The sequence below is a fragment of the Pleurodeles waltl genome, chromosome 3_1 (assembly GCF_031143425.1).
Source record: "Pleurodeles waltl isolate 20211129_DDA chromosome 3_1, aPleWal1.hap1.20221129, whole genome shotgun sequence".
NCBI classification, from domain to species: domain Eukaryota; kingdom Metazoa; phylum Chordata; class Amphibia; order Caudata; family Salamandridae; genus Pleurodeles; species Pleurodeles waltl.
Window position 1 is genome coordinate 1,578,138,522 of NC_090440.1, and position 144,179 is coordinate 1,578,282,700.

Genomic DNA, 144,179 nt, shown 5'->3' on the forward strand with positions numbered 1-144,179 from the left:
GCCTTACCTGACTAAAACTGCATTATGGCCTCCTTTATTTCATCCTCTTCAATGTCTGTTGCCAGGAATTGCCTCTGGGTGTCGCTTACCCACCCCAATGCGGCGTCCTCTAGATAGGCATCCACGTTGACCTCTTATCTTCTTGTCACGGTGTATGAAGTTCCATAGAATGAAGCAAGCACTCACAATATGTCTGGAGTACCTCGTACTATGGTGTCGTTCTTATCTTCAACCTCAAGTATAGTATTTGTGAAGCAGGGTTTAAGGATTATCAACACCAACAACTGTCCAGGTCTATTTCCCTCCCCATATGTTCTCACTTGTGTATATCTGCCCCAATAAAGCATTTTTGATCTGCAGTGTCTTGAAATTCAGTCAGGGTGGGCCTAATTTCCTTGGCCACCTCAAGATCCCTGAAGGTCCCATCTGGGTCTCCAAAACCTGAATCCTCCACTCTAAGTTATCTAGCCTATTTCTAAGAGCACGCAGTATGTTCCCACTTTTAGCTAGACAGAGGCCTTACACCGTGATTTTAAGGGCTTCCCATATAAGTACGAAGTTTGGGAACCATTTCTCGGTTCCTATGCAGGAAGTCCCTGAGATGTTGCCATAATTCTTCCCTAAGTCTCTCCATAGTATGTGTGGTGAAGGAGTAAGTGGGGGTGCAAGTCCAGGCGAACAGGTGAGTGGTCTGAATAAGTGTGCACCAAATTCATGGACCTTTGTATCCACAGCCCGAGCCCTCGATATAGGATCCTAGAACAGCTTGCATGTTCTCCTGAATAAAAGGTCCCTTCTGTCAGATGAAGATGCATTGTTTTCCAGGCATCTAATAACCAATATTCCTCCATTATGTTATGGACATTTTGTGCAGGTACACTATGGGAGGTGGAGGAGCTGTGCATTATATCCAGTTCTACATTGAGAGTCAGAATGAAACCTCCATCTCATAGCATGTATGTTGATCCAATATCTACTACTTGGCCCCAATATCAATCAAAGAAGGAGGGATCATCAGTGTCTGTGCCATAACAATTAACAATGGTGATTGAGTGTTGTCCCAACATGCCTCATATCCAGGTGCAGCACCTTTGGGGGTAATTTTGAGGCCTCTGTGGGGTGTATGGCATACCTCTCTGTACCAGTGTCACCGAGCTATGAGCATAGAAGGAGTAGGTTTCAAATTATCTGTAGGCTGCCCACCGCATGATGAATGTTGTATGCTCTGTGTCAACAAAGTAGGTCTCCTGTAACAGAGCTAGATGTTTATTGTGCCTATCCAGATAAGCAAGCATGCGCCTCCGCTTGCAGGTGTCACCCAGGCCTCTAACATTTCATGTGAGGCAGTTAATGTGGAGAGTCACTAGACTGCATGTCTTTGGTGTCCATTATCTCTAAAGCTTGATCATGTTGCCTGCTTTTTTAAAGTCTAGAGACATTGGACTGAGCTGAGGCGATAACATCGATGTGGGTAGATGTGCACAAGAGAATAAACAACATAAACTCTTTCCTGCCCACCACCCACACTGGCAGCCCAATAATTCCAAGAACATCAGTCCCACCAACCCCATAACAACTAAAGACAATTCATGAACATTAGCGTCCCCAGGTACAATGGGATGGGAACCTGCACTCATTGCATCATATGATCAATTGGAAGCCCATAGATGAAAGTTAGAAGTATGGAAAAAAGAAAACGTAATAGGTAATTACAGTTATTTGGAAAGCAGAGATAGTGCACATTAAAAATTAATGAGATAGAAGGGATGTAGTATTGGGCCGGTATAGGGGGAATATACTCCTGAAAGGAGCTGAGGACAGTGAAATGACCAAAATAGGAGTAACTGCCAAACAACAAAATCAAGGGTATCTTACTGAAGGTACATCAAGAGAGCCATGCAGTATCATCTCACCTTAGCGAGGGTGTCCAGGGAACATTCTTAGGTGCCCCATAGATCCCAGGCAGCACCATATCTGGGGTCCCATTAGCAAAATAGGTGATCAGTATAGGCAAACATTGTTCATTATAAGCATATCATTGATGCAATTACATTGATATTTTTAAAGTGGTTCCCAGAGAGCCGGTCTTGCCTGGTCAATTTGGGCATATTAGGATATGCTGCTGTCAACAGAGGGTGGCTTTTGTAGTAGATGCCATGTTATCCCCGTTCTGACAAGGGAGAGGAGGACCTGAACGGAGCTGTCTTGTAACTCGCCAAAGAAGTCCGCATGTTGCTACGCTTTAGGAATTCTCCAGCTTGCTGTGGGGATGTGAGGATAGGTTTTTTGCTTCTGTGAGATACAAGAAGAGGTGCTGGGTAGAACATTGCCTGGGGGATATTGGCCTGTCTCAGTTTCAGTTTGATGGAGAGAAATTTCTTCCGGGCTTCCTGTACCACAACTGTTAAGCCTGGGCATGTGGGCACTGAATTGCCCTCAAAATTGCAAATTACACATGTTGTGAGTCAGATGGAAAGTAGTATTTCTGTTGTGATAGTTCAAAAGTCTAGCAATCATCAGTCGAGGAGGAGCGCCGGGCGGGGGCAAGTTCATCAGTGTCCGACGAGCCTATTCCACTATTAGCATCTAGGAGAATGCTTCAGCACCACAGAGGATGTTGAGGAGGCACTCCACAAATTCCTTTATTCGACCTGTGTTGGTGGACTCAGGAATCCCTATGATTCACAGGTTATTTCTATGGGATCTGACCTCTAAATCTTTGTTTTTGGCTGAGATTAATTTGAGCACCTTCTCCATGTTCAATAACTGCTCCCCTTGGGCGGACATAGGGGCATATTTATACCCTATTTGCACCAAATTTGCATCATGTTTTATGCAAATTCGGTGCAAAACTAACTCCATATTTATATTTTGACAGTAGACCCATCTAAAGTCAAAATATTGCACAATTTTTTAGATGTGTGAACCTTCCTTGTGTAAATGAGAGGCAAGATAGGCATTCCCATCTAAAACATTATACCAACCCTAAAGCTAAATATTTATCCCCCCGTGCTAAAATGACAAATGGGTGGGAGGAGGGGCTAAATAATGGCGCAAAGCTTGTTTTGCACAATTATTAAACACCTGGGTCAGACCCGGCATTAAGGGACCTGTGGACACATTTCCATGATTAAACACTTTCGACTGGGTCTGCATGTGCTCTCCTCAAGCCCCAGGAACAGCCTCACCCACACCAGTGGGACACCGGAGGATGGGGGACCCCATCCAAGGTAAATAGAGTAAGTATAGGAAAGTACTTTTTTTTTTAATTAAAGTGACATCGGGGCCCAACTTGGGGCCCCCTGCATGGCACAGGGTGCAATGGTCATGCCCAGGGGACACTGGTCCCCTGTACTGGCCATTGAGGTGGTGGGCATGACTCCTGTCTTTCCTAAGATAGGACTCATGTGGTATGGATGGTTTTGCATCAGAAAATGACGCTAGGCTTGTTAGAGTCACCTTTCTTTACTCTAACTAGCCAAACGCATTTTTTTGGTGCAAAACCCCCTTCTCCCATACCATCAGCCCCACCCGGTTAACGTAATTATTTTTTTTACACTAGCCCACCTTTTGCCTGCGCCATTCTATAAATATGGTGCCCGGCTGGTGCTGAGGAATGGTGCAAGCCGGTGCTAAACTTTTTAGTGCAACTGCATTGCACCAAAAAGTATAAATATGCCCCTTAGTATCTTCGACCGCTAAAATTCTGTGTTTTGTTTCCATGATACAACCATCTTGCCTTACCAATTTGTTGATGATAGTGTCCATTCTGGTGACATGTTGTCTAGTTTGCTCTCAATGGATGTAAAGCTTTGTTGCATAGCCATGAGTAAGAACTTCATATCAGATGAGAGTTGTCTACAGCCAGGTACTCAGAGCTACTTCCTGGGGTATTGGCAGATTTACAAGAGTCAAACTGTAGTTTGGATTGATGCCTCTCAGTCTTCCCCAGAGTTATTGGTGGCAAAGTGTTCCATTGTTCAGTTTTTGCCGGCATGGAGTATATCCAAGAAAGGTCCTGGGACCAAATCTGCTGACCCCCACCTCCTGTAGATAGGACTAAGATAGTCTGCTGCATAGGGGTTGCACCACACCTCACCCAGAGGGGCATGAGCAGACCCAGCAGCGTAAGAGGGTTGTAAGTACTTCGTGGCGCAGTTAGACAGGGCCCAGAGGTGTAGCTAAGATCACTGCACTGCAGATTCACCCTGGTCAACATATGGCATTGTCCATGGAGCGCCAACAGGGGAGTCATCCAAAAGCTGGGTGAGGCCTTATATGTCTGATGATTGCACTGTCCGTAGGCTTGCAGTGAGGGGGCGCATAGGAAGCATATAGAAGAGACAGTTTGCTAGTTCCCAATCAATAAATCATGGCAACGAGGTCCCACAGACCATGCCTAGGACAGAGTTCATTCACATGAATCCAATCAAACATGGAGAGCAGCTGTCTCTTTATATGAATGAATGATATCTGATTGGAAAGTTGACAGATGTAGTCTCCTCTGAATCCCAGGAAAGTTGAATTAGATGCTCACAAAATTCCCCGCTCGGTTCCCCTGAGTATTTCATATGGAAGAGGGCACTTCCTCTCCCTCAACTGACCTACCTTAAAATGAGCACCAGCAGGGGAAGATCCCTGCTGTCCCGGCATGGGCCTGTCATTGAGTCTGCCACAGTTCAGCCCCCATGTGATCAGTTGCTCCGCTTCGTCCTCAGTCAGTGCACCACAATTTGCCATCATGAAGGAGGCTTGTGGTGCCACTGAAGGGGCCATCGATCTGTGGTCCGTCCAGCGATAGATAGGATTTTGGAGTTAAGCACAGAGGGGCGAGTGGGAGTCCCAGACAGCACTCCCACTTTCTATTTCATGGCGCTAATGTCTGCCCTTGTCCCTACATGGGCCTCAGAGCTTCTGGTTGGAGGACAAAGGGCCCATCCGTCACTCTCCACAGAATTGCCTGGCTGGTGTTAAGTGCACCTCCATGTCAGGGAGCATCAAGCAGTGCGCAGCGTTTTCTCCATGCCGCCACAAGATCACCCTTGCAGTCACACTTACCATGCTCAAACAGTCAGTCCGTCAGCCTGCGTTTGTTCATAGCTGCCATTTCAGTCTTTGGGGCTGGAGAGAGGTCATCAGGGTACCTCTCCTGCATAGCCTGTCATTGCAACACTTGGCATGGAGATAAGGGCACCTGGTGCCATAACATCGAATCAATCACTTGTGGGACGGTTTGTGTAGTATGCAATGTTGACTTCTGAGGAAGGGTAATGGTGGATGGATGCCCCAGACCGCAGCAGCCTCACGTCCATGCGACCATCTTGCTCACTGGCTCTCTAGCTCCCACATTCCTTAATAATCATTTCAATCCTCCAACCTTCTAATTAATCTACCACTCATTTTTATTTATTGTATTAGTGTGTCTTTTTGTGTCTCTGTATTTTTATGTTTTTTTGATTTTTTGTGTGCTTTTTGTATTTTTGTTTATTTTTGTTTTACCTTTCTTAGTTATTTCTTCCTTCCTTCTCCTGTTTCTTTTTTCTCACCCAACCAGCCAGCATTATGGCAGAGCAGAGTGGCACCGTTGAACAGGGACGCTGCAGCTCCAGGTCCCCCGAACAGCCAGCAGTAGTTATTTACTTTGTGGATGGGGTGACAGCACTGGTTTTCTACGTGCAGCAGTTGTGGGTCCATTTTATTCATGCTCTGTATTTTTGTATTCAATTTTATTCATTTTATTATTGCTTCTTTAGTGCCATTGTTTGAATTCCATTATCAGTTGCTATTCTGCGAAAGTATCATTATCAGTGCTATGGATGACATACTTTGCATCATGTTTTTTCCTCAGAATTACAAGAGCAGAATGTGAGGCACACAGAATACTATTTTGTATTGCCGGCCACAAGACTGTGTAAACAGCCCAGCGCTTAGATACATACCAACGTCAGACTTCTGTGCCTAAACATACACATGTCCCCTATAAAAACATCTTGCAAGACAAGGGGCATTTGAGGGGGTTTCCATCCATGCTGCATGCTGGTTTTCAGTAGACCTCAGCCTTTAGTTCTACACAGATCCTAAAATGGAGACTGGCGGCCTGACCTTGTGTCAAGGTAACGGTGGTGGGGTGTGTTTCTCATGGACACTTTATGGACAGATTTGGCCTATATTGCCATGTTCTCGTTTAGGGGTTAGAGATTAGGCTTTTAGGTAGGAATTGTATACCCATGTTATGACAATGTGTAGGGGTTGTTTGTATCTTCATTGATTTTTGGCATAGATTGCAGTCTTTTCAATATTTTTTTTTAAACTGCCCTGCATCTCCTTTGGGAGATGACTCAGTCGCCTACAATGCAAAGGTGCTGCTGCCCCAAAACCAGCAGTCTCATAGGAGTATGAGAGTCCTTATGGCATGGTGCTACCTCATCGTACTCGTTGGCGCTCGCTTTGACTGATTATTTGAGAAGCCACTGCAATACAGAATCCTCTGTCCTCCTGTCACCATGTGAATTAATGATATCAGTGGGTTTGCGTTCTCTGTTTATGTAGCTCATACAGTCCCAAGCAATTTCACAGTGATGTGTAGTACTAGTAGGCATCTATGCATTGTAGAAAAGAGAGACTCAATTGGTCCTTCAAGGGGGTTGAGAAATGAGAATAGAATCAATCCTCATTCATTGCAATCCATTATTTCCAAATATAGTTTTTGTTAAGGACATTTGGAATAGGGATTTTAGGATTAGCATAGCCAACTCAACTATAGTCGATACTAGTACCACAAGTAATTTCATTTAGATAAGTACAATGTTAATGTGATTGCCTGTTATAATAATTTTATGGAGATTAACTGCACCACTAATATATTTTTTTGTCTTCTTTATTTCTTACATCAGCACCCAAAGGCAAGAAGAGGGGCACAGAGGCAAGAGTTGGGGAGGAGGCGTCGACCACCAGTGCTAATGCTGAGGACTCTGCTCATCCCAGTAAATCCTATTATTTATTACTATTATTATTTCCCTAGCTTTTACCTCTGCCCACTATTAGACCTCTTTTAATTTTGCCTTTTATATACTGTCTCCTTACTTTTCCAATCCCCCTATCCAATAATTGTTTAATTCCTGTTATCCTTGCATTATCTGTTTTTCTGTCTTTCATTGACCATTTTATTCCACCCCTTGATTGCGCTTCAATGATTCAGAGTCATCATCATCATTGGCTATAGCTCTGCCCCTCTATCACAAAGTATTTTTGGCTGGCTTGACTACTTGGCTTTTCTAACATTGTGAACCAACTAAATACCCAGAGTGATATTTTTGATAGAAGATACTGCAATGCTAACTGAACTGCAGTAATGTATTACGGTTGCATTTTTTTGATTAAAACAATTAAGTGGAGGTGTATCTGGCATCTAAAAACTGTATAATGTTTTTACTAGTCACAACAACCACCTATGGCACAGGCTCAATTGCTGCTTCAAGAGGAGATAGAATAGGTCTGCGACAGGGATGGCCAGTGGTGAGTCACATTGCTTGCTTATTGACAATTACTATTATACTCACTAGCTACAAGGGCGTGGTTGTGACTCGTGATCGTGAATCCCCTGCTTTACCAGCAACTCACCAAAAGCTCACATAGCGTACACTAAAAAAGGATGGCTTGATGGAAACGCTAAAGAACGGAAGGGTGACATGCTGGTCACCTACTTCACTTGCTTTGTTTTATGGTTATCAAAGCTATGGTTCAAAGTGGAGGATAGTAATTTGTGTTCTTCTAATTCCCTGACTCACTGTATTTGTTAAGCGAGGCAGATATGTATTCCACTCATCATCATTTATCAACCCCGTCCCTGCCCTTGGCATTTCACCACCAATGACCGAAAAAAGTGCAGTATGGTTCAATTTGTGACTGCAGTGTTGGCTGTGCAATATGTGTCTGCTTCAGTTAATACGGCATTTACAAAATGGTCAATGCATTACAAACTGAACACACAAGGTGTGTTTCTCCTTCTCCTACTAAGTCACCTCTCTTAGTACTTCACTCCATTATTCTTTCCTAAGTTGACTCAACCTACCAAATAAATTGAAAATTCCATGTTTAACAGGTGCCACATTTTTATGGTCATGTGAAGTGTTTCTAAAATATGTTTTATGGTTTTCCATTACAGATTTATTTTACGCCTGTTCAGATTTTTCCCTTTAGACTTTTATCTATTACGGTGACTGAATGAGCCAAAGCTTAGGCACATGAAGAATTGATCATCATTGACACGCCTCTATTCTATAGCAAAAGTTCTACTTACCTGCCTAATCCCTTTACCTTAACTTGCAGTAGAGCATGTCAAGTTTCCTTTCCTTACTGCTCACCAAATGGATTTGTTGGAAATAATTTGTGGCGGTGGGCGAGGCCAGTGAGTGAAGTGGCTTATTAGATTTAAAGTTTGGATTAAGGGATATTCTGTGATGAACATGCCAAATACAATCTATCTGGCTTCTTCCTTTCCTTGTAGTGCAGTGCCTCATTTCCCCTGCCACCTACTTACAGCAGACAGGATAATGTATCTGCATTTTATACGTGACCTGTGTGATGTAGTATCTTGTTTCTTATTCATCTACCTCTTTGAAGTCAGGGTAGAAACAAAGTGAAAGACGTTTTGAGAAGAGCAGGGCCATTGGAGTTAAAGATAGATTATTGTCAACTACAGTTACCCCAGCTGAAGACAGTAGCAAAGTACCTGAAGCGTTGGATAGCATGCCTTCATTAATGTGGCACAACAACCTGTACTCCACAGTGCATAATGCCTTATTTGTTAATGAAAGGTGATTGATTTTTATTTTTTTACTACAAGTATTTGTTTAGTTGCTAGAAAAACCTTTAAAAAAATTGAATCACTGTTTTTTTAAATCTGGTGTTGTTCTGCCTCATGTTTTCTACCAGTCAGTGCTTTTATGTGAGGTATGTGTGGATAAACAAATAAAATGGGCCCTGTAACTCTACTAATCATAATCACATCAAATATCAATGTCCCTAGGGGACCAGCAATGTACTGCTACTGTGCTACCCCTACTTGCTATGAAAGAAGTGTTTGCTCAGAACATTGTTTACAATTTGTCTTTTTATTTTTGTTTTCTCGATATAGTCACTCCTGCTGGTTGACCTGCACCACCCACCAGGCAGGAAATAGAAGCCCACCTACGGCGGCGGAACCTTGAAGCTATAATACCTGTGGTTGGTGGTCCTGTAAAATGAATAGGTAGAAATAGCTGCCTCTGACCCAGGACCCAGTTCAGCAGCATGCCAACCCCTGCCTCCAGGCCATTACATCTCCAGCACTGCCACCAGCTGTCACAGGGCCCTGACTGCCACTGCTGCCACCCCCTCTCACTTGGACAGGCAATTCCAGGTTCATGTCTTGCAGTGGCTCTACCACATTGAACGCCAGCTATTGAGCATAGACCAGAGCCTGGGCCAGCTCACGGCCCATATGGAAAATTCCCTCTTCTGAGCCCTTTTTTAATTTTTTTGTGGTGGGAGGGACTTGTTGTGGGTTGACAAGGGAGGGAGGGAGTTGGGACCAGGTTTCTCTTTGCTCTTTTGTTGGACTTTTTAGGGACAGGAGTATTTATTTGGGGAGAGGGATGGGTTGTGGGTGAAAAAGATGTTTTTCTATTTGTTAAAAATAAAAGGGGATTTGTGTTACTTCATTTATGCCTCAAATATTTATTTTGGTGTTTTAGTTTGCACTGCTGTCTTTTAGTGTAGCCTGTTTATTAAATCTGCAAAAAAAGTGCATGTTGTTTACTTATACCCTTGCTCTACTGTCCTCTGTAACTACATTGACCACTAGTGAATGACTGCCAATGCCTATTTTGCCTACAAAAACCAAGATAAACACAAGCAACATCTTTTCCAGAAGTTAATCTCTAACTAAACAAGTTCACTTTAATGCATTGTTCTTCTCTTACCTGCATAGATGAAGTAAGGGCTAATACCTCAGTCTTCTTACTGCAGGGGTTGTCCCGAGGTGGCATCTTAAGGGGGTGGTAGTAGTAGTAGCAGGCTAGCATGCTAACAGGGAAGACACAAAGTACCCCTCCCACCTATGTTAAATCAAACTTCAGGATTATTCAAAGGATTATGCATCACTGTCAACCAGACTGAAAAAAGACAGAGAGTAAGTGGGTCACATATTATGTCATAACTTTAGGAAGACTGAGACCAGACTACCACAATGACAGTATTTGACACACAACAAAGAAGACCTGATATGGTAATAAAAACTAGTAATAGCAACTTCTTCTAAGTAATAGGGAACTAGTATTTAAAATAAAAACCAAGCTTACAAAATGAAATACTTGGGTCTGGATAAGTGGGCTCAGAGTCAGAAGTGGATGGACAATGTTAAACATTTACGCAGCATACAACACAAGGCCTTAATAATGATGTTGATGGAGCTGGTGTGGAATATTGCTCATGTAATAGAAAGTCATACATTGAGTTGGTGTCATCTTTACCACATCCGCCCCAGCAAGTGCGTGATCCAATTATGGTGTAAAATCGAGTCACACCTCAATAAATCACAGCCCAGGGGAAGAGGGTCAGGGGCTCAATTAATGGATGGGAAAGGGATTTGGGGAAAGGTGTGACAATGACAAACACTACACAAAAGAAACCATAACAAAATGCATTTTAACGCAGAGCAGCACAACATCATCAATCTGTTGTAGAAGGGAGCAATGAAGAGATAAGTGAAACACAGTTCAGTTATATACATTGCAAACTGTCCAACTGCCCCAAAGAGTCCCCGGATAGTATATCTCTAAATGTTAGGTCTTTCACATTTGAAAAATACAAATTATGGAGGATTGAAGTTAACACACTCAGGGCCATATTTATACTTTTTGATGCACAACTGCGCCAACGCAGTTGTGCGTCAAAAAGGTTAACGCCGGCTAACGCCATTCCAAAGCGCCATGCGGGCGCCTTATTTATGGAATGACGTTAGCCGGCGGAGCTGACTGGTGTGCGTAAAAAAAAACCACACCAGGCAGCGCCGGCGTAGGGGAAAATGGAGTTTGAGCGTCAAAAAATGGGGCAAGTCGGTCTGAGGCAAAAAATCTGCCTCAACCTGATTAGCGCCATTTTTTTGGACTCCCACCCTCCATTAACATGACTCCTGTCTTAGCAAAGACAGGAGTCATGCCCCCTTGCCCAATGGCCATGCCCAAGGGACTTCTGTCCCCTGGGCATGGTCATTGGGCATAGTGGCATGTAGAGGGGCACAAATCAGGCCCCCCTATCCCACATAAAAATTTTAAAAAAATTACTTAACTGAACTTACCTTAAGTTCCCTGGGATGGGTCCCTCCATCCTTGAGTGTCCTCCTGGGGTGGGCAAGGGTGGCAGGGGGTGTCCCTGGGGGCATGGGAGGGCACCTCTGGGCTCCTTCCGAGCCCACAGGTCCCTTAACGCCTGCCCTGACCAGGCGCTAAAAAATGACGCAAAAGCGGCTGGACATCATTTTTTTTGACCCGCCCACTCCTGTGCGCCATTTTTGCACGGGAGTTTAAATAAAGCGCACATGCCTTGGAGTCATTTTTTAGACGGGAACGCCTACTCTGCATATCGTTAACGCAAGGTAGGTGTCCACGCTAAGAAATGACGCAAACTCCAAGATCTTTGGCGCTAGACGGGTCTAACGCCAAAGTATAAATATGGATTTAGCTTTGCGTCGAATTTGCGTAAAAAAAAACAACGCAATTCCGGCGCAAACAGAGTATAAATATGCCCCTCAGTTCTAAAATGTATGATTGTTAAAAGGAAAAAGATACTGTATTGCCAAATCGTGCGGGCATCTCCATTCTTGTTGGAATGTCCGTCACCCTTGGGTGCCTGACTGAACCCATCCGGTAGGTAAACTGGAGTGTTGAGCTTTCACCAAGTTTTGTTCGTGCAGGAGAGGACTAGGAGAAGGCCTGCATACTGAAAAACAGTAACCAGTCTAGTGTCAAAATTTCAGAGTTTGCATCATTTTCTGAATGTGTGAAACCATCTTGCATCAATGAGATGCAAGGTAGGCGTTCCCATCCAAAAAATGACTCAAACACCCGTGCGCCATATTTATCCAACCGGGCTAAAATGACGCTCGGCTGGGAAGCGGACCCGAAAAATGATGCAACGTCCTATTTGCATCAAATTTTAGGTGTTAAAATGGGGCAAACACACCACTACTTAAGGAAAACTCACACAAGTTACATCATTGCTCAAGAAGGATGACATGGCGGTGCTACTCATGCAGCATGCCAGACGCAGAGCACAGGACCAACAGCAGCAGCTACCACCACACCAACGTAGACCCCAAAGGCAACGGGGAAGGCAGGAGAGTCTCTTCAGGACCAGGACAATCCTCCTGGGCCTCAGGGAACAGGGTATCATCCCAAGTTACAGACTCAACTGGCAAGCCATACATAAGCTGCTGCGCCAAATTGAGCCACAGTTAACAGCCAGCCTGAAGACACCCCACATTATTCCACCGGAGACCAAGCTGCTAGCTGTCCTGCACATGTTGGTAAGTGGCTCCTTCCAAACTACTGGTGCCCTGGTTGCTGGGGCCTCACAGCCCTCAATCCCCCCCTTCCTTTCACAGTTCTTGATGCCATTATCTCCCTCGCACCCTGCCACATCAGCTTCCCCAACACACAGCAGAAGCAGCAGGAGACCAAACAGGGGTTTTACCAAATAAATGGCTTCCCGCATGTGCTTGGTACCATTGACTGCACACATGTCCGGATCGTACCACCTGCTGCAACTGAGCACCTATACCGCAACAGAAAGCACATCCACTCCATCAATGTGCAGGCCATTGTTGATCACCAGGGATTGTTCACCAACATCATGGCAAATTATCCTGGGAGTGTGCATGATTCCTTCATCTTCCGCCACAGCACCATCAATCGGCACTTCCAGGATGGACGATATGGCAATGGCCTTCTGATCGGTAAGTCCAGAAACCTAGTAATATACACACAGCACAGCAACCCTGTAGGACACACAAGACAGACACCACTACATTGACACTTGGGCAGGAAGAAACTGAGCTGTGACACTGGTAGTTATGTTTGATGTCCTGACCCAATGGGATTCACACCTATGGACAAATGACAGCTGCCAATAACAATAGATGCCACTATGGAGCCACAAGTGACCAATTTAAAACCAACCAGTGACAATGACATGGCCTGCACTGGCAGTACAACTTGGAAGATTAACCATTCAAAATCACATAAGGCCACATGGGCAATCCCACACCCTTCCAAACAATTTGTACCGTGAAAGGGGTGTGCAATGTGTGTTGTTGCAGGTCAAACACCATGAGACACATAGCATGATGACACTGACTCAAATGAAGGTGACATGGAATTACTGAGGCAGTACCAACATTTCACATCACTCCTGGGGTGACATTGCCAGCTAGCAATAAGGAAGTGGACTGTCCTATGAAAACATGTTGATGTGACACTAATGTAAAGTACACACTGCTACTGCTGCACATACTGAAGGAGACAATTCCCCATCTACATAACAGATGTACAGGGAAATGGCCCTTCCTGCACACATACATCCAACTCCACCACCAAGTTATCCAGCTCACCTGGAGCAAATTCAGTAGTGTAGGTGCACGGTTGCACATGAGCCACTGGCAGAGGGAACAAAAAAGGTTTGCATAGAACTAGTCACACATGGGACAATTGTGCATTGTCAATACTGAACACCTCGGTGCTGCTAACTTATGGAGATGCGTTTTGCATTGTCACCCAGCCTAATCAAAGAGCCTCACTGTTGCATTTCATCTGCAATAACAAATGTCTAATTGGATGGGATGTCCAGGCCATGTAGTGCAACCATGTTACCACCACAGTGGAATCTCATCTGTGTGTGGAAGTATCATTTCACCTCCAGTGAACGCACACTAAAACATCTTGCTCACTACATAACGCATGGGAGATACACTCTGAACTGCAAGTTTGAAAATATACCACAGGTATCAGGTCAACTAGCCAAACTCAAATTTTTCAAGTAAAAAAAACCAATGCAGAAAGAACCTCACAAAGCCCAAGATCCCACACAATGCCACAAACACATATGTGCACACAGACCGTACAAGATAACAACTGTCATGCAAAATGGCATTCCTGGTGCAAGCAACAACAAAATACTTACCCCTATTTTTTCTTTCAGCTAATCAGGGTTACAGGATCAAGCCATGGATCATGACCCCATTTGCCAACCCAAGCACAGCAGCAGAGCGTGCATATAATGAAGCACATCGGAGGACACACACCATTGTTGAACAGACTTTTGCCATCCTGAAGTCCAGATTCAGGTGCCTGGACATCACTGGAGGCAGACTGCTATATTCCCTGGAAATGGTCGGCAAGATCATTTTGATCTGTGCCATCATTCACAACATTTGTGTTAGGAGAAACATTGCCCTATATGAACCTGAACCAGAACTACCTGAAGAAGAGGAGGAGGTGGATTCTGGCCGAGAAAATGAGGGGGAACATCCTAACACAGCTGCAGAAATGCATTGCAGACAACAGATAGTCCAAAACTTTTTTCAACAATAGTCACTATCAACACATTGTTACCATATGGAATTAAACACCTAATTTTATCACTCAATCCTCTTGGTAATTATTTATGCATCGCATGTTCTCTAGGAATCAGAGTATTACCTCAGGGAGCATTTCAGAAAGACTAATTTGACTACTTCTGATGCCTCATCACATTTGATGGGTATGATTGTACAGAGAACATCACACACAGTTTGTATGATATTTTTTTTTTCCATTTTCACATTTGAAGGGCAAATTCATAGGACCACAGCTATGAGAGACATCCATTTTGCCTCATCAGCCATCCTCGATCTTCCCTGTGCATTGTTTGTCGTGGGAAATGTATTGTTCCCAAATTCAAGCAACTACACACAGCAAAAGAGTCAACACATATTACATACATATCATGACTGTTGTACCTCATAGATTGGCATCTAATGGTGATACCCATTTGTAACACTTTCATACATGAACATTACGCCAAATGTATTGCATGCTGTTCCAACAGAAGCACACAAATAGTTTTAACAGTCAATTCACACATGTAGGAAAATACCATCTTGCCTGGCATATTACCCCATTTTTACTTATATGTTTGTTTGTTTTTGCCTGTGTCAGTGGGATCCTGCTAGCCAGGGCCCCAGTGCTCATCAGTTGTGCCCTGTTTTTTTCCCATGTATGGTGCCCATCTGTATTACTGAGGCTCTGCTAACCAGAACCTCAGTATTTATGCTCTCTCTGCTTTTAAAATTGTCACTGCAGGCTAGTGACTAATTTTACCAATTCTGATTGGAACACTGGAGCACCCTTATAATTCCCTATTGTATGGTACATAGGTACCCAGGGTATTGGGGTTCCAGGAGATCCCTATGGGCTGCAGCATTTCTTTTGCCACCTATAGGGAGCTCAGACAATTCTTACACAGGGCTGCCACTGCAGCCTAAGTGAAATAACTTCCACGTTATTTCACAGCCATTTTACACTGGACTTAAGTAACTTATAAGTCACCTATATGTCTAACCCTCACTTAGTGAAGGTTGGGTGCAAAGTTACTTAGTTCGAGGGCACCCTGGCACTAGCCAAGGTACCCCCACATTGTTCAGGGCAAATTCCCTGGACTTTGTGAGTGCGGGGACACCATTACACGTGTGAACTACATGTAGGTCAATACCTATGTGTAGCTTCACAATGGGCAGAACATGGCCATGTAACATGTCTAGGATCATGGAATTGTCACCCCAATACCGTTCTGGTATTGGGGGGACAATTCCATGCATCCCCGTGGCTCCAGCATGGACCCCGGGTACTGCCAAACTAGCTCTCTGGGGTTTTTTCTCTGCAGCTACCGCTGCTGCCAACCCTCAGACAGGTTTCTGCCCTCCTGGGGTCTGGGCAGCCCAGTCCCAGGAAGGCAGAACAAAGTATTTCCTCTGAGAGAGGGTGTTACACCCTCTCCCTTTGGAAATAGGTGTTAAGGGCTGGTGAGGAGTAGCCTCCCCCAGCCTCTGGAAATGCTTTGAAGGGCACAGATGGTGCCCTCCTTGCATAAGCCAGTCTACCCCGGTTCAGGGAGCCCCCAGCCCCTGCTCTGGCACGAAACTGGACAAAGGAAAGGGGGGCTTCTCCTGTGTGTCCCAGACCCCTGCCATCTTGAATGCAGAGGTGTGAGGGCACAATGGAGACCTCTGAGTGGCCAGTGCCAGCAGGTGACGTAAGAGACCCCTCCTAATAGGCTCTAACCTGGTTAGGTAGCCAATCCTCCTCTGAGGGCTATTTAGGGTCTCTCCTGTGGGTTTCTCACCAGATAACAAATCCAAGAGCTCACCAGAGTTCCTCTGCACTTCTCTCTTTGACTTCTGCCAAGGATCGACCGCTGACTGCTCCACGACGCCTGCAACACCACAAGAAAGTAGCAAGAAGACTACCAGCAACATTGTAGCACCTCATCCTACCGGATTTCTCACTGTTTCCTGGTGGTGCATGCTCTGAGGGCTGCCTGCCTTCACCCTGCACTAGAAGCCAAGAAGAAATCTCCAGTGGGTCGACGGAATCTTCCCCCTGCCAACGCAGGCACCAAATGTCTGGATCACCGGTCCTCTGGGTCCCCTCTCATCTTGACGAGCATGATCCCTGGAACACAGGAGCTGGATCCAAGTGTCCCCAACATTCCAGTGGCCCTTCTTTCTAAATTTGGTGGAGGTATGTCCTTGCCTACCCACTCCAGACAGTAATCCTGTTTATTGCGTGAACTGCAGCTGCTAGGGCTTCTGTGCACTTTTGCAAGTCTTCCTTTGTGCACAGCCCAGGTCCTCAGCACTCCGTCCTGCGTTGCCCAACTCGCTGAGTTGACCTCCGACCTCGTGGGACCCTCTTTTGTTGTGCTGAGACGAACACCGTGCTCAGATCTTCTGAATGCCTGTTCAGGTACTTCTGCAGGTGCTGCCTGCTCTGTCTACTCCTCCAATGGGCGACCTCCTGGTCCTTCCTGGGCCGTGGCAGCACCCAAAACCTTCAACTGCGACTCTTGCAGCTAGCAAGGCTTGTTTGCAGGCTTTCTGCGTGGAAATAACTCTGCAACCTCCAACACACTGTGGGACATCTTCTGACCAAATGAGAAGTTCCTGGCACCTTCCGTTGTTGCAGAATCTTCAGCTTCTTCCACCCAAAGGCAGACCTTTTGCACCTTCATCCGGGGTTTAGTGGGCTCCTTCCCCCCCCCGGACACTTGCATGAATCTTGGCCTTGGTCCCCTTCCTTTGCAGGTCCTCAGGTCCAGGAATCTGTCTTCAGTGCTTTGCAGTCAGTTGTTGCCTTTGCAGAATCCCCTATCTCGACTTTACTGTCTTTCTGGGGCAGTAGGGTAACTTTACTCCTACTTTTCAGGGTCTTGGAGTGGGGTATCTTGGACACCCTTTGTGTTTTCTTACACTCCGAGTGACCCTCTACAGACTACACTAGGCTTGGGGTCCATTCGTGGTTTGCATTCCACTCTGGAGTATAAGGTTTGTGTTGCCCCTGGGCCTATTTTCTCCTATTGCATTCTATTGTGTTCTACAGTGTTTGCACTACTTTTCTAAGTGTTTTACTTACCTGATTTTGGTTTAGGTGTATATTTGGTGTATTTTACTTAACTCTTAAGGGAGCATATCCTCTGAGATACTTTTGGCATATTGTCACTAAAATTAAATACCTTTATTTTGAGTAACTCTGAGTATTGTGTTTCTTATGATATAGTGCTAAGTGATACAAGTGGTATAGTAGGAGCTCTGCATGTCTCCTAGTTCAGCATAAGCTGCTCTGCTATAGCTACCTCTATCAGCCTAAGCTGCTAGAACACTTCTAATCTACTAATAAGGGATAACTGGACCTGGCACAAGGTGTAAGTACCACTAGGTACCCACTATATGCCAGGCCATTCTCCTACAACACACAAAACACACGGGCCATGATTCATATTTTTGTAGCGTAGCCTTGCTGTCCTTTACTGACACAACACATGCGCAAACTAAAAAATTCCATTTTAATTTCCAAAGTTTGCACTGCTGTTGCGTCAGTTAAGAAAGCTAATCCTGCACAACGATATTAGTAATGTGGGCCGCAGTAGCATGGTCTACCACATGTGGGCAAACATTAGAACACACACTGCAGGTCATACCATCCTATCTTTGTCTAGTTATAGGCATCATATATGATAAAATATGAAAAATGACGCAAACACAGTTTGAGTCAGAAAACGACACAAACGCTCAAATTTCATCAATGGGTCCCTAGCGTTAATACCACCTGCGCACTCCAGGCATGCAGATATCCATTGAAAATTTATTGATCCATGTATGCATGGGATTTTGACGCCTATGTGTCAAAAATGTTGACGCAAACTACGTAAGTGTCAAAAAATTACACGCAAGACAGAAAATGGGCCGCAAATGAGACAGGAAGTCATGTAATAGGATATCCTGTTTACAGAAATGGTACAGTGGGTGCACTTTCACTTTCCAGTCTGTGATTTTTCTAGACTGTGTGGCTGTGTGTTGGTTTGCTCTTCTGTGGATTTTGTAATTTTGTCTCCTGTGTGGTCTTTTGGTGTTTAGTAGCTGTATTTTGTACCTGTGTAAGTGTTTTTGTGTCTTTTATTTGTGTTAGATTTGTATTTGTACTGTTGGGGGTCTGTTTGTGGGTAGGATTACTTGGGGTAGTTTGGGTCTTTCATTGGGTTACATACGTTTCCTTTTTTCTACCTCTTTTCCCTGTTTTTTCCTATTTACTGTAAGAAATTGTGTTTTGTATTATGTCTGGAAGGGCACGGCTGGGGCGTATGGGTGAGGAGGAGCTTGGGGCATTTGTGTGGCTGGTGTGCCACTTCCTCCCCATGATGTTGGAGGCTGGGGGCCGTGTGATACAGGGGTATCACATGGAGGCAAGACGGCTGTGATGGGCAAAGGTGCTGTTCCACTTGAGGAGGATATCTAACACCGCACAAAATGAGCATTAGCTGAAGCATCGCTGGGCTGACCCGGTGGCCCGAGAGCAGGACCTGCTGGACCACCTGGGTGTGGTGATTGGTGGCCTTGTTGGTGAGTTTCACATTGACAAATGTGTACAGTTCAATGCTCCTGAGTGACAGTAGCAGATGTCCTGAAATGCTGCATGCTATTTTTGTGGGCATGTGGAATGCAAGTTGAACAAACTGTAAGTGTACCAGGAACGTGATGTATTACACATGGTAATACATGTTAACAATGCAGTCACACAGTTTCGTTAAGCCATGTCCGAACAGTATTCAGGGTGATATGTACCAAGCTCCTCATAACCTTCACTAATATCTTAGGCCCATATTTATACTTTTTTAGCGCCGCATTTGTGTCATTTTTTGATGCAAGAGCATTGCAGACTTTCAAAATACAAACATATTTTGCAAATTTGAGCAGCTTTTGCATCAAACAATGATGCAAATGCAGCGCAAAAAAAAGTATACATCAGGACCTAAGTTCACTGAATTCTTGTGTTTACGTCAGGACAAATAATCTTTGACATGGACACACCCAAATGGCCCATTATGCTACCAGATCGCACAATCACAAAACAGGGTCTCCTAGTGGCATTAAGGAATAGGCGTTGCAATCCTATCATTGAGTCGCAGGTCCCTACAACATTTTTCTATTGCGCACAATTGCCGGGACTGAGCTTTTGCAGTTACCATCTGTGTCACAATGTGTAGGAGGCTGGCCTGGTTTGAAGTGGGTACCTTGGGTACTTATACCTTACACCAGGTCCATTTATCCCTTGTTGGTAAATGTAGTAATGTTCTAGCAGCTTAGGCTGATAGATGTAGCTATAGCAGAGCAGCTTAGTCTGAACTAGGAGACATGCAAAGATCATGCAATACCACTTATAGTTACACAGTACTTATGCACAAGTAAAGACAATACTAAGTTTTACCAAAAATAAAGGTATTTATTTGGGTAACACAGTACCAAAAATATCTTAGGGACAATACTCCTTCTGAAGGTAAGTATTAAACACTATGGGGGTCATTCTGACCCCGGCGGTCTGAGACTGCTGGGGCCAGGGTCGGCGGGAGCACCGCCGACAGACCGGCGGTGCCCCGCAGGGCATTCTGACCGCGGCGGTTCGGCCGCGGTCAGATGCGGGAAACCGGCGGTCTCCCGCCGGTTTCCCGCTGCCCTGCAGAATCCTCCATGCCATGGGGATTCTGACACCCCCTACCGCCATCCTGTTCCTGGCGGGACTCCCGCCAGGAACAGGATGGCGGTAGGGGGTGCCGCGGGGCCCCTGGGGGCCCCTGCAGTGCCCATGCCAATGGCATGGGCACTGCAGGGGCCCCCGTAAGAGGGCCCCACAAAGTATTTCAGTGTCTGCTATGCAGACACTGAAATACGCGACGGGTGCCACTGCACCCGTCGCACCTTCCCACTACGCCGGCTCAATTCTGAGCCGGCGTCCTTGTGGGAAGGCTGATTTGCCCTGGGCTGGCGGGCGGCCTTTTGGTGGCCGCCCGCCAGCCCAGGGCAAATCCCAAAATACCCTCAGCGGTCTTTCGACCGCGGAGCGGTATTTTGGTGGGGGAACTTCGGCGGGCGGCCTCCGCCGCCCGCCGAAGTTAGAATCACCCCCTATATACACTAGACACTAAAATTAGACAAGTAAATAGTCATAGAACAATGCAAACAGTAGGAGATCGTATAGAATGCAATGGGAGAAAATAGGTCTAGGGGCAACACAAACCATATACTGAAAAAGTGGAATGTGAATCACAAATTCCCCCTAGACAAGTATAGTGTGTGCAGGATCGCTGGGAGGGTATAAATACCGTAAAGGTAAGTAAATTACCCCACCCCAGAACCCAGAAAAGTAGGAGTAAAGTTTCCTTAGGACACACTACACCTCGTTTTGGGGATTTTGCAGCACCTAACCAAGTCTGCAAAGAACAATTGCTAGATTATTGGACCTGGAGACCTGCAAAGGAAGAGGACCAAGTCCAGAAGTAGAAAGAAGTTCCAGGAAGGGCAGGAGCCCATGCCAACCTAGAAGAAGAGTCCCCGGTTAGTCGAAGACTGCAGAAATGTACCCTAGGAAGATGCCAGTGGATTCCTGCATGATGCAAAAAATGGCTCATGGCCTGAAGATCGTTGCAGAAGAGATTTCATGTTAAAGGCACCAACAAGCCTTGGCTGCGGTAAAAGTGAATTTTTCATCAAAATGGAGCTAGATGGACCTAGGAGGGACCTGAGGGCCTCAACTCTGTGTGAGCAGGAAGAGGGGGCTCTCAGCAATTTAGAGAGCCCTCACAATGCCAGCCAGAACCCCCAGAAGCTGCAGGATCTGGGTTCAAAGGAGGTGCAAAATGCAGTTGATGCAGCACAACAAAAGAAGGTCCCACGCTGCCAGAGAACAACTCAGCTAGTTTAGCATCACAGGATGGAGTGCTGGGACCTGGGCCAGGCTGCGTATGAAGGAATTTTGCAAAGAGTGCACAAAGGCTTCAGGAGGTGAAGAAGACAAAATATACAGGGGTACCGTCATTCTCAAGGAAGGCAAGGTCTTACCTCCTCCAAATGCATCAGCAGGACCTCAGGACAGTCTATGTTGATGATTTCCACCCTCTGTGCCCTTAGAAGCACGCTCGTCACTGAGAGAGGAGTCCCAGGGTAACGGTCGTCGCCTGGAAGGTGCCTGCGTGGAGCAGGGGAGTGACTCTGTCACTCCACGGGAGATTTATTCAGTCCTTTTGGTGCAGGATGAAGACAGGGAGTCCCTAGAGCATGCACACCATGGAAACTGTTGCAGTTGCTGGCTTGGAGCTGAGGTTGCTGAAGAAAAGTGTCTCTTGTAGACACTTTGTTTCAGTTACAGCGTTTCTTGGAGCAGGCTGGGGTTGATCCGAGGTCAGAAGAGTCTGAAGTTGTTGCAGAGGATTCCTGAAGGAAACTTGCAAGCAGAATCTGAGGAGAACCCACAGGAGAGACTCTAAATAGCCCTGAGAGGGGGATTGGCTACCTTATCAACAGAGTACCTATCAGGAGGGGTCTCTGACGTCACCTGCTGGCACTGGCCACTAAGAGCCCTCCAGAGGGCCCCCACACCTTGCAAAACAAGATCGCTGAAGTCTGGGACACACTGGAAGAGCTCTGGGCACAACCTATGGGGTGGTGATGGACAGGGGAATGGTCACTCCCCTTTCCTTTGCCCAGTTTCCCACCAGAGGAGGGGAGAAAGGTTCCCTGAACTGTTGTAGACTGGTTTATGCAAGAAGGGAACCATCTGTGCTCTTCAAAGCACAGATGGCTACCCTTCCCCAGCCTGTAACACCTATTTCCGAAGGTGGCATTGCAATTGTCATCCAATAACAAATGATGAAATGCAGTACCGTCTGGAATGGATTAGCCACAAAACTGTGTAGTCAGGTTTGGCCCCACATGATTGTTCAGGCCAGTGCATGTGTGCATATGTGTGTCTATCACTCACTGGAGTGACAGTGTCACTGCTGTGCAGCTCTATCGTATAAAATGTCACACACTGTGATTTGTTGTTCCCACGTTTATACAGTGATCAGACCTTGAGCATATATCTCCCTTCCATGTTTTACAAGTGGACCAGCCCCCTACACTATTGGTGAAGTAGCTTGATTAGAGGACCCAGACATCTCCAGTAAGTGTGAAAATGTTTGGCCTGTGTTGTGATTGCAACTGATGTGTGCTTGGCTCTTGTGTGTTGGACTCATTGCAAGATATGATGAGCTGAGCTGTGATCTGGTATGTGACTTGACTGGAGGTTGACATAGTGTTCCATGGAAGAGTTAGACATTCAGTCAGAGAGTCAAATCTTGGGAGTCTAGTGCTGCCAAATAGGCATGGGCAGGTGAACAAGGTGATTTGTAGCCATACGTATGCCCACAATTGATTTGGAGGTGGTCCAGTGTCATAATTTAGTCAGCAAGTCATACCCTAATTCACACAAATCAGTGATGCATCAGTTTTGCACACAAACCTGCGCATCCCTGTAATGTAATGACCATGTAGGACTGTATGGGTGACTGTCCCCCAGCATCTAGCCCCACATTTTGTACTCTATTTACGTGGCACTTAAGTGGTATGGTGTAGGCGTGCATGCAGGTCAAGGTCAGATGTGTGCTTGCATCATGTGGGTGATTTAGGAAATGTGTCAGTGAGATGTGATGTTGATGGAAACATGAATGTAGATGTGATCGACCAATGGTTGATTCACTCCTAGTTGGCAGGCCTTCTTCCCTGTTTTCCACTCACTTAATACATGTATAACTGGACAAAGTTTTGTGGTTGTCCTTGACGGTTAAACAAAATGTAGTGCATGCCCATCCCCCTGAGGCACAGGGTTAGGGGCAGAAAATATATGTACCAAGGTGTGATGGTCACAGTGTAGATGACAGACATGTAATTCAAGCATGCACGTGTGCCAAACTACACTGACCCCTGATGATTAGCAACTGCATACCATCCTGCCAGTTCCAAATACAAATCACAGGTATTCTGTGTCTTGAAGTTGATTCAGATGATAGGGATTAGTTGGCCTTGCACATTTGGAGTACTTGCTATAATTACAATGTGACCAATTCCACTACATATATTCACAGATCAGTTAATTTGGTACACACCTTGTTGTGCATTGCTGTGCTGTTAGATAGTTGATGGGTAGGCTGCGCTGGCATGTCATCCCTCAGGGACATTCTATCATCTGTGCTAAGATTTGGACTGCATGTGCTATTTGTGAGGAAGTGTTAGATTATCATCTGTACATGCATCACACAATGATGACACTAATGTTTGCCTGTCTCTTTTTTACAGCTGCCAACATGAATGTCCAAGAAATTAGAGAGTTTCAGGGAAAGGTAGTGCGATACAGGCACATCTTCGATGTGGAGTCTGGGTATCAAATGATGGCAAGACGCCATCGTCGAGAATAAGCCAGAGGAGCATGGCGAGCTTTTAGCTCAGGGGGCCGAGCATTGGCCACAACAGGTGCTGCCACCTCCCCGACTGCAGCCACAGTGGACACTGGTATATCTGCCACACCTGCTGCACCCTCAACATCTGCAGCACAAGGCACAACTGTTGCACCATTTATGCCACCACCCCCACCATGCCATTGCAACATCCACTGCAACACAAACCACCACCACAGCAGGTGGTATGGACATGGCCGCATTGCGCCAGCTACAACAGGACATGTGAAGGGTCATCAGGCGAATAGACAGTCTCCAGCAAGAGGTGGCCCGCAACAGCAGAAAACTGAAGTCTATTAAAAAAACTCTGAGGAGGGCAAAGCTCTGAGTCCAGTTTTGCCTCACCCCTAATTCTGTCCCCTCCCTCCTCTTTCTTTATACTGTTTTTTAGTGGGTTTGGGGGTTATTGATAGGTTAGAGTAGGCTAATAGTTTAGATAGGATAAGTGGGTTGGGGGGAGGGGGGAGTTATATTATTACATGTTAGTTTGATGGCTGATGTTGGGGTTTCTGTGTATTCCAGAAACAAAATACAAAAGAATATACATTTGTTTAGTATTAGTTAGTATCTGTTTAGGTTAGTGTATGTTGTCCTACACGTGTCCCGTCATATAAGAGGGGGTGGGGTGTTGATGTTTAGAGTGTTTAGTAACATGTGGTAAGTAGGTTTAGCATAGGGTAGTTAGGGTCAGTTGTGGGTAATGTATACTTAGGATAGGTTAGATTAGTATAGGTGTGTGACATAGTTTAAGTTTTCTTTCATACATATCTAATAAAGTTTTAGGTACTCCTTTACGGTATGTGTCATATGCTTGAGGATCTGGGCCTTTGCATGAGTGTACAGTGGTAAATTTGTGTTTGCCTGTGTATTCCATCCTGCATCCACATCCCATTCTTGACATGTTTATTCCCACTTCCAAATGAGCTGCTACATTGGCAGCTACAACAAAGCTACATGTCTATGCATCTGCCATCCATTTAACCCACCACTCAAGGTGACTATGGTTCCCATGTATTGGAGAGGTAGGTGTGATTTTAAAGCTGTCATCGTTTGGGTCCTGTGTTGGAATCTTGCGCACTGTGGGATGTCTGCCGCCAGCCTGATGTTCATGTGAACCCTGATAAACTGAGTGGTGTCATAATCTTATGAAGTTCAGTATACATAAATAACACCTATGAGTTTTCTCATTGTACTCCCAGGTGACGTTATTGTCAAAACACTCTTACACATCCATTCCTACTGTATAGTGTCGTTGTGGGATTTAAGTTTAGAGTCATATGTCACATACACAATAATTGTCTTGAAGGGGATGTGGGCAGCATTGAGTTTCATCTTGTGAATACCTTGGGCCTGACATATACAATTTTTACACAGCATTATACTGTTTGTGGTGCTTTAACTTCAATGAGCCACAAGCAGCACAGATGATTGTGAAATCCAGACCCGTGTGCATAGATATCAGCCCACATTCTTTCGACGCTATTGTATTGACATTCTGTGGCCATTGACATGTTCCATGCATCACAAAACTCCTGCACAGTAGGTGTGTCACATTACACAGAGACAAAGTGGTTGCTGTTTATTTTAAAGTGCTGTAGTGCAATATTTACATAGTCCAGGTTTTAAGTCCATTGTTGTGACGCATTCTATTGTGATGCAACACAAGTGTAATGTTGAGCGACATGTCATTGGACATGCTGCGATGGAGTGTCATTCAGTGCAGAGGAACATGAATTGCCAATTGGGTAGTGAGAGACAATTGCAGTCCATAGTGGTAAGGTAAACAGTGTGTTGGAGAACAGTGCATGTTACCAACTGTAGCAAGACTGGCATGTTGTCAAGCACAGGACATAGGAAAAACAGCGCCCATGTAGCATGGGCTGGTGCTACCGGGTACTCCTACGGGTAAAGGTGATCTGTTCCACGTCTTCATCTTTTGATGTGTGTGTCGTCTCCTCTGCCCTTGGTGGTGGTGGGTTTGAGGAGGCAACACACACTTAATTGTTTGGAGAAGTCGACTCTGAATTCCTGGTAGCTGCCAACTGTGGAACTATTAAGGGCATTACTGCAGCAAGGAGGAGCTGCTGGTTATTGAGTATAACAGCAACATCCCTATAGTAGCCAGCCAGGTCTGCCCTGAGGGAGTCCTGATTGTTGTCATGCTTGCAGTGAAATGTTTGGGAGGCCAAATGTTGTGGCAACTCCCTTACCTCAGGTGTGAGGTCCCTCACACACTGTTGTAGTCCTTGCAGTAGTGATTGTTGGACTTGCATGGCTGCTGACTGTTCTGCAGATGTCATCATGCACATGGCAAGGTCCTCAAAGCTGGCTGCCATATTTTGCATCCCCACCTGCACCTCTTTGGCCAGCTCCCGCTGTACTCCCACAACTGTCCTCTCAAAGGTGGTCCCAGAGGCCTCAGCTATGTTTGAGCTGGCAGGTCATACTATTGGGGTTGTAGGTGGTTCCTCTGGGATGGCTGCTACATCTGTGCTCCTCCTTGCGACTGAAGGTGGGGTCTAGAGGGTTCCCAGGACATCTTGGAGGGTTTCCTGGCTAATGGTTGTCAGCTCGTCCATCCATGTCATCAGGGTAGTCCAGGACAGGCATGCCCACAGGAGAGCCATCGTCCTCTGCGATGAGATATTGTACAATTAGGGGGTCATTACAACATTGGTGGTAAAAGCCGCTTACCGCCGTGCAGAAGACCGCCAACACACCGCCGCGGCCGCAGAATTCCGCCACAGCTATTATGACCCACATCTCGGAATCCGACAAAATTCAGACACCCACACAAGTCTGCCACACCAAAGGTCCGTGATAAACTGGCGAAAACAAAACCGACACCGTCACGCCAACAGAAAAACGCCCACACTATCACGACACATGAATCCACGTGGCGGTCTTTCAACCGTGGTATTCCATTGGCGGTACACACCGCCGCGCTCAAAATACACACACATCTCCAAAACACCACCACATTGGACAATTCGAAATACACACACCTGATACACATACACACACCACTCCCACACACCCAAGACAATATAAAACACACACTCACATCACCCACAAACCCCTATGACCACAATTACAGAGAGAAGGCCAGAGAGAGACACCACCATCAACAAACTAGCATCCACAGGCACACAACACCTTCACCCACACTACTTCCACGCACAAAACACCACACACCACTACATATCCCACACTTATCACCACACACACCACCCCACACATCACCTACACCACCCCATGGCACGGCAAAGACAGCCCAGGTTCTCGGAGGAGGAGCTCAGGATCATGGTGGAGGAAATCATCTGAGTAGAGCCACAGCTATTTGGATCACAGGTGCAGCACACCTCAATTGCAAGGAAGATGGAGCTATAGTGAAGAATAGTCGACAGGATCAACGCAATGGGACAACAGCCAAGAAATTGGGAGGACATCAGGAAGAGGTGGAACGACCTACGGGGGAAGGTGCGTTCCGTGGTCTCGAGGCACCACCAGGCGGTTCAGTGGACTGGCGGCGGACCCCCACCTCCTCCTCCACAACTAACAACATGAGAGGAGCAGGTCTTGGCAATTCTGCATCCTGAGGGCCTCGCAGGAGTCGGTGGAGGAATGGACTCTGGTAAGTCAAATCTTAACTATTACATCCCCTACCCTACCTGCATGCTATCACATACCCCCATCCTCGCCCCACCCCTATCACTCCAACTCCTCACAAATTTACCAGTATCACAAACCACACATCCCAACACCAAACCCTGCATGCAACAACAATGCATGGACACCCATCACTAAAGCATGCCCACTGCACATTCCCATACACCCCCCTAAACCATCATCACACAAGCTCCCACACAGGAATGCCAGCACTTGGGTACACGGTCACCCACCCATTGCACACCATGACACACACAGATGCAATAATCATGCCTTTCCACCCCTGCAGGACCACTACCCAACGTCACCAGACAGGAGGGTCCAGACATGTCCACTCCACCCACAGAAGAGGCCCACAGTGATGACAGCGCCTCTGTCCACGGCCCACAGTGATGACAGTTCCTCTGCCCCCCTGGATCTAGATGACCAGCCCGGACCATCGGGGGCCTCGGGACAGTCGGTTCCCCCCACACAGGCACAGGCCACCACAGACCTTCCCCCCTCTGGAAACAACAGCACTGCACCCACCCAGCGGGCCCATACCTCCGTCCCCAGGACACGTCAATCAGCTGTGTGTCCACCACTACAGGGAACCCAGGATAACCCACCACCCCAACAACAACAGGGACCTGGGGGCAGTGGCAGTGGGCACACAGGCCAGGGGACGGAGGCCCAGGAACACAGGTGAACTGGGAGGGCTGCTGTGCGACAGGGGGCGGACAGGCCAAGGGAACCCACTCTCGTCGAGGCCCTCTCCTCCATCATGGGAGCCTATCACCACTCTGTAGGAAAGTACCATCTTGCCTGGCATGTTACCCCCATTTTTCACTGTATATATGTTGTTTTAGTTGTATGTGTCACTGGGACCCTGGTAACCCAGGGCCCCAGTGCTCATAAGTGTGCCTGAATGTGTTACCTGTGTAGTGACTAACTGTCTCACTGAGGCTCCGCTAATCAGAACCTCAGTGGTTATGCTCTCTCATTTCTTTCCAAATTGTCACTAACAGGCTAGTGACCATTTTTACCAATTTACATTGGCTTACTGGAACACCCTTATAATTCCCTAGTATATGGTACTGAGGTACCCAGGGTATTGGGGTTCCAGGAGATCCCTATGGGCTGCAGCATTTCTTTTGCCACCCATAGGGAGCTCTGACAATTCTTACACAGGCCTGCCACTGCAGCCTGAGTGAAATAACGTCCACGTTAGTTCACAGCCATTTTACACTGCACTTAAGTAACTTATAAGTCACCTATATGTCTAACCTTTACCTGGTAAAGGTTAGGTGCAAAGTTACTTAGTGTGAGGGCACCCTGGCACTAGCCAAGGTACCCCCACATTGTTCAGAGCCAATTCCCTGAACTTTGTGAGTGGGGGGACACCATTACACGCGTGCACTACATATAGGTCATTACCTATATGTAGCTTCACAATGGTAACTCCGAATATGGCCATGTAACATGTCTATGATCATGGAATTGCCCCCTCTATGCCATCCTAGCATAGTTGGCACAATCCCATGATCCCAGTGGTCTGTAGCACAGACCCTGGTACTGCCAAACTGCCCTTTCTGGGGTTTCACTGCAGCTGCTGCTGCTGCCAACCCCTCAGACAGGCATCTGCCCTCCTGGGGTCCAGGTAGGCCTGGCCCAGGATGGCAGAACAAAGGACTTCCTCTGAGAGAGGGTGTTACACCCTCTCCCTTTGGAAAATGGTGTGAAGGCAGGGGAGGAGTAGCCTCCCCCAGCCTCTGGAAATGCTTTGTGGGGCACAGATGTGCCCAATTCTGCATAAGCCAGTCTACACCGGTTCAGGGGACCCCTTAGCCCTGCTCTGGCGCGAAACTGGACAAAGGAAAGGGGAGTGACCACTCCCCTGACCTGCACCTCCCCTGGGAGGTGTCCAGAGCTCCTCCAGTGTGCTCCAGACCTCTGCCATCTTGGAAACAGAGGTGCTGCTGGCACACTGGACTGCTCTGAGTGGCCAGTGCCACCAGGTAACGTCAGAGACTCCTTCTGATAGGCTCCTTCAGGTGTTAGTAGCCTATCCTCTCTCCTAGGTAGCCAAACCCTCTTTTCTGGCTATTTAGGGTCTCTGTCTCTGGGGAAACTTTAGATAACGAATGCAAGAGCTCATCCGAGTTCCTCTGCATCTCTCTCTTCCCCTTCTGCCAAGGAATCGACTGCTGACCGCGCTGGAAGCCTGCAAACCTGCAACATAGTAGCAAAGACGACTACTGCAACTCTGTAACGCTGATCCTGCCGCCTTCTCGACTGTTTTCCTGCTTGTGCATGCTGTGGGGGTAGTCTGCCTCCTCTCTGCACCAGAAGCTCCGAAGAAATCTCCCGTGGGTCGACGGAATCTTCACCCTGCAACCGCAGGCACCAAAAAGCTGCATTACCAGTCCCTTGGGTCTCCTCTCAGCACGACGAGCGAGGTCCCTCGAATCCAGCGACTCTGTCCAAGTGACCCCCACAGTCCAGTGACTCTTCAGTCCAAGTTTGGTGGAGGTAAGTCCTTGCCTCACCTCGCTGGGCTGCATTGCTGGGAACCGCGACTTTTGCAGCTACTCCGGCCCCTGTGCACTTCCGGCGGAAATCCTTTGTGCACAGCCAAGCCTGGGTCCACGGCACTCTAACCTGCATTGCACGACTTTCTAAGTTGGTCTCCGGCGACGTGGGACTCCTTTGTGCGACTTCTGGTGAGCACCGTTTCACGCATCCTTGTAGTGCCTGTTTCTGGCATTTCTCCGGGTGCTACCTGCTTCAGAGAGGGCTCCTTGTCTTGCTCGACGTCCCCTCTCTCTACTGGTCCAATTTGCGACCTTCTGGTCCCTCCTGGGCCTCAGCAGCGACCAAAAAATGCTAACCGCACAATTTGCAGCTAGCAAGGCTTGTTGGCGTTCTTTCGGCGGGAAAACACTTCTGCACGACTCTCCACGGCGAGAGGGATCCGTCCACCAAAGGGGAAGTCTCTAGCCCTTTTCGTTCCTGCAGAAACCTCAGCTTCTTCTGTCCAGTTGAAGCTTCTTTGCACCCGCAGCTGGCATTTCCTGGGCATATGCCCATCTCCGACTTGCTTGTGAATTTTGGACTTGGTCCCCTTGTTCCACAGGTACCCTAGATTGGAAATCCACAGTTGTTGCATTGTTGGTTTGTGTCTTTCCTGCATTATTCCTCTAACACGACTTCTTTGTCCTTAGGGGAACTTTAGTGCATTTTGCACTCACTTTTCAGGGTCTTGGGGAGGGTTATTTTTCTAACTCTCACTATTTTCTAATAGTCCCAGCGACCCTCTACAAGGTCACATAGGTTTGGGGTCCATTCGTGGTTCGCATTCCACTTTTGGAGTATATGGTTTGTGTTGCCCCTATCCCTATGTTTCCCCATTGCATCCTATTGTAACTGTACATTGTTTGCACTGTTTTCTAAGACTATACTGCATATTTTTGCTATTGTGTATATATATCTTGTGTATATTTCCTATCCTCTCACTGAGGGTACACTCTAAGATACTTTGGCATATTGTCATAAAAATAAAGTACCTTTATTTTTAGTATAACTGTGTATTGTGTTTTCTTATGATATTGTGCATATGACACTAGGTGGTACTGTAGTAGCTTCACACGTCTCCTAGTTCAGCCTAAGCTGCTCTGCTAAGCTACCATTATCTATCAGCCTAAGCTGCTAGACACCCTATACACTAATAAGGGATAACTGGGCCTGGTGCAAGGTGCAAGTACCCCTTGGTACTCACTACAAGCCAGTCCAGCCTCCTACACACTCCCAGGAGACGATGGCAACAGTACTGGGCAAGTTTCAGGAGACCCAGCGCATGCGGGAGGAACAGTATTTGGGGTTGAGGGAGGAACTCAGAACCATCAGCTCCGCCCTGGGCACCATCGTAGGGGTGCTAAAGGAAGTACTCAACACCAGGAGGGACACTGTGACACTACAAGGGGCCCCGGACACTAGCATGGATGATGAACTGCCCACCACCTCCGCCGGTGCTAGTGGACAGGAGGCACCGCCACAGGACCACCACACCAGCACCCCACCCCCTGCAGATGGAGAACCACCCTGCAAACGGTCCCTGAGATCCAGGAACAAGACAGAGCACGATGCCAAGACCCCCGCCAAGAAATGAGACCACCCTGATTGGCATCCCACTGTCCCTCTTTGTCACCCTGTCCATATTGAAACTGCCCCAGCTCCACTTCCTATGCCCATATGGGCAATGCACCTGTGAGACTAATAGACTGGACTCTGCCATGGACACTCCTCCGCCATCACCCCTCACCATTTAACTTCCCCCTCCAATATTTTGTATTTAAATAAACACACCTAAAGCACCAAAAGATCTGGAGTCTGTCTGTGATTTCGAAATAGTGTATTTGCGATTACAGTGACAAAATGTTCATGAAATAGTAATGTCAACATACCTATGTCACACAGCTCTAGTCCATGAGGAATCTAAGCAGATGACACACGTTGGGACCCACACCAGTGAAACCGTAAGGGAAAGTGACAACTCAGTGACCATACACTGGGTGAAATCAACAGACAGGATAGAGGTAGAAGTGTTAAAGTACATGTAGTAGGCAGGAATGTATTCTCACATGTGTTTCACTGGAAATATTGCTGGATGACTGAGTCCCTGTTCTGCATGTCTTTTTCCTCTGCTTCATCCTCATCACTGTCCACAGGCTCCACACCACCATCTGGACCATCCTCCTGCAAAAAAGACAACTGTTGTTGTTGAACTAAGCCTCAGCAAGGCCTACTACTGCAAGGGGTTCACCTTTCTCTGCACAAAGTCCTCAGACCATGTAGGAAGAAGTTGGCACAGAAACTGAAATAAAAGACAAAGTTTATTAAACCTCATGAGGTGGTACTACAGTTCAAACAGCACCCTTCGGTAATGTTTGAAGTAGCACACTGAACTGAGAGAGCATGGTCCTTTTATACCCAAGCAGGGGCTAAAAGGAGGTGGTAAAATTATAGAAGCAAGACTTGCATACATGTAAGGTCATGTGGAAATGCTCAGTCGACAGGTAGGAGGGGCTGACAGTTTTCAAGGACTAACAGCTGCAGACCTTACTGAGCATGTGCAAAAGTGTGAGATGCTAAATATAACTTGTCACTAGGCAGATTTTCAAGAGTAGTTAACAGAAAGGTAGGACGGAGCACATGGTGAGCACATGGCAGCATGTGGCAGAGAAAATGGCTGCATGAATACAAACTGGATTCCGCAAAATGTTCACGATAGTTACTAAATACAAGATGTCTTCTGCTAATGCTTAATCTAATCGCTGCTAAACTACAACAGACGACCCTTTCAGCATTAGCTGAAGACATTCGTCTTTCTAGGATAATCTAAATATTCATCTTGTATATTTATGCTCATCATTTCAGCTATTTCCTTATCTAACATATGTTGTGCTTTCATTTCTGTAATATTTCTTGTGGTAGGCATACAAGCAGTAATACACATGGAGCAGAACATTGGACCACACTGAATACAGATACAGCATGTGAAAAATATTGCAATCATTACACACAGGATAGTCAGTAGTTTCCAGCCCCAGGCGGAAACAAGAGCCCAAAACCATCCAGAAAAAGTCCAAGTACCAGTCTCTGTGTGGATTTCTGCAGCAATTTTATGCAATTTAGATATTGCATAATATACTGAAGGTGAGTGATCGTGAATAAAAACACAGCAACTATTACCGATGATGCGACATGCACCACCTCAGTCAGCTAATATCACATCTAGTACAATACGATTTTGGAGCGCTACAATCCTCGCAATTTGGAGCTCCTCAGTAATATTCCCAAGTGCCAGAGCTGCCTGATTGGTAACAGCTTCCACAACCCTAGTCAATCGTCTCACTTTCCTACTGTTTAACGCAGCACCTACAAAGGGGAATAACCCTAAATTAAAATCAACATATTAATGCAGGCTAGTATCCGTTTGTCTACCTCATTTGTGCTTATTGCCCTTTTATATCTATTGTTAATGATGTCATTGAACAGTTTAAAATCTCGGTGATACGATGCAGGGGCCAAAAACACAGGGGGTAATAGAAAAGATACATAACACACACCTGACCACCCAACAGGTAGTTGGTAATATCCATAGTTACCACAAACAAAATATGTATTATGTGAAGCTGTAAAACTACTATTATTTATACCCTCAATAGTTAAAATCAAGGTACAATCGCTTATCCCTACTGGAATTCTCCCAATGTTACGTATACATAAATCTGCTTTAGTTCTTGTAACGGAAATCACAAATTGTTCTTTCTTGTCAGAGTCCCTTATATTTGTGAAGACATCTGGTATTGAAACATTGTCCGGTTGATACTCTTCCCATTCCCATTTAGTTCCTTTGGCTTGGGGATACCCATCTTTGTCTTGGTAGCATACTTTATTAACGCGAAAAAGAAGTCCGCCCTCTGTATGTTTTCCAGATGCAAACAAAAGCGTATACCAAGCTTGACAAGAACCATTGTGTGAAAAAGGAAGAGGAATGAAAGGTGTTCCTCCTTTCTTTTGATGCACAGGTATCATTCCACATACCCAACAGTTAGTAGTATTTGTAGCATTATGAGTATGATGCAACATCTGAATGAAAGTATTATTGAAGTACGATTGACGGTGCTTCTGCTCCTGATAGGGAAACGTAAAGTAATAGTGATCCTCTGGTACTGGAGTAGTGGCAACAAAAAACTCATGAGCAGGAGCCTTCTTTTCAACAAACCAAGTGATTATTGCTATAACCACCAAAACAACAACAAACCCAATAGTACTAATGATCAGTTTGTTATTCATTTTAGCAACAGTGATAATCAACCCTTTTAGAAATGAATTAAAAACAATCGTTGGAGCTCTTATCCCTAGGCAGCCGCTGATTTCTACACCACGGGCCAAGACGGGTGTCACTACTCTAATGCATGGCTGATCCCCCCCCTTGCCACATTGGCTCTCAGTTTCACTAACCCAGGGCGGTAGCTCAACCAGTTTTTTTCAAAAACTTTTCAGATTCTTTCCTTGGTCTCAAATTATATCGCAACACTCCAGAAGTCGTATGGTCCGGGAAGACTTCTGCAGATTCGTCAGGTGATATAGCACGGCCTTTCTCCGTAGTCAAAATCTCTTGATGATCGGTCAGCACAGCAGGTTCCACCAAGGTAGGTAGCACTCTCTTGCAGTGAGTTCTATGGACCCAATTCTTTTGGTTCGTCACTCGAACTGCTGTCCTTGTCGCAAGGAGCACCTGTTCTGGGCCTCGCCACCTTGGTTCCAAGCTGCTTGATCTTTCAAAGGACTTAATCATCACCTGGTCACCAGGTCGGAGTTCATGGCCTTCACCTGTAGATCTGTCAGGAAGTGCTTCTCGAACCTGTTGATGAATAGAAACCAAATTGTCGGTTAACTGTGCCAAATAATCATTCATCAGGACAAGAAGGTACATCATATACAGAATTTGGCTTAGGAACTCCCCAAATATTCATTGGCCTCCTGAAAACCACTTTGTATGGGCTAAGGCCGAGTCGAGAGTTTGGCACTGACCTAATAGACAATAATACCAGTGGTAATGCATCTGGCCAAGTTAAGGATGTGGAAGCCTGTATCTTCGCTAACTTCAGCTTCAAAGTAGCATTATACCTTTCCACCAACCCTGCTGATTGTGGGTGGAAAACGTCATGGAACTTCTGTTTGATCCCTAATCCTTTCAGGACATACTTAATAACTTCCCCAACAAAATGAGGTCTGTTATCATTCCATAAAAGTCTGCAAACACCAAACCTTGGGAAAAATTCTTTTAAAAGCACCTTCGCTGTGGTAATGGCAGTATTATCCTTTGTGGGTACGCCTCTATCCAGTTACTGAAGGCACATACCACCACCAAGACATACTTTAAATTGTTGCAGCGTTCAAGCTGAATATAATCCATTTGTAGAACTTCAAAAGGTGCAGTTGGTGTAGCAAACCCTCCCGCAGGAGTACATGTCCCTTTTCCAGGATTGTATTGTAAACTGATCAAACAAGACTGTACTACTCTCTTAGCTGTACTGGAAATTTCTGGATGCTCCCAAACTTGTGTAAGCAACTTCATTATTGTTGAAGCTCCAACATGTGCCAGCCCATGTGCCATCTGAACCATAGGTTGTACAAAAGCTATAGGCAATTTCCATTTATCCATCTGCTTATTCCGCCAACAGCCCTCATCATCCAATTCTCCATTTTCAGACCATTGCTCACGTTCTTTCACAGAAGCAGATTTCTGTATATCTAATACGTCTTGTCTAGCATTATGCCAACGTTCAGCTTGTGACTTCACTACATACATAGAAGTAGTACTTCGCTGCATCGCAGTCTCACGTGCTATGCGGTCCGCAAGAGTATTACCTTGCCCTATCTTATCGGTCACTTTCTTGTGTGCACTACATTTCACAATAGCTAGTTTCTTTGGATATGTCAATGCAGTCAAGAGGTTATGCACTAATTCTCTGTGCATTATCTGTATCCCGTAGGATGTGAGAAAGCCTCTCTCCTTCCAAAGCAAACCAAAATCATGAGCCACTCCAAAAGCATAGCGGCTGTCTGTATAAATGTTCACACATAAGTCAGTACTAAGCTCACATGCTCGTGTCAAAGCTATTAGTTCAGCTGCTTCAGCTGACTTCTGTGGTATACGAGCTGTCTCCACTACCGTGTGTATTGTGGTGATTGCATGTGCAGCTGAGGTCGTACCATCAGGCAACTTCAAACAAGACCCATCAACCCACAGTTCCCCGTCTACATCTGGAAGGGGCGTATCTTGTAAATCAATACGACCCATTGTCTGTTCTTCGGTAAGGAATATACAATCATGTGTTTCTTGTGACTGAGGCTGCGTCACAGGATATGGCAACGAAGTGGATGGATTTAGTGTTGCACATCTCTTCAGTGCAATGTGAGGAGCCAGCAATGTCAACTCATATCCTGTTATACGAGCGCTAGTTAAATGTTGTGTCTTTGTTTGATTTAAAAGAGCATCAACAGCATGGGGTACTAACACCAACAGCTTATGTGACAAAACTATCCCTTCACTCTGACGTATTGACACAGCTGTTGCGGCAAATGAACGAAAACACCCAGGCAACACTCGGACGACAGGGTCAAGTACTGCTGAAAAATATGCACAGGGAAGCTGCTTATCGCCATGTGTCTGTACTAAAACTGACAATGCACATCCATCTTTCTCATGTATGTAAAGTGCAAAAGGCTTCATGTAATCTGGAGTACCTAACACTGGTGCTGAACAAAGGGCTTGTCGCAGCTGCCGGAAAGCAGTCTCACATTCATCTGTCCATGGGAGGGGCATTAGAGTATCTTTAGTCAAAAGTGCTAGCAAAGGTTTGACAATGTGTGAAAACCCTAATATCCATTGCCTACAAAAAGAAGTAAGACCAAGGAATGCACGAACATCTTTCTGAGTAGAGGGTACTGGTGTGTATAAAATTGCTTGAATACGATCTGATGTAAGTGCACGGCCCTCCTTAGACAAAAGGTAAACTAAATAGGTTACCTTTGGTCTACAATATATCAATTTCTTTCGTGACACTTTATGATGGTGTAAAGCAAGAAAAGAAAGTAAGGACAAAGTGCACTTTTCACATTGCTCAGGGGTATTAGCCGCCAACAAAATATCATCGACATATTGTATGAGAGCCACACCTTCAGGCAAAACAAAAGAATCAAGTTGTCGTTTTAACGCTTGACTATAAATACTCAGACTCTCAGTATAGTCTTGAGGAACTCTGCAAAATCTATATGATTGTTTATTCAAAGTAAAACCAAACAAATATCGGCTGTCAGGATGAATAGGGATCGAAAAGAAAGCATTCTTCAAGTCTATCACAGAGAACATAGATGCTGTCGGGGGAACCAAAGTAAGAAGTGTTGTGATGTCAGATACCACAGGATATTGTGGTATCGCAATCTTATTGACTTCTTGTAAATCAATAATTAATCGGTAAATCCTAGTATCAGTATCCTTTTTCAGAATAGGAAGAATCGGACTGTTACAAACATTATACAGAACTTCCTCAACAACTCCAACTGCAATAAGATCATGCACAATTCGTGTGAGTGCTTCTTTGCCCTCCTGTGAAATTTTGTATTGAGGCAAACGTGGCAATACAGCTCCCTCCTTGACACTAATATGTACCGGTGGAATAATCATTTGTCCCACATCAGAATCTGAAGTAGCCCACAAAGTACTAGGGAGTGAAGCTAATGCATTATCCTTTTTAACAAGACAAACACTTTCCATCACAGGATGATTATCATTCAAAATAACACGCACCCCTTCAGGAGAGCATCGTATTGTAGCCCTGAAATACTTGAGCATATCAAGACCCACAATATTGTCTGGTGTATTTGGAGAAAGCAAAAATGGACATGGAGCAGTAAATTCATCAACATGGAATGCAAGTGGTTGTGACAATGGGCTAGGGGAAGGTGTTCCATCGAAACGTATCGATGTAGTGGTTAAGCCAGACAGGGGAGCCCTTGGAATCAATTGTTTAGACAAGGCGCTACGAGTAGCTCCTGTATCAACCAGAAACTGATCAGTAGAACCCAAAACATGTGCTGTAACATAGGGATCCCTCTGATCTACTGGAACTTCAACTGATTCCTTACCCCATCCTAGGCAATCCTATGCATAAGCAGAATCTTGGAAATCAGGCTGCACATGGTTAGACATCTGGTATTGGTTCCGTCTATCAAAAGTGTTAAACCCATCCTGCCCTCCTACATTAACATCAACCCTAGCACGATCATTCGTGCTTCTTCTAGGTCCTGAATATCCTGAGCGATTTCTCATTTGTCCCCGACCACGTGAACACTGCTGAACACGTAGTGCTGGACAATCGGCAGCCCAATGTCCAAATTTCTTACAATACTCACACTGATCAACAGACAAATTCGAACGAGTGTAAGAAGAACCATAAGATCCACGTCCACCTCTATCACTACCTCTGAAAGGCGGACCATAAGCTTGAGTCTTTAATTCTTTAATCTTTTTAGCCTCGCTACCTTTTGCTTCTAATTCCTGACGTTCATAATACTGAGCCATAGTCAAAAGAGAAACCGGAGTAGAGGTAGCCCATGAACTTTCACTAGCTTTTAGATGACTAGCTATTCCTGGTAACAGATTGGCGACATATTTATCGACAAACAAAAGTCTGCCTGTATCATCTGACAATAACTGACCGCTAAAATCATGAAATGCTTCTTCAAAGCGTGTAAAGAAATCAGAGACCGATTCATCTGCCTTTTGCTTACAAGACGCTAAAAAGTCCAATCTATCTTTTTAGGGGTAATAATCATTTTTAACTTAACTAATATGGCTGCAGGAAGATCTAGAATCAACTGATATGGCTTTTTCGCAGGTTACCTATCCCCGTCGATCTGTTCTAATTCTTTCCATGACGCCCCAAAAACTGCAGGATCATTAATTTTACGAACAGTTCTCCACATCTCTGGCGGTAGTATAAATCCGAAAAATAAATCAATGTCAGCCAAAGTCATAGTACAAGAACTAATTGCTCCCTCAACTTCCTCATAAAAGGCGGCTGGATTTTTCCACAGGTCAGGTAATGCTGTTTTAAGTGCCATTACATCTGCCCTATTCCAAGGAGTATACACCCAATTATAAATAAAATAACCATTAGCATCAACAGAAGTTTTATCATCACTTGTACCCAATCCTTTAGGAGGAACATACAAAGGCGCGGCCTCCGCATTGGTTTTGCATGAACTATCATAGTCTTATCTGTTCCGAAGATGGAAGCTTGCACCCCACCGGTCTGAGATGTCCGTGCAACTACGTCCACAGCCCTTTTCTCCTCTTGCAAGCGGACTGCCGCAACACATAATTTCACCAAACGCCTGATTGCATCAGCCACCTAGGAGAAAACAAAAAGACCATCACGCATTTGCTTATGATCAGCTGCTACATCATCGGGCTCTAACTCATCAGAATATTTCCGATATAGTTCAATAACTTCTGAGCCAAATGCCTCAGTAAAATATAGCTGCTCCTTTTCCGTCCACCCTTTCATGTTGTCTAAAAGTTAATTAGCAGAGACAACGCTACGAATTGTTTTACGAGCAATAGATCTAAGCTCAGACGTACAGTCAGCAGGCAACATAGAGCGACTGTCTCGCATCTTCTATTGCTCCGAACTGGAGACCTTAGCTAACTCATGAGGGGCAGAAGGAACGACATACGGAGGTGGAGGGCGATCTAATAACAATAAATCATCATGTGGTTTATTAAGGATAGGATAGAGAGGTTGCTTAACGATGTATTGGCCAGTTACCTGTAATTTACGTTCTTTCTCTTCTAGCTCCTTTAAGTCATTTATTTCTTTCTTTCTCATTTCCAATGCTTTCACATATACATTCTTCCGCTGCTCTTTCTCAAGCAAGGCTTGCTCACGCTTCACTCGTCCACGCACTTCTTTCTCCCACATTCGTACACAGTCAAACATATCTTGCCTAGACTTTCGTTTACACATACATTGTTCCACATACTTAATCTTTCGCAAATCAAATGACCCATGCATAGGCCAACGTAACTCAGGATCCGCACGAGTGTATTTATTCCATAATGTGCTGTACATTATAGAAGAAAGACAATGTTTAACATACATATCTCTATTGAGTGTCCCCTCTGGGGGTGCCATTTGTGATTCTTCCAGTCTCAAATTGGTACCATTACAAAAGCAACACATCCTACGAAGTGCGCTAAAAACAGGCATGCCAAAAATAGTGCAGAATATGCAATATTATAATCAAAGTAGCACTTAAGGTGCCGTTCAAATCAAAATTAAATTGGAGAAAATTCTCCTCATTACCTGCCTATATAAATTGCAATTTATATATCAATTCAAAGGACACAAATTGACTAGTCACCCAAAACACGAGAGCCACAGTAAGTAGTGCTAAACTACATTACCAAACAAAGGCATCAAAACTCACAGCAAGTGCCGTAAAATGGCTCTTACCAATCACTGGGTGTCCAGGTTCCAACTGCCAAGTTCTAAAATCAACCAAATGGTCACTGCATGACGAATGAACAAAAAGGATCTCAATCGAGGACCGGCGCCACCTGGATGGTCAAATCAGAAAGAAGGGAAAAACGCTGTGGTTGCCAAGACTCGGGTCTCCTCAGGCATTGATCGTCCGCAGTGAGATCCCTATCCTTGGTCCCGACCAATCCGTTGGGCATCCGAGTCGCCGATGAGTCCCCGTTCGGGTCCCAATTTGTTGAAGTAAGCCTCAGCAAGGCCTACTAGTGCAAGGGGTTCACCTTTCTCTGCACAAAGTACTCAGACCATGTAGGAAGAAGCTGGCACAGAAACTGAAATAAAAGACAACGTTTATTAAACCTCATGAGGTGGTACTACAGTTCAAACAGCACCCTTCGGTAATGTTTGAAGTAGCACACTGAACTGAGAGAGCATGGTCCTTTTATACCCACGCAGGGGCTAAAAGGAGGTGGTACAATTATAGAAGCAAGACTTGCATACATGTAAGGTCATGTGGGAATGCTCAGTCAACAGGTAGGAGGGGCTGACAGTTTTCAAGGACTAACAGCTGCAGACCTTACTGAGCATGTGCTAAATATAACTTGTCACTAGGCAGATTTTCAAAAGTAGTTAACAGAAAGGTAGGACAGAGCACATGGTGAGCACATGGCAGCATGTGGCAGAGAAAATGACTGCCATGAATACAAAATGGATTCCGCTAAATGTTCACAATAGTTACGAAATACAAGATGTCTTCTGCTAATGCTTAATCTAATCGCTGCTAAACTGCAACATCGTTGCAAAGCCAAGTTGTGAAGCATACAGCAGGCCACGATGATCTGACACACCTTCTTTGGTGAGTAGAATAGGGATCCACCTGTCATATGGAGGCACCTGAACCTGGCCTTCAGGAGGCCGAAGGTCCGCTCGATCACCCTCCTAGTTCGACCATGGGCCTTATTGTAGCGTTCCTCTGCCCTTGTCCTGGGATTTCTCACTTTGGTCAGTAGCCATGACAGGTTGGGGTAACCAGAGTCACCTAATAGCCACACACGGTGCCTCTGGAGTTGACCCATCACATAAGGAATGCTGCTATTCCTCAGGATATAGGCGTCATGCACTGAGCCAGGGAACATGGCGTTCACATGGGGGATGTACTGGTCTGCCAAACATACCATCTGTACACTTATGGAATAATAACTCTTTTGGTTCCTGTACACCTGTTCACTCCTGTGGGGGGGGCCAAAGCCACATGGGTCCTATCAATGGCACCTATGATGTTGGGGATATTTCCAAGGGCATAGAAGTCACCTTTCACTGTAGGCAAATCCTCCACCTGAGGGAAAACATTGTAGCTCCGCATGTGTTTCAGCAGGGCAGACAACACTCTGGACAATACGTTTGAAAACATAGGCTGGGACATCCCTGATGCCATGGCCACAGTTGGTTGAAAAGACCCACTAGCAAGGAAATGGAGCACTGATAGCACCTGCACTTGAAGGGGGATTCCTGTGGGATGGCGGATTGCTGACATCAGGTCAGGCTCCAACTGTGTACACAGTTCCTGGATTGTGGCACGGTCAAACCTATAGGTGATAATCAAATTTCTTTCCTCCATTGTCGACAGGTCCACTAGCGGTCGGTACACCGGAGGATTCCGCCATCTCACATGTCCCAGCAGACGGTGTCTATGAAGGACAACAGCGAGCACAGAGTCAAACAACTCAGAGGTATGTACCGACATTCTACACAGAACACCATTCATACACAAAATCTGGCCTGTATGTGTGTTGAGACTAGGCCTAGGTATGTGTGACGCAGTTGGTAATTAGGCCATGTGGGCCCCTGAAATGGCGGCTGCCTGACCTGTAAAGTGGGACAATGGGATGTGAGGTAACTGCGCTGGCGTTGTACACCGTCGCGGTAGGCGGTCAAAGACCACGGCGCAATGCTGCATTGGTTAACATTGGACCCTATGGGTCCCAGGAGCCAATGATGATGTACGCCGGCAGTGATGGTACGCAACGCCGCAGATGTGACCGCCATTTTCTATCTGTATAATCACTTGATTCCTGATCTTCGACAGGAGAGGATCTACACTGCAAGTGCTGCTGTGACCTCGGTCTGGAAGAGACAATGGCTCGTGCGTCTGGGGAAAGGGCCCCTGCCTTCACATCGGAGGAGTTGGAGAAGCTCGTCGATGGGGTCCTCCCCCAGTACACGCTACTCTACGGTCCTCCAAACCAACAGGTAAGTACACAGGGAGCATGTTGTATGGGCTATGCCTGTGTGGAGAGGACTGGTTGTAAGAAGGAAGGGGGCAAAGTTCTGCGTGCATGAAAGACGGTGGGTGCATGTGCCACATGGCAAGGGTGGGAACGTGGGCCAATGACTGTGACGGTCCGGGCGGTTAAAGTTTTTCGTTTTCCCCTGTACTATTCCTGTAGGTCAGCGCCCACCAGAAGAAGCATATTTGGCGTGCCATTGCCAAAGATGTCCGGACCCTGGTGGTCCACCACAGACGGAGCACCCACTGCCAGAAAAGATGGTAGGAAATTCGCAGCTGGAGCAAGAAGATGGCGGAGGCTCAGCTGGGGATGGCCTCCCAACGTGGGAGGGGTGCCCTTCGAACCATGACCCCCCTGATGTTCAGGATCCTGGCGGTGGCCTACCCGGAGTTGGATGGGGGCTTGAGGGCATCACAGCAGACACAAGGGGGTGAGTACACTCTCATTCAGCTGACTTTGCGTGCAGTGGAGGGGTCTGGGTGGGGGAGGAGGGCTGTGGGTTTCCCTAGGCCAGGGCGAGTTCCGTAGGCTAGGTCCCTCAGTAAGGCATGGCCCTGTGGCCCCCCACCCCACCTCTGTAGAGTGCCACGTACAGCTATTCATGCACCTGTGTCATCTATGTGTGCATATGTCATCCATAGCCTTGTAAGCCATTTCCTAGAAATTGCACTGTAGAGCCCAACAGCGTGCCGTAGTACAGGGGGCTTCTGTGTCTGTCTTGTCCTCCAACAGTAGCGGTAATCCATGCACTCAATATGTCTTTCTTCTGTTTCCTCCCCCCCTTTTTTGCGGTCTCCCTGTTCTTGTGTGCATTAGCATCATCAGGCGGAGGAGCAGTGGCACCGAAGCACGAGGGAGCTGCATCCCACATGGCCATGGAGGGCCACACTACCGACTCAGAATACACCAGTGGGGTGAGGGAAGCACCACGGCGGGGACAGGAGCTGAAACCAGCGACACAGACTTGTCCTCCGATGGAGCTCCCTTGGGGTGGCGGCAACATCTGTGCCCCCCACTTCTACAAGTACAGCCACCACCCCCCCTACCAGCACTGCCCTCCCAGCAGCCCCTCAGCCTTCACCCTGTGCCCGCTCACCCAAGAGGGTGGGCATCACCTTCGCCGCAGGCACCTCAGCCCGTGCCCCTGTCACCCCTGTTGCCCTCAGTGAGGAGGCCATTGACCTCCTCAGGTCACTCACTGTTGGGCAGTCTACCATTTTGAATGCCATCCAGGGTGTAGAAAGGCAGTTGCAACAAACCAATGCATTCCTGGAGGGCATTCATTCTGGTCAGGCGGCCCTTCACCGAGCGTTTCAAACTCTGACCTCAGCACTGATGGCAGCCATTGTCCCTGTGTCTAGCCTCCCCCCTCCAACTTCCTCTACCCAGACCCAATCCCCTGTACCTCTGCCTATCCCAAGCACACCATCAGACCAGCCTGCACACACCTCACCACACAAGGGAAGCTCAGGCAAACATAAGCACCACACATCCCACAGGCACTCACGCAAGCATCACACACATACAGACACACCAACATCCACTGCCTCCACTGTGTCCCCCTCCTCGTCATCTCCCTCCTCCCTCCCAGTCTCGTCTACACTCACACCTGCATGCACTACCTCTACAGCCACTACGTCCCGCACCAGCACACCCCGCTCACGTGCAGTCACCACCCCCACTACCATTCACACGTCCCCTGTGTCCTCTCCCAGTGTGTCTGTGACGCCCCCTCCGAAGATACACAAATGCAGGCACACAACTACCCAACATACATCCACCTCACAACAGCCTCCAGCGCATGCACCTGAAACCAAAGCCACAAAACGTACACCTCCTACAACCACCACCTCTTCCTGCACTCCCAAACCCCCTCCAGCTACCCATCCCAGTGTGTCCAAACAACTTTTCCTGTCCACCCTTAACCTATTTCCCACCCCGTCCAACTCATAGGTCCCGAACTAGCACCTCAGCCGCAACATCTCTGGGACCAGTGGTGCCTGTTGTCACAGGTATGTGGAGTGCACCGGCCACCAGGACACCCAGTGTGGCACAGAGCCACAGCACAGCCAGTCCCCCCATGAAGCACCAGAAGTTGGCCATTGCCTGGCGGGAGAGGGGGAAGACTCCAGCCACCCAGGCCGCTCCCAGGGGTCCCGGTGGGAGTGTGGACTCAGCTGTGACTCCTCCCAAGGTGGGGAAGGGCCAGAAGAAACCTGGCAAGTCTGGGAGGAGCAGCATGGTGGAGAAGACCGCCATCATCCCCGCTGGCCAGGAGAGCCCCGCCAGCCCCATCATCGCTGCCCAGGAGGCCACCGCCAGCCCCATCGTTGCTGCCCAGGAGGCCACCGCCAGCCCCATCGTCGCTGCCCAGGAGGGCCCCACCAGCCACAGTCCAGCTGCCCAGGAGGGCCCCACCAGCCACAGCCCAGCTGCCCAGGAGGGCCCCGCCAGCCACAGCCCAGCTGACCAATGAAGGACCGCCAGCCCCAGCCCAGCTGGACAATAAAGGACCGCCAACTCAAGCACCACTGAACAGGGCAAGCACCGCTGAACAGGGCAAGCACCGCGGAACAGGGCAAGGACCGCCAACTCAAGCACCGCTGAACAGGGCAAGCACCGCTGAACAGGGCAAGGACCGCCAACTCAAGCACCGCTGAACAGGGCAAGCACCGCTGAACAGGGCAAGCACCGCCAACTCAAGCACCGCTAGCCCATGAGCGGCAGGGGCACTGACGCAACAGGGACCGTCACGGGGGTGAGTGATGCACTCTGGGCACCAGTCCCCCTCCAGAACCAGTGGAGAAAGACATCCACTACCTCAGTCCTTGGCAGGATGAAGCACTCTGGGCACCAGTCCCCCTCCAGAACCAGTGGAGACATGCATCCAGTACGTCTGTCCTAGGCAGGATGATGCACTCTGGGCACCAGTCCACCTCCAGAACCAGTGGAGAAAGACATCCACTAACTCAGTCCTTGGCAGGATGAAGCACTCCGGGCACCAGTCCCCCTCCAGAACCAGTGGAGAAAGACATCCACTACCTCAGTCCTTGGCAGGATGAAGCACTCTGGGCACCAGTCCCCCTCCAGAACCAGTGGAGACATGCATCCACTATGTCTGTCCTTGGCAGGATGAATCACTCTGGGCACAAAGCCCCCTCCAGAAACCAGTGGAGACTGTTATCCACTTGAGAGACTGTGGCTTTGCACTCCCCAGGATGCAGCAGTGGGCAACCCACCCACTGTAGAGACTTGAGAGAATGTGGCTTTGCACTCCCCAGGATGCAGCAGTGGGCAAACAACCCACTTGTGAGACTTGAGAGACTGTGGCTTTGCACTCCCCATGATAAAGCAGTGGGTAAACCACCCACTGTAGAGACTTGAGAGACTGTGGCTTTGCACTCCCCAGGATGCAGAAGTGGGCAACCCACCCACTGTAGAGACTTGAGAGACTGTGGCTTTGCACTCCCCAGGATACAGCAGTGGGCAAACCACCCGATTGTGAGACTTGAGAGACTGTGGCTTTGCACTCCCCAGGATGCAGCAGTGGGCAAACCACCCACTTGTGAGACTTGAGAGACTGTGCCTTTGCACTCCCCAGGATAAAGCAGTGGGCAACCCACCCACTTGAGAGACTGTGGCTTTGCACTCCCCAGGATGCAGCAGTGGGTAACACACCCACTGTGGAGACTTGAGAGACTGTGGCTTTGCACTCCCCAGGATACATCAATGGGAATGGAGGCCCCTCGTGGATTCGGCGTCGTGCACTCATCAGGCTGAGGTGCCCCCTCCCCTTCCCTTCCCCCCTGAGGTGCCTGTTGTATTTCTATCTGATGCCCCTGCAGTGTTCTCTCTGTTTTGATCTGGTATCATGTGTGGGCCTCACCCATGCATTTTGGGCCCAGTGGTCCACGGACTATGAATGGTGCAATACCTGGACTACTAATCTTGGTGTATATTTTGTTAATAGTGTATATATGTATATTTTTGCTTACTGAATTTTGATATATTACAATGGTTACACTCATTTCCTTTTGTCTTTGCATTCTTCCGGGGGGGTTGGGAGGTGAAACTATAATGTATAGATATGCATTAGTGTGTGTGTTGTAGTGGGTGAGGATGGGGGTGGGGGTGTTGCGTGCTGTGTGTGTGTGTCCCTGTTTTTTCCCTCCCCCTCCCCTGTGTCGTAGGTGCAGTACTCACCGTGGTCTTCGCCGCCGGCGTTGGTGCTCCTGGTACAGGAGCAGGAAGACTATCGCAGGGAGAATTTGTAGTTCCGGGTCCATGGTGTCCTCCTTCCTCGTGGAGTGTGTAGAGGTGAGCGTTTTCCCTTTGAAATTCCTGTTTCCGCTGTGTTTTTATCCGCAGTGTATCCGCCCCGGAAAAGGTGGCGGATTGGCCTGTCATAATAGTGTGGGTGGTACATTGTCCTCCGCCTGTCTGTTGGCGGTGACCGCCGAGCTGTTTGTTTGTACCGCCGTGACAGTCGGAGTGTTAAAGTGGCTGTCTTTGTTGGCTGTTTCCGCCATGGTCGTAATTCCAAAACATTTTCCGCCGGCCTGTTGGCGGTCTTACCACCGCTTTAACACCGTCCGCCAGGGTTGTAATGACCCCCTTAGTGTGTCTGTGTTGTGGCAGTTGTAATGTGATGTCACTGACTTCCTATTAGTGGAACATTGTAATCTGGGTTCCTGTTCATTGTTCCTGTCATTAATATTAGCATTCTCTCAGGCCTATGCCTCACCTGCATGTCACATTTAGTGTGGGCAGTTTGGGTAATTGTCAGCGTCACATCCCATAGGTGTAGGTTCTGTCCAAATTGTGTCTTGCAACCTTCTTGCCCTGCTCAACCCTCCCTCTACTACCATTAGCATGGTGAGGCCTTGCAATGCCTGTTGGTGTTCTGATGCCACTTGCACTGCACATAACAATATGATCCTGATCCAGTCTATGATATTTCACATACACCTATACATTGCAGAAACCTAGCACATACTATGTATAGCATTGGCATGACACAGTACAGGTAGTGTGTCATGTTGATGTTTGTGAATGTGTGCAACATTGCATTGCACTAATGGGCCTGGCAGAGTTCCATTTCCTTTTGTGACTGTGCAGGTGTGCTTCACTAGCTACACACATATGTCCTCCCCCTCAATGCTGTTGTGTTAGCAGTTTGACAGTTGAGATGTTACAAGGTGGCATTGCAGCTATTGGAACCCAGGCACAGGGTAGACCCTGGAATGGGCAGCACGGGTATGTCATTACTGCTGTATACTTCATAATGTAAGTGACAATACCTGATGTTTATTGAGCCTATAGACATGAGCATTTGACAGGAGTTACACTTGGTTAGGAATTGAAGGGGATTGATCACGTAGGCATCCTGAACCCTCATTTTGAGTGTGTTTGTTCCATGGGCACCTAACTTCCATTTCCAGCACACACAGCACAGGTAGTAGTGGCAAATGTTGTCAATTGTAAATGCCGCTTGAAGCAATGGCCTGAGACTGGGCATTGCCCCTAGTTCACATTCTGACAATACCAGCTGTCCTGTGACAGCAGCCCAGTTTTGCATTCTAGACTACCCTCCTGTACCCCCCATGCTAAGCGTGTTGGTGTTGTGCTGTGCTGTGACCCTAGATGCCCCTGCACAGCCCATGAACCCGTTCCGTGCCCCTGTGCCCTTTCCATTGCCTGATTTCCATGGCTGACATGCATTGTGTAATAGGTATGTACCTTCCCCTGCTTGCAATTAACATTAATGTATTTTGGTTCCCCATGCAACTTACCCTGCATATGTGTTGTTTCCTGGTAGTCTGCACTATCCTGCGATTCCTGTGACGATCTCCTCTGGGATGATGGCTGCAACCATCTCCTCAATCTCGTCCAGGGCCTCCTGTGGTGCTGGACTCCCACCTCCAGTCTGCAGTGCTGCCTTCCTGTTCCTTGCCATTTTCTCCTTTGTCCTGTGCTTGCATTCATGCCAGCGTTTCTAGCACTCAGTGACAGTTCTCCTGACCCCTACCACACTGTTTATCTTGTCGACAATGTGTTGCCAAATTGCCTCTCTCCTCTCAATTGGCAATTTAGAGGTAATGAAAAGTTGATGCTGGTGTTCCGTCACCTCTCTGACCAGTATTTCATGCTCCTCTGCGATTAAACAACACTTCCTTTTCTTCTTGTCTCTCCCCTGGGTCTTGTCTGTGTCCTCCTGGCTGGTTCCTGGTAGATTGAGGTCTCCCTAGGGTCTCTCCTGGTTTCTGGGATCCATTTTGGGGCTCCTTTGCTGCCTTTGCACCGCTTTTTTACGCTATTGCGGTGGAAAATGGCGCATACCCGGTTTGCAACGTTTTCAGTGTTGCAAACCGGATTAGAGTAATTTTCCCTGCATTAACATCATTTTGCTTTGCAACGCGGTGCAATGATTAGTGTAAAAAAAAAAAAACTCTTACCAGTCCTTAGCGCTACCGTGCATCAAAGTATAAATTTGATGTACAGGTGGTGCTAAGAAATGGCGTTAGCCCGCGCTAAATTTTCTGATGCAAAACTGCGTTAGCAAGGTTTTGTGTCAAAAAGTATAAACATGGCCTTAGGTCTGACTTGGAACCTTCCATTTTGGGCAGAGGGCTGCTACAAACTTTAAGAATCCCACTCCTTCCATAAAAGAAAAAGGGCAGAAGTTAGTGCTAACATTTTCGCCAACTTTCCATTGTACAAACATGCCATTGGGTTGCGGTGATAGGGCCCATCCTGTGTAAACATGCCTATATTTGTAGCCTGGATTTTCTTCTTTTCTGGGGCCGCTGGAGCAGGTGACGTTTGAGGAGCAGGTAGTGGTAGACTCAATGTGCATTGCGATGCAATCACCGTATGCTATAGTGTCTCCATCGGACTCTGTGCCATTGTGAGGGTGCTGGGGCAGTCGATTCTGGTACACCACTGGGGATAGGGCTGCTTTGCATGAGGATATCACCACTTCTTCTTCATCTTCCACCGTGATTTGACCAGTTGAAGGTGATGTTTCTTGGCTCTCCTCTACTTTACCACCACAACCACATTCAATAATTTTTTTTAGGTGCTCCTTCCACTGGATTGTGTGATGTTTGCTCATATGGGCTGTCTAGCCTCCAGTATCATAATGTGTACCAGGCTCACCTCGACAAACACTCATGTGGCAAATGGAGCTTATTGCAATGTTCTACTGCTGTTTGCTAATTGTAAAAAGTCCCAAATTGGGGAGAAGTGCTGTCTTGCTTAGCCACTGCTAATGCCTGAAGAAGAACTGGAGATAGATGGGTGTATCGATTGCCTCTCTGCAGTGCATACTTTTACTGAGGTACAGGTTGGTACATGGGAGTGCTGCCTGTGCCACATCCAATGGAACAGGTTGGTTAGTAATGTCGGACTCTTCTGTGCCATGTACAATGATCGTTCTCATCAGCCTCACCATCCCCTTCCATGCTTCTAAGGTTTTCTGGAACTTTTATTTTCCCCTGCCTCTTCTGGCATCTCCTGGACTCTGCCGGGGTCCACTCCATGTCCCTATCATCATCATCAGAAGTGGTGCTTGGAGAAGATGATGGAGTAGTAACCTTCCTTTTTCTTGCTGGAGATCTGGGAGCCATTGATTCTAAAAGAGGGGGTTCTTGCTTAGCAGGAAGCTCGACCACTGGTTCTGCTCCAATTTTGGGAAGGTCTACTATTGCTGGCTGTGGCTGCTGTCTACTATTGCTGGCTGTGGCTGCTGTCCACTTTGCTCTGTTTCCTGAAAGGATTGGACAATACTTTTTGTAAGGGACAAATCCAATCCAACATCATTGATTGTTGGTGTCACCATGAATACAGTGGCTGTCTTACTGACAGACATGGTCTTGGGTTTAGGTTGGGGTGGGGTGGTGCTGTAGATGAAGGAGTGCTGCTCCCAGGTTCTTTCCTGGAGGCTGCTGTGGCAGGCATACATCTCCCACAAAACATTGCGGTCGGCACACCACTGGTCGAAAGCTGATTCTTCTCACTGACCACTTTCTTGGGCACAACTTTCTTTGGGGCCATCTAAAAGCTCTCATTTGGCAGTGGCACTAAGCTGCACAAGTGAAAGGGATTTGAGGACTTAAATGTAGAGGGTTTCTCTTTGGCAGTACTGCGGGAGATGTGACATCTCTTCTCTTCCTGTGAACCTAAAAGCAACCAAGTCTTGGGCTTTGGTTGGGGTGGTGCTGTAGATGCAGGATTGCTGGTCTCAGGTTCCTCCCTAGAGGCCAGTGTGGCAGACACAAATCTCCCAAAAAAGGTTGTGGGCACAACTTTCTTTGGAGCCATGTTAAATCTCTCAGTTGGAAGTGGCACTAAGTTGCACAAGCGGAAGAAATTTGAGGACTTAACTGTACAGGTTCTCTTTGGCAGTATTGCGGGTGATGTGGCATCTCTTTTCTTCCCGTGAACCTAAAAGCAACCAAGTCTTGGGCTTAGGTTGGGGTGGTGCTGCAGATGCAGGAATGCTGCTCCCAGGTTCCGGCCTGTGTGGCAGGCACACATCTCCCAAAAAAGGCTACGGTTGGCACACCACTGGTGGACAGCTGCTTCTTCTCACTGACCATTTTCCTGGGCACAACTTTCTTTGGAGCCATCTTAAAGCTCTCAGTTGGCCGGGGCACTAAGATGCACTAGAGGAAGAGATTTGAGGGCTCAACTGTACAGGCCTTCTCTTTGGCAGTATTGTGGGTGATGTGGCATCTCTTCTCTTCCTGTGAACCTTAAAGTAACCAAGGCAGGAAAACATGTAGTTAGTGAAACATGGCATTGATGCAGGTTGAAATAGTACAGACAAATGCAATCATAATGCACTTGATTACTTTTGTAAAAAATATTAATTTAATCAAACACTGTAAAGGCAAACCACACCATACAATTTCATTTCCAAACAGGCAGCACAACATGCAGCTATAGCTCTTTGCTTTACCTCTATCTGTTTCAAAGGAGACACCTGTGGTAGTCATAGAGAGGTCTATCGGTAAATGGAATAATCTTTTTTTTTTAAACTATGCCGGTCAGATGGTCCAGGGGAAATGGAATAATCATTAAAAAAAATGAATTGTGCTGCTGATTTGTCTGTCGTGCTCTGCAGCCAGGGTGTCCTAGAGGAAATTAAATTATTATATACCTAAAGAAACCAAATGCTGTAGTGCAGCTGTGCACCTTTGGTGGATAGATGTATGGGGTAATGGTTATGGATGTGGATGTTTCGATGGATCAAGGCAAAATGCAGAACTAAATAAAATGAAGTAAAAAAAAAAAAAAAAAAAATATCTAAAAAAACATCTAAAATGAAAACAAACATGAAAATAAAAACCTATCAAATTAAAACATTTAAAATTAAAAATTGAAATAAAAAACTAAAATAAAAAATACAAATTAAAATGGAAGCAACTTAAATAAAAAATAAAAATAAAAAATATTTCAAAAAATAAAAATAAAAATAAAAAACTAAAATTAAAAATTAAATTAAAAAAAATACAACATTTAAATAGAAAATAAAAATAAGACATTAACATAGAAAATTCAAATAAACAGATGATCAATAATTAACGATGTTTGTATGTAAGCCTAAGGCAAAGACACACTGGATGGATGCACAAAATGACTAACAGCCACATGGCAAAACAAAAACAAGAACCAAGGAGGCATGGCAAATGAAGAACACATGCAAGCCCATAGCAAAGGAACACTGACTGGATGGACAAAATGTCCACTAGCCACATGGTCAAACAACAAAAACAAGGAGGAGCGGGGAACAAGGAAGTAGACACCTGGACACCTGGACACTTAGCCTGCCACTTGCTTGGAGCTTTCCAATTCCTGCTTGTAGGAAAGTCATCCCTTTTGCCCTGGTCACCCCTAAACATTTTGGATAGGTACTGGTGGTTACTGACTCTTGGCTGTGCCCTGGGTACTGCTTACCAGTCCCAGAGCCAGTACTCTTTGTAAAGTGGATATGCAAATGAGGCTAATTATAATTGGCAAAATTAACCTACCTGTAAGTCCCTAGTATATGGTAGGGCATGTAGATTTAGGGACCCATAGGTGCACTGCTGAGGTGCCCAGTGTCATTTTAAAGGCTGGCCTGCCTTGCTGGCTGCTTTTAAATTAAAGTTACATGCAAATTCGACTTTGGAATTAAAAGTTGTTCCAAAGTCTTAAACTACCTTATTTTTACATATAAGTCACCCATAAGGTGTGTCCCTTGTGCCCCTAGGGCTGGGTGCCATGTAGCTATAAGCAGGAACCTTATAAAAACAGTTTTATAAGCCCTGGTGAGGTAAAAGAGCCAATTTCGTTTTCCCCTCATTGTAGTGAATGGCCTCCATAGGCTAGAATGTGGAGATTTTAAAAATCTCCTTAACTAACAAATACCAGAAGTTTGGTATCAAATTAATTGGTATAATAAATCCCACAACTTCCAGTTGTTGGATTTAATATAACTTGTTCAGGTAAAGAGTTTTACACTTTACCTGAAAAGTTGCCAACTTCAGCTCTGCAGTGTTTTTGCTGCTGTGCTCTGATTGGCCAGCCTCTGGCAGCCTGGCCAGGCTGCTTTGATGAGGTGTGAAGTGGCCTGGCTCAGCACAAAGTGATGTGCCTGGGGGAGGAGATCTCCCCTCAGCAGATGGTGAAGCAGGAAGGGGGAGGGCTGCCAAACTGGTCTTCAAAGGCAGAGAAGGACATTTGGAGCAACCCAGATACACCCTCACATCCTGCAAACCTAGACAATTAGGTACCCCCTTGATTAGATTAGGAGAAGGCAGGAGAGGGGTGTGTTTAGGGCTTTTAGCCACACCAGTGGGTGGGCTCAGCCAGATGTAACCTCTAAAAATCACTTTCAGCCATGATAGATTTTTGAGGAATGTTGCTCCCTGGGATTGATTTTTGCCACACTTCCCAGGAAGTGATCATCACAGGGGGAAGGACCCTGCCCCTGATTGGAGAACCAGGACCCCCCTGTTTTTTACCCAGGAGCAAGGATAAAACTGGCAGACCTGCACCTACACCTCAGATCCCCATCAGATTCCAACAAGGAAGAACTACAGGAGAAGAAGGACTGCCCTGCTGGACCCCTGGCCTGAACCAGGACCCTGCGCTCTGAAGGACTGCACCAGCTGCAAACTTAGGCTTCACCACAAGAAGGACTTTGCCTGGCTTCAACTGGTTCAAGGAGGGACTCCCTGTTTGCTACATGTAAAAACTTGCTAACCAGAGTCCCCTGCACCAACTCCTAAAGAAACCAACCAACTGACTACTGTCCAGTAGCCAAAAAGGAGTTTGCGCCAGGTGCATTCTGGGAGTTGTAGTCCACACCCCCAAGGAGCATCTCAGAGCTTCTGGAACCTTGGGGTGAGCTATGGACCCCAAAAGAACCTTAAAAAAACGTCTGGAAGAAGATCCAGAAGTGTGGAGAACTTTGGAGAACTTTTGGAAAAAAGCTCCATAGAGAGACCGACCCGCCGCAGCAACTCTAGCCAGCTTGCCTCAACTGCAACCCGGCATGACTTGCAGGTTCGTCCTGGTGAAGAAAATCTCCAAAAAAGAGACTAAGTCCGAATGTAGGAAGTTGATCGGGACCTCCCAGCCAGAATATCCAAGGATGGCTCCAAGGACGTCGGATCAAGATCAGGTTTGCCCTGGTAGACGGATTTTCACCTCGAAAAAACAACTAAGTCCGAAGGTAAAAATCTCCACCGAGGGCTCCTGCGACACGTATCCGAGGAAGAGTTCCAGGAGGTCGGATTGGACTGGCAGGTTCGTCCCGCTGAAGAACATCTTCAGAAAAGCAACTAAGTCCTAAGGTAAACTTTTGACCAAGGCCTCCCGCGGCCTTAAACTTTGACTTTGCCCCGGTCGAGGTGCGACCAGATGACCAGATTGGCGCTTTTTGTTTCAATGCGCTAGAAAGCAATTATTCTTAAAAAATTCATATCTCCGGTTCCCCTTATCCTTTTTTATATGTTTTTGAGTCCTTTTAAAGCAAAAAATATTTCCTATTTTTATAAATTGATTTTGGATTTTTAAACGGTTTCCTGTGTTTTATTTAATTACTGTTTTGTGATATTTGAATGCTTTATGCTTTGTCTCCTAAGTTAAGCCTTGTCGCTCGTTGCCAAGCTACCACGGGTTGAGCTGGGTTTAATATACTGAGACCTAACTGGACCTAAGTGGAGGTTAGTGGCCAATTGCTAAGTGTAGGTACTTACCTGCCCTTACCAATAACCCATTTTCCAACACTGCTTTTCCAGACTGATCCAGAGACACTGGACCTGCCGGGGTTTTACCGACCTAGTTTTCCCACTCATTGCTCTTCCCACCAACAAAAGCCTCTGCCCACCCCAGGACTTACTTAACGCAGGCCACAACATGACCACATCAGTAGGTCCCTGGATACCTAGCATGCCACTTGCTTGTGGCTTCCTGTTTCTGCTTTTCCAGACTGATCCAGTGACAGTACACAGGCTGAGTTTTCCCGCTGCGGTTTTCCTGACTGAGTTTTCCCATTCACTGTTCTTCCCACCAACAGACGCTCCACCTACCCCAGGACCTACTTAATGCACGCAGCAGAATAACCGTGCAGCGGACGCACGCAGCGGCCATGCCAATGGCATGCCACAGGCGTGCCAAAGGAAAGCCCAACTGCACCCACCTGCACTTGGACTGCACCCAGCACCAGGACCCTTGGCCCTCCCTCCCTGAGAAGATACATCACACCCTCGACCCCGGACGCCACAACAAACACTGCCACTGCACTGACCCACGCTCCATATTAGGGCTCTTTACCTGTACCGACTGCCATTTCACCTGCCACGGAACACACACCAGCCCACCGACCAGCCCCACTCCGAACACACCACAGACATCACCTAAACAAAACACCAACGTGCATGCGCCCTTCTTAACATACGCTCACTATGCAAGCATTACACCGAATTAAGGGACCTCATTGCCACTGATGTAGTGTTTCTCACTGAGACCTGGCTTAACACTACATCCACCCCAGACTTTGCCACAGCAATCCCTGATAGATAGAAAATCACTCACTAGGACAGCACTAACAAGCCGGGAGAAGGAACAGCCATCATACACAAAAAGATCATACAGTGTACCACCACCAACAAAACCACCACCCCTCTGGAACATCTCAACTTCAAGCTCCACATGGATGACAAAACAACCACCAGAGACACCCTCGCATACTAACCCCCAGGCCTGCACTCCTGCAACACCATCACAGACTTCATTTTCTCCCTAGTCTTAGACTCCAAGGACTACATCTTCCTCTGTGACCTAAATTTCCACATCGACGACCCCAAAGACAACAGCACTGCATATCTCCACAACAGTATGAGCAGCCTCAGATTGACACAGATCATCCACGACCGGCACTCATTGCATGCTCGACCCCAATTTCACCTCCAGCAACCGTGTCAAACACTGCCATGTTATAGAGCTTACATGGACCAATCACTCCATTGTCCACTTCAGCATCCCCAGCACCGGCATCTCCACCCTCAAGATGACAAGGGCCCCCACCGGAGTAGATGCCCCTAACACCTCCAAACCCTCTACTGCCACCAACCTCGACCAGGAAGTGAAAAACATCCATTCCTGGATCACCAAATGCACCAACAGTATTGTGTCCATTAAGAGCAACATCCAGAGAAACGTGTCCAAAAAGGCCATCTGGTACACTCAAGATCTCAGAACAGCAAAAACAAGACAGCAAACAGCCAGAGAGGAAATAGCATGCCAGCAAAGACACCTCCAACAGAGCAGCCTTAGAAAACTCTCTCAACTTGTACCACTGCCTGCTGACGGCCACAAAGAAGACAGCCCTTGCCACATGGATCAAAACCAGCGGCAACAACACCAAGGAACTTTTCAACATCATTAAGGAATTCTCCAAGCCGGCTGCCAGCAAAAACAGCATCACACCCTCAAAGGAGCTGTATGACAACCTTGCCCACTTCTTCCACAACAGGATCACAACGACATACTGAAACTTCAAACTCCAAACCCACACCTATGGACTTCCTCGACAGCCGTAATCGACATGTACCACATACTGACAACCTGGAACATTTTCTCCACCCAGGACATCACCTCCACAATGAAATACATCCACTAGGGAGCTCCAAAAGACCCATGCCCGCACTACATCTTCAACTTTGGAATCCAAAGGATCAGCCAGGAACTCACCACCCTGTTCAACACCTCTATCAACACTGCAACAATTCCCGATGCCTTGAAACATGCTGAAGTCAGACTACTAATCAAAAACCCTACGCCAACCCCAGCAAATCCGAAAACTACTGGCCAATCTCCCTTCTCCGATTCCCAGCGAAGGTACTTCCGCAGCAATCTCAGCACCGAAACTGCCCTGATCACAGTCACTAAGGACATCTGAACCCTCCTTGACCTAGGACAAACAGCAGCTTTGATCCTCCTTGACCTCTCTGCAGCCTATGACACCATATTCCACCACATGCTGATCAAAAGCCTCCAACACATCAGCATTGAAGGGGACTCCCTCAGATGTATCACCTCCTTCCTCACTGAAAGAACCTACAAGGCCTACCTCCCACCTTTCATCTCCAAACCCAAGGAGATCACCTGCAGTGTCCCCCAGGGCTCATCCCTCAGCCCCATGCTCTTCAACGCACATATAACCCCACTGGCCAACATCAGCAGATCCCACTGCCTCAACATAATTTCCTACATAGGCAACACACAACTCACCTTCTCACTCACCGAAGACCCCTCCACCAACAAAACCAGCTTCCAAAGATGCATGACAAGCATCTCTGATTGAATGAAGAACATCTGCCTGCAGCTGAACACAGACAAGACAAAAAAAGTATTGATCTTTGGCAACAGCAGCAACACATGGAGTGACTCGTGGTGGCCATCAGGCCTAGGACCCACACCCACTCACTCCGACCACGCCAGAAACCTCAGAATCGTCATTAACAACAAGCTCACCATGAAATCATGGATCAACGCCATCTCCTCCACCTGCTTCTTCACTTTTTGCACATGCTACATAAGATCTTCAAGTGTCTACCTCTACACATGAGATGCACCATGACACAGGCTCTTATCACCAGCCAGCTGGGCTATGGCAACACCCTCTATGTAGGAATCCCCATGCACCTCCTACGGAGACTTCAGACCATACAGTACACTGTAGCCAGACTCATCCTTGGCCTTCCATGACGAACTCACATTACACCTCACCTCACATCCCCTCAGGCAACTCCACTGGCTCCCTGTGCAGAGGAGATACCAATTCAAGCTGCTGATCCATGCACTCAAGGCTCTACACAACCAAGGACCTGTGTACATTAACCACAGCCTGAACTTCCACCACCCATCGAGAAGACTACGCTCTGCCTCTCTTCCACTTCCCACACTCCCTGCATCTACCAAAGCATAAATGGAGGGCGCTCCTTCTCTCACATCGCAGCAAAAACCTGGAACAGCCTCCTTCCACACCACCGAACCATCACCTCAGTTCCGGAATACCGAATGGGCCTCAAGACTTGTTTATGCGAATAAACCTTAAAGCCCCTGAATACCCTATTGAGTGATTAGCCCAAGGGTATGGAAAAGGAACACTGGATGCATTGTCAAAATGGCTGGCAGGCACATGGTCAAACAGCAACATCAAAGAGCAAGTAGGCATGGGGAACAAATAAAGAACATATGCAAGCCTATGGCAAAGGAATACCGGTTGCATGCACTAAAGGCTGCATGTCACATGGTCAAACAACAACAGCAAGGAGGCATGCAAGCCTATGGCAAAGGGATACTGACTGGATGGATAAGACAGCTTCCAGGCACATGATCAAACAACAATAAAAAGGAGCAAGGGGACATGGGGAACAAAGAAAAAATACATGCAAGGCTATGGCTAAGGAACACTTGCTGCATGCACAAAATGGCTGCCAGCCACATGGTCAAACAACAATAAGGAGCAAGGAGGCATGGGGAACAAAGAACACATGCAAGCCTATGGCAAGTAGACACTGGCTGGGTGGACAAAATGACTGCCAGACACATGTTCAAACAAGAAGGAGCAAGGAGGCATGGGAAACAAAGAAAGAACACATGCAAGCCTGTGGCAAAAAGACACTGGATGCATGCAAAAAAATGGCCAACTGGCACATGGTCAAAAAACAGAAAGGAGGCATGGGGAACAAAGAAAGAACACATGTAAATCTATGGCAAAGGAACAGTGGCTGTATGCACAAACTGGCTGCCAGCCTCACGATCAAACAACATTAACAAGGAGTAAGGAGGCATGGGGAACAAAGAACACATGTAAACTTATGGCAAAGTGACACTGGCTGGATGGACAAAATGGCCACCAGACACAAGGAACACTGGTTTCATGCAAGTAAACTCAATGTCTTGCAAGCACGCTTGAATGCAAAGTCTTGAGCTCGCTTGCTCGAGGGCAGGGAGTATTGTGTCAGTCACAAGACAGCACCATAATCAAACCTTGTGTGAGTGAATGAATTCCGCTCCGTGCTGGACTATGGAATTCGGGATCTTCTAGATACTCTGTGTCTGAACAAACTGCCTGAACTCCGCAACCTCAGCCAGCAGAGCGGATTTCTATGCCCAGGCCTAGTTGTGACATTGTACCAGATACTGTCACAGTAAATATAAACTATTGCTTCTATTGATGTAGGATTCCTATTACGAGGGCAGGATGTCTGGCTCCAGCTGAGGGCATGCATCAATGATTGTTTGCCTATTTAATTTGATCACATGCAATATTCCCTTTCTTCAATGGTGTCAAGGTTGTGGAGCGTCTTCCTCCAAATGGCACAGATTATTGGGGTTATGCACATGAACGTCAATGCACCAAAATGCCAGGGGTAGCGGAGATGATATCACACACCATTTAGCCTTTGCTTTCACTCACACACACATGCTCATACATACACACACATTTCACAGACACACACTCAGATGAGGGTTTGCAGGCCCAGGGTGCTGGTCCTGAGAAGAATGCAGACAATATGATATTAAAATTTGGTTTGTACCTCATTTGTGTCTTTAGAAACAAAGAGGGCAACCTAAAAAAGTTAAATCAGACTGATAGAATGATTAGGCCTTTGTGTGATTTTAATTGTTTTACCCACGTGGACTGATTTACACCGATACAAACTCTAGTGATGAGCTTCTAGATGAAATGCTAAATGTTTTTTCTGAAGTGGACCACAAATTCAATCCAACACAGTGGTGAATAGATTAGAGTACTAGTGCACTCCAAGGCCTAGCCGGCTAAAAACATTAGACAAACTATGATTCAACTTAATAGAAAAACAGGCAATGGTCATCATATGGACAGTGCAAAGTAAATTATGTGTGAATACTACTTCTATTCAGCATGCAACATCACATGGTAAGAAATGATAAATTCAACAGACTGTGGGCCTGATTACAACTTTGGAGGACGGTGTTAAATCGTCCCAAAAGTGACGGATATACCACCTACCGTATTACGAGTTCCATAGGATATAATGGACTCGTAATACGGTAGGTGGTATATCCACCACTTTTGGGACGGTTTAACACCGTCCTCCAAAGTTGTAATCAGGCCCTGTGTATTGTGTGAGCATTTACATCAATAAAATGTAGCTATGAAAAGGTGTCAACATGCTTGATGAACACAGCAACTGACATTTGCATACATAGCATGACATGGTGTCTGTCAAATGCACAGGTTTTTGAGATGTGTGCACACATGGAGGTAAAGTAAGGTAGTCCAACATTACATTGCACTATTGTTTTGCAGATAGTTGCAGTCATCTGTTAACACCATAGATAATGGCTGTTGAAAAGAGAGTTAAAAAGTGAGTTACACATATCTATTTTAACAACTATAGTGGCGATGAACACGCATTTACAACATGTACACACACACACATATGGGTACGATATGAGTAGGTGAAAACACCACTTACAAGCATTATACCTTAATGTGCAAAAGGATGGCATTTTGGGCCTGTTTTGTGGAGAACAACACACATTGATAGAAAGCAAGGGACTAAGTATATGCAAGGAATGATCCATGGAGAGCAACACACAATCTGACCAAACATATTGTACATTGTTAAAAAGAGAGATACAACCATGAAGCTAATAATTGGAATGAAACAAGATATTTTGCAGAGTCAAGTTTAGGTATTTCTTTTTTTAAAAGGGTGTTGAGCCATTCCAAATGGCTAACTTAAGGGCAGAACTCTGTTAGTGGTTGTTGAGGCATTGCTAATTGCAACTTACCACTCTCCACTCCACCAGGGATTCCAGTCAAGCCTTCAGGATGTAGTATCTGGAACACCTTCTCCTCCCAGGGAAAGAGTTGTAAGGGGGCTAGGAGAACCACCAACAGTCCTCCGGTCCTCCAGGTGATGTTTGGAGGCCAGTATGCACCCTTTTCCTGGCAGGTTATTCCACCTCTTCCTAATTTTCCTCCTGTGTGTGCAGATTGTTAGCTACAGCATTCACTCTGTCCCCTATTCTAGACCACATTTGACATTTCTGAGACATAGTAGTATTTTTATACTTGGTCTCCAAACAATTGTAGCTCTACTCCAATGATTTCATCCACCGTGACAGACAACTCCACCTCGGTGAAACGTGGATTACTACTTCCTGCAATTGTGATTTGTTTGTGAAAAATCTAGTGCCCAAAAAAATGAAGGGTAATTTAAAAAAGTGATATTAACAAAGAACATAGAGGGAGACAAAACCAGGAAAAAACTTGGTTCCCGTGTAACAATTTCTGCTGCAAAATGGTGAGCTGCAGTGTGATGGCAATGGATCATGGTCTGAAATAGAGTGTGTTTTAAAGTGTGTTTCGCAGGTGTTCACAATTGTCCAATACATAACAGGAGTGGATCGCTAGCATCCAACCAATAGCCACAGCCATAGTACTATCTTGACCGGGTTCCGGGACGGACTCCCGCCATCATAAGACTGATACTGAAACACCTCCAGCATGACTGTGCTATCTAACTAGGCTTGGCAGGATCCTGCATTCAAGAAAGGGACAGTGTGCTAACTATCAGCATTGGAGTCCACCCTGTCAGCTACGGGATGCAGCTGGAGCGACGGAGTACACTCCGTTGTGGAGGTCTATAGTTCAGCCACAATCTAAATATGGCTGGTGGAACACCATTGACTTCACAGTCTAAGACCGCCAAGATCTAAATTATGCCCAATGTGGCTGTGCTAAGATGTCTCTCAAGGGCATGTGAGATTGGTGAACTGACTGATTCTCTGATAAAGGATCAACCGGTCCGTTATGCTGCCATTCTTAGAGTTCAAACAAATTTGTAGCAAAACAGGCCTACCCTGAAAGATGCAATTTCCATAACTGAAAGCTTAGAGCATGTCATAGGTTCAGTTAAGGAAATGTGAAGTGTGGAGGCATCAGTCACTGAGAAATTGAGGGTAAAGAACACTAATCAAGAAGACATCACCAGAGTGAAGAAGTAGGTATAAGAACATCAGAACTTGTGTGCAATTAATTTAAGTGTTACTGCTGTGGGAGAGCTAATTATGAGTCAAACAGCCTACATTTTTTCTTCAGACCCTGTTGCTGTTGGTAAAAAAGCCTCTCTATGTATGTGTGTGAAAAGTTGAACTGACAAGAATGTTTTGGAAACTACTGTAGTGCCCAAAGCCTAGACTTACAAGAGGCATCAGACAAAATGGTGTATTGTGCATGTGACACACCTTCAGGGGGACATTAATCTGATCCTGGTATAATTAAGATGCCAGAATGTAATGTAACACATGTTGGGAAGGAAGTACCCATGGTGGCTGACTCAGGGTCACCAAATCCTCCTATTCTTGTTAAAAATCGAGATGTAATTTTTGGCACTATGGGCTACGGTGGGTTTTCAGTTGGTCAATTGGTGTATGTAGCTATAAGGAAAGCTTTCACAGGAACAGATTCTATTGGCAAAATTGATGTCACAAAAAGGGGTGTCAATCTTTTAGGTTGGCTACAGCAGTGAGATCTGGGTATTAACGTGAACCCAGATGCCCTACACTAAGTGATGTTGATGGTTCAAATGATGGAAGATTGTGATATAGTGAATAATTTTCCAAAAGAGTTTACTGTGATGTAGGATTATTATATAACTTTGAACACAGAATGATCTTGAAGAGGGAAGGTAGTCCCATTGTCACAAAGTCCTGAAAGTTCACCATCTTGTGATAGAACCCTTGTTATAGGAATTGGTAAAATTAAGAAGAATCAATATGCTTGAAAAGATTGAGGCCCTCATTACAAGTGTGATGATATCAAGACCGCCAGGCTCGAGATGGCGGTTGGAACGCTGCAGACAGGGTGGTCTGATCACCCCATTATGACCGTGGCAGATGGGCCACGGTCTGTCCACCAGCACTGCCAGGTTGCCGCCTGTCGATAGCCTGGCGGTCTCAGCGGTCGCAATCCGCCGGGGCAGCGCTGCAAGTAGCGCTGCCCTGGGGATTATGAGTCCTCTTTCCGCGAGCCTTTGCATGGCGGTCTCACCACCATGCAAAGATTGGGGGGGAGGGGGTGTACAGGGCCCCCTGGGGGCCCCTGCACTGCCCATGCACTTGGCATGGGCAGTGCAGTGCCCCCCGTGGACAGCACCGTCGCACATTTCACTGCCTGAATTATGGGAAAAAGCATCCAAATGTGTGTTGATCTCCGAGATTTAAATAAAATAATCTGGGTAGACAGACAACTACTGCCCAACATTGCTTCGGAGTTGCCCATGTTGAATGGGGCACAAGTTATCAGCATAATGGATTTGTCCTCAGCATACCATCAGGTGATGGTATGTGAAGAATCAAGGCATCCTACCTCATTTGTCACATATTTGGGTGCTCACAGATTCATTTGCATGCTGTTTGGTTTGGCCTCAGGGCAGCCTATTTCCAGCTCATAATAAGGAAGATTCTGAAGGGGATCAAGCAAATATTTTAGTTTATTGCAAAAGCAAAATAGGTAATGATAGCTTCTGAGTTGAGGTGCTGACCCAATTGCAAAATAGTCAGTTGACTGTCAAGAGAAAGAAGTGTTTGTTGTGTGTGGGCACACTGGTATATTTAAGCCATACTGTTTTGGGGAGGTGTTATGAATGATTCCACCACACTGGTTCAGTTGTCGTATAGTTTTATTCAATTGAGAAGCAGACAAGTACATAAAAGATACAGCTTCCACAAAGTACTATCAGAGCTAGATCAATCATCACCCAGAGATTCCACACACACATCATACCATTCCCTCATCCATCATCACTCTTCCCACATTCCGCCCATCCTCTGTATTCCATTACAATGTTCACCTGACATAACAGGAGGACACCAGCCCAAAAATGGATTTGGACAAGTCTATAGTTGATGCACTAATATCTCGGGATAAAGATCAGTTGAGATCCATTCTTGGACTTGCTGAATATTATTCAAAGTTCAGAAGGGATTTTGCATCTCTAGTCCATGCTTTTAGCCTCCTATTAAAGTATGGGGAAATGTCTGTTTGGCCAGTGTAGAGTCCAAAGACATTTGAGTCTGTGAAAGAGTTGCTGGTTAAGAAGTCTACAGTGGGGTGTTTGACATTGACAGGGAAACAATCCTGGCCACTGATGCAAGATAAAAGGGCTTGGTGCTGTATATCCAAAGTTGTGGAAGGTGAGGTGCGTGTGGTGGCTTTCACTTCAAGAGCACTCAAAGAAGATGGACTGCTTTGTTCTATGATTTACCATGAGGCTCTTGCATGTACTTGAGAAATATTATATTTCATATTTTATTTGTGGAGGAGGCCATTTATTGGGTGAAGTGATCCCGAAATAATGGTGTGTGTGCATTTCTGTGCATTTCTGCAAAGGCAGTCAAAGAGACTTCTAGAGTAAGTCATTGGATGGAAGGTGTCAAGGAACCTATCTTTGAGGTACATTATCTTAAAGGATCCAAAACTAAGGCTGTGGATTGTCTCTTCATTAGCAGAGGATAGTCAAGAAGTCTTGATTGGTGCAGACGTGCTGTGGGAACAGGAGGTTATTAATGAAGAAGAATTGGAGGAAACCAAAGTAAAGGGTGTCTTATGCTGTATAGTTTTCATTACATGGTCCAGGGGTGGTTGAAGACAAAATCCTGCTTGAGGAGTAAAGACCATATTTTAGCTGTCAAGGATGAGTTGCATGTGAAAGAGGATAAGCTTTGTAGAGGGGTGCAAGGGGTTACTTCTGTGGGTTTGAGGGAGAAATGTGTATATTGAGCTCATGAGGGGCATTTTGTGGGGAGTTTGACCAAATTCTAAATAAGAGCACAATACCAGTGGCCAGAGTTAGACGCAATGGTGGCAGAAGTGTCAAAGATTGTGTGGCTTGCTCATGGCTGATCAGTGCACTCTGCTTTTGCCAGATATCCTTTGACTAAACTGTCCGCCACTATTGTTGATAACTATTGGATAAAGCAAAACTGACACAGAAGTCACATTTGGTGAGTTCATAGATGTATGCAAACAAAAAATAAATACACACATAAGTGTGTGTGAGTGAGGTTGTATATGTATGCATGTATGTATGTATGTATGTATGTATGTATGTATGTATGTATGTATATGTGTATATATATATGTATATATATATATATATATTTTTTTTTTACAAAAATCAAAATCTTAAAATTATCTAATTGACAATATAATTTAATCAATTATCATTTTCATTTTGTACCCGTACTATAATGTTATGAAGAAGTAAGTAATAAGTTATAATGCTTGACTCAGTGTTATTGGTGTTGGCCATATGAGAATTGTGGCTTTTTCTTAACTATCACAGTAGAGGAACAGACCTTTGTAAAGAAGTCTTGGCTCTGAGCTAAAAGAGGCAGGAAAAGTAATCCAGCCAGAACTTTTGTGTAGAAAAACCCAAGATCAAATTCTGGGTCAGAAAAATGTTGTGCCTTTAATGAATTAGGAAGTGTCTTGTACTGCAACACACCCACTGTTGATAGCCACAGATCAAAAACTGAGCAGCCCAAAATTCCACCAGTGGATAAAAGAAGGGGATGATTGCATTAAAAATATCAATCTGATATTGGACTAATACTTCTATCTAAAAAGACCCACATCCGATGGTGCTTTTGGTGACTCGACTCTGACACAGTGGAGTGCTAACCTTTCCATCTTTCATTCTGTGCTCTTCGCAGACACATGGCCAGTGGGAGAGTTATGCAAGGCACTATCTCCTGTGCAACAAATTGTTATTCTTCTGTCCCTAACACCCATCACACAATTTATCCAGAGGAGAACTAGGAATGGAGTCCCTTCTACAAGGAAACATATTTCACTTTCACAATTGCCTCTGTCATGCTGGTCTATCACTTGCCGTCACCTACCACTTGGTAAAATGGGAAACACATCTCAGGGAAAATATTTACAATTATTGCAGCTAAATTTATACTGGAAACCAATTACATCCTAGTCCACAATTTATACCAGTGGCACTCAAGCCTTACCCGCAGTCTTGCTGAGCACTGTTTTCATTTCACTACACTTGGTGCACAAACTGTTCCTCTTTCTGCTGCATGAAGACATGAGAGAGGTATGATACCTCTGTCACCCTTTCATGCATATGGAAATACACATCCTAACTAGTAGAAATGTTATCCTGACATCTACTTTCAGTTGAACTGAAGTAATACACAGCTTTGACATTACCAGGGTGTTGTAGGATGCATTTCTCCAATTGTGCTCACAGATTAACACAAGTAGTGTTCTAGAAGCTCTGCGGCGATTTTGTGGATTCCACAATTTTTCATAACATAAACCTTACAGGACTGGAGGAACGGTGATATCAGTTAAATATTGATTAATTAAATAATGCTTAGCTACAAAATAATGCTTACCTACTCAACACAGAGGAAATCCCTGCATTACAGGTCAATAGACCTTGGACATAGATGAGATTAACTAGGAGCTCCACATCAATCAGATAATCATCACAGTTTAAATTATTGTTCTTCAGTCAATACTGAGAGTTAATATGAGTTCAAAAGGTTTATTTATCAGTTGCTTCAATTGCTCAATCTTTATTGAACTCAGCATATAATATCATATCAATAAATGTTAATAAAGCATAATAGTTAATCAGTAACAGAATAAAATGCATTAAGCAAGTTTCATGAATGAAAGAATCCCTACTCTAAGTCTTGGGGTGGATTGGGAAGGATGAGAAAAGAGTCAGCAATAGCAATAACCCATTAATAGAGAGGTTCAAGCATAGCGCTTCAAAGTCTAATATCAATTATCAATAAAAGCAGAACTTCCCATAAAAAGAAGTTCAAGCAACTCAGTAGAGTCTCAGAGCAGCATATATTCAGGCAGGAAAGTGAATGAGTCAGGAGAGAATGATCCTAGCGTATCCTAGGAACAAACACTGATATAATAATCATATTAATCTAAACTTTGCAACATGTTTCTTCTTCTTCCTCTCATCAGCCAATCAACAATTGGTGTCTTAGTGGGAACAGGAACATTTCATCATCGTTTCACAGCAGAAACAATTTGCAGAGTTAAGCTAAAACATACTAATACATTATTATGTAACACAAATATGTCTATGGAAAGCTCAAAACTAATTTCTTTTACATTAAACCATCAATTTCACATCATGTTAGCTTGTTGAAAGCTTAACATTTCACATTCCTAACTAGGTCAGTTCTGCAGAATTCCAATATCAGATTTTCAAGTCGAATACATGTAAATATGACAGCCTACTGTTTTTACTTGAATTAAAAGAGATTGCTTTTTTGTCTAAGGCCTGCATGCACATTTTACACATTATTGTGTTAATTTCAATTATTCTTGATTTAAAAAAAAGGTTCTGCAACCTCCCCCTTCTGGTGGTTTCTAACTAGCACAAATTCTTCACAGATTAAGGGGGTTATTCCAACTTTGGAGGAAGTGGTAATCCGTCCCAAAAGTGACGGTAAAGTGACGGATATACCACCAGCCGTATTACGAGTCCATTACTGTATATCCTATGGAACTCGTAATACGGCTGGTGGTAAATACGTCACATTTGGGACGGATTACCACCTCTTCCAAAGTTGGAATAACCCCCTAAATCTTTAAAGGTCACCCTCGTCTTCAGTTAACTCTTTTCTTTTTCTTTTCAAACTCACAGTTTCTTTCAGCTCTTTATACTCTCAGTAAATGTGATTATTTGATTCTAATTCTTTCTTTAGCTGTTGGTTTCTCTCTCTGTTCTTTCTTTTCACCAGAATAACTTTAACAGCGTTGTCAACTCCTAATGAGGTCACGAAGCAAACACCAAAAACTAATATGGGTACTAGTATTGCTGTGAGGATTCCTCCTCCTGTTGTTGCAAACCAGTTGCCAATTGCAGAAACTCCTTTGCTAAAACGTTCGATAACACTAGTGGTTTCTAATGATTCTAATTCAGGTTTCAGGTCAGTAATGTTTTTCTGTATTCTAAACCTTTCTTACTTTCATCTGGATATTAGTGCAGCAATGCTGAGATTTCATCTTTCACACTCCACCTTTTTCTGGGAGTAAGATGTCTAATGATAATTGATTTTGTAAAACCATTTATCTAATTGGCTCTAATTCTGTGTTAACCATTAATAAAGATTTAGACGTAGTTGTTGCCAATTTGTCCACTACTACTGAAAGTTTCCTAATCTTTTCATCATTTAAAACCACTCAAACAGGTGGGATGAATGCACCAAAACGATCTCCAATTGCGTTCCATCACTCTATGAGTGTGTCTGTGTGCTGTTGTCATTGTTAAAGCATCAACACTATCTACATGATACAGCTTTGTAAAAAAGCAAAGCCAAATAGCAAGTACCCTGCCAATCAGCAGATAATGTGAAATAAGTGTCTCTCCACAAATGAAATGAACTCCTTGAATAGCTGATTCATCACCTGTACAATGTGCCATGCACCTCCTGATAAGTCAAATGTGTGTCCACAATTACTATTTCCAACAAATCTCTTTCTGAGTTGGTTTCTTCTTCTGAAAACACAATCTTTTGCCTTTTGGCTAATTTCAACTTTGGAAAAATCTTTTTTCTTCTATATTCATCTTCATCTTTTTCCAAACATTTTTCAAACCATCTTAACCTCTGTTTTTACTGTGTGCCATGTGTGATCTCCTCTCTTCTAGCATCATCAGAAATCTATATTTTAGTGGTATCATTACCCATGTCAAATTGTTTTTTGTATGCCTTCACAGTGTGGATAGGAAGGAAAGGTCTAATATACCACCAAGCTGTTTCCAACTCCCTTGGTTGTGGATGCAAATTCATGCTCTTCTGTAAAGTAACTTTTGAAAGAATCATGTCAAAGTTAGAATAATATGATTGATAATGGTGTTGCCTACAAACTAAACAAAGCAAATTACTGCATGTGATAGCATATCACCAAGGTGATGGTATGTCTCTTCCTCCATAGTGGATGAAGGGAAGCCCACACACACATAACAATTCTTTGTGTGTATAGCTTATGTGTAGTCTTAAACTAATCTAGAAGAAACATTTGTTGTGTAATCGTTATTTATGTAATCTACAAATGAGGCTTTCAATTTATCTTCATTAATGTCATGTGCAGATGTTGTGTTAAATGAATATACAGATTTATTTGTACAGTGTATCACTAACAATAATGCAATGGCAACTCATACCACTATTAAAAATGTAACTCCCATAATAATCTTGCATCTAACTCTGGTTAGGAAACAAGTTATCTAAAAGGAAAGTATTCAAGCAAAAATGTTAATCACTTGTCTTCAAGGTTAGTTATTACACAAACACCTTTTCTAAAAATGTTTTTCCTTTTTCTCCCTTAGCTCAGTTAGTTCTTTTCAGCTTTATGTGCAGCAATCTTCCTGTAGCCATCCTTTACCCTACTCTGTTATCTTCTAAAATGTTACCCCTACCCTTCTACTGCAGCCTCTGGCCGAGCGAAATCTTCTTAACTCATTTTGCCTAGCAACTTATCAGTTTTTATTTCAGTCTATGCAATAACATTCTTAAGGCAACTTTATATTTAATTTAGAAATCTTTCAGCACTTTTTCCAAACACAAAATCAATATGGCAAAAAAGGGCGTTAGGGAAGCTCTTTACTCAAATCAAGCCACTCTGATATTGGAACATTCAGCACCTAGTTGATGTAGTAAGTCCATTCAAGTGCAGAGTACCTCTGACAAGGTACACTTGCTCTTTTTGATCTCCTGGGTGTCTATTGTTCTTCTCCTTCTGTGTCAGTTATACAGCTTGACTCTGTCTCCTCAGCAATTGTTGGTGGTATGTGTTTAAGTGACACACTTGGGGCCTTATTTAGATCTCGGCAAATGAAATGTTGTCACAAATGTGACGGATATGTTGTTTGATGTATTATGATCTCCATGGGATGTAATGGGATCTTAATACAGCAGACGGAATATCCATCATGTTTGTGATCGAGTATTCCCCTCCACTAAAATCTAAATCAGACCCATAGTCTCAATTTCTTTCATCCATAGGTTCTTGGCCATTCAGCATTGTAAATGACTCTTCATGATCCACTACTTGTCCCTTCACCTGGATCTTCTCGTTGTTCGGGTGTTGACTCAATGGTCACTTCAGGTTGAGCTCTTGCATCTCTTTCACCTTCACCAGAAGTTTCAATGCCACTTTGTGAGATATCAAGAAACTGGTTGATTCACCTCTCTGCAGTTCTTCACCCATTTCTCCTCCTTGCCTTTGTTCCTCTTGTGGTATTGCTTCTTGCTCTTGTACGTGTTGTGGCACAGTTCCCAGTGCTTCCAGTTCTCGCTCCAAGAACACTGTTTCTTCATACAGATCTCTGGGAATGTGATGCATGCACCCAGTTTGGTACTCCGGCAGATTTAATAGCAATATTCATGATTAAAATTACCTGTAGGGGCTTTTCCACCTCAGCTCCAGACGGGACTCCGTTACATTCTTTTTAACCAGTCACTGGGGCTAATGTTGTGACATAGCTCTTGATGTGGATTTACAGTGACATCTTCAACTTGTCGAGAAACAGAACAAACAACATGAGTCAATCCTTTGCAGTAATCAAGTATCATGTCATCAGTAATGTTCACAATTGTGTTCACAGGTACAACCGGCAATCTCATTGCACATCCAATCAATATTTCATGCAGCGATAATTCTGTCTTCCTGTTAGGTGTACTTTGAAGGCTCATCAAAACCAAAGGCAAAGCACCAGGCCATTTCATTGAAGTGGGTGAACACAGATTTGTCAACTGTGACTTTATAGTTCCATTAGCTGCTCGACAATCCCAGATGGGTGACAGCTACAATATAGTTTTTGCTTCACTTGTAATGCTGCACACAATATCCTAAGGACTTCATTACTATAATTCAGCGATTCCAAAGAAATCAGCATTCTGTACGTGGGCAGCAACTCTCTCAACAGCAGTTTTGCTGGATTGAGACTGTCATTTCTCCTTGTTAGGTAGGCTTCCACCCATCTAGACAAAATGCCACTATAACCAGGACGTGTCTCAACCCGTTACACCCATGCATCTCAGTAAAATCCATTTGTGTTCTGTTGAAGAGACCACCTGATCTCCCTACATGACTCAGTGTGACTGGGGTTGTTTTCTCTACATTCATTTGTTGCCATGTTACACAAAAGTAACACAATTCTTCTGTAAGCATCCTGAATCTGGGTTTAAACCAGTTTTGTCTAAATATTCTCACCATTGCATCCCTTCCTAAATGTGTGGAGCCATGGAAATTTTGTGTCATGAGAGGCAATAAATTGTCTGGCAACACTGGTCTCTCCTTTGCTGAAATCCAAATGTAATTTACAATTTTTCAACTGCTCTGATCTAATCCTGCTGTTCTGCTCCTGAAACTTTATCCAGCACTCTCCTGGGCTCCTCCTATATATCAGCTATACACATCAACACTGTCCTCTTCAGACTCATCTGTGAATGTCCCATTGAATGTGCAGGTCACACATTGGTCAGCGTATCTGTTTCAGAATATAACATATTCATTGCCATTTCTGTGAGCTGCAAATTTAACAACCACAATTTCAGTTGGAATCTGCAATGCTTCTAGCAATCTTTTTAAATGTTTGCCATTTCTGATGGGCGATCCAGATGAAGTCATGAAACCTCTTTGTGACCATAACTGTCCAAAATCATGAACCACACCAAAGCTATACTGACCCAAGGGTGTGGAATTCCTATAGCTCGACTCCCAGAACATATCGTTTGGGGTCAAGGACAACAGGTTTTTAGATTTGTTTTGTCCTTGGGACAGCCCCCTGCAGCACAAACTCTTTGGCTGCCAATTTACAGTACCACACTATGGTGCAAGGAACAGAATTGTCTGCAGTTGAGGTAATATTTGTGCCCATATGTTAATGATGTTTAAACTTGTATTTAGGGTTCATTAATTCAAAGCCTCAGTTATTAGGGTGAGCACTCTAGATAAATGTTGTAAGCCGGGACTCCATTCCTAAAAGTGGTTCCAGTAAAAAAATATATAATTCTCCCAAAAAGATCTCTCATTAGATGTATATATTTGCAGAAGCTTGAAAGCAAGATTGATGATTCTTTCCTTTAAAAATAAATATTTTCAAAAAATTGCAACTAAGAAAAAAACATTTCTCAAAGTACTGTGAAATTGTAGGTGCTATTTCTTTGAAGCATCATTTAGTAAAATGGGTTGACTTCAAAATGATATTGGTAATGGAAAGACAGAGTAATCAGTTTCAACAAGGTTATGGGAAACATATATATAAACAAGCATTGGTAAAGCCCATAGTTCCAACATTGGTGGTCAGTCTTTTGGTTTTGTCAATGCATGTCTTGTTTTAACACAGCTTTTGTAAACAAAAATTATTGTGAGACCTCCTGGGCCCCCACCCTTGTAACAAATATTAGCAAAAAGCAAAAATATTTTTTGGTCTCAAAAAACACACAATGCCACAGTAGTTTCTGGCACTGAATTAAAATACTTTGTGTGCTGATATGCTTCTTGTGAAAGAGCAGGTTGGGATTATTCACAGTGAAGGCAGCCGATAGATAGATAGATAGATAGATAGATAGATAGATAGATAGATAGATAGAGAGAGAGAGAGCATTTTAATAAAATCAAAAGGTCTTGGTTAACACCAGACCTAACTAGGGACCTAATTCCTAAAGAAAGTCACAAAAGTGCACCCATGGTAAATGTCTTAACATTAGTGAAGATTTACTTATTTCATGAATTCACAATAATTTAGAAAAGTAGCCACATCAGTACCTCTGTGTTTGGTTGGAGCTGTTTCTCTGCTGCTTCTGGGGTTGGACTATATAGTGCATTGTTGTCTCCACAGCACGGGGCGTACCTAGGCACATGCCCGGGACAAGACAGAGCCAAGACAGGCCCATCTTAGCCCTTCTTAGACCATTAGAGGACGGGCAGGGCCCACCCCCTTGGTGTTTTTGTGTTTGGAGGTAATAAAGTACTTACATCTTGTTGGTCAGCCTATTTCTGTTGGGGCACTTTTGAATTACCCACTTTCAAAGATTATAGGCAAAAGGAAGGCTAATGCAATTGGTGCATTGGAGCCTCACCAGCAGCAACTGCATCAATGTACAACCATTGATGACTTTTTAGTAAGGGCATTGGACTTAGTTTCTAATGAAATAAAACTTGTTGTGAGGTGCTTATTAGCAGAAGTGTAATGCCAGTTGTATGTGCCAGCTACTTTAGCCCCTGTCTCTGCTGTAGATCATGCCCCTCTTTGTCCTTCCAGTTTATCTGGGGAGCATGATTTTACAATCTCAGGGGCCTTGGAGATGGGTGCCTTAGAGTCGGTAAGTAATGGTGAAGAGCGGAGCATATGAACAACTTCTCTTCTTCTCATGCTTCTCCTAGTGCGGGCCCGTTGACCAAGCTGAGAAAGATGGCCTCCAAGCATCAGTTGGCCAAAATAAGCAATCTCTAGCTATGTCCAGAAGTCGTAAAATGGTTTATGCTGCGGTTTCTGCTACGTCGCTTGTTGATAACCCTTTAGGTGAGATAAAGATATTCTTAAGGAATCTTTTTGACTTTAAACTATCCCCAGTTGACGAATGCCTTTCCGCTAGTGAATCTAAATTGTTCCAAGTTATTAAACTGGCTGTAGACTGTCTATGTAGAAATGCTTCTGGCCAGACTAATGATCTTCCTATTCAACAGCTACAACAACGCACAGCAGTTCTATCACTAAATTCACCTGATAGTGTAATTCAGCCTAGCGGTATGCAGAAGGAGTCACATGGAGAGGGGAAGCCACTTTAAATAGGGTTGATAGATCCAGAAGAGATATTAGCTCAGTTCCCCCCCTTTATGATACCATGCCCTCCAATCTTTCACACCCTGGCCTTAGGGTGAGAAGGGCCCACAGAGCAAAGTAAGTTTGCCTGTTATAAATCTTCTTCCAGGCTCATGCCCCTATGTCTCAATTTTCTGTAATGTTCCATAGTTGCTACAGGGTCATTTTGAATAATCTACATCCCTTAAGAACAAGGTGATGTTCCGGTTGAATAGCTATCAATTGCCACTAGAATCTGGACTCTGAAATCTTGATGGTTTGGAGGGTGGACAGTATTGAGCCACTGGAGAAAACATATGCAGGTGACACTATTGTGGTGGATGTACACAATCCAGCTCTAGCAGGTGACAATCTGGAACAAGTTAGCATCTGCAGAGCAAATCACAGCTCCATAAACGTTTTGCCATTAGGATATTTTTATAGGTTCCTGCAATCGGCTCCCTCAAGAGGCAGCTGGCAAAGGGCCCCCAAACACTCTCATATCCCCATCATGTGAATTTTCCTATATTACTCAGCAATAGATTTGCGCTGCTACCCAGCATCAAGGATAATGATTGACTCCCTGAATGTGGTCTCTCAGAGTCTGTGAATTCTGTGTCTGTGAACTTCCTTTTTTAGATGGAATTGGGCAGGATGATGTCCCTACTTCCTGTCATCCAGGTGCTAGAAATAAGAACGTAAGGACTATTGACTGTCCGCAGCCCATTGACTTTCAAGTTATCTTTTTGCATTTGACTAATGCCCCTAGCTGTGGCGCTCCATTTAGGATGTTTGTGGGGATACCTCTGTCATGTCACAGCTAGCCAATGCTATTTCTCCTACCATCCCTAAAGTGGGCTATAGCTTCTTGTTCTGGAATGTGGTGGGGTTCACTAGTAAACTAGACAGTCCCAAGTGGCATGATCCTATAAAGAGTCATAGTATTGTTTACTTGCAGGAGACCTTGTCTTGTGACGCAGTATTTATTAATAGGTTTCTTTCCATCCAGTGCCTAGCTATGCCATCATGTGAGGGACATCTAAAGGGGGTCTCTTGACCTTGATCTCACTTACCCTGGGCTGGGCAGTTGCTAAAAAGCACCTTGATTCCCCTTACTTTCAGATCATGCCATTTATAGCCACTTCCGGGGAGGCTATGGTTGTGATTATTTTTTATCATTGAAACTTTGTGATCCCTTGACCATGCTCTGGAAGAAAGTTTGTGTGGTCTTCATACAGACTATGACGGTCATTATGAACACGGTGGGAAACACCACCGACCGCCATGGTGGCGGTGAACAGAATCCCGCCGTTGGAGGTGAATGGAAACTCGCCATATAATGAACGAAAGTCCCATCCCTGCCAAAAATCACCAGATCACCACTCCCCGCCATGACCCTATTGGTGGGTATCCCAGACCTCCCCACCCCACCACCACCAAGCACACCCACATCCCGCCCTCCAAATAATGATGCACAAATCACCTTGGCGACAGTGGAGGCCGGACGACCATTGGCGTCTGTGACCGCCACAGGTGGCAAGTGGATTCAACATCAAGAGGGGCACACATTGGATAGGCGTATGACCTACACACCTGACACACATCCAGAACCCCATAAAACACCCCCAGACACACCCCACAATCCTTTGCAATTAAACCAGGACAAGAAGACGGAGAGTACAAGAGGCAGACAGCGAACACCAGCATACAGGAGACGCACACCGACCCACAGCAGAGCACCCTCACCACGTTCCCAGCCCCAAAACCATTCACCACACTCACCATGTCAACCCCAAACATCCACGCTTCACCAAAAGGGAGTTAAGGACCATGGTGGATGAGATCTTGAAGGTGGAGCCACAAATATTCGGGTCGAGGTGCAGCAAACACCCATCGCAAGGAAGATGGAGCTATGGCAGACCATTGTGAACAGGGTCAATGCAGTGGGACACCTTCCATGCACAAGGGACGACATCTGAAAGAGATGTAACGACCTGCGGGGAGGGTCAGGGGCATGGCATCAAGGCACCACATCGCAGTGCAGAAGACTGGGGGAGGACCGCTATCAACACCACCAGAATACACATACTGGGAGTAAAAGGTACTAGCCATCCTGCACCCTGAGGGACTCACTGAAGGAATGGACTCGGGTAAGTCATCTACAATTACCCCATATACACCAAACCTGTAATGCATGCACCACCCCACCCACACCCACCAGGAACAACACCCCACCCAGGCATCAGCCACTACATCCACCCCCCCTGCATGACCACAAACCCACTAACAGGTCCACATCCCTCCCCCTGTGCACAGTCACCTACCCCTTCATGTACCCACAATGGAACAACACCCCCACCACAATGCTACCCCACACTAGCGCTAAATGCAATGTCAACCTCACAAAGGCACCCTGGAAGGCCACTGAAAGTAACACCAACACAAAATAGCCCAGTCCTGTTCACCTCAAACGTTCATGCAACTGTAACAGACATGTTTATGTCCCCCAACAGGCATCACCACCCATGCACCCCTAACTGACAGGACAAGGATTGCCACTGGTAAAGGATCCCTGGACACCGATGAGCAGGCAGGCCCCTCACACAGTGGCGAACCTATATGTGGGAGCATTCGAGGACAAGTTCATTTACAACGAAATGGCCCCTTTCTATGAGAATGTGCAGGCCTGGAGTAGATTTATTGATGATGTTTTCTTCATTTGGAAAGGCAGTGAAGACCAACTACTAGAATTTTACAGTTGGCTCAATATGTGTGACAGCAACCTCAGATTTACGATTAAATACGACCATCATTTGGTAGAATTCCTGGATGTGTATATCAAACACTATCAAGCGCACTTGCTTATGACCCTATACACTAAACCCACGGCTAGGAACACGCTGCTTCACTTTGATAGTTTCCATCCCCGTAACCAGAAGCAGTCCATTCCTTTTTCACAATTCCTGAGACTCAGGAGAAATTGCACCAGCATGGCAGACTTTTTGAAACATGCCGCAGATCTTACGTGCAAATTTGAACAGAGAGGTTATCCGATTAGAACCATCAAAGATTCCTTAAAAAGAGCCAAGTTTTACAACCGTGAGGCCCTGTTTTCAAAACAACGATGCAAGACCAGTGACCGGCTAGCCTGTGTGATTCACCATTCTACCCTGAATAATCAAATCAGGGATATTATTAACAAAGAATGGCACATTTTGAATTCCAATACTGAAGCGGATAAACTTGAAAAACCATTGTTCGCTTTCAGGAGGAATAAAAACCTACGGAACCATTTGGTGAAATCAGCTACCAATTTTGTATCTACTTTTGGCCAAAAGTCACTAACAGGATCTAATCCAGTTACGGGCAATTACAAATGTGACCAATGTCACGCCTGTGACTCAGCCATTGTTGCAAAAGAGTTTACATTCAATGACAAGACTATCCCATTTATGGACATGACTAATTGTAGATCTAAAAATGTAATTTACTTGATTATTTGCCCCTGCAACCTGGGATATATAGGTGAGACCTCTAGGGAATTTAGAACTAGGCTATCGGAACATAAATCTGCGATTAGGACACAAAAGATCAACGCCCCCCTAGTTGCTCATTGGTTATCTTTAAACCACAAGGAGGTTGATATCAGGTGGATTATTCTTGAGAAAGTAGTGACAAGAAACGATGTGGACCCTGAAAAACAAAGGAAAAAGAAAGAAGTGTTTTGGATTTTTTCTTTAAACACATATGAGAATGGCCTGAACGAAGATCTCCCTTGGAGCAATGCCATCTGAGGACGTATGTACAGGATTGCCTGAGGGGTCAATATTTTTCCAGGTGCCTACCACAGGACTGCTTTGTGCTCTCCTGTGGTGGCCCTTTATCTTACTTTGAAGTGAATTCTTCACTTTATACGATAAAACTGTTTTCGGTTCCTTCTTATAAAACCTTATGTTATCGATTTGTATTATATACACAATACGTATTGTATTTTACTAACCCATTTTGTGCCTACCCTTGGGACATTGAGTACCCTGTACTTTGATGTTCCAAGATGGCGCCCACTGTTTTGGGCATGCTGGTAAGTGATATCTACTCTTTGGTTTGATTTAGAACTGGACATTATTTTTTATTTTTTATTTTTGTTTATTTCCTTTTGCCACTACTATATGGCTATGACTCTACAGTTTGATTGTACCTCTTATTCTCTGTAGATTTGGGCATATTTCATGCTGTTTTGACGGTTCTAAGATGGCGCATATTTGACCATTTCCTTAGATGGCCCCTACGGGCCTGTTTCTATGTTCATCACATCACCTGTGGTGATTTGGTTTAAATAGGAGGCAGCTGGGGAAGTACGGGTTATTGCTCCTCGAGAGATCATCGTGCTGGTCATATGTCCTGGATCCTGCTGATACTGGTAGGCTAGCTTTGCTGAACCTTTGAGGATTGAATTATTTTATACCGTCTGGATTGTGTCTTTTCTATCTGGCTCATGACTCCCCCCTGTTCCCTTGCAGTTAGCAAGCTGTTCCCTACAAGTTTGGTATCCTTGTGGGTTTCCCCTGTGGATTACGTTTTTTAAACCATGTGAACTTGTAGGTAAGTCTGTAGTTAGCGATTGTACATATGAGCAGATTTTTTCTTTTCTATCCTGTGGACTTTCCTGCCCTGTGCAAGCTAATGATTTCATTATGTTTGCTTTTAGAGTGAGAAAGCATAGCTTCATTTAGTTATATCCATGTGTTAGTCCTTCATTTTGGACTACAAATTTGAAGTTGGAGAGTGTTTAATCCAGCCTGTAAGGGATATCTAAGTTCTTTCATATCTAAGGTATTTTATCTTATTTTAATATAAACAAACTATTCTTTTACTATTCTTGACTAGATTCTCTCGGTGGTAATCCAACACTTTTATGCTATAGGTGATTCTATTTCTGCACTTTATCTAGCATTTTGCTGGACACTAATGGTGCTTTCCTTGGATCTTTAGATAGATTTATTTACCTTTATTAAGCATTGGTTTTATAGATTTTGATCTTGGGCACTTTATCGGTGTTTTTTCTTAATCAAGTCACTTGAGTTGGTCTGGTTGCAAATCTGACATGATTCGAGCCTTCCCCCTATGCAAAGAATTGTAATGAATAATTTTGATGTTTCTTTGATAGGCAGATTACAAGATGTACGTATGCCAATTATACTGAATCATAAAGTCCTGATGAAGGTGCATTTATATTTTTCTTCACTCACCGAAACGCACGTCAGCTTGTAAATTGGCATGTCTTGAACATTGGCATGAAGTGTTTGAAATTGGCAAATTTGAAGCCCTGACCAGGATTGGCTACCATCAGGCCTGTAACACGAGAATTTGAATCAGGAAATTATAACCTAGAATTGGCTGTTATTATGTTGAATTTTATACAATCCAAACTACAACGCATAATTGTAGCATCAAAGCAGTAACTTTATTGTGCTGTTTAAATATCCTCTCATGTATGAGGCGGTTGTAAATTTGTATGTATACTATTTTGTGATTTTGTTGGTTCTGTGTTATTTGTTTATTTTTGCGTATTTACTGGTATGTTTTCATATATGTATGTTTCATTTAGGTTAGGGGGTTGTATTATATTTTTTTGGTTGATTCTATGTTGATTATATTATGTGCGAACTGAATGTTTAATTAGCTATAATAAATATCTAAATTGAAATATATTGTATGTTGTATATTTGAATGTAAGATTTCCATTCCTGTTTGCTATGTTAATGGAGAGTAAACTACGTTATACTCAGAGGCCCCTCACACAGTCCTGGACTCTCACCATGCAGCAGCCCTACCCAGGAAACCACTTTCACCCCTACCACCCAGACAAGACCAGCAGCCCAGGGCAGGCGTCCCCACACCAGTGTATCCATGCAGCAGACTGGTGGAACACAGGTACAGAGGCCACAGTCTCCCTCCCAACATGCAGGAAGGTGAGGGCCCCAGTACAAGTGGTACTGCCAGACCTGTGTAGGGGACCCAGGCACAGGGGACTAGGGCAAGTGCAAGGGTGGCAGTGGGCCAGGGGGGAGGCCACAGGATAAATGCAGCAGCCCAGGATGTGATATCAGATGTATTGGGGGCCTACCAGCATACCCATGACAGGTTGGCACAGATTATGTCCACCCTGGAGCACAGTCAGAGGATGCAGCAGGAACACCACCAACAGGCCATGGAGCAGTGGAAAGAGCACAATGCCACAATGGCCACCATAGCAGGAGCACTGCTGCAGCTGGTCAAAAACCAGTCTGACACCCACACAGGACAAGAGGCCCCCACAACAGCACCGGACAACCAGCATCAGATTACCCCATCAGCAGAAACATCCCAGGAACTACCCTCACAGGAAACCCAAGGGCCTACCATGTCATCCCCTGAACATCAACAGCAGGCGCCCAAACATTACCTCAGGCCAAGATATGGCACCAGAACCCCAGCTAAGAACAAGGCCCCCTTCAAAATGTAACTCAGCAACAATATGCACTGCAACCATCCCGCCCAATCACCAACCACACATTGCTAAGAGGCAATATGAACTACTGTAAGACAAGATGGACCCATCAATACTACCAACAAGGCTGCCACCATGTTGGTCTTGAGGACACCCCCCCTTATGACTTGCCATCACTGTAAATAGCACTATTCACTCACTTCAACCAATAAAACACATATCACACCTATAACACTATCCCCTGTGTTAAATTGTGAACAAAGTGAAGTATGGATGCAACTGCCAGAGAACTACTTTATTGTCAAATCTGTGCATGAAGGGAGTCCTGTGTGCCTAAATGGTGGCAATGAGGAAAAGCATATCATTTCAATCTGTCCCCTGCAGGTGTGGGACATGTATCGCATATCATTACCAACCCCCCCTATATGACTGACAACACTGACAGTATTTGTCACAAACCCCAATGTCATGCCCAAGTCCCACACATTTACTGGAAGTAGAGTTGTATCAGTCGGTTCCTGGAATTGACATCTTCCCCTTCCTCATCATCACCATCACTCTCCTCACCTCTCTGAGGTAGCTGATCAGGACCTACATCACCTTCCACCTCCAAGAGGGGGATAGAATGTCTCACTGCCACATTGTGCAGCATGCAGCAGGCCACCACTATTCTACACACCTTATCAGGCCCATAGTCCAGGGATCCCCCAGAGATATGTAGACAACAAAATCTAGCCTTCAGAAGACCTATAGTTCGCTCTATCACCCTCCTAGTGCGTCCATGGGCCTCATTGTAATTTCTCTCTGCATCCGTCCTGGGATTCCTCACTGGTGTCAGAAGCCAACGCAAGTTTGGATAGCCAGAATCACCTAGAAAATGGTGCAATACAGAGTCGTCATTGTTATGCCCCTTAGTCGGACAGGCTGGGTCTCTGCAATATGTCAGTTAGTGACAGGCACACTTACCTATGATCCACCCCCTGTGCTTTTGGAGTTGTTCCATCTTCTGTGGCACACTACTGTTCCTCAACACAAAGGAATCATGAACTGTACCTGGGAACATGGCATTCACATGTGAGATGTACTGGTCTGCAGTACATACCAATTGGATGTTCATGGAGTGAAAGTTCTTTCTATTTCTTTACACCTGTTCACTCACTCTTGGGGGTATGATCGGTATGTGGGTGCCATCGACGGCACCTCTAACATGGGGTATGTTGGCAAAGGCATAGAATTCTGACTTGATGGCAGGGAGGTCAGTACTTTGGGGAAACCTCACATAGGACTGCAGATGTCATATAAATGCATTCAGAAATCTTGTCAGTACCATGCAGAACATTGGCTGTGAAAATCCAGCACCCATGCCCACGGTCACTTGAAATGAGCCCGTAGCCAGGAAATGGAGTGCGGAGAGCACCTGCACTTCAGTTGGGAAGGCATGCTGATTACGATTTCCCGGAGTCAGTGCAGGATCCAGTAAAGCACAAAGTTCCTGAATTGTTACACGTGTGAGTCCGTAAGTGATTATGAGATGACGCTCGACCATGGTCCTCATATTCACAAGTGGTATGTACACCGATGATGCCCTTCCTCGCCACAAGGGTCGGTACCTACAAGGGGTTTAAAAAGGTGTGATGAAGAAATACATAGGTACACATTTCATCATTTGTGCACTGCATTGTTCATTGCAGTGTCTCTACATTAACTGCTACCTGACAGATATGCATGTACATCACAAGGAGGGAACAGAGTATTTCATGTGTGCTACAATACTGAATGGACAGAGGCCTAGGTGCTTCTTGTGGCTAGAAGGGCCTGCATGGTGAGAAGTGTTTAATTTTGGATGTGTAGGTCATGGCAAAATGTCTGCCCACTGTAAATCTTCCCTTTCGTTGTGGAAATGACCCATACCGCTAGTGGTTGACGTCACAGCGTAAGGTGATGTTTACTGCCGTTCGCACCCTCATTGATTAACATGGATGCCAATGGGGAATCCTGGCGTATCATGATCGCTGCCGGAGGTGACGTTGCACACCACTGTGGAACGTATGTGCGTTCGCCATTGTTTATTCACTTGACTCCCTGATCTCGTGCAAACAGGCAATCCACTGTGTGTACTGCTGTGGCCTGCCTCTGGCTGTGGATTTGCCTTGTGTTGCAGGGGAAAGGGCCCCGGCCTTCACCCAGAAGGAACTGGAGAAGCTAGTGGAGGGGGTCCTGCCTTTGTATGCAAAACTGTATGGACGGCCAGAGGCACAGGTGAGTCTAGGTTTGGGGGGCGCTGTGTGTGTGTAATGGATGGTGTTGATTGCACATATGTGTGCACCTCTGTGCCTGAATGGGCCATGGTGCATGGCATGCTGCGTGCGTATGTCATGTATGTCTGATAGTACTGTCCGTCCCACAGTGGACGATTAGCCAGCTGTTCCTATTGTGTGAGTGCCTGACCTCTGTGTTCCATTTCTGTGTTGCCCTTTTAGGTCAGCGTCCACCAGAAAAGGGCACTTTGGCATGCCATCACCAAGGAGGTGTGGACATTGGGGGTCTACAACCGGCGGAGCACCCACTGTCGAAAGAGGTGGGAGTACCTACGGCGTTGGGCGCAAAAGATCAGTGAAGCCCAGCTGGGGAAGTCCTCCCAACGTGGAAGGGGTGTTCGGTCGGGCACTGACCCCCCTCATGCCACGGATCCTGGCGGTGGCGCACCCAGACCTGGATGGGCGCTTGAAGGCTGCACAGCAGTCACAAGGGGATGAGTACTCTTTCACATACTTCAGTCTGGAAGGATGTGCATTTTGGTTCATGCTGCTTAGAGGCAGGGACTTTGACTGGTGTCCATCAACTTTATGGTCCCCAAAGGGTGTAGGGGTGTCTTTGTCAGGTCTCCTATACGTCGCATCCTTATGTATTCCAGGGGATGGGTGTAGAGCAGTACTCTGGTCAGTAGTCAGGGGCATGGCCATGGGCATAGTGTACAGTGCTGCCTGGTGGGTGTGTCTTCTGGGTGGGTGTATGTCTGGCCATTATGTACCTCCATTCAGCTATTTACAAGTGTCTCTCTTGTTTTGTCTCCCCAACCCTGTTATCTTGTGTTTGTTTAGTACAGCATCAATATCTGGCGAGGGAGCTGAGGCACCGGCAAGTAGGGAGGCAGCGGCCCACGGATCTTCGGAGGCAGAGACAACCGACGCCCGGGTAACTAGTGGGGGGTGAGGGCGAGGGGAGTTCCATGGGGGAGGCTACTACCACAGGAGGTAGTGACTCCGAGACCTCCTCCAAAGGGAGCTACCCAGCGGTGGCGGACTCTAGTGCCCACACCACTACTGTGACATCTTCCGCCACCCCCATTCCATCATTGCCCTCCCTTCTGCTCCCCAACGAGTTGCCCATGCCCACACACCCAGAAAGGTGGGCGTCTCCTTCGCCCCTGGCACCTCCTCCCCTGCCCCAGTCAGCCCTGCTGCTCTCACACAGGAGGCTATTGACCTCCTGAGAACCATCTCTGTAGGGCAAACAACCATCGTCAATGCCATCCAGGGGCTAGCATCGGAGGTGCAGCAGACAAATGCCTATCTGCAAATGCCACAGTGCCGGGTCTGCCCTACAGAGATCTTTTCAGGCTCTGGCCTCCTCTCGGATGACAGCCAGTTTCCCTGGCCATTCCGTCCCCCCTCCAACCTTCTCTACCCCTTCCAGCACCCCACTCCCTTCACCAGTCCAAGGCACACATTCAGACATGCAGTCAAGCACATCAACACACAAGAAACACACTTCTAAACACAAGCACCACACCTCCCACTACAAGCATTCACACAGCCAACAGACACATGCACACACAACAACATCCACTTACCCCAGTGCGCCCACCTCGTCTGCCTCCCTGTCTGCCCCCTCTACATCCACACACTCATGCACCTTCAGTCACTGTTGCTTCTCCTCTTCCTTCACTCACCACAATAGCAGACATCCATACATGCACCCCATACACCACACCTGCACTCACCACCACTACTGTAGTTGACACATGCAGCACACTCACCATACTTGCAGACACCCACACAACATACATCCATACTAGCTGTCTGTTTTCTCCCACTGTGTCCATCCCTCTTCCTCCAAAAACACACAAACGCACCAAGACACCCACCCATCAGACATCCACCACACCAGAGCATACTGTCCAGTCACCTGCACCCACTACACGCACCCCTTCATCACATACATCCACACCCTCTGCCTCCACTCCCACGCCCTCATCCACGACCACCCCAATTGCTCCGAAGAAACTTTTCCTCTCCCTTGCTGACCTCTTCCAACCCACTGGCCCACCCCGTCTTGTCCCCAAATGTGCTCACCTCCTTGCCCTTTCCACTCTTTCCACATCACAGCCCACCCCTGTCCGCCCTTCACATTCCCGTGCCACTTCCTCAGATAAGAAAAAGGCCCGGACTGAGCCGAGTCCATTTCGCTCCACCTGATCGAAACAGCCCCCACCCCCTTCAAAGGACAAACCCACCCCCCTCCACCTTCCAAACGAAAGTCCAAGGCCCACCCTCATTGCAAATCCCCATCCCAACCACCCCCTGCCCCCGTTCCGTGAGGTGCCTGGATGCCCATATGTTGCCCCATTAGGTGAAGTACCATGCACTTGTGGGAGTCGGGTTGGGTCCGTTGTGGCCCATGACAATTGTAGCCATACAGACTGGCCATTGGCCCTGTTTAGACTGTTTGGCTCTTTATGCTTCAGATTAAAGTTTCTGTGTCGCCTGTGTTTCGGCGGCAGGCCGTCGAACTCTGGTCTTTTGTTTCATTGTTCATGGGTATGGGGCATTTGTATGTACTATGGTCAAGTTGGATTAGCCTTGTGTCGGGTAAGTACCTCTTGCTGTGGGGTGTATGACGTGTGCTGCTGTGAAGGGTTGGGGGGCGTAGCAGGGTGGGTGGGTATGTGACTGTGCCCTTTCTTCCCTTGTTCAGTAGGTTGCTGGACTTACCGTCGTCATCTTCATTGGCGGTCTCGTCGTGGAGGTATATGGCAAGGAGCAGGGCTGGCATGATCTGCAGCTCTCTATCCATGTCTGCTTTGGCGCGTTGTGTGGGTCTCCGGTGAGTGTTTCCTTCTATTTGGTTCATTTCCGCCTGGCTTTGCATGGCGGTGGCTCCCGCCCCGGAACTGGCGACAGACTGGGGTTTCATTATTTGATGGGCGGGTTAGGCCTTTCCATCGGCCTGTGGGTAGACTCTGTCGTTGTCGTCGGCACTCCTCTACTGGCGGTGGGTGGTTTGCGGGATGCCTGCGTTTCGTTTGGTTCATTATTTGGCGGTCCAGCCCGCTCCTCTGTTGGCGGTTTTTACCGCCACCGCAGGCAGCGCGGAACGGACCGCCATGTTCATAATGTTAATTGCAAACTATGTCCAATTGCCAAGAATGTTGTATATGGGCAGATATATGGCAACTTGGAAGATTTTACACATTTTGAACACACACCTTGTGGAAACCATCTTAACACTATTTGAATAAGTGGGCATTGTTCATTACATCTCATTTGTTGGGCTCAAGCTCCTCTGGGGATGTCACCTATTTTGGGCGTGGAAGGGACAGTTTAATTGATTTTATTGCTCTATCAATGAATGATAGGTTTAGGGTCTATGACTTTGCTACTGTACCTAATTGCATAAGTGACCATTATCCACTGTTGCTTTCCCTTGCAATAGGGGGCCTAGTCCACCAAACTGTTGCTAATGCCCTGCCCCCCTTTTCTTCCAGGTGTTGCTGGATCCTCAAGTAGCCTTGAGAGACCTTTTAGAGCAGAATAAGGAGGTGTTTATGATCTGCCTGGATGCTGAGGCCAACCCTAAACTTATTTTGGAGGCCTAGGAACAAACTTGCCTGAATGTTTCAGCCAACTTAATTAGGGCGGAACAGCCATGAGCCCCAATGCCGGAAAGGTGGTTTGATGCAAGGTGCTCAAAAACCCATCGGGATCTTATCCTTGCTCTGAAACAGGTCCCTAGAGACAAAGATATAGTAAAAGCCTGCAGGACAAACTATAGATTAGCAATCATAGAAAGGAAGAATGTTATAAGGAGAGAAGCCTGGGAATGCTGCATGTTGCTACAAATAGCAAGGACACCTAGGTCCATATTTATACTTTTTTATGCCTCATTTGTGTAATCTTTTGATCAAAAAGCAGCGCAAACGTACAAATTACAATTATATTTTGTAAGTTTGCGCCACTTTTGCGTCAAAAAATGGTGTGAATACGGCACAAAAAAAGTATAAATCTGGGCCCGAGCTTTTTTAGGAAGTGATAAATGCTCCCTATTTCTCTAACACTTATAATACTCCTATTGAAGTGGTCGTCACCCCGAGAATCTGGGTGGAACACTTTTAAAAGTTTTACAGGACTGACTTGGGTGAGGTTAGCTCTTTGGCCCTTTCTGAACACTGTACTCAGGTAGGCACCAAGCTGCTAAGCCCCTCGTTAGAGGAGGTACTTTCTGCTGTGGAGAGGTGTGTAAGGAACCAGGCCCCAGGGCCAGATGAAGGGCCCCCTGATATTTTTTAGGATAATCCTGATCTTTCGGCTCCAATTCTGACTAATGTATTAAGCTCTGCGATTGTGAACGGACCTCCTAAGTACTGGTCCAGTGCAATTATTGTGCCCATATTTAAGAACGACGATAGAGCAGTCCTGTGTTGTTACTGTCCTATCTCACTCATTGATTCTACTGATATAATCTTGGGAAGAGTACTGCTGAGCAGGCTTAAATCATGGGTGACGGAGCAGGGCTGTTTCTCCGAGGTACAGTAGGGCTTCAGGAAAGGTTTGGGCACAGTGGCGCAGTGCCTCAATTTGTACCTAGTCATTGGCAAATATACTTTGGTCAAGAAAGCTTGATTACATCTTGCCTTTATGGACATGACCTCTACATTTTACTAGGTAAATAGGGGCAAGTTGTGGACCAAAATGTCAGTATAAGTATTGATGAACCATTGATTTTTTATCTTGCCAAGCTACAGGAGAATGTGATGGGCCACGTTAGATATGGTGCCAATGGGATGAAAATATACCCTTTCAAGATGACACATGGGGTGAGGCAAGGGTGTGTGCTTGCCCTGTTTTTATTCTGCCTCTGCATTAATGATTTAGACACATGTGTGAACGAGGCAGAACCAGACTTCCCAAGGGCAAGTGTCAAGAATTTGGCAGCTCTTCTCTATGCCAATGTCTGTGTACTGATGTTGAGGACATGGGATGGGCTTCAAAAGTTCTTAAACAAATTTGTCTCCTTCATGGGTAACTTGGGTCTAAAGCCAAACTCAGCCAAGTCCCATGTGATGATTGTGGGTGATGTCTGCATGAGTCTGAAATCACATCATATTCAGGGGGAAAGTTATCAGTGGTTTGAACATTTACATATCTTGGCCTCCCTTTTGACAAGAAGAAGTAATTGGCCTCACCTTATCAAAACTAGGTGTCTAAGATTAGTGAGAACCATGGAGGCGCTCTTTAAGTTTTCAAGGAAGCTGGGAACTAGGCCCCTGGACATTCTGCTGCCCATTTATGAAGCATGGTGCTGTTCATCAGTCGTTTACAGAGCTGGTGTGTGGGGTTATAGAGATGTGTTAAAGTTTCAAGAGAAAGAAAATGTCTTCTTGAGGAAGATATTTTCAGTTCCCAATAGTGTCACAGGCTATTTGTGTCAAACAGAGCTAGGCATTTGCCCTCTGCAAGATCACATTGGGCTGGTCCCAGTAATGCTGTGACACTCACTTTGGACTAAAGATAGGACCTCTCTTAACCGGGAGATAGTGCAAGATTCCCTACATTCAAAGCAACCCTACAGGATCCTATGGATCAGATATGTGATGGGTCTCCTAATAGCTCTGGGTAGAGATGAGTGTTTTTTTCACCATCAAGTCTGGCATTGGTATCTAGATGACAGTTGAAGCAGAATCTTTTGAGTTTGCTTTTAGCACCTAGAGTGTTCATCACGAGGTGTAACAGAAGGGTGGAGGAGTATCTCCCGCTGGTTACTATGGAGGGTATTGAGTCTTACCTGCTATTTCCACTGGAATCTCATCAAAGGTTCTATATCATCGGATTTAGGTTGAGTATAGCTCACTTCCTAGCAGCCTACCAGAGTAACGTGTATTCAAAGGCTGCTCTCAACCTCTGTCCCTGTGGCTACGATTCCTCTCAGTTTCTGCTGCATTTGATATTCTTCTGAACTTTGTATACTGTGCCTAGGAAAAAGGTTTTAATACTGTTGCTACAATGTTTAAATATCAGGATGTGTAGATCTGCTTTATTTTTTCTTTAGCTTTTACAGTCTGAACATATATGTATAAGCATCTATAAGTTTATTTTGGCTGCTGTGAAACTTAGAGGCTTGGTGGGGAAGTAATTGCTGATTGATTATTTATATATGAAATGTTTGATTAATTTTAATTGTTTTTATGTTTTGTAATGATTACATTTTGTATGTCCTTTATGGTTTTTAACCAAACAAAGACTTGATTGATTGGCAGAAGTAGACCAGGAAATTTTACTCTTAGAAATATTTGTGAACTGTATTTTAACACTTTATACATGGGTGGATTTGCTCATGAAAATAATCTTTTTCCCCACTTTTGACCCTTGTCAGGAGTAAATTCCCAACATTTCTCAGTACAGGAAATTATTGGAGAAGCTCTAGTAAAAACCCCTTAATACATACAAGCTAGTAAGTTTACACAGACTCAAAAGGGCATTTCACCCTTGGAACTACTGTATTGCTTACCGCTAACTCCAGCCCCAATATGTTGATCTGTGGAAAGGTGTCAAAATAAGGAAATTGCTAGTATTTAAACACAACTACATTATTAGCCATGGCATAATCAGAGAGGCTGTTACCAAAACACTTACATAATGTGACTGCTATCATAATTTCTTTCCTTATTACATGGCACCAAAGGGATAAGTAGATGTTTTTACAGGAAAAGTAGATGTATAAAGCAACCTGTCCCATTGACAAGTAGATAATTTATTAAATTCCACACCCTTGCTGACTTATCTGTAAATATAGTCACTCTCATTTGAGCTCTTAACTGCAAGCTCTGCTAAAGGGCAATCAGTTTTGCAACTTGTGTTAAGGTAACACTTAAAATCCATAAAGCTTCTGCAACTTCTTGATTTGTACAGCCAGCATAAGCTGCTCTCGGGACAGCTCCATAGGTCCCCAAAAATGAGACATCCACAGAGATGACATAATCAGGGCAATCAACGGTACATCATTTATTTCTCGCCTTGGCTAGGTGCATAAATGAGTGACATCTATACAATCATGCTCAAATCATCATTTACATCTCTTTGTGGCAAAGTTATCTTAGCACTCAAATTAAAAATCTGGTTTTGCTCTTCATACTTGGTAAGTCGGGAGATTGTCATGTACTTTTTTTTGTTCTGCTAAGCAAAACTCCTACTGAGTGAGGGACTACAAGTTAAAGAATGTCCCATAACTATGCCTTCGCACTTCTCTATGCTGACACCAATGGCGCCACCAATTTGAGACAATGGAGCAGTCCTGCAGCTATGGGATCAAGGGTAAAAGAGAAGTTTGCCACAGGTCTTGAGTCACCATGCATTTGAGAAAAAGGGAGCACAGCCTGTCCTCTCACTGCGAAACAATGTGAACATCTTACTTTAATCTGGTATTCCTATTGTTGTGGCATGACACAGACTTTCTCTCAGCACTAGGAAAGCTTTCAAGAAATCATTGTCTCATGGAAGCGGATCAGGCACATCTTTGTGTCATCAACCTCAGTAAAGGCTTAGCCACTAGGGAAAATATTGGTATCCACTGTCTGCTCTAGCCAACCATTCCCAGGAACATTCAGACTTTTTTCTGTGTTTTGGGTGAGTGTATCCTCAAAATGTCCTCCATTCTTTCCTGCAAAACCTTTTTCGTTCCTTTTTCAATGAAGTATTGGACTGCTCTTTGGCAGTAGTGTGGCTTGCTCAGAAACACATTATGTTCATTCCTGTTTTCCTGTTTGCAAGCTTCTCCAGTGCTCGATGACACAAGTAGGCCATTGGTATATTGCACAAGAACTAAAACACAAGGCATCTGCAGAGACTCAAGTTTTTTCTTCAATATCTGATTGAAAACATCAAAGGACTTTCAGTGTATCCTTGTAGAATTCAGCACCATGCCAACACTTTCTCTCTGAATACAAAAGAGAATACGAATTGGCTATCCTCTTGCAATGGTAAGGAGAAAAAGCTTGGCAAAGATCCACAACTGTACACCATTCTGTGATGCTCAGAATTTGGAAAAGGATGGTGGCTGGATTCGGTACCCTAGGACTACATGGAACAACTATATCATTAACTGTTGAAGATCTTAGACAATCCTGTACTTGCCATCGTTTTTTTACAAGCCCACTATTGGTAAATTACAAGGACATCCAATGATCTCTCTCAGGATCACTTTTCTCAACATATCTTCAATTACTGGTGTTATTCTTGTCACTGTCTTGGGCTCACATTAGGCCTCATTACAACCTTGGCGGGCGGCGGAGTTTCCGCCAGCCAGCCGAGCGGGGATGTCGGCTGTAACATTGAAGCCGGCTCCTAATGGAGCCGGCGGTGTTGCGTCTGTGCGCTGGGTGCAGCTGCACCCGTCACGCTTTTCACTGTCTGCTGTCCATTGTATGATGGTGTTCTCAGAACAAAAATGCATGCATTGTGCCACTTTGTAACCCTTTGCGCTACATTATGCCTGCGCATAATGTATGCAAAGGGGCATTCCCCCATTAGAGAGGCAAAAAAATGGTGCAAAGAAATCTAAGATATTTCTTTGTGTAATTATTTTCAATGCTTTAAAAGCGTTAAAAGGGGGCACACTATTGTTTACAATGGTTCCCTATGTACTGTTGAGGGTTAGTGACAACATTTTGGAGCTAACCCTGAACAGTACATCAATAGCATCAGAAATTCTGGCACTACCACCCCCTACCCTGCGCCATGGTGTACTGTATTCTTAATATGGTGCAAGCATGGTGGCGGTAGGGGGGGCGCAAGGGGCACGAGGGGCACAAGAAAAGTGGTACTACATGTAATGTAGTGTCACTTTTCACAAATCTGTCCGTAAGTCTTTTGGAGGAGCTCTGCATTTCAGGAAAGTAATCACCTCATTGTATTTATCCATCACAATCAGTGACAGTGCATTAGTATGAGCATGGCGCAGTGTCTCTGAACTTGGCCAATGTACAGACGATACCAAATAATCTATTCAAATCAATCCACAGCACTTTCGAAAGTTTGACAAACCTTTCAACTCCTGCTCCAAGACCCATGAGCATACCCTCCACCCGGTACCTCTCTCACTGGATAAGACAAAGCTTCTCCTTCATTCAGGGAGCCTGGAGGTGGCTTTCCACTTATTTAATCCACCTCTAATTGTTTCTTTTTCTTTTTATGTTTCTTTGCCCACTTGCTTGGTAATTTCTCAAAATCACTACTTTTACAAATGCATTTTATTAATTCAGGAATGTGTAATCACAATTCTGAAGAAGGCATTGTCTCAATTGCTTCATATTCTAATTGTACCCTGAAAAGTTTCTGTAATTGGACACTTTTTTAACTTGATATATTCTGGGCAATTCAGCCAATCACGTATAGCTGCTGCATTCCTAGTAATTTCTTTCCTCAAATTAATCAATATTTTTTGGTTGATTCACATGTTCAATATCTAAACATCCTCTAATTATTTCTCCTAGTTCTATTTTTAATCTTGAAACAATTAGGCCCTCATTATGACATTGGCGGTAAATCCCACTTACTGCCATGCTGACTGCCGCCAACATACCGCGGCGGTGGCGGATAACCGTTCGTCATATTATGGCACACACACACCAATACGTCACTATTCAGCCACATACACAATTCCGCCACACCAAAGGTCAGTGATGAACTAGCGGTATCAAAACCCACACCGTTATGCCACCAGAAAAAACCCATCACATTATGACCCACGAATGACCACAGCGGACATTCAATGGTGGTAAACCATTGGCGGTACATACTGCTGTGCTAAAAATACACACACACAAACAAAACAACACCACATTGGACAATTCAAACAACACACCTGACACCCATACACACACCACACCCTCCCACTCACACCACTATAAAACACACAACCACATTACCTACAACCCTTTACGTACAACAACTACCACCAGAGAGAGACAGCAAGACCACTGACACAACCAGAGCCACACACTACTCACACCTATACACCACTCACACACCCCACATCATACACCTCAACATATTACCCATTACACCCTCACCTACACACCTAATACAACACCCATGGCACCACAAAGACACCCCCGATTCTCAGAGGAGGAGCTAAGGGTCATGGTGGAGGAAATCATCAGGGTAGAGCCTCAGCTATTTTGAGCACAGGTGCAGCAGATATCGATAGCTAGGAAGATGGAGCTATGACAGAGGATCGTGGACAGAGTCAACGCTGTGGGACAGAACCCAAGAACTAGGGATGACATTAGGAAGAGGTGGACCCCCACCTCCTTCCCCACAACTCACAGCATGGGAGAAGCAAGTCTTGGCAATCATGCACCTGAGGGCCTGGATGGAGTAGGAGGAGGATTGGACTCTGGTAAGTCAACTCTCTACTACTACTAACCCCTTATCCTGTAAACCAACACATACCCTCACCCTCACCCTCACTCCCATCACTCCACCACCTCCCACACACCCCACCATCACATCTCACTCATCCCAATGCCAAGCCCTGCATGGTTCACCAATGCATGGACATCACTCACAGCCCTGCATGGACACCTATCACTAAAGAATGCACACCAGAGAGAATCAGCTAGCCCACCACATACCACCTTACGCAATTGAGAGCTGTCAGGGCAAATGCAACCAAAGAGGGCCAGCCACTGATGCACAATATGTCAGACAAAGAAACAAAAACACATCATTACATCCAAACATGTATCCCAGCCAATGTCACCGGAGAGGAGGTGCCAGCAATATCCAGTCCCACAACTGAAGAGGCCCACAGTGATGACAGCAACTCTGGTCGCTTGGATCTGGATAACCAACCTGGCCCATCAGGGACCTCTGGAGAGTAGGTTATCCAGGCCCAGTCACACACTACCACAGAGCCTCCCCCATCTGGAAACACCACCACAGCACCCACCCAGTGTACCTACACCTCTGTTCCCAGGGCACATAAATTAGCAGTGTGTCCACCTCTACAGGGACCCGAGGACACACCTCATACCCAAGACAATCAGGGACCTGGGGTCAGTGGCAGTGGGTACACGGTTCAGGGGACAGAGACACAGGCCAACAGGGAAGATGGGAGGACTGCTGTGTGCCAGGGGGAGGACAGGCCCATGGAACCAACTCTCCAGGACGCACTTGCAGAGATCCTGGGAGAATGGGAACATTCCAGGACACGATGGGCCAGATCCTGGACAATGTGCAGGAGAACAGGCGGCTGTAGGAGGAACAGTACCAGGGGATCAGGGAGGACTTGCAGCCCATCAACACCACCCTGGTCTCCATAGCAGGGGTGCTGGCAGACATGGGCAATATTATGAGGGAGGCAGTCACACAACAACGGGCACCTGCCACTAGCCAGATATCTGAACTGCCTTCCACCTCCGCTGACACTAGTGGGCGGGAGGCCCTGCCACAGGACTCACAGGCCACCAGCACCCCTCCTCCTGCAGAAGGAGAACACCCCGCAAAGGTTCCCTGCGATCCAGGCAGAAGCCCAAGATTATTGTCAAGACCCCTGCCAGGAAATTAGACACTCCTGATTGTCACCCTTGTGTCCCACTCTGTCACCCTGTCCACCTTGAACTGCCATTGCTCCCCTTTCTATGTCCCCATGGACAATGCACCTGTGCTACAGCCTGGAACTATACCCTGGACTTTCCTCCTTCATCACCCCAGCCCATAGCACTTTTCCCTCAATATCTTAGCACTTCAATAAACAACCTTGGAAAAAATAGAAGTATGGAGTATGTCACATTTTTTAAGAAGGTACACGTTTAACCAGGTGTAAACATTGCAATTCAACTGTACAGTAAAGGAGCACATATGAAAGACCTGTAGTTGGCTACAGTGATCACACCAGGAGATATTCTGAGGCACCTACATCTGTAAAATTAAATTGCCAAAGGGTACAGTAAGTGGGCCTAGAAGTTGAAAATAACAGCATGCGAGTGCCAAAGAAAATTATGACAATGAAATGTGAAGTAACACTGTCGTACCTGTGTGTCATTGGAAGTCTTGTCTGATTACTGATGTTCTGTTGTCCTCATCCTCATCCTCTGCCTCCTCATCCTCACTGTCCACAGGGTCCAATGCTGCCACATTTGCATCTCCAGCCTCCTCCTCCTGCAGGAGAGGTACATGGCGTCTCAGGGCAAGGTTGTGCAACATGCTGCATGCTACTATTATCTGGCAGCCTTTCTTGGGTGAGTAGCACAGGGATCTACCTGTTAGATGGAGGCACCGAAACCTGGCCTTCAGGAGGCCAAAGGTTCTTTCAATGATTGTTCTGGTTCGCCCATGTGCCGCATTGTAACGTTCTTCTGCCCTTGTCCTGGCATTCGTCACAAGGGTCAGCAGCCATGAGTGGTTGGGGTAACCAGAGTCACCTGCAAATATTGAGGGTCAACATTTAGCCATACACTGTCCCATATGGCCCACACAATACCCATACACCGACATATACTGGGTGGGGACCGGAGCTCATATATTAGCCACAGCCTGTGCCTTTGTAGTTGGGCCATCACATTTGGGATGCTGCTATTCCTCAGGACAAAGGTATCATACACCAACCCAGGGTACTTAGCATTGACGTAGGATATGTACTGGTCCGCCAAGCACACCATCTGTGCATTTATAGAGTGTAAACTCTTATGATTTCTAAACACCTGTTCATTTTGACAGTTTGACGGGGGGACAAATGAAATATGTGTTCCATCAATTGCTCCAATTATGTTGGGGATTTGTCCCATTGCACAGAAGTCAGCCTTCACTGGGGTCAAATCTTTCACCTGGGGAAATACAATGTAGATGCACATGTGCTTAATCAGGGCAGACACCATTCGGGTCAGACCTATTGAGAACATTGGCTTTTACATTCCAGATGCCAAGCCTATTGTCACTTTGAAAAAATCAGCTGCCAGGAAATGGAGCACTGATAGAACTTAAACAAGAGGGGGAATCCCAGTGGGGTGAAGGATAGCAGATATCAGGTCAGGCTCCAATTGGGCACACAGCTCTGTGATTGTGGCCCTATCCAGTCTATAGGTGAGGATGATGTGCTTGTCCTCCATTGTTGTCAAGTCTACCAGGGGTCTGTACACAGGGGTATGTCTCCGTCTCCTATTCATCTGCAGCGGTGCCAATCTATGGGGTAAAAGAGTGAGGAGCCGGTCACAAACTGAACAATGATGCAACAACAGTACAATGCATGCTGTCAAGTGAGAATTGTCCTGTATGTCCAAACTTAAACTGTGATGCAGTAATTATCCAGGGCCTACCCACCCCCCCGAAATGGCTTCCTCCTGTCCTGTGTGGAGGGACAGGTGGAAGTGAGGTGATTCTGCTGACGTTGTGTGCCGTTGGGGGAGACGGTCGGGAACCGCCTTGCAACTCCTCATTGGTTAACATTGGGCACTATGGGTTACAGTGGTCAATGGTGATGTACGCTGGTGGTGATGGCATGCACCACTGTAGACGAAACCGCCATCCCTCACTTGCTACCTAATCTTCAACAGGAGAGGACCTACACTGCATGTGCTGCTGTGACCTTTGTCTGGAACCTACCATGGCCCTTGTGACTGGGGAAAGGACCCCTGCCTTCACTTTGGCGGAGTTGGAGAGACTGGTGGATGGGGTCCTACCCCAGTACGGACTGCAGTATGGGCCTCCAGGTCAACATGTGAGTACACTGTGGGCACGATGCATGTGGCATGAATTCATGGTGTGGTGTGTGAAGGCCTCGTGTAAGGGTGGTGGGTGGATGTCCCCCTGGGCGGCGTACAGGTTGTGTGCTGGGCCATGTGTGTGTAAATGGTGATGTGAAGGGGTATGGTGGGCCATAAGTGTAACAGACAGGCCTGTTTGTCTGAATCTATTTTCCTGTGTGTATTTCGTCTGCAGGTCAGCGCCCATCAAAAGAAGGGTATATGGCGTGCCATCGCCAAGGATGTGCAGACCCTGAGGGTCTATGGCAGGCAGAGCACCCACTGTCGAAAACAGTGGGAGGATTTGAGATGCTGGGCACGGAAGACGGCGGAGGCCCAACTGGGGATGGCCCCCCAGTGAGGAAGGGGTGCCCGACGAACCTTGACCCCCCCTGATGGCCCGCTGTAGGAGGCTGGACTGGCTTGTAGTGAGTACAAAGGGGTACTTGCACCTTGCACCAGGCCCAGTTATCCCTTATTAGTGTATAGGGTGTCTAGCAGCTTAGGCTGATAGATAATGGTAGCTTAGCAGAGCAGCTTAGGCTGAACTAGGAGACGTGTGAAGCTACTACAGTACCACTTAGTGTCATATGCACAATATCATAAGAAAACACAATACACAGTTATACTAAAAATAAAGGTACTTTATTTTTATGACAATATGCCAAAGTATCTTAGAGTGTACCCTCAGTGAGAGGATAGGAAATATACACAAGATATATATACACAATAGCAAAAATATGCAGTATAGTCTTAGAAAACAGTGCAAACAATGTAGAGTTACAATAGGATGCAATGGGGACACATAGGGATAGGGGCAACACAAACCATATACTCCAAAAGTGGAATGCGAACCACGAATGGACCCCAAACCTGTGACCTTGTAGAGGGTCGCTGGGACTATTAGAAAATAGTGAGAGTTAGAAAAATACCCTGAAAAAGTGAGTGCAAAGTGCACTAAAGTTCCTCTAAGGACAAAGAAGTCGTGTTAGAGGAAAAATGCAGGAAAGACACAAACCAACAATGCAACAACGATGGATTTCCAATCTAGGGTACCTGTGGAACAAGGGGACCAAGTCCAAAAGTCACAAGCAAGTCGGAGATGGGCATATGCACAGGAAATGCCAGCTGTGGGTGCAAAGAAGCTTCTACTGGACAGAAGAAGCTGAGGTTTCTGCAGGAACGAAAAGGGCTAGAGACTTCCCCTTTGGTGGACGGATTCCTCTTGCCGTGGAGAGTCGTGCAAAAGTGTTTTCCCGCCGAAAGAACGCCAACAAGCCTTGCTAGCTGCAAATCGTGCGGTTAGAATTTTTGGATGCTGCTGTGGCCCAGGAGGGACCAGAAGGTCGCAAATTGGACCAGAAGGTAGAGGGGACGTCGAGCAAGACAAGGAGCCCTCTTAGCAGCAGGTAGCACCCGGAGAAGTGCCAGAAACAGGCACTACGAGGATGTGTGAAATGGTGCTCACCCAAAGTTACACAAAGGAGTCCCACGTCGCCGGAGACCAACTTAGAAAGTCATGCAATGCAGGTTAGAGTGCCGTGGACCCAGGCTTGGCTGTGCACAAAGGATTTCCGCCGGAAGTGCACAGGGGCCGGAGTAGCTGCAAAAGTCGCGGTTCCCAGCAATGCAGTCTAGCGAGGTGAGGCAAGGACTTACCTCCACCAAACTTGGACTGAAGAGTCACTGGACTGTGGGGGTCACTTGGACAGAGTTGCTGGATTCAAGGGACCTCGCTCGTCATGCTGAGAGGAGACCCAAGGGACTGGTAATGCAGCTTTTTGGTGCCTGCGGTTGCAGGGGGAAGATTCCGTCGACCCACAGGAGATTTCTTCGGAGCTTCTAGTGCAGAGAGGAGGCAGACTACCCCCACAGCATGCACCACCAGGAAAACAGTCGAGAAGGCGGCAGGATCAGCGTTACAGAGTTGCAGTAGTCATCTTTGCTACTATGTTGCAGGTTTTCAGGCTTCCAGCGCGGTCAGCAGTCGATTCCTTGGCAGAAGGTGAAGAGAGAGATGCAGAGGAACTCGGATGAGCTCTTGCATTCGTTATCTAAAGTTTCCCCAGAGACAGAGACCCTAAATAGCCAGAAAAGAGGGTTTGGCTACCTAGGAGAGAGGATAGGCTACTAACACCTGAAGGAGCCTATCAGAAGGAGTCTCTGATGTCACCTGGTGGCACTGGCCACTCAGAGCAGTCCAGTGTGCCAGCAGCACCTCTGTTTCCAAGATGGCAGAGGTCTGGAGCACACTGGAGGAGCTCTGGACACCTCCCAAGGGAGGTGCAGGTCAGGGGAGTGGTCACTCCCCTTTCCTTTGTCCAGTTTTGCGCCAGAGCAGAGCAAAGGGGTCCCCTGAACCGGTGTAGACTGGCTTATACAGAATTGGGCACATCTGTGCCCAAGAAAGCATTTCCAGAGGCTGGGGGAGGCTACTCCTCCCCTGCCTTCACACCATTTTCCAAAGGGAGAGGGTGTAACACCCTCTCTCAGAGGAAGTCCTTTGTTCTGCCATCCTGGGCCAGGCCTGGCTGGACCCCAGGAGGGCAGATGCCTGTCTGAGGGGTTGGCAGCAGCAGCAGCTGCAGTGAAACCCCAGGAAGGGCAGTTTGGCAGTACCAGGGTCTGTGCTACAGACCACTGGGATCATGGGATTGTGCCAACTATGCCAGGATGGCATAGAGGGGGCAATTCCATGATCATAGACATGTTACATGGCCATATTCGGAGTTACCATTGTGAAGCTACATATAGGTAGTGACCTATATGTAGTGCACGCGTGTAATGGTGTCCCCGCACTCACAAAGTCAGGGAAATTGGCCCTGAACAATGTGGGGGCACCTTGGCTAGTGCCAGGGTGCCCTCACACTAAGTAACTTTGCACCTAACCTTTACCAGGTAAAGGTTAGACATATAGGTGACTTATAAGTTACTTAAGTGCAGTGTAAAATGGCTGTGAAATAACATGGACGTTATTTCACTCAGGCTGCAGTGTCAGGCCTGTGTAAGAATTGTCAGAGCTCCCTATGGGTGGCAAAAGAAATGCTGCAGCCCATAGGGATCTCCTGGAACCCCAATACCCTGGGTACCTCAGTACCATATACTAGGGAATTATAAGGGTGTTCCAGTAAGCCAATGTAAATTGGTAAAATTAGTCACTAGCCTGTTAGTGACAATTTGGAAAGAAATGAGAGAGCATAACCACTGAGGTTCTGATTAGCAGAGCCTCAGTGAGACAGTTAGTCACTACACAGGTAACACATTCAGGCACACTTATGAGCACTGGGGCCCTGGTGAACAGGGTCCCAGTGACACATACAACTAAAACAACATATATACAGTGAAAAAATGGGGGTAACATGCCAGGCAAGATGGTACTTTCCTACACAACCCCCCCCAAACGAAGGACAATAAGACTAGCCATGACCTGATGAGTCTTCATTGTATAAGTGGAAATATCTGGAGAGTCCATCTGCATTGGAGTGGCTACTCCCAGGTCTATGTTCCACTGTATAGTCCATTCCCTGTAGGGATATGGACCACCTCAACAATTTAGGATTTTCACCTTTCATTTGTTTTAGCCAAAGTAGAGGTTTGTGGTCTGTCTGAACAATGAAGTGAGTGCCAAACAGGTATGGCCTCAACTTCTTCAGAGCCCAGACCACAGCAAAGGCCTCCCTCTCTATGGCAGACCAACGCTTTTCTCTAGGGGTCAACCTCCTACTAATAAAAGCAACAGGTTGATCCTGGCCCTCAGAATTAAGTTGTGATAGGACTGCCCCTACTCCTAATTCAGATGCATCAGTTTGGACATAGAATTATTTAGAGTAACAAGGGCTTTTCAGGACAGGTGCAGAGCACATGGCCTGCTTCAGCTCCTCAAAAGCTTTCTGACAGTTTGCTGTCCATAATACCTTTTTAGGCATTTTCTTGGATGTGAGGTCATTAAGAGGGGCTGCAATGGAGCCATAGTTCTTAATGAACCTCCTGTAATACCCAGTGAGGCCTAGGAAGGCTCTCACCTGAGTCTGAGTAGTAGGGGGAACCCAATCAATAATTGTTTGGATTTTCCCCTGAAGTGGTGCAATCTGTTCCCCACCAACAAGGTGTCCCAGATAAACCACCTTACCCTGCCCTATCTGGCACTTTGAAGCCTTGATAGTGAGGCCTGCCTTTTGCAGGGCCTCCAAAACTTTCCATAGGTGGACCAGGTGATCATCCCAGCTGGAGCTAAAGACAGCTATATCATCCAAATATGCTGCACTGAAAGCCTCCAGCCCTTGCAGGACTGTGTTCACCAACCTTTGAAAAGTGGCAGGTGCATTTTTCAAACCAAAAGGCATTACAGTAAACTGGTAATGGCCTCCAATGGTTGAAAATGCAGTTTTAGGTTTAGCATCTTCTGACAATTTGATCTGCCAATACCCTGCAGTCAAATCAAAAGTGCTTAGATACTTGGCAGATGCCAGTGTATCTATGAGCTCATCTGCCTTGGGTATAGGGTGAGCATCAGTTTTGGTTACCAGGTTGAGACCTCTATAGTCTACACAAAACCGCATTTCCTTCTTTCCATCTTTGGAATGGGGTTTTGGTACAAGTACCACAGGAGAAGCCCATGGACTTTCAGAGTGCTCAACCACTCCTAGTTCTAACATTTTCTGCACCTCTTGCTTTATGCAGTCCCTGACATGGTCAGGCTGCCTATAGATCTTACTTTTGACAGGTAAACTGTCTCCAGTATCTATAGTGTGCTCACACCAAGAAGTGGTACCTGGCACAGTAGAGAAGAGTTCAGAGAATTGATCTAGGGGATTTATGCAATGGTCTTTCTGCTCAGCAGTAAGACAATCAGCCAAAACTACACCTTCCACAAGAGCATCTTGTTCTGTGGAAGAGATGAGATCAGGTAGAGGATCACTGTCTTCTTCCTGTCCCTCATCAGTTGCCATGAGCAGGGTGAGATCAGCCCTGTCATAGTAGGGTTTCAGGCGGTTGACATGGAGCACCCTAAGGGGACTCCTGGCAGTGCCTAAGTCAACTAAATAGGTGACTTCTCCCTTCTTTTCAACAATTGTGTGGGGACCACTCCATTTATCTTGGAGTGCTCTTGGGGCCACAGGCTCCAAGACCCACACTTTCTGCCCTGGTTGGTACTGAACCAAAACAGCCTTCTGATCATGCCATTGCTTCTGGAGCTCTTGGCTGGCCTGAAGGTTTTTACTGGCCTTTTTCATATACTTAGCCATCCTTGATCTGAGGCCAAGTACATAGTCCACAATATCCTGCTTAGGAGCTTATAAAGGTTGTTCCCAACCCTCCTTTACAAGTGTGAGTGGACCCCTAACAGGGTGTCCAAAAAGAAGTTCAAAGGGGCTGATGCCCACTCCTTTCTGGGGTACCTCCCTGTAGGCAAAAAGGAGGCATGGTAGAAGGATATCCCATCTCCTGCGGAGTTTTTCAGGGAGACCCATAATCATGCCTTTGAGAGTTTAGTTAAATCTCTCCACCAGTCCATTTGTTTGTGGATGATAGGGTGTAGTGAACTTATAAGTCACACCACACTCCTTCCACATGGCCTTTAAGTATGCAGACATGAAATTGCTTCCCCTGTCTGATACTACTTCCTTTGGGAAGCCCACCCTAGAAAATATTCCTAGGAGGGCCTTTGCCACTGCAGGTGCTGTAGTGGTCCTTAAAGGAATTGCTTCAGGATATCTTGTGGCATGGTCCACCAAGATAAACCTATTGCCTGAAGCAGTAGGAGGGTCAAGGGGGCCAACTATGTCAACCCCTACCCTTTCAAAGGGAACCCCAACCACAGGCAGTGGGATAAGGGGTGCCTTTGGGGTGCCACCTGTCTTGCCACTGGCTTGACAGGTTTCACAGGACTTACAAAATTCCTTTGTGTCCTCAGACATCCTAGGCCAATGAAACAAGGGAACAAGTCTGTCCCAAGTTTTCATTTGTCCTAGGTGTCCAGCTAGGGGAATGTCGTGGGCAAGAGTTAGGAGGAACTTTCTGTACTCCTGAGGAATCACTAATCTCCTGGCAGCTCCAGGTTTAGGATCCCTTGCCTCAGTGTACAAGAGGTTGTCCTCCCAGTAAACTCTGTGAGAGTCACTGACATCCCCATTAGCCTGTTTGACAGCTTGCTGTCTTAGACCCTCTAATGTGGGACAGGTTTGCTGTGCCACACTCAGCTCCTCTCTGGCAGGCCCCCCTTCACCCAAAAGCTCAGCAGTGTCTGCTTCAAGCTCCTCTGGTGTAGGTTCTGCACAGGGAGGGAATTCTTCTTCCTCAGAAGTTGAATCCACTGTAGAGGGAGGGATAGTAGGAAGTGGTTTGCTTCTACTAGCCCTAGCTTTAGGGAGCACTTGGTCCATTGTTCCAGGATCCAAGCTTCCCTGTCCTTTTTGCTTTTTGGCCTGAGCCCTGGTTAAAGCAAAAATATGCCCTGGGATGCCCAGCATTGCTGCATGGGCCTCCAACTCCACATCTGACCAAGCTGATGTCTCCAAATCATTTCCTAGTAGACAGTCTACAGGTAAATCTGTGGCTACCACAACTTTCTTTGGACCAGTAACCCCCCCCCCAGTTGAGATTAACAACAGCCATGGGGTGGCTAAGTGTGTTGTTGTGAGCATCGGTTACTTGGTACTGGTGACCAAGTAGGTGTTGTTCAGGGTGGACCAGTTTCTCTATGACCATAGTCACACTGGCTCCAGTGTCCCTGTAGGCCTGAACCTCAACACCATTTATTAGGGGTAGCTGCTTGTACTTATCCATATTAAGGGGACAAGCAACTAAGGTGGCTAAATCAATAGCCCCCTCAGAGACTAACACAGCCTCTGTGGCCTCCCTAACAAGGCCAACCCCAACTAAGTTACCAATAGTGAGGCCAGCTACTCCCTTGGATTGGCTATTAGTAGGTTTGCTCCCACCACCACTGCTATTAGTAGGGACACTAGGGATAGCAGTAGGGGTTGTAGTGGTAGGAGGCTTGGTGCTTTTCTTTGGACAACTGGGATCTGTTGTCCAATGGCCTTTTACTTTACATAAATAGCACCATGGTTTCTTTTCTTTGTTTTGATTAAAGGAGGATTTGGACCCACCACCCCCACCAGAGTGTTTTTATGGGCCTGATGAAGACTCATTTTTAGATTTGTCCCCACCCTTGTCAGAAGACTTACCATCCTTCTTTTTGTTGCCATCTTTGTCACCCCCTGTATGAACTTTTCTGTTCACCCTTGTTCTGACCCATTTGTCTGCCTTCTTTCCCAATTCTTGGCGAGAGGTCAGATCAGAGTCCACCAAGTACTGGTGCAACAAATCAGACACACAATTATTAAGAATATGCTCTCTCAGGATCAAGTTATACAGGCTGTCATTATCAGTAACTTTACTGCCATGTAACCACCCCTCCAAGGCCTTCACTGAATGGTCAATGAAATCAACCCAGTCTTGTGAAGACTCCTTTTTGGTCTCTCTGAACTTTATCCTGTACTGTTCAGTGGTTAAGCCATAACCATCCAGGAGTGCATTCTTAAGAACTGTAAAATTATTGGCATCACTTTCTTTCACAGTAAGGAGCCTATCCCTACCTTTTCCACTAAATGATAGCCATAGGATAGCAGCCCACTGCCTTTGAAGGACATCCTGTACAACACAGGCCCTCTCAAGTGCAGCAAACCACTTGTTAATGTCATCCCCCTCCTTATAAGGGGGAACTATTTTATGCAGATTCCTGGAATCATGCTCTTTTGCAGGATGACTATGGGGAATACTGCTGCTGCCACCATGGGTTTCTAAACCCAGTTTCTGTCTCTCCTTCTCTACTTCTAAAGTCTGTCTATCCAAATCCAGCTGTTGCTTCTTGAGCTTCAGTCTGGTTTGTTCCACTCTCAATCTATTGAGCTCCCTTTCTAACAATCTGTCATCAGGGTGGGTGGGAGGGACATGTCTTGAAACAGAAGTATGGTGAGAATGGACAGAAGGAGACCTGTCCCTTACAGAGGGCACCCTAACAGCTTGGCTGACAGTGTAATGTGAGAGCACATCATCTGTATGATGTGACTCCACCTCAGTACCAACTATGGTAGACTGTCTTGTAATGGGAAGGCTAAGAAGTTTCTTTCCTGAACCTTTACCTGGGGGAGTCCCTGGATCAGATTGGGAACCATTAGCTACTTTTCCAACAGATGGGGCACTTTTAGCCTTATCTTGGTCTCTAAGCATGTTAAGTAACAATTCCAAGGAAGGATTCTTCCCTACACTCAAACCTCTCTCTATGCAGAGACTCCTTGCTCCTTTCCAGCTAAGGTGATCATATGCAATCTTAGACAGGTCAACATTTTGGCCTGTGCCAGACATTTTTAGAGAGAGTTAAAGTGATAGCAAAAGAGAAAAAAGTTTTCAGAACTTTTAGAAAGACAGAAAAAACTTTTTAAACTTTTTAGAACTTTTTAGAAAGTTAGAAGTACTTTTCAGCACTTAGAAAAGAGTGAAAAGAGGAAATGCAAAACTTTTTGGCTATGTGTATATACACTGAACTGGTTTTGTATATTTTTCTCTTATGAAAAGTACAATGACAAGAGTGGTAAGTAGTCTCAAAGCACTTATCCCACTGCTGCACAACCAATGTAGGAGGCTGGACTGGCTTGTAGTGAGTACCAAGGGGTACTTGCACCTTGCACCAGGCCCAGTTATCCCTTATTAGTGTATAGGGTGTCTAGCAGCTTAGGCTGATAGATAATGGTAGCTTAGCAGAGCAGCTTAGGCTGAACTAGGAGACGTGTGAAGCTACTACAGTACCACTTAGTGTCACATGCACAATATCATAAGAAAACACAATACACAGTTATACTAAAAATAAAGGTACTTTATTTTTATGACAATATGCCAAAGTATCTTAGAGTGTACCCTCAGTGAGAGGATAGGAAATATACACAAGATATATATACACAACAGCAAAAATATGCAGTATAGTCTTAGAAAACAGTGCAAACAATGTATAGTTACAATAGGATGCAATGGGGACACATAGGGATAGGGGCAACACAAACCATATACTCCAAAAGTGGAATGCGAACCACGAATGGACCCCAAACCTATGTGACCTTGTAGAGGGTCGCTGGGACTATTAGAAAATAGTGAGAGTTAGAAAAATAACCCTCCCCAAGACCCTGAAAAAGTGAGTGCAAAGTGCACTAAAGTTCCCCTAAGGACAAAGAAGTCGTGTTAGAGGAAAAATGCAGGAAAGACACAAACCAACAATGCAACAACAATGGATTTCCAATCTAGGCTACCTGTGGAACAAGGGGACCAAGTCCAAAAGTCACAAACAAGTCGGAGATGGGCATATGCCCAGGAAATGCCAGCTGTGGGTGCAAAGAAGCTTCTACTGGACAGAAGAAGCTGAGGTTTCTGCAGGAACGAAAAGGGCTTATGACTTCCCCTTTGGTGGACGGATCCCTCTCGCCGTGGAAACTTGTGCAGAAGTGTTTCCCGCCGAAAGAACGCCAACAAGCCTTGCTAGCTTCAAATTGTGCGGTTAGCATTTTTGGATGCTGCTGTGGCCCAGGAGGGACCAGGAGGTCGCAAATAGGACCAGGAGGTAGAGGGGTGTCGATCAAGAGAAGGAGCCCTCTTAGCAGCAGGTAGCACCCGGTGAAGTGCCAGAAACAGGCACTACAAGGATGCGTGAAACAGTGCTCACCCGAAGTTACACAAAGGAGTCCCACGTCTCCGGAGACCAACTTAGAAAGTCGTGCAATGCAGGTTAGAGTGCCGTGGACCCAGGCTTGGCTGTGCACAAAGGATTTCCGCCGGAAGTGCACAGGGGCCGGAGTAGCTGCAAAAGTCGCGGTTCCCAGCAATGCAGTCTAGCGAGGTGAGGCAAGGACTTACCTCCACCAAACTTGGACTGAAGAGTCACTGGACTGTGGGGGTCACTTGGACAGAGTTGCTGGATTCAAGGGACCTCGCTCGTCGTGCTGAGAGGAGACCCAAGGGACCGGTAATGCAGCTTTTTGGTGCCTGCGGTTGCAGGGGGAAGATTCCGTTGACCCACGGGAGATTTCTTCGGAGCTTCTAGTGCAGAGAGGAGGCAGACTACCCCCACAGCATGCACCACCAGGAAAACAGTCGAGAAGGCGGCAGGATCAGCGTTACAGAGTTGCAGTAGTCGTCTTTGCTACTATGTTGCAGGTTTTCAGGCTTCCAGCGCGGTCAGCAGTCGATTCCTTGGCAGAAGGTGAAGAGAGAGATGCAGAGGAACTCGGATGAGCTCTTGCATTCGTTATCTAAAGTTTCCCCAGAGACAGAGACCCTAAATAGCCAGAAAAGAGGGTTTGGCTACCTAGGAGAGAGGATAGGCTACTAACACCTGAAGGAGCCTATCAGAAGGAGTCTCTGACGTCACCTGGTGGCACTGGCCACTCAGAGCAGTCCAGTGTGCCAGCAGCACCTCTGTTTCCAAGATGGCAGAGGTCTGGAGCACACTGGAGGAGCTCTGGACACCTCCCAGGGGAGGTGCAGGTCAGGGGAGTGGTCACTCCCCTTTCCTTTGTCCAGTTTCGCGCCAGAGCAGGGCTAAGGGGTCCCCTGAACCAGTGTAGACTGGCTTATGCAGAATTGGGCACATCTGTGCCCAAGAAAGCATTTCCAGAGGCTGGGGGAGGCTACTCCTCCCCTGCCTTCACACCATTTTCCAAAGGGAGAGGGTGTAACACCCTCTCTCAGAGGAAGTCCTTTGTTCTGCCATCCTGGGCCAGGCCTGGCTGGACCCCAGGAGGGCAGATGCCTGTCTGAGGGGTTGGCAGCAGCAGCAGCTGCAGTGAAACCCCAGGAAGGGCAGTTTGGCAGTACCAGGGTCTGTGCTACAGACCACTGGGATCATGGGATTGTGTCAACTATGCCAGGATGGCATAGAGGGGGCAATTCCATGATCATAGACATGTTACATGGCCATATTCGGAGTTACCATTGTGAAGCTACATATAGGTAGTGACCTATATGTAGTGCACGCGTGTAATGGTGTCCCCGCACTCACAAAGTCAGGGAAATTGGCCCTGAACAATGTGGGGGCACCTTGGCTAGTGCCAGGGTGCCCTCACACTAAGTAACTTTGCACCTAACCTTTACCAGGTAAAGGTTAGACATATAGGTGACTTATAAGTTACTTAAGTGCAGTGTAAAATGGCTGTGAAATAACGTGGACGTTATTTCACTCAGGCTACAGTGGCAGGCCTGTGTAAGAATTGTCAGAGTTCCCTATGGGTGGCAAAAGAAATGCTGCAGCCCATAGGGATCTCCTGGAACCCCAATACCCTGGGTACCTCAGTACCATATACTAGGGAATTATAAGGGTGTTCCAGTAAGCCAATGTAAATTGGTAAAATTAGTCACTAGCCTGTTAGTGACAATTTGGAAAGAAATGAGAGAGCGTAACCACTGAGGTTCTGATTAGCAGAGCCTCAGTGAGACAGTTAGTCACTACACAGGTAACACATTCAGGCACACTTATGAGCACTGGGGCCCTGGTGAACAGGGTCTCAGTGACACATACAACTAAAACAACATATATACAGTGAAAAAATGGGGGTAACATGCCAGGCAAGATGGTACTTTCCTACACCCGCATACTGCTGGTGGCCTATCCTGAGCTGGATGGGCCCTTGAGGGCATCACAGCAGCCACAAGGGGGAGAGTACAGTGCCCATCATTACAACGTACGCAGGTAGGGTGGTATCCGGGTGGGGGATGTGTGTCAGTGGGTGCCCCTAGGCCAGGCCAGACATGCAGCATAGGTCCCCTGGTGGCAACGGTTCTGAAGGGATAATACTGCTACCTAGCCGTAGGCATCCAGTACTGGTCAAGGCTGCGTGAGCCCCAGGTGTGCTAGATTTGCCGGTGTGTGCCCCTCCCTATGCCTTGGTGGCTAGCAATATCACTGGTAGTGCAATGCATATTGCGTAGGCCTGTACCCTGTGTGTGAGTGAGCTGTGTACGTCAACTGTGGTGTTGGTGCAACCATTGGCCTAGTGTATCCTTTGTCCTTTTTGTTTTGTCACCCTGTCCGTATGTGCATTAGCATCAGCTGGCAGAGGAACAGAGGCACCGGTGATGGAGAGAGCTGGATCCCACAGGACACAGGAGGTAGAGTCCACCGACTGTGAGGTCACTAGTGGGACAGAGGGCGAGGGGAGCACCACGGCGGAGACTACCGTACACAGATACCTCCTCCGATGGAAGTTCCCTGGTGGTGGCGGACACCTCTGTGACCACCCCAGCTACAGCCGCCACCCCCTGTGCCAGCACCGCCCTCCCAGTAGCCCCTCAGCGAGTTTCCCATGCCCGCTCACCCAGGAGGGTGGGCATCCCCTTCACCAAGGCACATCAGGCCCTGCCCCAGTGAGCCCTGCTGCTCTGAGTGAGGAGGCTATTGACCGCCTGAGATCCATCTCTATATAGGCAGTCAACCATTGTGAATGCCATCCAGGGGCTGGCAGCCCAGATGCAACAGACTAATGCATTTCTGGAGGGCATTTACACTGGCTTGGCAGCCCAACAGAGATCGATCCAGGCTCTGGCCCCCTCTCTGATGGCAGCCATTGTTTCCACCCTCCAACTTCCTCTTCCCAATCCCATTCCCCTCAACCCCAACCTATCCCAAGCACACAGGCAGATAAGCATGCACACAAGACACCACACAAGAGTGGGACAGGCAAACACAAGCACCACACATCATCCCACAGGCACTCACACTAACACTATCTGGATGCAGACATACCAACATCCCCTATTTCCACTATCTCCTCCTCCTTCTCCTCCTCCACCTTCCTCCCAGTTACGTCTACACTCACACCTGCATGCACTACATCCTCATCCACTACCAGCATCACCACCACACCTAGCAGAACACATGCCTCACTGGCAGACACTTCCACAACAGCCATGCACACGTCCTCTGTGTCCTCTCCCACGGTGCCTACCCCTCACTCTCAAGGTACACAAACGCATGCACTCAGACACCCAACAGCCATCCATCTCACAACAGTATCCAGCTCATGCACCTGCACCCAAAATCAGCAGACACCTCCTGCCCCAATGTCCCTAAGAAACCTTTCCTATCCACCATTGACCTCTTCCCTACCCCTACCCCCCGTTCTGCACGTATGGCCAGGATGGCAAAAACCCAGCCGAGCACCTCAGCCACCCAATCCACGGGCCCAGTAGTCACCACACCCACTCGTGGTGGGAAAGGATGCAGGGTACAAGTCCTGAAGGTGAAGGAGCCTTCACCAGGCAGCCTCAAGGGAAGGAAGCATGACTCATATGCTGCCAGGAAGACCTACGAGTCTGCCCCAGCTGCTGCCATGAAGACCAAGGAGCCTGCCCCAGCTGCCGCCAGGAAGACCAAGGAGCCAGCACCAGCAGGCAGGAAGGGCAAGGGTACGGGGCAGGAACTCTGATGGAGCCCCCACCAACACCCATGGTCTGAGGCTGCAGGGGATGGGCTCTCCCACACCAGCAGCAGCACCACCACCACCACCAGTGGGAAGCCATCCGAGGCCGCAGGGGACTGGCTGGAGCTTCCCCACTCCAGCGGCTTCAGCAGCACCACTGCCACCACTGAGCAGACGGTATGTAATCCTGCCTCCATGGGCTGCCGTGCGGCCTGCCCCCTGCACATCCAGTGGGTATGATACCCACCTGGGAAACTGTGACCTGGCACTGCCCAGGATCAAGAGCACAGGCCACAATGCTCCCTCCAGAACCAGTGGGTTAGACACCCACCAACCACTGAATCCCCAGGATCAAGAGCACAGGGCACCATGCCCCCTCCAGAACCAGTGGGGAAGTCACCCACTCGAAAGACTTGCACTCCCCAGGACCAAGCACAGGGCATGTTGCTCCCTCCAGAGCATGTGGACAGGTCACTCACTCAAGAGACTGTGGCTTTGCACTCCCCAGGACCAAGCACAGGGCATGGTGCCCCCTCCAGAACCAGTGATCTTGTTTCATCTCCCGGCTGAGGTGCCCCTGTCCCACTGAGGTGCCTGCCTATTTACCAACTGATGCCCCTGCGGTGTTCTCTCGGTTTTGATGAAAATGACAAGTGGGGCCTTGCAAACTGAGGACTGAGCAGTGTCCCTTGAACTGTACAATTGTAGATATCTGGGACATTAGCTAAATTTGTATTTAGAGTGTGTTGATCTTATTACACTCACACTTTGTTTTGTCCTTGCATTATTCAGCCGATTTAGGGGGAATAACTTGTCTTGTGCATCTGGTTGTGTGTATGGGGTGTGTGTTGTGCGTGTGTGTGTGTCACTCTCTCCCCCACTTGTGTGCTAGGCGGCTGTACTCACTGTCGTCATCTTCGCCATCGTTGGTGTTCTTGGTATAGGAGCATGTAGAAGAGAATGGGGAAGACATGCAGCTTGGACTCCATGCCAGCCTGGTTGTTCCCTGTGTCTCCAATGGTTAGTCCTTCTACTTCTGAGGTCTGTTTCTGCCATACATTTGATGTCATTGTACCTCCCCGGAAAAGGTGGCGGATTGGCATGGCTTAATACAGAGGGCGGAACATTGACTTTTGCCTGGCTGTAGGCGGCTACCGCCATGGTGCCTGTTGTTTCTGCCCCGGGGGTCGATGTGGTAAAGTGGCTGTCTATCCGAGATGTATCTGCCATGGTCATAATTTGCCGGTAATTCCTGCCAGCCCTTTGGCGGTATTACCGACCTTTTACACCAACTGCCAGTGTTGGAATGAGGGCCTTAATGTCTTTACTTCTCTGTATTGTTTGTGTGATAAAGCTAATCCTTCTACCTTCCCTTAATGATGTAATAGTTTTGAGGTTGTGTCCATGCAACAATCTGTGGATTTTGCGAAGTCATGAGAAACCCTGTCGCAGGTGCCCCTCCAACAGCTCCTTGAGCTACAGAGTTAGGGACATAATTAATCAGGGCATTTTCTGTGCAAACCTCAAGTGGCTGTGCTATTTTTACTCTTGAAACAGGTGCTGGTACAGTGACATTAGAAGCAATACGCCTGTAGGCATCAGTGCTAGAGCAGCCTGAACCCGGGCAGTCACATGATTAGGAATGACAGTTTGCACAACAGGCTGTATCACAACAGGCTGGGTCATCTGTAATGGTCTCTCATTTTGAATTGCATTCGAATCAACAGAAACTGTAGCCACTGTCACGTTATTAGTTGGAGTACCCTCAGTATTGGTCATAGGCGCCACATAAGGTGGAGCACACGCAGCAAAAAATGCATCCACTATCTCAGCTACTGAATCACTACCAGAGGTCTGAATTCTTTATATTCTTTTTCATCTTTGTCTCCCCAAACTTTTTACATTTTTGGTATCTCATAATTAGTTGTGGGCTATAATCTAGTTCCCTCCACTATAGCTTTCCTCCATCTCTGTTGTTGCTCACCCCACATTGCATTTGCATAATTCTTTCCAGCTCTCTTTGTTCGTCTCTGATAGTTCTCTCTTTCTCTAATGTGAGCCATCTTCTCCCAAGCACTTAGGGCCATCTTTATAGGGAGTTGGCATAGGGCAGGAATGCACCATATTTCTGAAATATGGTGCATTCTTTACTTTCCCCTTGTGCTTGGTCACAATTGGCTTCCTAGCTTTAATGCAGGCACACTTACACCATGATGCATGAGGCGTTGAAAGAGAAAAAGCAAGGAGAAATGAAAATATTTCTTCAAGCAGGAATATACCACATAGTCAAGTCGTTGTCCTCTTTCACAGGCAGAAGCAGCAACTGCAGGATAGCCCAACAAGGCACAGTCACAGGCAGGGGCTGCACTCCTCTCCAGCTCTTCAGCTCATCTCCTTGGCAGAGGTTCCTCTTCGTTCCAGAAGTGATCTAATTTTCAGGGGTTTTGGGGCCAATACTTATACCCTTTGTTCCTTTAAAGTAGGCACACTTCAAAGGAAAGTCTCTGCTGTTCACAAGATCCTGCCCAGGCCAGCCCCAGACACACACCAGGGAGTTAGAGACAGCATTGTGTGAGGGCAGACACAGTCCTTTCAGGTGTGAGGGACCACTCCTACCTCCTCTCCAAGCACAGATGGCTCATCAGGATATACAGGCTACACCCCACCTTCCTTTGTGTCACTGTCTAGAGGAGAGGTGCAAACAGCCCAACTGTCAAACTGTCCCAGACAGGGAATCCACAAACAGGCAGAGTCACAGAATGGTTTAAGCAAGAAAATTCCTACTTTCTAAAAGTCGCATTTTCAAACTAACAATTTAAAAAACAACTTAACTAACAGATGGATTTTTAAATTGTGAGTTCAGAAACACCAAACTCCAAATTTCTATTTGCTCCAAAAGGGAATCTGCACTTTAATTATAGTTAAAGGCAGCCCTCATGTTAACCTATTAGGGAGACAGGCACGATCTAAACCCCATTCTTGGAATTGGCTACTGGCAGTATTAAGTAGTTCTACTACAACTTCCAGGCTAACAGTTCCATCAATGTAGCAATGAGCTTACCCTTATATCTCGGACTGCGGCAGGTGTAAAGTCTAAAGGGGAAAAAATTGACTTTCTGAACTCCTCAAATCCTGATATAATTTGCCTCCAAGAAACCTGGTCTATTGGGGAGTTGCAGTTTAAAAATTAGTACTCTTTTTGCTGCAAGGCCTCCCCCTCAACGAGGGGTCATGCCAAGGGAGGGGTTGCATGTTTGTTGTTGAATAGACTGCATTGGCAGCATGAATGTTTTAGAGACCCCAGTAACTTGTTTTTAGCTGTAACCTTAAACTGCATTGGAGTTGGAGACTTACTTTGATTAACTCTTATGTCCCCCTGGCATCCCTTTTAATTATCTTTTAGTCAAGGTATTTTATTACATTAAGTAGCTTTGCAACAGGGATCCAGGAACCCAAGTCATTATGGTAGGAGATCTAAATTGTAAGATTTCCAACCTGGGGCTTGCATCCTTTTGGGATGAGGAAAAGGAGGAAGCATTTGGACTACCTCCTTGTATTTTCCCTCACAAAATAAGGCATGATAAGCATGGGAAGCTCTTTCTCGAGTATCTGAGAGAGAATTATTGTATTGTTGCTAATGTTAGACTCCCATCTGACTCCCCAGTCCATTTTAAACATAAATCACACAGGGGTGCTGCAATCCTGGAATACGTAGTATCAAGCTATCAGTCTTTTTTCTTGTTAAAGGATATAATAATATTACAGACTACCCTTAGTGATCATAATATTTTGGTTGTCTCTCTCGACTTGAAGGCACAATCTGCTGATTACTGGAGTTTAGCAGGGCAGCACCCCCAGCTAAATGTAAAAACTGGAAGAACATATTGGTCCCCAGGTAGTTTCAAGGAGCCCAAAGGTATCCTAGAAAGTACCCTGAATGATCTTGGCAGATGGGTAGGAAAAGTAATAGAGAGTTTTACTGTTTAATGCAACTGGTTGTATCCATCCCACACCAGAAGCCCCAGAATAATCATATAGTAAAACCCCGCTCCATACTATTATTGAATAGACAAATGAATGCTCTTATTCGTAAACAGTATAGGGATCATACATCTGTGAGGCAATCCCAGCTAGACATCTTAAAAAGAAGGAGAAGTGCCTAAAAAAGGATGCTATCAATAGATTCTGGGTTGCAGTAAAAGAAGCAGCCTCTTCCGGCCACACTAGGCGGTTTTGGTCTCTAATCACAGAGGGGAGTGATACAAGAGCCAAACCCTTCCCAACGTCCATGAACGAATTAAGATGTTCGGCTTTTCTATCTGACCTTTATGCTTCTAATGGGACCACAGTGGAATTCCTCCAAACCAGATTTGATTCCTCATATTCATATCCCACAATAAAATAAATTGAGGATGCTATAGGAGGAATGCATAGTTCTGCCGCAATGGGCCCAGATGAAATCCCAGTACAGTTAATAAAACACAACAGAGCCTCCTGGTGTAGGATTTAATTCCCGGTGTATCAACATTGCTGCGAAGCCAGGAATGTCCCTCAATCCTCAAAGGGTAGCATCATTGTCCCTTCGTATAAAAAAGGGGATCAAAGTTACCCTAGGTATTACCGTCAGATTGCACTTTTGGATGTGGTCAGAAAAATCTTTACCAAATTTTTGTTGTCACAGATTGATGATTGGGCAGAAAGGTATCAAATTATCCCCTTGGAGCAGTTAGGCTTCAGGAGAAATCATGGCACAATTGACAATATCTCTGTTTTGCAAGTAATTAATGAAAAACATGTCTCTTTATGGGGGGAGTGATCTACGCAGCCTTTGTAGACTTCTCCATAGCATTTGATAAGGTAGATTGTGTCTTGTTATGGAAGAAGCTCCGAAGAATAAGCATGCCCGGTATTCTCTTTGACCTTGTGGTAGCCCTTCACTTCTCCACCTGGTACAGAGTTTTGCCAGGGGGTGAACGAGGTCTATCTCATGCCATTCCAACCAAAAACGGACTAAAGCAAGGATATATGTTGGCCCCATTGTTATTTTTCCTGTATCTTTCGGACTTACCTGCGCATTTAACTCAGTGTGAGGGTTTTGCCCCTAAATTAGGAGGTAGACCGTTATGTTGTCTACTTTATGTAGAGGACATAATAATTTTATATCGCACCCCAAAGGGGCTTAATAATCATCTTCAAGCCCTCACACAATACGCTGAAGCCCACTTTTTAAAGATAAATTGCTCTAAAAGCAAAATTTTGTGCTTTCATGGGAATTAAAGACTTAAGTACAGCAACTTTTGCTGGACCTTGGGAGCTCAACACCTCGAAAGAGTAACATCTTACGCCATTTTGGGTAAAATCGTCTGTGGGAGCCTTAAAGACAGAGAGCGCATCAAGCACAACCAAAGGAAGGCCCAATCCCAAGCTAACGGTCTGAATGCCATATATAGGGCAACGGGCAGAAGGCACTTTAAACACCTCTTAGAGGTTTATCGGGTGAAGGTATTTCCGTCTCTACTGTATGGTATAGAGCATATTGCGGTATCAAAATGGAACTACCTCGATAAACTTGAGGGACGTGTCTTAAGGAATATTTTAACTATAAACTCCGCCTTTTCGGCACCAATATTAAGACTTGAGTTGGGCTTGCACAGTTCTTTTACTTAAGGCCTGGCTGCGGTAATTCGCTGGATGTTTAACCTAATGATGTGCAGTGACGACTCTTTGCAGTCACTGCTAAAAAATGAAATATTATCTGGTCATAGAGCAAAATATAACATCTGCATGAGTTTTCTATATGCCATGGGTCATCTACAATTAGATCCTTCTGCAATTTTTGCTCTCTCTCCAGCACTGCTCAAATCCACACTCAGGAAAACAACTTGGGTGGCGAGTTTCCGCCAGGACAGCCAGGCCTGCCCACACAAGCATAGTTTTCACATAATGTCCGATTGCTTAAGGCCAAGGGTCATACAGCCCTACCTCATCTGGAACATGTCTCATGGGGTGAGAAGATTCTGGCTCCTGCTACGACAGAGGCAGCTTCCCCTTCATACATTACAAGCCAGATGGTTTGGTTCCTACACTATTTGTAATCTTTGCCAAAACGGCGTCAAAAACTTGAAACACGTTGTTTTAATCTGCCCGGCCTTATTGCATCATCGCCCCAGGTGGCTGTGCTTTATTTGTTTTACTTTTTCTTTTAGTACTGCTTCCAATTTATGAAAAGCCCTCCTCATCCCGCCTAATGAAATGTTTTGTGCTAGAGTTTTTAACTATTTTAAGTATTTCTTAACATTGTACTAGCTTAATCAACTTGTTTACTAAATTTTAATCCTTTTTATTTTCACTAAGATTTTGTATACATATGTATTATTTTATGTGGACAAGTTGTGAAACTTGAAACTATGTGAGAGATAGGCCTTGCAACAGTAAAGACTGACTTTAGCAGTATTTCACTGTAAGGGTATGTAACACACATCAGTACATGTCCCACCTTTAACATACACTGCACCCTGCCCATGGGGCTACCTCGGGCTTACCTTAGGGTTCTCTTACATGTATGAAAAGGGAATGTTTGGGCCTGGTAAGTGGGTACACTTGCCAAGTCGAATTGGCAGTTTAGAACTGCACACACAGACACTGCAGTGGCAGGTCTGAGCTATATATACAGCACTACTTATGTGGGTGGCACAACCAGTGCTGCAGGCCCACTAGTAGCATTTGATTTACAAGACCTGGGCACCTCTAGTGCACTTTACTAGGAACTTACTAGTAAATCAAATATGCCAATCATGGATAAGCCAATTACACATCAACAACCTGGGATGCAGTGGCAAAATGTTAGGGGAGACTACGCCAAGGATGCCAAGTTTAACTAGAAGGTGTACCCCCAGGAGGTACCTCTTCAGCCTCTTGTACTGCAATTGTCACATAACCCCTCATTAGCTTTCTAATAGCTTTGAAAAAGTTCATGTATTTGAATTAATTCAACAATTAGCAAACAACATAATAAAATTCTTCAATGTTTATTCTGTTTCGTAAGTGTCAATTTCTCAGTAAGTCCGTCTCCGAATCTCAGCGCACCTCTGCACACCAATCAACCAATCACTATACACATGAAGCTAAAATTGTACAAACCTGTGCAACATAAAATTACAGTCTTTGTCTGCTCCTCTAAAAAAACAAATAGAAAAATTAAGGAACCAGAATATTCAGGTTTTTACACCCTCTGACTTTTTCATTCAAAAGATTTTCACACATATGAATGAGTTGTTGACCAGCAGGAAATCACCCTAATCAATGCAGTGGCACCTCTGTGCATTAGGTTTCATTAACGCTAATCAATATTAGTACATTCACAACAAAACATTGCAATCCCTGTCTCAATTGTGGAAATGATGGTACCTCATGACTCGCACCACAAATCTTCAGCAGACAAGAAAACCATAAATAAACTCTTACTTCTATACTCTGGATTCTTGGACTACTTCTTAGTCCAATAATCTCTTTAACTTCCACAATAAGCGCATAAGCATCAACACTCATATACCAATAGTTGAATAAAACCACAATAACCAAAACAATTACAATTTCAAAGCATTAGCCTTTTAATACTTAGGCCTCCAATTCTGCAACTGCCTTAAAAACCGTATACCATCAGTCTTCAAGTTCGAGCTTTGAGCTTTGGGACATGGGCATCTCTCTATAGTAACGTAATTAAGTACATCTTTATTGACTGCAGCTCCTTTTTCTCATTACATAAACCATTCTCTTGCTGAAAACGTTGGACAGCAGGGGATATCAGTTAAATCACAGTTTACAAAATAATGCTTACCAACTTCTCAGGGAAGAAATCCCCACGTCACAGGCTAAAAGACCTTGGACATAGATGAAATTAACCAGGAGCTGCATATCAATCAAATATTCATCACAGTTTCAATTATTATTTTCAATCCAATAATAAGAGTTAGTGTGAGTTCAAAAACGTTATTTATCAGTAATTTAATTGCTCAATATTTATTGAACTCACTATAGAATATCGTCAACATCACTCAATATTTAACAAAGCATGATGATCAATCAATAACAGAATAAGATGCACAAAGTGCGTTTCATGAAGGAAAGAATTCCTATTCTAAGTCTCAGGATGGACTGGGAAGTTCCCCATGAAGAGTTACAAATAGCGAGGTTCAAGCATAAAGCTTCAAAGTCAAATATCAGTTATCAATCAAAGCAGAACTTCCCATAAGGAGAGATAAAAAAAACTCAGTAGTGTCTCAGAGCAACATAGATTTGGGGAAATAAGCCTACCCTGCAACATGTTTCTTCTTCTTCCTCTTGTCAGCCAATTAGCAATTGGTGTTTTCATAGGAACAAAAACAATTAGGCGTCATCTCACTGCCGAGACAAAAGTCCATAGACATCAATTTTTAAATGAAACATTTTTAGCAAATACTTTGTATACTCCAGAAGGGTTCTCATCATTTGGTTTGTTTGAGAACACTTGAGTTCATGGTTAGGCTTTTAAATTATTTTATTAAAACACAAGCTACCTATTGAATCCTTTTACTTAGTCATTGTATGATTACAAACACTTTGCAGAGTTAACCTAAAACATTAGAGAACACTATTATATGTAACAAAAAATATGCCTTTGGGAAGGTCGAAACAAACTTCTTTAACTTTAAATTATCAGCTTAACATCTTGTTAGCTTGTTGAGAGTTTAACATTTCACAATCCTAACCTAGGTCTGTTTTGCAGAATTGCAGTTTCAGCTTTTCAAGCCTAATATGTTTAAATGTGACAGCCTACTGCTTTTACTTTAATTAAAAGACATTGCACTTTTGTCTCAGGCCTACATACATGTTAATTCCACATGTTATTGCATTAATTTTCATTATTCTGCAGGACTCTTCAAGTCATGTTGGTACCAGATGCTTGCAGTTTGCAAAACAACTATCATGTGTTCTATAAGGCCTCAAAGGGTTTGTTATACTGTGAAAACAAAAATTTGACTAGCTCTCTAAATTAAATTTTTATGACAGATCACTAATTAACACACACTTTTATAAGCTTTATATCAGTCCGTGATGCAAACTGTCTCTTGGCTCTGACATGATGGAGTGATAACCATTATTCTTAAGTATCTGTTTGCTAGGCACAGAAGAGGCACTGTATTCACAAACAGTAAACACTTTGCCACTAAGGTGGGGGTCAGTGGCCTCAGTTCATTTAAATGGGGTTGTAGTTTCCATCACCGAAGGCTGGAGTTTGCTACATCATTATAAAATATTTTTTGCTATAATTTAGGTATTATGTAGTTCCTCATTATCTCTAATCCTAAGCCTGGAGGGACCTAACAACATTTGTTGTGTGCATGTCATAAAAATGCTGGGATGCGGCTAACACAGCAGATTCTCAGAAGAGAATGCTTACACCAGTTGTGCATACGCCTAATAACAATGGTCATCACTGGTATGTGCTATTTTAACAGCTTCTAATCTGTGTTACTGTATGAATAATTTAGCAGTAGATTTTTCTATGATACCAGGCTCAGCCATAGGGCTCTAGAAGACAGAGTCCATGCAGGTCACTGGGGGCACTCACCAAACAAGGTGTTGCCATGCATCTCACATTGCAACGAACTGCTATGCCATAAATGTTATGTAACCACAGTAACATGGTACCAAACTATATTTAACCTTGTCTCTCACATGAGAGTGAGGGACCATATGCTGCACATCTGGGAGTCATGCTTGCCCAAGGATGTTTTTCCACCCATAAGCCATCAGCCTAGTCATAGCTACACTTAGCTATGCAGGAATGAAGATCTTATGAGATCTGATGCCGGATAAGATTTGCCTCTTGGCCATTATGTTTGGTATTTTCATATTGGTTTCTCTTATTTTAATCACCTTTGCTAGAATTTGTACTGTGATCCTGACCCTTCTAGTCCACACGTGCTATGAACGATAGAGGTATAATAAAGCCCCAGTAATATCATTTTGTATGTGTGTATGTGTGTATGTGTGCATGTTTGTTTGAGTGCGAGTGAGTCCTCTTGCAGGTCTCTTGTCCTCCAAATGTCTTTCTTTTAACGGTGTGCAGCCCACACATTAGGTAGGAGGTATTTGTCCATTTTCACTTTCCCTGGAGAGGGTTGGCTATATCTACCTCCCTGGAGGCTGGAAAAATCTAGTCAAAGTACCACTATGAAAGCAGGTGGTACATAAGAGGGTATAACATAGGTGTCAATAAAAATAGTTACTGAGTCCTTAACTTAAATTTTATGCTTTCAACAATGCTGGTGACCTTTCAGAGTTAATCTCCTATTTATGCTAAATGCTCCACTTCACTTAATTTCCGAACATGAAGATCGGAGAAGACATCTCTCATTTTGTCAACAAAGTCAAGTTAAACTTTTACGAGGCAATGTCCAGTTGTTTTTTCATGTTTTTAAACAAAACATTAACAAGGAAGCTGCCCATCTGGCATCCCCACTATAATTATCAAAAGAGCATGCATGCCTTTCACTCTTCTTCCCTTACATGCTGCAAACTCAAGATAAGTATCAGAATGCTCCTACCTCAAAGCTTCTTTTCTTTACTTTGTCAGGTTTAGTGTGTTCATATCCTGGTATGACCATGATGTTAGGGCACTTTCTGTCTTCTTATTTTTGTCCCACTATTTGTCGTCTTGATTTGTCTACACCTTGCCACCCCAATACTCCTGCTGGAGGGTGGTGGTCTTTATTGGCTGAATCACCTGCATGGCAGTTTGTCTTATCGCTAAGTAAAGGATCACCCATACATAACTCTTCACATGCAGCCCTAAAATCACATGTGCCCATTTGACACTTGACATAACTTACGCATATGTGGATTCTATCCTCTCTGACGCCTGGTTTTGATGAAACTGGATCAATTTCCAGAGGCTACAGCCTACATTCTCCCCTCTGCTGTCTCACTAGCAAGTCTCCTGTGAGGGGCTATCTCCTGTCAGTTCCATCAAACAACTATTTAGTGGTACTCTGTACACCAGTGGAGTTCTTACTCTTTTTCCTTTTCCTGCCTCTCTTGTGGCACACAGTTTTGTGTTGCATAGGGAAGAGTCCCTCCTAGCAGGATTGAATTGTACATAGATACATTTTGCGCTCAGGAGGGAAAACATACTTTACTTCCCAAAAGAGAATTCTGGGTCATACTTTTATCTCCCTCCCACACTAAACTTGACACTAGGGTATCCTTTGTCATCCTTGGCAGACCTATCTCCTTAGGCACTGGAAGTATGGGTGCAGGGAATGCTGCAGCACCCCCATAATAGCTATGCTGGCGTTCAGAATGTAAATAAGCAATAAAGAGGTTTTAGAAATCTGTATTTGTCTATTCACATGTCAGGCAACATCTTCGGCCAAATTACTGCTTATTCATTTAACACTAAAATTAGCATTTTCTTTTCCTGACTGCAAGTGAGAGGATTTTGTAAAGTGAACTATGTGTCAATCCTGCTAAAGTACAAGGAGTTAGGAAGGGAAACAGCATTTAAATACCTGTAAATGAACTGTACAAATGAGTATACCAGTAGTTAGGAAAACACAACTAAAGGACATTTCTTTGTAAATCTGAGGTGTGAATGAGAGATTTTAGTAGGATCAAAACAAATCATTACACTTGGTGATTCACGAATAACATATTAGCTGAAACCTAGTTTCCACACATTATTTTTGTGCTATATAGTTGTATCGGAAAAATGTATCTTTCTGCAAATTCTAATGGAAAATAAGCCTTACCACTCTCCTGCTGAATACATTTGCAACACTTGCTCGCTTAGACTTTTCGTAACCCACATGACTTCAGTGATGTAACATTCATGGCAGCAACCACATTCTAAAAAAATGTTCCATCACTACTTACTCTACATTCATCAATCCACCTTGAATGTATTCCTCAATCAGCAACTGGGAGACCACTGAAGCAGTAGTGCGTGGAAGGTTCTTGGAAGTCCACTCTGACTATGGCACAGACATTCCCTGCAACAGGGGTGGGCATGACTTCAGGGACCTGAGGCTCATCCGATGACTGTCATGAGAAATACCAGGTACGGCTTTAAACCAGCACTACCTTAGGCCTTCTTTTTACAATAAAGTCCTCCTTTGGAAATTGCTGATAGAATAGGAAGTCCTGCCACCCCAAAGTCCTCTGATTCTCCAATTAACAAACTTGTCAATCAAGCTTGAACCCTTTCCTCCTGTGTCATCGGAGGTTCAGAAGTATGTGTATCTGTTTCACAACAGAAAGTGATGTATTGATTATTTTTCACCATCTTCAAGGCTTCTTGCGGTTCCTTTCCATCCACAAGAAAGCCAGCACTTTTTTTTTGTTTATGTCAAAGTGCTGATGCAATGACCATCACTGTCTGTTTTCAGGTCACAGCACTGCAACATAAGGTTTTCATTAAAATTGTGGCCATCTTGGAATGGTCATCTTTGTTTGATTGGTCTGGACTGGCAAGCTTTTGAAGGCTTTTGAATTTGGAAAACAAATACCTGGATGGGCATCGTTACACAAAGCAACTGTTGCTCGAATGTAAATTTACCTTGATAAAACGAAAGACAAGAGGCATTTGGCAAAGTAGGGACAGTTAATTTAATTAAACATTTCAGCCATGAGAACAGTTACAGATCAAGGGTCTGTGGATTGTCTCAAAGTACAGTGGTTTTGAGCTGTATTTTATACATTTCTCTGAGTAACATAAAACAATTTAAACATCCCTTTCTTGGTCTAGAAGGTTAGCAGTTGTCTTGGAGTCACAAATAAGCTCCTGTTACAAATGCAGGTGGGCCTCGACCTTGCATGATTACTTCGTGCACTAGGTGTGCTGTGTTCTGATTGACTGAGTTTTCCTAACAACATGTGACATCTGACTTTATGGTGTTTGGGATTGTGCCCACCATTCTGACTATGTGGGGGGCCAATCTCCTGAGACCATTGTGGTGGTGTTGTGCCTATCTGTGTGACCAATCTTGGGTTTCCTGTTCATGCATTTGCTTGCTGACTATGTGCTGCCCCACCTGTGACCCATCAGTCAGTATTCTCAGGCCACGGTCTCAGAGCCTGCCTGACCACATACATTCGCTAATAGTGATGCAATTTCATTCTTATATGCAAACGTATCAAGGTATACATCAGCATTGATTTTTCCAATATTAACACAATACGAAGACCTCATTGAGAATGGGATAGCAAGGGTAGGCCATTAGTACCTTTGCTTCCTTAGACGGGTGTCGGGGCTAAATGTCAACACATTATTGATTGTTATATCATTGTTTATGTTAATTTATATCTTTTATTGTATTGTAAAGTGTGCAATGGAGCCGATAGGTAAACGAGCACAGTACTTAAATAAATATAGAAAGCATGAACACATTGATAGATACATCACAAACAACAAATGGTTGAAGTAACATCAATGTAAAATAAGAATGCAAGTAATCCATCACAAGTTATAAAATGTTCAGTAGTTTTCTTCATTTCGGCATACTACCAGAAATATGAAAGCCATTTCATTTACCATTTTCCTATTTTCTCTTTGTATGAAATATCACAAACAAAAATTACAAAAGAGCCTCTAACAGAAGGTTGCAATGTTCACTAATCTGATCTCAGACGACCTTGTTCCACTCCTTACTCATCAGCTGTACATAATCTTAGACACCACGTTTACGTATATTTCCACAAGGAACAGTGCTATGGCATGTACATGCTTACTACTGCCATCAGGAACTTGGAAGGCACACACACACAGACCCTCATTATAAGATGCTTGTGAAAAGTGATGCTGCAATATCACGCCCAGAGAGTATTAAATGATGTTGTTAGCACCTCTATTAAATGAAGAAAGTGAGAGAGCACGTGTTATAGTAAAATCTAAGTTATTTTTATTTATAACTGACTAATTGCCCTGTTTAGGCCACAAAGACAACAATCATTCTCAAAGGGTGTACAATGTGTTTAATTTCTTAATTTGCTGGAGACCTAGACCTAATGTTTAATTAGTCTCCTCACTTATAAACATGTTAACAATTAAGTTGCTCCAAACAAAACTGGCATTGTGTAGTGTGTTGCTCAATTTCAGGGCTCAGTAAACATGAAGATGTGATACAGACAACTATTTTCAGGTGTACTGCTTCTGAAGCGGTTTTTAGGCCTGGGTGGAGTTCGCGGAGTTGAGTTCTGCTCTTCAGAACACTGCGAGATGCCAAAAAAACACTGCTGCGCTATACGGAGTTCTGCGAACGGCCCAGTTTGAGTAAGTTGTACTGTTTGCGTTGATTGTCAGTCTCAGGAGTTTCTCTTGTGCTGTAAAATCATTGCAAACAGCATCACACGGAGCTCCAGCGGGCGCTAGCTTCTTTCTGCCGCTCAAATAAATGTTCTACTCTAGCACAAGGGCGGCTCGCCCACTATGGTGGGGGAGCATCACACCCGCAAGTAGCTGCAAAAATTATACAAGAAAACGAGCGAGAAAGGCGAGAAAGACGAGAAATGTACTTTAAAAAAAAATATTTTATATTTTTTTTATTCATCTCCTCCCCCATCATGCATTGTGCCATCCCATCCTCTTTCCCTCCTGCAAGCCGCCACTTCTCTAGCGGCAGCTTCCTCCATGAGAGTGGCAACTTTCTCAGTACGAGCAGTCACAACCTAGTGCTCACATTCAGAAATCTCCCTCGCACTCTCCAACTTAGCAATGGTTCACACTTGACAAATTAATGTTGATGAGCACTAACTAGAGAAATAACTCTGCTCCACAGCATTTCATGGAGTTTTTCGGAACTGTGCACTCCTCATGGAGTGGGAAAACTCTGCAAACTCCGCCTGCGGAGCACAATTATTCACCCACCCCTATCTTGTATTCATGTTCCTTTCCTTTGTGTTCCATTATCTCTACTGAGAAATAACATCCTTCCAATTCTAGAAAACCAGTTCAAATTGGTTGTGGTTCAGCCAATGGATTTTATACTTCGGAGCAATATTACTTCACATGGTTTTGGTTATTTATCAAAAAGACAAAGGCCTTATTTAGGGTTTGGCCAAGCAGGTAGACTGGTGTAAAGTAACAATCCTCCCAGTCCACCATGTCAATGTTTCTGTGTTTTTTTTTAGAATCAGATAAACTGATAGGTTGCTTTTGGAAATTGTGTTACTGCTTGAAGGTTGTGAACCTCTATTCAAGTTGCAGCCACAGTTTCTGTCAGAGTGAAGTCACAAGCAACTCCAAATCAACCAGAAATTTAAACATTAATGAAGTGAACACATAACTCAAGAAGAAACACACACTAATCTAGGACAATAGAGTAAAATTTAATAAATTATTTGAAACCAAAATGGCAAAAATCCAGTCAGTAGAATGAGAGATATGCAGTTTTAAAGTTTTAAGTGAAAATAATGTCTAGAAGCACAAAGTGCCAACTGTAGGTATCTGGTCATACTGGACCGTGACAAAGTCACACATTTAGGCTGACCACAATCAAGTGCAGGCCGAGTACAGGGACCAAGTTAGGCTTGCTGGACAAATAACCTTAAATACTGGTTGTGGAGCATTTGCAACATCCTGGGTTGAGGATTCTTCTTGCAGCAGCAATTGTGGGTAGCTACAGGGCTGCAATACAGAGCCCTGCATTGCCGTTGAGGATGCTGTTGGGCTTGAGATGCAAAGAACTGCACAGAAGATGTGTTGTGCTCCGGCAATGCTGAAGAAGCTGTGGGGCTGTAATGTGAAGTCCCAGTTATGCTATCAACAGGGGGCGTGCGGTGCAGTGCGGTGCGGTAGCCTGCTGGGTGGGTGAGTCGAGTAGCAGCGGTTCTAATGCAGCTGTGAAGAGATGCATCATACGGCGCCTGTTCTGTGCACAGGACCAGGGCTGAACTAACAGATCACTTTTAGGCCCACCTCCAAGGGTCAATGACTGGGGTGGCACCAGCTGGGGGTGCAAGAGTCACACCAGACTGAGTCCAGGTACGAGGATCAAGGTGGTTGGCGTCTTTTCTGTCCATGAGGCTTTGTTCAGGTTGGCGAGCCAACTAGCCCTTGGAGTCACTATGGTGATCCAGGGTTCAAGATGCAGGTTCAGTCCTTCTTTCTCAGGTAGCAAAGGAGCAGTCCTTCTTGCAGAGCATGCTAGACCTTCTAAGTCTTCTACAGGTCCAGAGGTGTACTGAAGAGTTGGGTCTAAGAATCCACTATTTATACTTGATGCCCACTTTGAAGTAGGAGAAGGTTCTGGAGGTTTCTTCCTCCAGAGGTAGTTGGAATTTCCTGCACCTCTGCCTTGCCCCAGAATCTCTGGTGTCACAGAAGACTAATGTCAAACCCTTTGTGAGTGTTGTCAGGCAGGGCTTTCACGATGTCCAAGGGTGGTAGGTGACAGCTCCTCCCTCTCATCAAGTCTGTGATCGCCCATCCTGCCAAAACCTATTCCACTCTTGTCTCACTGGTTGGGAGCAATAAACATAGACCATTTGCTCCTAGTCATGTGACCCAGGATGTAGGCTGCAGGCACCAAAAGGACATTAAAATGCCTCTTTCTAAAAGTGTAATTTTCAGAACTGTGACAAAATCTGGCTTTACATTTAAAGATGATGTTAAATTATATTTCTTTAGACAGCAAACTCGACATTCCTATATGCTCCCAATGGAAAGTTGTCATTTATTAAAAGTTATAAATTCATCCAATGTTGTCCTATGGAGAGGTGGGTCTTGCAGAAGGGAAAAAGTTAGTTAACAGGACTGTAAAAGTTAAAAGTACAAGTCAAACTTTTTAAATCCACTACACCCTGCCCTGTGGGATGTTCAGGACATACCCTAGGGGTAACTCATAAGTATTCTAAAGGTTACTTTAGGCCTGACAAAAGTATTGTTTTACCAGGTCAAAATGGCAGACTAAAATGCACATACAGGCTGCAATTGCAAGCCTGAGACATGCTTAAAGGCTACTCAAGTGGTAGCACTTAATGTACAGTTCATGGGCACTTGTAGTACCACTTTAACATGGACTTACAAGTAAATGAAAATGTACCAATGAGGTGTAAGTCAATGTTACCCTGTTTTAAGGAGTGAGCACACATGCTTTAGCACTGGTTAGCAGTGGTATTGTGCACAGTCCTAAAGCCAACAAAAGTGAGATCAGCAAAAATACAGGATTAAGGTAAAATGTTTGGTGGAAGACCACCCTAAGGCTGACAGGTCTAACAGATACTGTCTGCAAAGCCACTGTGGGGAGTAACCTCACATCCAGCTGTCCACCTGCCACTAAACTGCTGGATCACAGTGATGATCATCCGACCCTATTAAAGGCCTGATGACCATAACTCATTCTCCCTGCTTGTGTCCGTCATGCAAGGTAAGGTGAACAGAGGCAAGGACATTTTTATAAGCCCACCACATGAAAAAAGGAAAAAAAGCTTCCTGGCCCATTCAATTTTTGTTCAGAGAAAACAAAATTCCACATTGGGAGAGTGCTGTCTCTGAACAAAAAAAGTTTGCTGAGCAGGTGAATCAAAATTGGCAAGTGCTCTGTAAAGTTCACTGCAGTGAAAGGAGCCGCTGAGCAGTAGCTCCTTTCACAGTCTAAAGATCCTGGACAGGAAGATTTTCTACATAAGAAAGACCGTCCTTCATTATGGTGCTAATGGTCATGACCTCCACCCACTGGCGGCACTGTGGAACACCCACCCAGATGTAAATAAGGTCTAATGTCTTTTAATAGAAGGCAAATAATTGGTATCAATGATGCCATTCTAGCCTTTAAGACTTGTTTTAAGGGATCATAATCAGGTTGAAAAAGACAATTAAGGGGTGCTATTCAGCATATAGGGAAGGTATAGACAGAAATGAGGTATCACAGCAAAACTGATTGTCCAAACCGACATTGTGAATTAAATTCATTGTTGAATGCCCTCAGTTTCCTCAGATCAGGAAACATTGTATAGGCTTTATTGCTATTAGCTCTCCAACCAAGATATGTCAGCAAACTCAAAAGTCACTGCTCTTCCTTCATTCTAGTGTTATCTCTTTGGTCAATCATTGTTTCCTTTGACATTGATGGATTGTCACATTGAGCAAAGTCCCCCTGTAATACTGGATAAGTCAATGTTCCAGTGACCCCTAACTATGCCTATGAGCTTGCCATTTCAGGCATTTCAGGACGCCAACTGCCAGAGAATATGTTTTTCACCTCAGAGGGTGTGTGACATACAGATATATTGTTGATGTTGCATGTAATAACATGTATATCTTTTGTTATTTGGGAGAGTAGCATATCATTTTATGTGCAGAGTTCTCTTCCCCAACTGCAGTTTATGCAGTCAAAAAGTTACTATTAAATCATAGTTTGTTAGTACCTTAACCTTTTTTCTGCGGGTGTCGGCCACACTCCCTCCCTGGTGCGGGTCACGACCAGTGGCTGACACCAGGGAGGGGGTTAAAAATCCTCCGGAGGATTTATTATTTTTTTTTTTTTCCCGTCGGAGACGTGGAAGAACTTCTGCGTCTCCATCCCGCCCCCCTCCCGCCCCCTTATGACGTGGCGCGCTGATGTCACAGTTTTTCCCCACCGGAGAAGAAGAGAAGCAGGTAAGCGTTCTCTTTTTCTCCGGTGGGGAAAAAAAGGCCAAAACGGCCTCCCCAGATGCCAGGGAGGCATCGATGGAAAGGGGAGGCTCTCCCCTTTCCATCAGTGCCTCCCTGGCACCGTTTCCTGGCAATGGATCGCAGCCGGCTGCGATCCATGGCCAGGAAACGCCCCTAGGCACCAGGGATCTTCTTTGAGGGGGTCGGCCCCCTTGTAAAAGGCAATATTTATTTATTCCCACTGTTTTGGGGGGCAATCGCACCCCCCACAATGTAAAACATTAAAAAAACAAACAAAAAAAATTACAACAAAATTGCGGACTCGGCCCTTAGAACACGGGCCAACCCCAGGGGCAAAAAAAAACGTGTAGTTTTGCCTGGGGGGGGCGATTGCCCCCCCCAGGGTAAAAACAGGGAAAAAAAACAAATTGTTGGTGGTCAGCCCTTAGGGTGACCATAAATGGGGCCATTTTTCTTTTATACATGTGTGCTTTGCCAAGGGCAAGCACACATGTATAAAAAAAAGGTTTGTGACATGAGTGTCTTGTTTTCTCTCTCTCTCTCTCTCTCATATATATATGTATATATATATATATATATCTATCTATCTATATATATATCTATCTATCTATATATATATACATATATATATAGATAGATAGATATACATATTTCTTTTTTTTTTTTTCAGGACAAGCATTGCAGCGCCCATGTGCTGCTTTTCTGACTTGTTGGTGTGTATCTGGGCTTCTAACAACGCACACCTCACGCCCATCACTACCACTCGTTCGTGGGCTTGCCCTTCAAAAATCCTTTGATTACATTGGAAAATGGTTTACCTTTGTCCCTCCTTGGGGAGGTTTTGTTACCGCCTTGGCCATCGCCCCTGGTACATGGCTAATTGCACTTTTGCTGTTACGTTTAACTGCGAGCGAACTTCTTTTCCTTTTGTGTATCTCTTCACCTGATGCTCATGGTGTTCGTGGCGCTGTGAATCGGCTCTCTTATGTGAAAGAGTTTAACTTTCAATTATCAATTTATGTGGCAAGAAAAGTTGGGTTAGGAGTTTATAACGCTAATAGCTCTAACTCGAGCAGATGCGAGACCCATTGCATTGTAAATGCTTGTTTTTCTTTTGTGTGTTGTTTCATAATGGTGAACAATTTCACTCCACGAGGACCGTGATCAAGACTCCTTGGTGAGTTGAAACACATTGGTGGTTATTGACTGCAATAAAATACACGTTTATTTGTACCTCGTGGAGTGCAGTGAAATTTTTCGCCATTACATAATTTCAAGATTGGTCTTTTCTGTCACTGGGCACCGGCAGTGGAGTGTGCCGCCCAGCAACCCTTCAACCACTTTGTTTCTAAACATACATATATATATATATTATTATATATATATATGCAACACAAATTGGTTAAAAGATTGTTGCGCAGCGCACTCCACTGCCGGTGCTCAGTGATGGAGGAGAGCAACCTCGAACATATTTTGTGAACAAGAATCTCACCGCACTCCACGAGATTCAAATTTACATGTTTTATTGCAAGTATAAACAATGAAAGAAAAGAGGGACTCATTTACTGTGATCAAGACTCCTTGAGAGTCGAAACGCGTACGTGGCTGTTGCTTGCAATAAAAGATGCCAATTTGAACCTCGTGGAGTGCGGTGAGATTCTTGTTCACACAATATATATATATGTGCATGCATGCATGTCTTTTCTGTAGTGGCAGTTGCCATGAAGTAGCTGAGTGGATTAGTAAAGGCAAGCGTTACCTGCGCTTTAAAACAAATGTAATGCCAGGGGGACTATGGAGATATGAGTGGCACTTTTGCTGGTTAGTACTGAGGGAATTAGAATAGGAGGTAATGGGAGGCAGAGCACCAAAAATGACTGTTGCACAGGGTGTGTGGTAAGGTGAAGTAATACATTATTTTTTTGTTATTTTCAATGTTTTCAGAGAATCTGCAGAATTGGAGAAGAAGCGAAGGTAAGGTGACGACATTTCCTGTTGTACACAACAAACATACCCACAAGCAATTTTGTGAATATCTGCCTTCTACGTAGGCTAGTAATTTAGATGGCGTCTCGTTGGATAACTGCTGATCCAGCCCTAACTCGGGTTATGGAGGACAGATCTGATGTAGGCTCAGAGACTGAGACAGCATCTGAGGGAGAGGACAATGGGGCAGATTCTGGGAGTTATTTTTCAGCCGGCGGAGTCCCATCCGACGACACCTCTTCCAGTGAGTCTGAAGGAGACAATGACGACATCCGTGCTGTCCCTTCGCAAGCACATTCTGGGCAGCGGGACCACATTGGGTTAGCCGAACACAGAGAGCACGTGCTTGCTGTAGCAAGCACACAGAGAGTGCTCTCTTGGCAGCCCCCCTGTTTGGTTCAGCCCCAAATTCCACCTTTTACTGGTGACGCTGGATGTAAAGTCGATACAGCTAACTTTTTGCCAGTCGACTACATCTATCTATTTTTGGATGTTGACTTCCTTCAGAAAGTTGTGCAGCAAACAAATTTGCGTGCAGACCAATTTCTGAGGGAGCGCGGAGGCACTCTAGGGCCCCGTTCTAGGGCACGCCAGTGGACTCCCACTTCGCTGGCGGAGTTGAAGATATTTTTGGGCCTTACGCTCAAAATGGGGTTAGTGCAGAAACCCACCTTGCAGTCCTACTGGACGACTCGCACGGTTTGGGTAACTCCCATCTTCGCACCATACATGAGCAGAGATCATTTTTTGCTACTGCAGCACATGCTGCATTTCAATGACAATTCTGCTGCATTGCCCCGGGACCATCCAGATCATGACAGGTTGTTCAAAATTCAGCCTGTCGTGGAACATTTGTCTGCCAGGTTTCCAGAGATCTATACTCCTGGAAAGAATATAGCAGTCGATGAGTCCTTGATCCTGTACAAAGGACGGCTGCTTTTCAGACAGTACATTGCGAGCAAAAGAGCTTGCTATGGCATAAAGCTGTACATGCTGTGTGAGAGCTCTACTGGATATGTGTACAGCTTGAGAGTGTATACAGGGAAGGATTCTGCCCTAAACCCTGTAGGTTGCCCTCCCGCGTTAGGGGTCACAGGTAAGATTGTATGGGAACTTGTCCAGCCACTTCTTCACAAAGGTTATAACCTTTATGGACAATTTCTAAACAGGAGTATAGCTGTTCAGTGAGCTCTACAAAGCTGGCACTGTGGCCTACGGTACAGTTCGTTGTAACCGCAAAGGATTCCCGCGGGAGCTTGTTTGCAAGAAGCTCCAGAAATCACAGAGTACTGCATTGCGTTCTAATGAACTGCTTGCAGTCAAGTTCCTAGATAGGCGTGATGTTTACGTGCTCACTACAATTCATGATGAGAGCACTTCTCCCATCACGGTTTGGGGTCAGATGGCCGAAGTCCACAAGCCCATCTGTATACTCCATTACAATAAGTACATGGGCGGAGTGGACAAGAACGACCAGGTTCTTCAACCATACAATGCGTGTCGTAAAACTCGCACTTAGTACAAGAAACTGTTTACCCACCTGATTCAGATGGCAACATATAATGCGTATGTTGTTTACCGTCAGACAACCACAGGAAGACTCATGACTTTCCTTGACTTCCAGTTGTCTGTAATTGAAAGCCTCACTGCTGTTACAGAAGAAGCAACAGCCTCCACCTCATATGTTCTGGAGGATGTGGCAAGGCTGCAGGAGTGACACTTTGCTGATCGCATTCCTAAAACACCCAAAAAGGATCGTCCATATCGTCGCTGTAAAGTGTGCTCGAAGCATGGAAAGCAGCAGGAGAGTCGGTATTACTGTCCCCAGTGTCCATCACAACCAGGCCTCTGTATCCCTACTTGCTTTACGTTGTATCATACTAAAGCAAAGTTCTGGGAAATCGACTGAGGTTGAGCTGCCGTTGGGTAATCCTTTCAGTGGCAGTGCATGGATACCGAACGTCCATGGGCCACTGCTTCGTTAGGCAAGGAGCCACAAAATTTTACTTCATCATGGACTTCCTTTTGGCGTGGTCGGTGTTCTGTTCAATTAACATGCATTATATTCCCCCTACTGAATATACTAGTGGACAGAACATATGCCACATTGCCACGGAGTACCCTTTCTTCACCTGCATGTCTACCTTATTTTCAACGGTAGATATGCTCTCTCAGTTCGAGGAATCACTTTGTACGGCATACTTGGAAACCCCCAACTTGCTTCCACAAACTAGTATAGGTTCACTTGGCTATTAAACAGGATTAGCCAGGACTCTGATGAGAACAGAGACATGGATGGGTAAGGAAAGCTTATGGTAGGAGTGCCTTCACAGGGTTATTCCACAGGTAAAAGGCAGATAGTAAAGGTAGTACGGATGTACATCATCTACACCTATGGATTCAAACCCATTGGTGCCATCCCAGCACTGAAGGAGAATGACTTGTATAGGTCAGTGTTTGACCTGCTTTTCATGTTCATCCTCCATCAGAACTTAGTAGATGTTCAGTTTGCTGTATAAGTGCATTATAGTCACATCACTGCACATAATGTTGGCTGGGACATATGCTACATTCTCATGGACTCCCCTAGGTACCAAACACTACCCTTTTTCATAGCCTATGACCTTCTCTTTAGGGAACATCATGAGAAATCCCCAGCATGTCTCCCTTAGTTTCAAAGGTAGATATGCTCACTCAGTTCGAGGAATCGCTTTGTACGGCATACTCGGACACCCCCAACTTGCATCCACAAACTGGAAGGAGTTGGATTTAGCACAGAGAGTGCGTTAAAGGTGCATGAAAAACATGTCTTTGTGAGCCTCAGGTGGCTGTCACAGGAGTCATTAATAAAGATTTGTTACGCATGCATTTGGTAATGTTAAGGAAGAAGGAGGCAGTTAGCCTATGACCTTCTCTTTAGGTAACATCATGAGAAATCCCCAGCATGTCTCCCTTAGTTTCAAAGGTAGATATGCTCACTCAGTTCGAGGAATCGCTTTGTACGGCATACTCGGACACCCCCAACTTGCATCCACAAACTGGAAGAAGTTGGATTTAGCACAGAGAGTGCGTTAAAGGCGCATGAAAAACATGTCTTCCTGAGCCTCAGGTGGCTGTTACAGGAGTCATTAGTAAAGGTTTGTTACGCATGCATTTGGTAATGTTAAGGAAGAAGGAGGCAGTTACTTGACAGGTGGTAAAATGTAGTCAAACTTATTCCGTTCTGTGGTGTGTGAATGTGATGGGCCCTTGTCTGGCAGCAGTAAGTTAATGTGAGTGCAGTGATTGGTTGGATGTGGCCCATGGCTGGCGATATGAGAGGGTTGTTTGTTGTGCGTGAATGGCGTGTGAATGGACCATAAAGAGGTTGGTGCCTGGACGCGGCTTTATGGTCCACCTTCAGAAGGCTTGGTTTCAATATTCAGATACTTTGATAAGTAATCATGCTTTGAAACCATAATTTCTGGAGGTGCTAAAACCAACCAGTGTGAGTGGTAGGTTAACTTTAACAAACTAGTACCAGGGGAGTCCAAGGGTGCAGGACTTGCGTGGCTCTCACCAGTTTTCCTTCACCCAGAATCCCCTTGAAATCACAAAATGTGCTTAAAAAACACATTTTCCTTGCATTACAATGAGCAGAAGTCCAGGGATCTGCAGGGATCCTCAAAATTCCTACCACCCAGTGTTTCCCCACTTGTCCAGATAAAAACACAACCCCACTTGTGTGCCTGCGCCTAGTGCCTGCTTCAGGAATGAATCACTCCAGGGTTAACAGTAGACCTCAAGCAAGAACTACCCTTGACCCTTCTGTGATCCATTCCTGTTGCGGGCGCTAGGCCTACCCACACAAGTGAGGTATCATTTTTATCGGGAGACTTGGGGGAACTCTGGGTGGAAGGAAATTTGGGGCACCTCTCAGATTCCAGAACTTTCTGTCACCGAAATGTGAGGAAAACTTGTTTTTTTAGAGACTTTTTGAGGTTTGCAAAGGATTCTGGGTAACAGAACCTGGTCAGAGCCCCACAAGTCACCCCATCTTGGATTCCCCTAGGTCTCTAGTTTTCAAAAATGCACAGGTTTGGTAGGTTTCCCTAGGTGCCTGCTGAGCTAGAGGCCAAAATCTACAGGCAGGCACTTTGCAAAAAAAAACTGTGTTTTCTGTCAAAAAATGGGATGTGTCCATGTTGTGTTTTGGGGCATTTCCTGTCGCGGGAGCTAGGCCTACCCACAGAAGTGAGGTATAATTTTTCTCGGGAGACCTGGGGGAACATAGAATAGCAAAACAATTGTTATTGCCCCTCATCTTTCTCTGCATTTTTTCCTTCCAAATATAAGAGAGTGTGTACAAAAAATGTCTATTTGAGAAATGCCCTGCAATTCACATGCTAGTATGGGCACCCCGGAATTCAGAGATGTGCAAAAAACCACTGATCCTCAAAACCTTATCTTGAGCCCATTTTGGAAATGCAAAGGTTTTCTTGATACCTATTTTTCACTCTTCATATTTCAGCAAATGAATTGCTGTATACCCAGTATAGAATGAAAACCAACTGCAGGGTGCAGCTCATTTATTGGCTCTGGGTACCTAGGGTTCTTGATGAACCTACAAGCCCTTTATATCCCCGCAACCAGAAGAGTCCAGCAGACATAACGGTATATTGCTTTCAAAAATCTGACATCGCAGGACAAAATTACAGCGTAAAACATAAAGAAAAATGGCTGTTGTTTTCAGCTCAATTTCAATATTTTTTTATTTCAGCTGTTATTTTCTGTAGGAAAACCTTGTAGGATCTACACAAATGACCCCTTGCTGAATTCAGAATTATGTCTAGTTTTCAGAAATGTTTAGCTTTCCGGGATCCAGCATTGGTTTCCCACCCATTCCTGTCACTAACTGAAAGGAGGCTGAAAGCACCAAAAATAGTAAAAATGGGGTATGTCCCAGTAAAATGCCAAATTTGTGTTGAAAAATGTGGTTTTCTGATTCAAGTCTGCCCGTTCCTTAAAGATGGGAAGATGGTGATTTCAGCACCAGAAACCCTTTGTTGATGGCATTCTCGGGGAAAAAAACACAAGCCTTCTTTGGCAGCCCTTTCTTCCCATTTTTTTGGAAAAAACGAAATTTTCACTGTATTTTGGATAATTTCTTGGTCTCCTCCAGGGGAAACCACAAACTCTGGCTACCATTAGAATCCCTAGGATGTTGGATAAAAGGACGCAAATTTGGCGTGGATAGCTTATGTGCACAAAAAGTTATGAAGGCCTAAGCGCAAACTACCCCAAATAACCAAAAAAGGGCTCAGCACTGGGGGGGGGAAACGGCCCAGCAGCTAAGGGGTTAAAAGAGTAAACTTACACAAATGTGTATGTTTACATTGTGAATCAGGCCCTCTATTTTGTTTTCTAAAGTTCGAGCCGTAGGTGGGCTCTAAGGCTATTAGAGGATTCCTCCCTTAGAGGGCAGAATGTTCTAATTACTAAAATGAAAACCAAATGGAGCCAGGGTTAAAATCTCCTCGGGCTCACGAGACCCTTGTACACAGCAACACCTGTGAGCAACATTGGAATGTTCGAGCTCTGGGCTTTTGCTGACCATTGGAAGCCCTGCGCATGCCATTGTTTTCAATGTAGCTCCTAACAATCCAGTGTAGAAATTATTGAATTCATCAGTAGTACTTCAACTTTTATTTTCCAGCAACAGAAAGCACAATGTTCACTAGCACTGTTCATGAAGATACCTGAAGTCCTTTCACTGGCAAGCAACAGGATCCAATTTCTTGTGTCTCTTGGCTTTAAGTGTATTTAAACCTAGAGACATTTTATGAGTCAGTGAGTCTTAATAATTGGGCTTCAACCACCACAGACTAGCTGAACTTTCACAATTTGATTATCATTAAATTGTAATTATTATTTAGTTATTACTGTTTCCAGTAGTAACATTAAGCCTTTTGAGCATATCATATATTAATTTACCAATGGGGCATTCAAACGGTGTAAATAAATGTGTTATGTTCATTTGCAGCATAGCTCAGATTATAGAAACGGATGCTCTTGCTAACGGCTTAAATTTCTCTTTCAGTCACAGCAAGGATCCAGCAATCATGCTTGATGCGTGATTGTTGCCCGAGTTCAGTTGTTCATTTTTTTTTATAGATATATGAATATATTTAAATTCAAGTGATAGAAATGAGACATGCTACAATTTACAGGCTGATGGAAATTACTTTGCGAAATGTTAAATGCAGGCTCAAGGTGCTGGAAATTGAAAAGCTGCAACTTTAAATCAGTAGATATGAAACTGTAATTTAACCAGTGAGCAGGTGATGTTGGTGTGGAAATATAAGCAAGCCTTGGCAGTGCCAAAGGGCTGCACCTGTTTTACTGTTTCTTTCACATTCGCTTCCAAATGTTATTAAAGTCTTCCTGATTGAACTCTCACACTGCCATAAATTTAACTCTAAAATGTCTGTAAAATAATGCGTGGGTCTGGAAACCAATTGTATGTTTTTCTCTCAGTTCCTCTGCTTTACTTAAGTCTTCCAGTTGCTCCTTTGTGTGTGCCTTATATGAAAAAGGTGTTTATATATATTTATCTCCTATAATCATTAGTAGCTACGATCTGACAGTAAGGTAACACGTGAGTGCTTTACCAAACACCTTGGTATATAAATACACCATTATTAATAGTTTTACCTACGCTTTTTCAGGTATGCTTTGAACTCTGGGGTTATCTATTTTCATGAACTGGTGTCAAGAAAATCAACCCCTAAGAAATTAGATTCTAAATAACTACAAACTAATATATATATTTTTTTTTACCACGTACCTTGAAGTAATGATAAAATAATGTGCTCTTCTCGCCACACATATAACTTTTAAGTTCCGTACCTATGTTTGCCACCTATGACTAGACTGTGCTGAAGCAGATGGCTTAATTAGAAATGTTTTAATGAATATTTAAGTATTTTGAATAATGACTTATGTAGAAAAATGAATAACGTAGAAAAATAATGCGCACGTTTGAAAATGTGACCTCGAAGAAAGGCCACCAGTGTCCACGAAATGTACTAAATTATAATTAATACATACAAAATATTGAACATTTATTAGATTAATGTAGTAATATGTAATATTAAGGGTTATGAATTAATTATGTTATTGCTTATTAATTGTAGGCCTTAACTTAGTGAGTGTCCTGACCTAGTTTTCCCAGGCCTCATGCAGAAGCTGTATTTCTTAGTGTTTAATACAAAAAGCTGACCGGGTGAACTAACTGTGAAATGCTCATTGTTTTAATAAAATGCTTAGCAGAAACTTTGTATCGGAACTGACGGGCAGGAGATGAGGTCTCTAGTAATGTATCCAAATGCATGTGATGTGCATGAGATGTACTTTCCCAGGACGTGAACAATGAAGACGCTGACTGGAGATGAAGATGCAACAAAATTGATACCTGCCCAGCCGGATGATGAGAACATCAAAAACCAGACCAATCAACGACATGTGAACTGTGAAATATTAGAATTCATAGATTTGGTATATGGACATTATTGGACAGAGTAAAAACTTACAATTAATTGACCAATTGGAAATTGGGGGATGGGTTCGGGAACTTTGATATAACAACATGACAGAGGGAACTTAGAGAATAGGGGGATTGCAGATTGCGAGACGAGAGACCTAGAGTGACAGTTGGAGAAGAGGAGATTTGAGATTCTGTGATTGGGCTCATTCTCTCTGACTGAGAGCCTGATGTTTTGCTGATCGATTGATGACCTGGGGACGAAGACTGATTCTGCTCCTGACCCAAACCGGGGATAGGTAGATATGACAAGGTCTGAATTGTATTTTTATGCCTTTTCTTTCTAGGTACCAACCGCGCTGTCTAAATACTTTCTTTAGGTAAATGTTTTCAAAATTTGTGTTCTAAATTGTTTTGCATGAAGCCTCACATGCGGATGCTAATCTGAGCTACTTGAGGTTATTCACATGATGACTGACGAATTGTAGAGACAAATGGTTGACAAACTATTTTGCTGAACTTTGTGGACATCATAGCCTTGCTGAAGTGGGTTTTACTAATGTTTTGTGGTGATGCCTTGGAATGTCTTTTGATTCAAGCTTTGATTAGATCATGTTTTCTGTGACTCGTTGATTAACAAGCATTATTAAAATAGTTTGATTTGAAGTTGATGATTACGATTCCTGACTTAGTATTGTTCATATAAGGGAAATAAAACTTGCTAAACTATAATTAAAGGTATGGTTATTCATGGCTGAAGAGCCATGGTGTGTGAAATTTACTGACTTCATTGATTATTGATTTGACTAATGTTTATTGATTATTGTGCATTGATTATTGTATCAGTACTGAAACTATGGTAAGAACACCTTGAACAAACCAAAAGGTTAATCGACCTATACACATCCCCTTGTAAGTTTACTTATCAAGGATCGACGTGCTAACTACTGTTGTACTGTCCCAAATGCTATGCTTTCAGAAGTGTCTTTTATGGGACACTGAGTAGGAAACACTACTCTGTGCTGCTCATTTTCATCCATATGGACTGCTTTGACCACTGTAACACGTGTTGTTTTAAATAACCACTCCCTTTCTTGCTTCTAAGTTAGTAGTAGGTTCTCTTTATGTCACTGAAGTTCAGCAGTTTGGGTGTTGGTTGCTGATTTTGATCCCATGTTTGCACTGAAGCGCACTCAAAAAAGAAACACAGGTTGGCCTATCATTAAGCTCAATTGTTTTATGACACTACTTTTTATGTCATCATGGGTGAAGAGACGTTTGATGTCACTTTCAGTACCTCCGTGGTATGACAGAAATGATAGCAGAGGGCTATTTTGACTGATTATTATTCTTCAGCACTTGCCATACTGACTCTTTTTGAGTTTCACTGTCATACATTCATTGTGTGGTTGTATGGAGAGTTTTGCAGCCCCTCTTGGTCATGTTAAAGAGCTGGTTGTAATGATCTTGTTTGTTAATTGTAGTCCAGCCTTTACCTTAGTACTGTGCTCACTTTGTTGGCCTATGTTTACTTTTGTACTATCTTACATCTTCTGCCTGGGCTCGTGGATGATTCTAACTGCAAAACCAGGAGTTGCATTTAAAAACCTTGCTGCAATGACATGCTGGAAATGTGCTCTTCTTATTTATGAACAAACTCTCATTTAGACCTACTTGTTTTTGGAGACTCGCCTCATCATAACATTTGGCGAAAACCTTGACAAACTACAGGAGACCATGACCACATTATGGAGGAAGCTTTGCATCGCTCAGGAGCCGACCATCTCCATTGTTGGTGGCGCTCACCACAGAGCATTCATCCAGCAGTCTCTGTCTGGTTCATGTGCTGTCTTGCTGGTTAGATGGTACTTGCACACAGATTTTAAAGAGAGATTGATGCAGTTTGAAACTTACAGTTTCGCACTGTGTCACTGCTGACTGACGTTGCTGGCATTTGAGACATTGACTCCTTGTGTGGTCTAAAGAAACTGTTGTGGAGACTGAGGCCAATGCTGGGGCTCAGGGCGGCATGCGGGTTCACTGTTCATAATAAAATCTTTGGCTGTAATCCAATGGTGGTGGTGTGATACATCTGTGCACGGAATGTAAGTGCATGAGGAATGCAAGTGTGCCTGGCAATCAAATGTCAACAGTATGCAAGGCATTCTGGGGCACGCATTTGATGAAGTGTTTCTCCAGCATTATAGCAATCAGCTAGGCAACCAAAAGGATCTAATGTCAACACTCACGACGCATCAGCCATATCGAGTTGGCTGGTTTACACTGGCAAACGATATTTAAGCAACAAACAATTGAAAATCAGATAGCAAGTCTGATTAAAGAACCAATGACTATTTTTGGAATGGTTTTGTACCTTCAAAACACTCTATAAGTGGTATGTGCCAAGTACTGCATATATTTGACATATTTTCGATTACTTTTCTTAACAGACGCTTTTTGTCAAACTTACCTCAAGATGAATCCTAACTAAACTCTTGTACAAATTATGCTATTTCTGCCAGTACCTGGGAAACCATCCACTCCATTGCAAACGTGATTTAGAACATTTCAAAATTACATTGCGACTGTAGTTGTAGAAAGATTTCACCAAAGAGAAATGCCACAATTTTATCCACCACCTTGACCAAGAAGGTCAGCAAGATTTTAGTAACCTACCAGTAGTCATTCCCCATGACGATGTTGAACACTGCCACAAATACACTGAGGCTGTTGCAAGACTACCTAATAAGTTTATAGACCCGCCAAACATTCTAATGGAGATATTAAACTTCTTTAAGAGAAAAGAAAATGGAGAGGAAACTATTGAGAAGTTAATTTCAGCACTACATAACTTAGCTTTCAAGTGCAACTTTGGTTCTGCTTTGGTTCCTTATATTAGGGGTCAGTTTCTTTATCCATGTCATTTCATGAAAATACAAGAATGACTTTAGAGTTGCCATGATCCCACATTTTTCAGAAGTTACAGAAAGTGCCAAACGTATTGAGCATGCCATCATATCAAGCACATGTATAGCAAATTAATCTGATATTCTATCAGTCAATGTGCAAAATTTAGATGTGATAAATGTAGTGTCTAATGGAAACAAACAGGTTAACACATTCTCAAAACACACTTCAGTCTATTTTAAATGTGGATCAAAAACACATGTTATTAATGACCCAGCTTTTCCGGCGTTAGGAAAATGGTGCAACAAATGTCATACAATTGAACATTTTCAAAGAGTATGTAGAAGCAACAAAAGGTCAGGTTCAGATAAGCAATGTAGATCTTGATGTTTCAGGTTGCAACCAAGATTTATCTAAAAAGGGATTCTCACACTTGATGTAGACAATCAAGGTATAAAGTCAATTAAGGGGTAACTGTGTGCTGTTATGATAGGAGAGGTGGAGTTGGGGATTATAGCCGATTCAGGAGCACCAATAACAAATATCAGATGTGTTGTTTAAACAAGTTTGGGTACATGAGAAGACACTCAGTCCACCAGATATACTTCCCAAAACCTATGGTGAACAGGATATAGACATGCTGGGCTATTTTCATGAACATTTATTGTGTTTGGGTAGAAAAACGAACACAAAAATCTATGTGGCCATTAAAGGTAAAAATATTCTTTGATGACTTGATTCAGCAATATTAGGTCTGATGTTAGTACCGGATTTGGATAACCCATTGAGGATAAATCCTAACCTTGTTGCCTCAATTGAAGGTGAAGTGGAAGAAAGTTTGACTGAAATCATTTAAAAGTTTCCTGAGGTATTTAGTGAGAAGATTGGTGATCTTAAGAAATTTGAACATTGAATCAGATTAAAGAAAAATGCTATCCTGGTGGTACACAAACTAAGGCCCGTACCTTTGTGTGTGAAGCAAGAGTTAAAAGCACTTCTTGACAAACTAGTTGATTATTCAGAATGGGTCAGTCCTATAGTGATCGTACAGAAAAAGGTAGGTGAAATTTGCTTTGTACAGACTTGCGCACACTCAACAAATACATTTTAGTGGACTGTCACCCATTGCCTAAGATCTGTTATTTATTAGCCAACATCAGCAAGGCTACACACTTTTCCTTAATAGATCTTGCTCCGCATATCATCAGATACTGATTACTAAGGAGTGTATATGTTTTTGCGACTTTCTTTTGGACTGGCATCTGCTGCAAGTGTTTTTCAAAACCAATGGACAACATTTGGCAGATGTCAGTGGAGTACAGGCATATCAGAATTATGTACTGATCTACGCTGAGACAATTATTGAGCACAATAACATTTTTGAGAAAAATTCTCCAATTTTAAATGGCACCAGTGTCACACTTAAGGAAAATAAGTGACAATTGCTTGCAAAATAACTGGACTACTTAGGCCAATGTATTACTGCACAAGGTATTAAGCCTAAATTGTCCTTGATTCAAGCTGTCAGAGATGAAACACCTCCTAAAGACAAAGGGGTGTTGTAGTCATTATTAGGCTAAAGTGAATAATATTCATAATTCATTCAAGTGCATGCTATAATAGTTCAACCTTTATGAAGTTGAATAAAGAAAGGTGAGAAATTTGTTTGGAATGAATCTGCAAATTATGCATTTGAAAAAAATCAAATAACTAATTATCTCAGCACCTGCACTTGCTGTTTTTGTGACATGTCACAGATGTATTCTAACAGTTGATGCCAGCCAGGCAGGATTCAGTGCAGTGCTGTCACAAATTGTAAACCATACGGAACAAACAATTGTCTTCTCTTCAAGAAGTTTAAAACTGTCAGAAACACACTACAGTGCCATTGAAAAAGAAGCACTAGCTTGGCTGTAGACAAATTTAAAACCAAGTCTGAGATATATACTTATCACAATGCATTGCTTCACCTACTAAATGGTACAGGTACTGATAAAGCCTCAGCCAGGTAAGTGAGGCTGTTAGCAAGATTACAGGAATTCAATTGTACTATAAAATATATTCCTGGAGGAACAAATGTAAGGGCAGATTGCATTTTGAGATTGCCTTTAGCTAAATCACTTGCAGATGACAAACAGGAGGATGATTTGGAGTGTGTGATGATGATGGTTTAAAACATTTTGGATTCCAGTGATGTGATCTCACTTAAAGAATGTTTGGAAGCACTAGAGAACGATAATGCTTTACAAACTGAAATGGACTACGTGTGGAAGGGATAGCCCAAGAAGAGATCTTTGGTGTACACTTTAAACAGTTTGCACAAGTAGAGAATGAAAAAGGCTTTTTAATGAGAAATGATCTGTGCATTCCACCTGCTCTGGTATGTGAATCTCTTCTAAAAGCAGCACATGAAGGACATTTGGTATAGGCGGAACTTGCAGGAACCTAAACATTTTTTGGGTGGCCTGCTTTGGATGCATAAGTGAGTATTTGGATAAATAAACGCAACACCTCTTCTATCAGATAAGTACTGGAAAACTGCTCAAACACTGCTA